Source organism: Leiobunum rupestre, chromosome 9 (genome assembly GCF_980474605.1).
Source record: "Leiobunum rupestre chromosome 9, qqLeiRupe1.1.hap1, whole genome shotgun sequence".
Lineage (NCBI taxonomy): Eukaryota > Metazoa > Arthropoda > Arachnida > Opiliones > Sclerosomatidae > Leiobunum > Leiobunum rupestre.
Window position 1 is genome coordinate 4931171 of NC_143392.1, and position 144179 is coordinate 5075349.

Sequence of the window (144179 nt, forward strand, 5' to 3'; positions counted from 1 at the left end):
ACTCTGCAATAAAAATTAAAGCAAAACCCCGGAGCCATACTCCACATTAAACCCAGATACCAATTCAGATTCCCCTTCGGCGAAATCAAAAGGAATACTATTAGTTTCTGCAAGACAAGATAAAAGCTACACACCCAATAAAACTAGTAAAAGACCTAACTTTACTAAAGAAAACTCCCAACTTACCACCAAATTATAACTCCCTACTAACTGAACAATACTTAACAAAATTAAAGTGAGACTTACCTCATAAGAGATAGTTTGAGCCACAGCTCGATAACAACCTAACGTTCTATAAATATAATTAGAACTTCAACCAGCACCTAAAACAGAATAAACACCTAAACTTGACAAAACTAAAAAATAAATTAAACCATACTGGTAAAAAAACAGCACACCCTAAATTACATAGGGCCCAATAAACCAAAGCCAAAAATAAGCCGATTACCGGACTTAAATAGAAAATTATTTTATTCCATCCGAGAAAAGCTGCAAAAGGCCCATATAACCAACCTTATTCGGACCTTTACGGGCCTGAATATACCCTAAAACTTTACGTTCCAATAAAGTAAAGAAAGCTACACTCACTAGAAGACACACTAATATCAAAGTATAGCTTAAAATTAACAAAATTGTCAAAAAAAGACACCGTCTTATAAATGAAGCTTAAATTCAACGCACTAATCTCCCATATTAACCAAACACATTTTTGCCAATTAACATAATATAAATAATTCATAGATTCTGGTCCTTTCGTACTAAGAAACTATAGATAGAAACCAACCTGGCTTAAACCGGTTTGAACTCAAATCATGTAATTTTTTAATAGTCTAGTAAAGCTTCTTCACCTCACAATTTAATTAATTCAACATCGAGGTAACAAACATTATCTTCGATTAGAACTCCAAAAATATATTATACAGTTATCCCTAAAGTAACCTTATTTCATTTCACCAAGAGTGGATCCTCATTAATATTATTTTAATTTTGTTTATTAGCTACCGCCCCAGTATAATTAATTTAGCTATAATGCTAGAAATTTTTTTAAAACTAGCACAATTAAGCTTTATAGGGTCTTATCGTCCTATAGACTAATTCTAGCATTTTTACTAAAAATTAAAATTCAAAATATTTAAAAAAGACAGACTTACCCTATTTATCCCTTCATACCTAATGATTATGCTACCTTAGCGCAGTCAGTCTACTGCCGCCCATTAATTCAGTCAGTGGGCAGAATTTACTTTAAATATTTATCCTTAAATAAATGTTTTTGATAAACAGTTAAGGTAAATGGTTGCCGAGTTCCTCTATTAAACTCTAATTAAAACTAATTCAACTTAGACTTAAACAAAAAATAACAAGTTCTTATCTCTACTAATTAAATCATTATGAACAATTTGTAAAGACTAAAATCTTCTCTTTATAACCCTTTAATCCTATACAAAAAAAATTATTAAACAACCAGCCACTATTAAACCTCTCTAATCACCCTTAACAAGAAATATAAAAATTATATGTTAAGCTTAACCCTAACAAACGTGTTGCTATTTTTTTTAAAATAACATCTACCTTTTTGTTTCTTAAGAAACCAGATAACCTAAAATTCGAATAGCATCTCGCTACTAAAAACTTATTTCATTAATTTTGTCACAATTAACATCTAACTCATTCTAATTCGGGAAACTAAAATAAATCTAAAATTTTAATCTACCCTGAGACAAAAGGTACAAAAATTTATACTTTTAACTAAATTTTTAAACACCTTTACAGCTCATACTTATCTAAATACTTCAGAAAACTTTAATAAGACAATATAAACAATTAGTTTATTCAACCAAATTTACCTCAATAGTCCAACTAAAAAATATTTATTAGAGCACTATGTCATACTAAGAACTATTTAATGTAAATAAATCGCTTTAAAGCTCTACTCTAACCTTTAGATGCAAGTTCCCTTACATCTACTTTGTTACGACTTATCTAATATTAAAATTAGAGTGACGGGCGATATGTGCATGTTCTAAAGCCTGACTCAACTCATCTTATTAATAAAAATTTACTAAATGCTTTTTCATACAAAAATTCAATTCATGATCCAAACCTTAACTAAAGTAACCTAGGCATAAACTACACCTTGATTTGAAGTAACAAAACTAACCACTCTAATACTGAAAACTAATAATTTATTTAACTAAGTAAGCTAACAACAACGGATTAAAAACTCAACTTAATTAAACTAAGGTAAGATTTATCGAGGTACATCGATTATAGGACAAGTTCCTCTAGGAGGATAAAACACCGCCAAATTCTTTAATTTTACCATTATTCCTTAAAACAATATAAATTAGCATAGTCTTTACTATCCAACAAACTATAAGTCAAAACGCGCATAAACAAACTTTATATAAACCTCACGTATAACCGCAGCGACTGGCACGCTTTTAGCTGGCTAATTAACTTTAATCTATATATAAAAAAATAAATAAACATAAATAATATTTCTAACCCAAGATTTATCAAAAAAACATAAAACCTTAAAGTAACTATAAAAGATTTTAGCTTAAATTAATCTATCCAATAACCTAAACAAAACAATAACTCCCTAAAAGAATACCTAAGTGAGTCACATAACAATAACATATATATGAAACAAAACTCAATTTTCCCTTTTCTTTGTGGGAGGGTAAAATGAAAAAGAAAAATTAAGTTTAATAATACAATTATCTCCTGTGTCTTCAAAGGGCACCGTGCAACAACACCAAAACTTAAAAGTAAGCTTTTAGGCCCATAACCCAACGATGAGGATAATTCCTTTTATAATCATAAGACCTGCTAACCTCATGTTCCTAATAATAGTTATATTAGGTCCAACAGTCTCACTAACGACGTAAGAGCAACATCCTGATTTGGACTCGGAATGAATTTGATGGGGCTTATTCCATTAATTATAAATAAGGGTAATATTAGAAGCTCAGAAGCAGTTATAAAATATTTCTTTGTTCAGGGTGTAGCCTCTTCTATGCATATTATCAGATCTGTACAAATATAAATAAATTTTTCATTTTCATCTCTTACACTCTTAGCTTTAATAAAGATGAGAGGGGGGGATAAACAGTCAATTTTTTACGATACTTCAATTTCTTAAAATAGCCCAACCCCTAGACTAATTATTCGCCTAACATGAATTGAAGCCTCCCCAATTGAAGAACACTTTCTCAATTAAGGGCAAATTTTTTACAATCTCATACTTCTACTACTTTTTATTAAACCTTCTACATTTTTGGGTCCCGACACTCTTAGAGAGTGTAAGATGGCTAAATACATTTATTATTCTAACGTGGCCAAAGTCAACCCCCTACTATTCGGTACCATAACAATTACAAAAATACATCTTTTATTCTATATTGTATTATCATTAATTTTTGGTGTCTTAAGAGGGTGGCCCTAAATGGGTTAGAGTGTGCAATAACTGGTGGCTTTACCGGGGAGTCGGGGTCCGGCTCTTGAAACCCATAAGGGCGGTGGCGCACTGGGAGATGTTAGCTCTGATCAAATGGTCCTATCTCCACCTCCGACTTCGGTCAGGTTTGGGCTGGATACTGAACTTCGGTTCAGGCTAACGGAGAGGGTCCAGGCAAACTGGCCGCCTCGGCGGATTGGGTAGCCTGCTGTGGGGCGGGATCTCCGGTGCCAGCTGTGCCGGGTTACTTGGGCTGCTGTGTGCTCGTCGTAGCCCTTTAGGAGCTCTTTCCAAAGGGTTTGGCTCCTTACCTTCATAGGTAGGGTGTCGGCTGGAGTTGCTATAGCATCCATTCTAAATCCCACTGCTGTGTAAGAAGTGGGGATTGGTCCACCCATTGCTGCACCTTCTGCTGGGTTGAGTGGCTTGCGTCAAAGGTGAGACCATCAGTAGTAGGGTTCTACTACCCATGCTGGATTTGTCACCTGTCCGGGCTAGGGGGACGCTGGCGTAGGGCACTATGATGATAGGCCTCCGGTGGTACGGTCTCTGTTACTAGGTACACCGGGCTATAAATTCTGACACACTGTCTTAAGAGGGTTTAATCAAACTTGTACAAACAAAATTCTTAGGATTTCGTCTATCTCCCATTTGGCCTGGCTCCTAGTGGCACTAAAACTTAACTTAAAAATCTTTAAAATTTATTTTCTAGTCTACACAATCACCTTAGCTATTTTATCAAATCTTTTAAATAAGCATAATATTAGTTCACTTAACAAAACTTTATTCATAAATAAAGGATCGAGACTACCCCTATATTTATTAATATTAAGTTTAGATTTTCCCCAAAAATTCTAGTTTTATCCTTACTAATTACGAATACCAGATACCTACTAATTTTCTTAATATTGATAGGTTCCATAATTAACTTATATTTTTATCTACGAGTAACCTACAATACCCTGGTCATTTTCAACCAAAGACCCCTTAAGCTCCAAAAGAAACAAAATTGACTCTAAAACTTATTTCTTTTGTTGGGCCCACTGATTAACCTAGGCTATTAAAGCTTTAAGTTAAAAAAACTATAAACCTGCAAAGTTTACATTAATTAAAGTTAAGCTTTATTAACGTATATCTTAAAATTTGCAATTTTAATTTTTTTAAAACTATAAAACTCTAGTAAAAGGAATAACCCATTTATAAATTTACAATTTACCTCTATCTTCAGACATTTTACCGCGAGGATTATGCTCAACTAACCACAAGGTTATCGGCACACAATATACAGGGTCTTTTTTTTTGCTCGGAAAAGTGTTTTTTTTTCAAAAACTATTTATAGTACCGATTTCAAATTTGGAAGGTCAATTCTCTATACCGGGGGACATCAGTTTGAGAAATTTGAGCGTTTTCGGTAATGTTTTTCACCAATTTTGAAAAATTATTTTTCGACCACTAGGTGCGAGATAAAAAATTTCTATTATAAAGTTGTAGGCCGTCATCGAAAACCCTTAAAAATTGTTCACTCGACGAAAAACAATTTATTTATCAGTGAAAATTCGAGCTTGAAAAATTTACAAGTTGGTGAAGCCAAATTACGATTGTTTGAAACGATAATTGAAACCGAATTACCTAATCCAGTTGAAACTTTGGTTAAAAAAACGACCGGATTTAAAAAACACGAGGCTATAGGTCAATCCTAAACATGCATTGGGTATTTAAAGGAAAACTTTGGGAGATTATTATTAGTGTTTGATAATTTTTCGAACAATGCCTCGTTATTCAGTAACTGAGCGTACCGAGATAGTTGCCATTTACTATGGAGAAGCAGCGCAAAACCTTAGAAGAGTGACTGAAATCTTCGCAGAAAGACATCCAAATGGAGCACCATCTGTAAATACAGTAAGACGAGCAATTCACGATTTCAATAAATTTGGTAACTTGCAACCTAGGTTTCGCGGATTGGGTAAACCGGACTTAGACTTCGAGAACAATGTACTCGCGTACTTTGTGGCATATCCTCGTCACAGTTGCGCTAACGCCGCTGCTGATTTGGTTTGTTCTGCAAATCGTGTGTGGAAAATTCTTCGTAAGAATCGCTATCACCCATACAGAGCTACGCTCCACCAAGGACTAATTGACGGAGACCATCAAAGACGTTATGAATTTAGCAACTGGTTACTAAATGCTGTCCAAGAAGATAGACAATTTTTGCGCCATGTTTTGTTCTCCGACGAAGCGTCATTTTCTAGAGATGGGCCCTTTAATCATCAAAACAGCCATCTTTGGTCTGACATCAACCCACATTGGGGTTTTGAATATCATCACCAGGTTCAATTTGAACGGGTCAATGTTTGGGTTGGACTTGTTGGAAACCGTTTGATTGGTCCCTTTTTCCTGCCGACGAACCTCAACGGCCAAAGGTATTTACATTTTCTACAGAACGAACTGAGTGACGCAATCGACGACCTTCCATTGGCTGAAAGACGTCAGTTGTGGTTTCAGCAAGATGGCGCCCCTCCGCATTTTTGCAAGTAACTGAGCACCTCAACAACGAGTTTCCTGAAAGGTGGATAGGGAGAAATGGTCCAGTGCATTGGCCAGCAAGGTCACCTGACCTAACACCGCTGGATTATTTTCTCTGGGGATTCGTTAAAGCAAAGGTATACGCCACGCCCATTGAAACTAGGGAGGAACTCATTAGACGAATAATCAGTGCTTGCCGAGACGTCACACCAGAAATGGTAGAGAAAGCGTTTGAGAACTTAATTGTCCGCGCACAAACCTGTGTTGCAGCCAATGGTGATATTATTGAAAATGTTTTGTAAAAATTTATGTGAATAAAATATCTGCATTTAAAAACCAAACGTGTACATGTTTTCAAGTGTGAAAACTCTACTACGTTTGTATTAGACTTGTTCCCTTTTCAATTATCGTTTCAAACAATCGTAATTTGGCTTCACCAACTTGTAAATTTTTCAAGCTCGAATTTTCACTGATAAATAAGTTGTTTTTCGTCGAGTGAACAATTTTTAAGGGTTTTCGATGACGGCCTACAACTTTATAATAGAAATTTTTTATCTCGCACCTAGTGGTCGAAAAATAATTTTTCAAAATTGGTGAAAAACATTACCGAAAACGCTCAAATTTCTCAAACTGATGTCCCCCGGTATAGAGAATTGACCTTCCAAATTTGAAATCGGTACTATAAATAGTTTTTGAAAAAAAACACTTTTCCGAGCAAAAAAAAAGACCCTGTATAATTTTTTGAGTTTGAGCCGCAATAGTTGGCTCTGCCCTAAGCATCCTATTTCGTATTGAGCTAGGGCAGCCAGTGTAAATTATAGAGAATGAACAAATTTATTATGTGATTGTCACATCTCAAGCTTTTTTCTTTATAGTCATACCAATTATAATAGGTAGTTTGGGAACTGGTTAATCCCCTTAATAATAGGAGCCCCAGATATAGCTTTTCCCCGTTTAAACAATATAAGATTTTGATTGGTACCTCCCTCCTTCCTACTACTTTTGAGATCAAGAAAGAGGGGCTGTTACCGGATGGACAGTTTATCCCCCTTTATCAAGACATTTAGCCCATAGAGGGCCCTCTGTTGATTTAACTATTTTTTCTTTACATTAAGCAGGTATCTCCTCAATTTTAGAGGCTGTTAATTTCATCACAACTGTGATTAATATACAAAAACCCGGAATAATTAAAATTACAGCTATTCTCCTTCTTCTGCCCCTCCCATACTGCAGTCCTCGCGGGGGCTATCACGATACTTCTAACAGACCGAAATTATAATACTTCTTTTTTTGACCCAGCCGGGGGAGGGGATCCAAATTTGTATCAACACCTATATTGGTTTTTTTGCTATCCAGAAATATAAATTTTAATCCTACCAGGATTCGGAATAGCCTCCCACATTATCAGCCACCAAACAGGAAAAAAGAACCATTTGGGACACTGGGAATAATAAAGGAAATATCAGCTATTGGTATTTTAGGCTTTGTAGTTTGTGCCCATCACATGTTTACTGTAGGAATAGATGTGGATACTCGAGCTTACTTCAACGCAGCTACAATGATCATTGCCGTACCAATCGGAATGAAAAATTTTAGCTGGCTTGCAACAATACACGGGCCAAAATTAAATTTAGACCCATCTCTTTAATGAAGTCTGGATTTTGTCTTTTTATTTACTATACGGGGACTCACGGGGGTAATCTTAGCAAATTCTTCGCGAGATATCCCATCCTCCACGACACCTATAAATCCTAAAAGATTAGAAACAGATTATATCCTTATATTTTTAGGAGTTAATTTAACCTTTTTCCCCCAACACTTTCTGGGCTTAGGGGGGATACCTCGACGCTACTCAGATTACCCCGATGCTTACACCTCATGAAATGTTATATCCTCACTTGGTTCCACACTGTCCATGATTGCAATAATGTATTTAATTTTTATCATCTGAGAGAGCGTAGTAGCCCAACGAGTTATAGTATTCTCCTCACATATACCTACTTCTGTAGAGTGGGCACATCAACATCCACCAAAATTCAATTTCTCAATGAACTCAGAAGAAGGATCTCCTCATTATTGCCCAAATCCATACGCAACAGATAAGGATTGTCTAATTTTTTTAAATATTTGACCCGCCACGTCTCATGAAGACCATACGGAGTTGTCTCTACAACAGCGATGATATTTTAACTGTACGTCGTATGAACAGAAATTGACGATTATTAAAATGTCAACCCATAGAAGATTCGTATGTTCACGAACAGCACTTAGCAAAGAGTTTAAAATTAAACTTCGTATAGCAAAATGAAGGAGGCTTAAGCTTGAAATTTTTCAGAAAAACAGTGGCAAATTCATTGAAAGATTACTATGACGTGACGAGCATTCTGAACAAGTGAAATTCATAGAATTGTTTGATTGTTTGAACACTACAGATCTTATCATCAAAGAAAAAGAAATTAAACACTCTTTCGGCCGTATTCTGCATGACCCTGTAAATAAGAAGGGAAACGCCTTTTTGCTTGGGCGCCACCATTCAACGAGTGCTCACTGATTTACCTCTTCATCCTACTCTGCTTGGTCAATTGAAGACATGACGTGATGTTAGTGACGCTACTTAAGAATACACTTTTCGGAAGTAACGTAAATATTCCAATTACTCAAAAATAAACGGCACGGTGCCCTCTAGGTTTATTTTTAAATAGCCATCTTTTAACAAAGGGATAAATTAATAGCCATACAATATTGCCATCTACGTTGAGTTTCAATTATTAAATTTTGAACGCAATCTTTGCATCATTTAAAAATTAATTTACAATTTATGGAAATAAATTTACATAGGCTTTCAACACTTGGTTGGATGGGAAAACAAGGCAAAAAACCCATTGTAGTCTTAGGTCATTTAATTTATTCAATTAAATCGTAATCTACAACTAACTAAAATTAATAAAGGTGTTTATATTTCCTTAGTGTTATTTGAAAATTGATGTAGGTAAAATTTTGTGGAAATAAATTTGGATTCATTTTGATTCTTGTAATTAAAACAAAAACCAATAGACTTTTCCATAAAATGTTCGTTACGGTAAGAGGGGGAAGGAAAACTGTTTTTGCAAGGATGATTTAGATCAAAGTTATATATATTACTCCTTGTTTTAACCCTCGCTTGACTCTTGAGCTCGGTATGTCGTCTGTTACCGAGTGTAAGTATTTGCAAAACACGGCGAATTAAAATTAATACTAGTGATATTGTTTAATTTGTTATATCAAATTTTTAAAATATAAAAGTATTTCGTTTACTTAACTAGTCATAAGAGAAGAGGATTTAAATATTTAAAATAACAAAAAATTTAGTACGGTTTCGATGATGTTTAACACTTTATAGCCTTGTGAACTAACGCTTCACATTTCATTGGTCACAGAAGTCAGTAGTTAGTGTATCAGTTAAAGATTATTGTTTATCATAAAATACTAGCTAATAAATATCTAAGTATTAACAATACTTTCACAGAGTTGATATTTGTATTGCAATAATAATTCATTTAATTAGTATCGGAAATAAATTGAAATCAGTTTGAACTCCGATGTCACTTAGCCTAACTCGTGCTCCGTGTAAAATGTTTGGGGAAATCTTACCGTAAAATGCAAAAACTGCAGCCAACTTATTGTTTAGTTTTAGTAAAATTGGTGGTGTGTGACGTAGAAAAAACGGTGACAGCACGTAGAAATATTTTATGGAAAGGCCTATTTTGCCAAATTTCTCCATAAGTATTTTTTATTGAATTAAGCCCTATTGTTATGGGAACTAAACTTATAGGTCAGGTAGGTCCTCTATATTCTGTGGGGGAGGTGGATGCCTTTATTTCACAGCTTGAACACCGAAATATGAAGTGTGTAGACGTCACAAAGCGGTGCTCTTCCAACCGAGCAATTGAACGAAATTACAGCTGTTAATCTAGTTGGGCACCATAATCGATCCACAGCTGTTTCGAGGATAAAATGGAATAATCTGAAGATTTCTGCCAAAAATTAAGCTGCCTTATTGAGAACTGGTTGTAGTTCATCGATGGATGTCCCCATACTCACCCATGTAGATCAACGGATTGTAGGGATTATTTAAGAAGTGTCCTACGCAGACGTTCAACGTGGCATTGACACCTCATCAGGGTGCAGTAAAAATCATCTGTGAAAATGTCAATATGACCACACCATTGAAAATTTAGAGTTGATTTAAAATTCACCATTTATAGCTTAAACATTGACAATCTAACTCCTTCAGGAGAGCGAAGTGTTGAAGTTGGTGTACTTTCGGTCGTAAGGTACGATTGGATTATAAATAATAGTTTAACTTAAAGTAACTGAGTTTACTTCTTATAATTATAATTCTCGAGCTATAAGGTTACACTTGTTACTCCTCCTCGAAAGGAGGTGTAGAGGGAGTAATCAAGGTGTGTCGTCTGCAAATATAAATTTTGTTTCACGAAACATGACCACATGTGGCCAGCTTTTAAAGACGAAAATCCAATTGTTAAATGCTATTTAAAAAAAATTAGTGCCACACATAATAATAATCAGCTAGGCTAATACCCAAAGCACCACCTTAGGCCTAAGTCATCAAGCGACTTTTAAAGCCACTAATTAAGGTGGCCGGGTTACACTGCGTAGGAGGGTGGTGACAAGTCCTTCACGCCACGCGAGCCAACAGCTCCCTACACTAACTATTAACGTTGGAAGGGAAAATAAACTTAAAACCAGTGGGGAGCCAATTTGCAAACTCAACGTTCAAAGTTTCCACCCAGTGCCACAAGCTGAGATTGAACCAGGCTCCTCTTGCTGCGACGCGAAAGTGCTAAACACTCCGCCACCCCATTGATGACCAGCATTATGTTTTCTTAGAAGAAGGTATAACATGAAAAACTTTTCTTTGCATTTTGATGATCTAGCTTTTAGTTTTCATTTGTGTTTGCTAAACCATTTCATTATATTTTACTTCAGATGATATAGTTTATAGGATAGGCCTAGCAGTATCCTATTTAGAATTAAACTGTCTTCCCGTGTCCGGCATTAAAATGCATTACGGCGCTCTCTACGAGAATTGAACGTTCTTCCTCTTAGCCAAACGCCTCAATTGATGCGATAGCAACAACTCCAGCAGCAGCTCCGAAAAAAGGCATTCTACAAATGACAATAAAGAATGCGGAAAAAAATTATCGGAAATTGGGAATTTCAAAAAAGTAATACATTACGCAATAAACCGAAGTAAAGGATTTAATAATAAAAAGAAAAACCATGATAAGAGCATTTCTGTTTAAAGAACTAATATTATAAAACCAGCATTACGAACTTCTTAATACTCCTATTTTCGAAAATGAATAATCTACATTTAGCTTTATTTACTAAGCCTGTCCATGCTTATAGGGTTTCTCAGTTACATAGGCTACAGTTAAATTCTGAAAAATATCCCTCAAATTTGATGTTTAATTCATAAAAGAGTCTCTGATCGCTCAAAAAAAGGAAAGCAAAAATTTATTTTCGAGGCAAGTATTGAATTTTTATTAAATTATAGAAACCATTTTAGAAACAGATCGCCTGGTTATTCGAGATATTACCATTTGGTTTTATTTTTTTAGCTGGACAGAAATTACAGGAGGCTTGGACGAAAACGTATATTTTTGAGTTCGCGGGTAAATATAATTTTTATATAATATTTGTCTTCGATAACATGAAACAGGTCTGCGATATTTAAGTTCAATATTTTCAAGGTCCAGATCACCATACTTTCTTAATTTTTTAGGAGAAATATAAGACTTAACCAGGGATATATTATTATATTAAAATAAACGCTAACGAATCAAGTTTGAAATAAAATAACAAATAAACAGGTATTTTTTACTACTATTAGGAAAGGCTATCAAGTATTGCTGAGAAATATGGGGAAAATATTTAATCCAATCGACACTAGTTAATTTTTTTAAAATAAAATGTTAACATGTTTTCTGGGGAAAAGGTTTTGAAGGTAGAGAACACAATTTGCCAGAGATCATCACTTTCAATGCCCTAGACATAATTAACTTTTACAGAGTGAGGATATTTTCTTTTCTCATAGTTTCCGACCTACACAGGAAGGATTCGATTCTAAGGAAAAAAATATTATTGGCCCTTGGGACGTCCCCGAAGAGATAAACTCATGGTGGCAGGTAAAATAAACTTTTTTTATACAATTCTGGCAAATTATTTCCAAAGACACAAACTACGATTTGGGAGTTAATGTTAATACTTATTCAATTATAATTTGCGCTAGCAATTTTATTATCTTTTACGCGACTTTTCAAATATAGACAGGTGTTCGTCGCATATTTTGTACTTTTCATTACGTTAAACTAAAAATATATAAATATAAGGGTGTGCAAAATATTTGGTCAGACCAAATAATTCGATCGAATACCAAATAAAATATTCGATTCGTCGAATCGAATAGCGCTTGGAAAAGTTCGCGAATAATCGAATTTTTTATCAAATAGTCGAATATTCGAAAATATAGGGAAAAAGTATTTGGTATTTTCAAATAGTTTGCAAACTGGACGAATAACCGCGGGTCTTTTTCTAATTTGTTGAAGTTCAAGGCCATCCCAGGAGAGCGTAGTGAAATTTCCGAACTAGTCCTTATTTCTGGCACCTCTCTTGAGGCCGCAGCGCCAAGGACCATATAAAGAGTAGCTTGCACCTCCATTATCCATACCGTTTGTATTAAAACTTCTTGGCGAAAGGCAGAAGCTGTTTATTCTAGCGCCTATTGGCCAGATTACTCGCGTCTTCTCTTTTGTTATGGAATTTTCTAGAATAGCAAAGTAAAACTAAAATTGAGTCTAAAACGTAAACCAAGTCCAAAACAAAACTAAAAACCGGGAGGGAAGTTGAAGTAAGAAACTTTATGGATTTTTCTGTTTAGAAATTTTGAGTTAACTAAATTAATAATTACTGATTTAAAATGAATAAAAATGCATTTTTTTAATTTGTAACAAAAGATCTGCTCCCTCGCGTTTTACATATATTTAAAAACTTGAAATTTTAATTAAGTGTTTGCAAACTATGAAGTATGTAGCATGTCCTTTGATTTTAATTATAGTTAGTAGTTACTAAAGGTTAAAAGTCGCTAGAAGACTTGGTCCTGGAGTGGTACCTAGGGTATTAGCCTAGTTAATTATTATTGTTATTATTTTGCCATGGTACCCAATTGAAATATGAATGATAATTGATAAGTTGAAATGCACTATATTTTTGTAGGTTACGATTAACTCGTTTTGATCAAATCGAAAAAAGTGTTCGAAGGAAAGTTGAAAATAAAGACATTTTGTACAAGAATTAATTTGAATGGTAAGTTAGAGTTTACCACAGTGGCGTAATATAAAATTATGGGCCCGCCTGCAGCCTGAGACAATGTACCCCCTTCAGTGTTTTTTATTAAGAGCATTAGAGAAGGCCAAGTAAAATTAAAAATTTAAAAGACCATCTTTTAGGACGGGCCCGTCATTATACCACTGATTTACCAAGTTCGCTAAGGGAACTTGATTCTAGGCTGGTTTAATATTTTACTATTTTCTAGTAAAATGAAGAGTGATTTTAATTACTTTTTTTTGACAAATATGCAAACTATTTGGCTATTTGAAAACCAAATACGTCGAATAATTTGATATTCGAAATACTATTTGGTATTTGATCAGTTAACTGGTCTCAATTTTTGCCCTAAAAATATTCGACCAAATTATTTGACGTTATAAATATTCGATTTGGTATTTGCCGTGCTTTGAAAAAAATATTTGATATTCGATTCGATCCCCAAAAAATAGTATTGGCACACCTCTATGCTATAAGTCGCTGTTGACTTGGCCCTTCACAACATTGTATTACAAAAAATCATGATAATAAACTGATTTGATATGATTTGATTTGAAATAGCAACACGCTAAAAACAACTTTTTTTAAATGGAAAAGAGTTGTAACTTCCAGAAACTGTATTTTGTTGGGATGCTTAAAGTACCCTTCCTTTGGAAATTCCTGATCTAATTTTTTTTTCTCTGTGCTAACCCTCTCAGCTTCAAGGGATTTTTAAGGTTGGGTTTTCGAGTTTTTTTTTAATTTATCAATTTTTATCAAAGCAGAAAATATAATGAAATCGGAATCAGTGTTCAATTATTCCTGAGTAAGTGAGTCGAATGGTAGAAGAGAAAAAAAGGTAGGTTTATAAAATTTTAACCATTTTGATACCAGTTACGAAGTTGCTGGTGAAACTTATGCTTAAACGTATTTTAATCTTTATAGGTAATACCATATATAACATAATTACTCATAAGTATGCCACTGTACCTTTATTCCATTCAAAAATCTTTACTAACGGTTTGTTTCACCATGAACCAGTAAAAAGGTGGACTTTTTTATTAATCCTAGTAATTTTGGGAGTCACACTATTGGCTACTGACATGTATTTAAGCCTATGGAAAACCTCTAAATTGAGAAGGAAATTTTTCGTGTCGGAATTTTAGTCAGCCCAATGTTGCTTTATTTAAAATCGGAATTTATAAACTCGCTCGGTTTGTGCGGATGAAGTTAAATAATGAGTAGTTTAGAAAAATGACCAGTAAGTGATCACTTTCCGAAAATGGAACAACTCGTCGAAGTGAGATATTCGATCAGGGTTATTAAAACCCATAACAAGACTAGAAGAGTTAGGCTTAGACTCAAAAGAATCTGCAAAGACTCCAATCTTGTGAATGCCCCAGAAAAGCTCAACCGGAATTTTAACTATTATTTCCAATAAACCTGCTTCTTTTATTGACAATGCAAATTTATTTTTGAACGTAAGTCTCCGAGAACTTCATTAACTTGCCAATAAATTACATAAACAGAACTTGACATTATATTGTAGTTCATTTTAGCTCCTAAGCCTTGGTTGTTCAAACCAGTTTGCTTACTAAAATAATGGCCGTCGGTTTATCAGACGTAGAGCTAATTGTGCGATGGCGTCAAATATTACGTCTATATTACGTAGGGTACGGATGACGCAATATCTGTGTAACAAACCGTTAGTGAAGAAATAGAGCTAGTAGCATACTTATGAGTAATTATGTTACATATGGTTATACTATAAACATGTGTGTATTTTTAATAGTGAACGAATTAGGGACCGATGAACAAAAGTCAATATTAGGAACTGGAAGCTGTTTTTGTATTTACTGTGGGGACCGTACAGTTTTACACGTACCGAGCGATGGAAGGTAAGCTTGGTACTGTGACGGCGTTACCAGTTGCCAAAAGTACCGTAAAGCAGTGTATTTACAGTCGCAACGCTTTCTGAGTTAAAGAATGAATCGTTGGGTATTAAAAGTGCTACATCACAAATATTTGAGTGTAAATTGTAACATGTTGGGGCCAACAGAGCAGTCCGTTTCACTCATTGCGATGTAATAAAAAAATTTATTAAATAAATAAGTTGTTTGAAATGGCTTCTTTTTAGTATTTTACATATTTTAATCAATGGTTAATTAAATCCCTTAAGTCAATAAGGCAATACCCTGTAAATTCACCGAAAAATATTTTTGCACTTGATTCAAATACACCTGTGAAACACGGAAGGTTGCATAGAGGTCTATAAAGTCACAAGGTATTTCTGTCTTCTCTAATAGTACATACACCCCTTCTCATTTCGAGATATTATTGACCAGCCCTAAAACAATTTTGGTTATAGCAGGTACGCTATCTCTTAGCAGATTTAACTGTTCATCTATACAAAATTTAAATTAATCCAAAGTTAACACCTGTGTCCTAATGAGAGGTAGGCTAGATGAAAATATGATTTCGTTCTCAAAATATTTTGAGTAAAAGGCAGAAGCGGCCACGACAACTTCCTTCTCGAGGAAGAAATATAAGAATTGCAAACAAACACTCAGAATAAGATTCTACTGGTGATATCGGAAAGGCTACCTTTTTTACGGACATGGAGCATAATAAAAATTATACAAAAACCAGTTCTTCGATCTGAAAAAACAGTGTTTATTCTTGTAAGTGTTACGGCTAAGAAGGGAGCTTAAATACAAAATTAAAGAGTGGAAAAATAACTAGGAAGTGCGGTTCCCTCTTCATAATTACTTTTCCACTCTTTAATTTTGTATTTAATCTCTTAACATTTATAGAGTTTATTCTGGATAAACTTTGCGTACATTTTTTTGTTATGATGTTTCGTAAAAACATAAATGTCTGTCCCTTCTTAGCTGTAACACTTACAAGAATAAACACTTGTTTTTTCAGATCGAAGAACTGGTTTTTGTATAATGTATGTCCCTTTTTCAGAAGGAGAAAAAAGATTAAATGGAACGTAATAATATTTATTTAGGTGAAAACAAATTGGTTTCATATGGAAACACAGTTTATAACAGCCAAGACTTAACGAAGTATTTTAGTTTGGAATTGGAAGCGTATTTAGTGTTTTTACTTGGCTTTAATTTTATTACCTTGTTTAGTTGAACTGGGGTATCCTTTTAATGAAGTAAAACGAGAGTTATGCGAATTGCCTGATATTAAAACTAATTATTTCATTAAAATGAAGCGACAGCTAAGCGTATATGCAAGGACGGACAAAACTGAAACTAAAAAAACGACGTTACTAGATTTTGGTGAATCGTGTACTTTAGTGTCGTCCATGTGTGTGGGTGGGTATGTGTGTGTGATCGGGTATGATTGGGAACGCGAAAAAACGTAGCCAAGCGGGGGAAATTCCTCTTAGTCTGCGTTGTGTAAATCATCAAGAGCGCAATACAACATACGGCCAATTGACGTGGCAGCACAGGTTGAAGTATATTGGTTTCACCAGTGGGCGCATGCGTTTTTCGCCTTCCCGGCTAGAAATTAAATATAAAAAATATGGCCGAACGACGTCGAGAAAATACGAGCATTCAGGCAAAACGGGTTTAATTTCTAGTCAAATTTAAAGAAAATTCATAAATAATACAAAATCTAGTTGCAAATTGAGTTTGTGCAATAAAATAATTCGCGATTTGACCTGTATGTAATTGTAATTTTGTTATTTCTGGCTATTTCGTCCTCAATTAATCATTAAGACTGTGACGCTTTTGTATATATACGCATTTTGCTTTTTGAACTATTTTCACGGCGAAGAGGACGGTAAATGGTTAATGACGCTTGCTTAAAGCTAACAGGCGTGAGTTCGAATCTCGCTTCCGCATATATATCTTATTAATTTTTCATTTTAATTTTACTTTCAGTTTGAACATTTTCTCTGCTTTTTATATCAAATAATTTATATTACTTAAATTCCTTTAATAATATTACTTAAATTCCTCGAATTCATTATCTTGTCATTTTAATTCATTTTGGGCTCCCAACGCCATCTCGTTACAAAAAAAATTACTAAGAATTTTGGAATTGCTGTATTTTTCACTTACAGTTATTTATAATAGTATTTAATTTCGGTAGTATTTCCAAAACTATTGTTAAAAATATAAAATTCCACTCTTTTTATTTTTGTTTCCTTGTTCACTCCGCTATACCCCGACGCCTTTCCCGTCTCGTATTCTCTCTCTCTCTCCCTCCCTTCTCTGTGAATCAACCGTCTCCCCCGTTGTCGCTCCCCAAGTAGCCGGTACCGCGAAACGGGAATTTGTTAAGAGCGTCGCCGAAAAAAATCGCATTTCTTTAAACTAATGATTAAGCACTTAAAAAAACCCATTATATCGAAACATGTAAAAGGCACATGTTTCCGACGTCAGGAATCCAGTGGTGGTTTTAGATTTCGCCTAGGACCAATAGTTTTAGAGATATAAAAATAACAAGAAATGCATGTTAAAGTTCTCAGTCGAAATTTCGGGGCTTACGGTTTCAGCATAGGCCAAAGCCCGGCGATCCGGAACAGATTGTGTTGTAGAACGGGCGGGCTTGTAGAAGGCAGGAGTCGAGGGTAAGAATAAACAGTAAACCTATCGGTTTACTTTAATAATCAGCTAGGCTAATACCCAAGGCACCACCATAGGCCTAAGTAATCATGCATATAATATAAAACCATAGTAGGAAAATTTACTTACTATTTTAAAGGAAGCTATAAGAGTACGAGATCTAATCGAAGATAACGTAGAACACTACTGCTCAGCTAACGATTGGTCCGAGAGAGTATAAATATTATATCCAGATGCTGTAATATCTCTGGACATAAATACTGCGCATTAATTATTTTTAAACAAAACTTTTTATTATAACCATTTTTATTTGTACTTCAAAGAAAAGGTTGTTATAAATAAAATACGTTTGTTGACTTAATTTCATTCGCTCTCATTTCTTCGACATTATAAGTAATGGAAAACGACCAAAGCCTAAAACATCCATTTATTGGAATATATGTAGCGCAACACAATCGGGAAGGTCCGTGTTTGTAAGCGCATGAACACTTGCGTTTTTCCAGTACCCGAGTTTGCTCTGTTTAATTCTGTGCTGAAACACACCGCAGTTGTGGAATTTAGCGAAGGACTCTTTGATGAACATATTCCAGACCTAAATATACAGAGCTTGGATTTATTCGCTGATCTTCGGCGCGAGATTGCAGGGATGTACGAAACTTATTCGTTAGAGCCAGCCATTACCGCAACTATTCAAGAACCCACGGAAAAATATATTTTCGAAATCTTTCCAATGTCAGTAATTGGAAAACGTTTATTTGTATATACCAGTTGAAATTGAACTTTACTAATGACGATAACATGAACTTTAACCCTCATAAGATCATATAAACGGGCGTCGTTTTCTGAAAACCTCCGAAGAGCTGCTGGAGGCGTAAGGCATTTCTTAACATTACCATATTTTTTGACAGAAATCGCAGCTTGAAAAAATTAAGGGTTTTATCGAGCCCAATTTCTATCGAGCACGGAGAGAATGTATTATTTAGTAGATGGCCCTTTGCGAAGAGGAAAAGGGAAACTCAAGCTTGGAAGTTCGAACATTTGTGACTTACGTTGGAACGAAGGACATCACGCTAAGATTTTAACCACTAAGTACTTGCTTCCCGCCTTTATATCACAAATACAGCATTGAATATGATTTAAAAAAATATTTAATAATAATCAGCTAGGCAGCACTTTAGGCCCAAGTCATCTAGGAACTATAAGCTGCGCATTCCTTTAAACTTCAACGCGTTAAGGCTATTGGGTCAGAAGATGGACGTGGTCAGAAAACAGTGTTTGAAGCCCTTTCTTCAATTTTCATTCCTTTTTAGATGTAAAATGGGGGTGAAATTTCCGCTTCGAATGTCGGAAAAGTGTTTTAATGACCTAGAGTGTAGGCGTATAATTCTAAAATGTGTCGAAAAGTGTCAAGAACATCCGGTTCGATTTGAGCCATTAGAAAAAAGGTTTTTCTTACCACTTAACTCCCAATCCGATCGTTATAATGGAATACGCCACAAAACAGGACATTTTTTACGTATGATGGCCTATCGAATGGTGCGATACTTAATACTCTGAAGTAATTAGTTAAGGTGATATAAGCTCATTAAAACGCCATATTTCAGATTTCCATCTGCCTTTTAGGGAGGAAATTTCACACCTTAAATTTTTAAGAATTCGGTCGATGACCTCTAACGTAAGTTTAGGCCTTTTCGAAAATGCGATAAAATATTTTAGAATGCATGCTTTGATTTGATTGACGTCATTAATATTTTCAATGCTTTTCATCCATACTAGCTCCCGAACGGTGCCTTTTACGGCACTGCAACACTGAACATGCCTTACTCAACGGGTGATTGCGTATTCAATGCTATTATTATCAGTTCTACATCGCAATTAGTTTTGGAGATAACAAGGCTTAAAAACGCGATAATTAACCCAATTTTTTAATTTAATCCTCCCTTTGGGGGGGGGAGCTAACCCCCCCCCCCCGAAAGTCCACCATGACCCTTGAGGGTATGCCTAGTTGAAAATGTGATCAAACCTTGATGCGCGCATTTGGTACCGGTAACTAGGTTGGCTCACGGAGTAATTCTGCTGGACCCAATCCTATCGGTTCTCAGCTCCGTTACTGGGGCCGCTCTAAGCCAGTTAATCAAGTTATGGCCCAAAACATTGTGTTCGTTTTGGCAGAAGTCCTCCGAAGACTTCAAAATGGTATTGTAGAAGAAAAGGGAGGAGCAGACGCTGAAAGTGGATACTTTTCTTGAACTTATACCGACTCAGTTAGTGTTATGATTCAGGAAATTCAGTAAAACCGAAAAAGTTACAACTGCGCACAAACATACTAGTGAAAGAAAAGGAGACTTAGTTTAGTATTGGAAAACTCAAATGGTTTCCGCAATTCAGGGCTTATATAGACGAGTCTTTGTAGCCCTACAAATGCATAGAAAAGTGTTCAGATCGATATCATTTAAACTTTCCGAAAAGATCAAACCTGAACATTATAGAAATGTTTTGGAATTCTTGAGAACAGGGAACTGTGCTATAATTTCTTCGACTTCTTGTTCTGTCCAGAGGTCCTGTCAGATTTCATGGCATTTCGTAATCGAAGCTTTTTAATTTTTTTCTCGAATTATATTATTGGTTTTAGGAAGTAACTTCCTTAATCATTCACTTATAATTTCCTTTAAATTGTTCTGTTTTTACTAACAAGCGAAAAAATAATAAGGGGGATGGAAATATCAATCTATTGTTTGTGTTCGTTGTCTTTCGATTGAACTTAAAATCTCGGTTCCTCAGACTTGCGAAAGGGTCTTTTCATTTCTGTTTCTCTATTAATAATGGGCCTCCCGACGCATGACTCACTGGCTCTTGGATATAATTTCGAATTAAAATCAGGGCTTGAGCTTCCAAGTTTACAACATAGTATTGGCACTAGACCTGAACTCCTCCCCCGTTGCCATGGCAAAAGGACACGTTCTACCCCGACATGCATGCTTTTATGCAACTTTTTAGTCAAATATGTGCACGCTCCGAACCAAAATGCTGGTTAAACCGCTTAAAATTTAAAAAATAGATAACCAATTTTTTTATTATGTGGCATGTTTAAATCAAGGTTAAATTAGTTCAAAAATCGGAAATTTACTAATTTATTGCAACTGAGCACAGGATAAGGATGAGTTGTTAGGAATATTACTTAACAAAATAAAAAAGTTAATTATTCGGGTGTGCGCTTTTATATTACTAGATTGGGGCTCATGCGATTTCACGAGCGTTGAAATACTTTAGCCATACGACCACCTATGAATTTCGTGATGAAACATTTTTAGTATAAGAGTTGATTTGTAAAATAAATTAAGGATTAACTAATTATTCCAAAACTCGGTGTAAGTTTGATTTTTTATTGTAACTTCGCCTTGAAGGCCTATCGACCGAAGTACTGCGTATAGGTTTTAAATATATAAATTTATTTTAGTTTCCCCAAACATTGTTGGACTTTTTGAACTCTTCCGCGTTGTTCAATGTTATCTTTACATAGACCAACGGTGGTTATCGTTTTTCTTATTTTTTTTAAATACGAGCGCCGTTTTTATTTTTGCCCCTATCGGTTGCTACTGCTTTTGGAGGAGACATTGTCATAGGCATATACCTTACTTTCAAAGAAGGTAGGCCTCTATGGGAAGACCTATTTTGCCTTTCAATTAAATTTTTTGAAAGGTAGGCCTATAATTTGAATGGTTACCCAAAAGGTAGGCTCATATTTCTACGTAGGTAGATCTATTTTCGTTTAATTTTGTCCTGAATGGCATTCCATACACTTTATTTTAAGTTTGTGTGTAAGTTCTACAATTTTTTCAATGAAAGGTTTTGTCTACCACATAGGGGTAAAAAAATAATTTTACCAAAATCGTGAAAATTGCAACGATTTTTCTGAAATTTATAAATTGTAAAGATCTCTTCTATTTGTATACATCCCAAAAATTTTACATTATTGGAATATACGTTTAGGGAATAATGCCTTGGGTGAACAAATATAAACACCCGGTATATTACATGGTTCAAATATATATAACATTAAACTTACCTTTATATTTTACTTCAAGGCATACTGATCCTTGCCTTTCAACCGAAATTTGAGTTTCTTCGCATCGTACATTATAAAACCAAACTGTACCTTCTTTATTCTTAACCTTCTGTCCCCTTTTAGGTTTCTGTTTTTAAAATGAAGCGTAGTCACGTAGTGCCCATATTTATTACAATAATAATAAATCCATTTGAAAATTCTTCTATCCTCTTTCTTTTTATCACCTTTGTGCTTTTAGGTTTAGCTCTGTATGTTTAGAGTTCGGGGTTTGGTCCTTTGGATAGGAAATTTGGTTTTTGTTTTGATCCATAACCAAAAATTCTCATAAAAATATGTCGCATAATAAATCGTTTTATAACTGCGAATAATGCCCATAAATAAACAGTTAACCGAAATTTCGTTGAATGGTCGAATTTTTAGCTGTCAATTTATATGTTTTGCATCACCATTTTGAAACCAAATGTTTTTGTTTTAAATTATTATGAATTTTCCAAAAAATTATAGTACTTACACTTTTTGAACGACTTACAATGCATTATTCTGATAATAAATGAGGTTCGGTAATTCCGCCATCCATTGCTATACACGTCTGCGTGCGATAAAGCATATTTTAAAATAAATTTAAGATCACAGCTGGAGTTACAATTTGAAACTCTGCAAAAATTTCTTCGCTAGTGACTTGCGTCTGATAAACTTGCTCCTTTACGAATCCCCACAGGAAAAAGTCAAGCGGTGTCAGATCTATTGACCAAAATAAGCCTCCGGCGGTATGACCCCTGTTGCTAGGTTCACCGGGCTATAAATTCTGACACACTGCACCTAGGAGGCCATCGAATTGGATCGTTTTTTCCAAGGTCAAGGGAACTCGTTTTGAAGAAACTCTACCACATCTTGTTGCTGGTGAGTTGGCACTCCGTCACAGTGTTGTTCCGAGCGGTACATTTCTACTTTTTTAATATGTTTTAAAATTTTTAGTACGAACATACGTTTTGAATTTTTATTATCGTATTTAGTACATTTGGGAAATTTATGATACGAAAATACGTTTTGATATTTTTTGGCATATATTTAGTACGATTTAACTTTTTGTAGTTCGTTGAAAGTCTTAAAAATATTATGTGGTTTAATTTCACCACCAAAGCAGCTTGCGTTCTCCGAATTCTTCTTTTGTGGTCCTCTATTGAAAGCAACATTCCCGCTGTTTTCAAGGGCTCTGTAATTGTTAACAGCAGTTACCCGGTCAGATTTAATCTTTTGACGTTGAAAAAAAGGGAGAAAATTGGTTTCAAATATCGCTCGAAACAACACTTCTCCGTCATGCTGGAGCTAAATATGTGGGATATCGATGAAAGGTAAGTCCTCCAACGCATCGACACATTTCACATTTCCAGAATATAGTTTTTGAGAAACATTCCTGGGGCTATCAAATCAAAACACCGGGTATGCGGGAAAAACTAATATCGGGTCGTGGTAGGGATAAAGCCAGATGGAAGAGTGCTCTTTAAAAGGCAATTCTCATTGGTAATTTTTCAAGGTGTGATTTAGATTTTGAAGCGAATTTACAAGATAATTATTATGTCTTGAAAACACAGACCTTAGTCCCTCCAAAATATAGAACCAATGCAAATGCGTTTAGGCCATATTAAGCCGGCTAGCCTCAAATATATGATTAAAAATAATATGTTAGATGCAATTGGCCCACTGAAGAGTGACTTTCCAAATTGTATAGCATGCAAGATAGGCAAAATCACCAAAGACACAAGAGTCTGGACAATATCAAAAGTTCTAGAATTAGTACATGCGGATATTTGGGGCCCGTGTTCCGTTGAGTCATTAAGCGGAGCAAAATATTCTTTTCCTTAATTGACGACTATATCAGGTATAGGAAGATCTTTATTTTGAAAAGGGAAAATAAAGTTTTATCCTGTATCGTAGAATTTTGAGCTCGATTAGAAGAACCAACTGTTATTGACATTTAAACTGATAACGGTAGGGAGTTTTGCGCGGACTACATGAAAGCTATTGTCGTAAAGAGAGAATGAAACATGAGAGGACTGATACGTTTTCGCCCCGATGAACGGTGTAGACGAAAGAATAAATCGTTAACTAATGGACACTGTACGAGCTATATTAAAAGATGCAGAATAACCACCTAAACTATGAGTAGAGGTAGTTATGTCAGTGGTATATATCAGAAATCGGCTCAAGCATAGTAAATTGGAAGATATAACCCTTTTAGAACACCGATGGAATCGCAAACCAAGTGCCGGACAATTGAAAAGGAGGGGTACTTTAGCGTTTGTACATATTCTAAATACAAAGATAAACTACAACAGCGAGCTCAGTTAGGTATTCTGGTGGGGTATACTTTTTACACGAAAGGACACAGAATATGGTTTCCCAATGAAACACGAATCAGTTGATGAAAATCTGCTGCGCGTGAACCATATAGAAGTAACCACCAACGAAGAAGCTATACAATAGATTATCATGGAAGTAGAAGATTTAGGAGATGTTTATCGGGATAAGGAGCAAAAGAATTCGACACTGTCTGAGTAAGACAGTTTTTCTTCGGAGAATGAAGAAGAAAGTCAATTTTCTGAGAATAAAGAAAAATGGCAACATTCACCGAATGTAAAATAACGTCGAGTCATACCACAACAACAAGCAACGGCGCAAAAGATGTTGCTTGAAGGTGTCTTCAAGTAACAACGAGAAAATCGTGTCGTTTGATAGAAATGATTAAACTAACAATGTATGAGCAGTGCAATTGGAATTATCGTTCCTCGTTTTCCTTTCTCGATTAAACTGAATTTAAGCCGAAAAAAACACCAATCAAAGATTTCAATTAGAGTGCACTCCTTTATTTGCAGAATTTTTGGGGGCTATTAAATAGTGTTGTTTAAACTAATTCTTATAAATTTATTCAAGCCTTAGGTTATTAAGGGTTGCTTATCGTTTTTCCATTAAAGTTAAAATAGTTCATTTTTTACGTGGGTAGTTTTACATTTTATCTCCTTAACCTGAGACTAGGCGTATGCTATTCGATTTGACAGAAATTCATTTGATTTATTTTGACTAATAATTATATTGATTGGAACTTAATGATTTGCAGTAATTTTTACATTTAATAACAGCCTCTTCTCGAAACATTTTAATGTTCTTAAGCCTAAGTCTGATACAAGTTGGTTTTGGAGGGCTCAAATATTTTAAAGTAGCGTATCCACAGACTCAAAAGTTAAGTATTTTAAGTATGATAAGTTTTACAATTTAAAATAAATACGTGGTTGAAATTTTATCCGTGTAGTGGAACATCGTGAAATGCAAGATTGTAAACAGTTCAATACATTAGCCAAATAAAATTTTACGCCACCTTACCAAAACACTTACTCGATATGTGAAGGAAAAGCTTCCAGTTTATAAACTTTGATCTCTGTTATAGCTAATATTTTCAGAAAAATGCAATTAACTAACTTTACATGTATTTTGTTATTGTCGCCATATTCCCGCGCCACACATCTTTGATGGTATGTAGCTATTTTGAAAAATCCGTTTATGTTCTTTTGGTCTTCTCTGTATGAAGTTTTGTCGAATATAAAATATTTCGATTAGAAAGGGAACCCCTACTAACTAATACCTTTATTTTTAATCAAGCAAAGGTTACCGCGAAATGGCGATACAGTTAATTATTTTTAAAGAATACTCATTTTAGCTAAGCTTTATACCTAATATCAGTAAATATCAAAGTACAGCCGGAAATGTTACTTTTCTTCTAGCATTTTTCACGAAAGTTGTTTTGTCTGTGTTCAAAATAGCCGCTGGTGCTTTAAGTATAAATATTAAGTCTTACACATTGATAAGTTTATAATGCAGATTTATAAAAGTTATTTCAAGAAACACGACAATAAATGATATTCCTAAGCCACTGTACCAGATTCGAAAAACGGGGTGAAGAAAATCAATAGACAACACCTGTACTTCAATATTATCTTCATTAGCAAGGAACTTTCTGGCTATAAATGTAGACATCCGCTTTCGTGGTTCGGACTGAACTGTTTCTGTGTATCTGATCAGGCTAAAATAAATAAGTTCAACAAATGGTTAACGCAAACATGTTTTTCATATTTAAAAACTCTGTTTCAAAAGTGTATATAGAAATGGAACGTTTATTCTTCCACCATTTCTAATTATATTTTAATTTAAAAATTAAAATAATCAGCTAGGCTAATACCCAACGCACCACCTTAGGCCCCAAGTCATCGAGTCACTTTTAATGCCTTTAAACAGGTGGCGGGTTACAATGTGTAGGAGGGTGGTGGTAAGCACTTCATACCACGCGAGCCAACAGCTCCCTACACTCACTGTTACCGTTAACCTAAAGAAGTTTTTATGGAAAGGGGAAACTGAAAAATTCGGCGGAAAACCCCTTTAACCAGGGGTAGATAACTTGCAAACCCAATACAGAAGGAGTTGTTTAAATTTCCACCCTCTGCCTTAAGCTGGGATCGAATCCGATTCCTCCTGCTGCGAGGTGGAAATGCTAACTACTTCTCCACCCTACTTAATCGGTTGGCTCTTGTGACTAGTAAAAATGATACAAATTATCCATGTTTAATCTATTTTTGAATTGAGGCCAGTCTAGTGGTATATTTTACCTTTTACCTTTTAATAAAAGCTCGTGCGATAATTAATTTGACTACAAGAAAAATTAGTTGACTAACTTTTTCTCGGAAAAATGAAATTGACCAAATTAAGGATAAATTAAATAATAATCTATTTGATATTGTGCAAATATTATTTTTTGCTCTTTAAATTTTTTTAACTATAATGATATTGGAATAAAATGTTATAAATTAAGAATTTAAAAAAAATTCAGAAACACTATTCTTACAGATAATTGATGCGGTCTAGAATTGTGAAAGGAGTTCCTTGGCTTAGAAATATATGTGAAGTACCCCATTCGTATCCTTCTGTTCCGACACACAACCTTTTTGTTCCCACCGGTGTATCTTGGAAAAATTCGTTGATTGAATCGATAACTTGCACCTCGTCTAAAAAAAACGCCAATTTCCCGTCCATAAAACCCTCGTAAACGTCCCAGACACTATCTGCGTAGCCTCCAGTGTCGTCTAGCCTTTGAAGGAGATCGTCGTAAATATTCCCTTTATTTTCCTAAAAGTAGACATGTATGAAATAAATGTTATACATACAGGGTGTCTGAATTGGCTTTAACAAGCAATTTTCTCCAAAACTATATAAGTTATTGAAAATTCCGGTATACGAATGAAGCAGGGAATTCTCTTATAATTTCAAAATTGAAGAAAAATTCAAAATTTTATTTAACAAATTAGTAAAAGTATAATATATAAAAAATATAATCCATTTAAAAATTTAAGGTGGAAATGTAAAATAATTATAATTATAATAATTAAAAGGTGCTACCTTAGTCTCTTCGCTTAAAAATGGTTTAAAGACGCGGGGGACACGATCGTTATCGGCTCACTATAAAAAAGGGAAGTTGTCAAAATATTGACATAGAAATTTCTGTCTTGGCGTTCTTTTTTATAATCAAGAGCGCAGGTTATGACCTTAATCTTTACTTGGTGTTCGATAAATTTTTGCTTCCAGAGATGACCATATCAACACAGAGAATTTCCTTATGGGGGTGGTATAATTTATCAGACCAATCAGGACCTGACCAACCAATAGGCCGACTGGGCCTGGGCCTGGGCCACCAAGCCTACAAGAAATACCAAGAGGTTTCGAAAAAATTAGAAGTACAAAGATTTTATCATTTACTTTTCAGAAATTGTTTTTCGCAGTACCTAATTTTAGTAAATGCGTCCATATATTTCCATACCATGTAAAGCATTCATTTATTAACTCCACTCAAATATCCGCAAAGTCTACATTGAAATTTTTGTTTTCCATCCATTGGTCAATTACAAATTGCGGAAGCGAGACCAAAGTAAAGGGCTCACTTAGCTCGCCATTGAAAGGAGGCACCAAAATTAGCTTGGGCCTAGGGCCCCACAAGGTATTAGACCGGCCTTGAGTCCAATTAAGAAAAATGGGTGGATGTAGTTGAAGATCGACTTACCGAACCTTTTATCACAAATCGTCTGAACTAGTGTTGTTAATTTTCCGGAAAAATTAAATGCCGAAAAATTTCCAGAAAAGCGGAATATTTTCCGCAAATCGAAAAAATTAAAAATTGAAACTGAAATAACTTTTCAGGGATTTTTAATGTTTTTAAAATTGTATCGATAAAAAATGTCTAATATCAGTAGACATACTACAAAACATTAATAGTGTTACATTGTTAATCAGTTTAAACTAGTCTAGATGTTTAATTTCACTTTCAGATTCGAAAAAAATGGGCCGAAAAAGCCACTTTATTTAAATTTGCAAACAAAATTAGACTAATCATGGAATGAAACCTTTTTAATTTTTTTTCGGACAAATACGGAAAATTTTCCGGAAAAAATGCCTCGGTCATTTTCCGCGAAAAATTTTTCGACTTCCAACACTATTTTGAACGGAGCTCATGAATTATAAAACGTTAGAGATAAGTGAGTCCCTCTACCGATATGAGGTCCCGCGGGTGGGTGAAACAGTCCCCCTTTGGGGATAAGCATTTCCCCCATTTGCGAAAATATTCTGCAGGTCAAAAGGTCAACTACGGATAGCTGGAGGCACCCCATTTTAGGGGCAATAGGTCAGATGATTAACGATGTTAAGCCCCGACACCCCCCATTTTAGGTCAATAGGTTAGATGATTTATCTCCCCCTGTCCCTATTCGGTAGATGGTGTGGAATCAGCTGACATGATATTATGCAAACAGCTATAAACCCGAGTTGTTAAATGGGTCCCCTCAACAACTTGTCAAAACCTATCCGTCATAGTAAATGTCCCCCTAGGGCACCTGTCTTTCGAGGTGGTAATAAATAGTTCAAGTGACGTTAAAGCCGCGATGGTAGAGCGTTTTAATAGGACCCTGAAACAGCGCATGTATCGTTTTTTACTCATAAAAACACGCGACGCTATCTCGAAGAGCTGCCCAATTTAATTCATTCGTATGACCACAGTTATCATACGACAATTAAAATGGCTCCAGTCGAGGTAAACCAAAAAAATTTTCTTCAAGTTTATAGAAATATTTACAAACCAGGGCAATCTCAGCCAGCCGCCCTCAAGCCCCGAAAATGCCGTATCAAAGTCAACGATTACGTAAGGATTACCCGAACTGCCAGACCGTTTTTAAAAGGGTACAGCGATCAAAACTGGAGCGCCGAAATATTTAAAGTTGTTTTCAAGAATACTAAAAGACCTCTTCAATTTAAGCTCGTTGATTTGGCTGACGAAGCCATCACGGGATATTTTTATTTCAAAGAAATTCAACGAGTTATAAAACCGGACGAATATACAATTGATGAAGTATTAAAGAAGCGACGCTCAAACGGGAAAGTCGAATATTTCGTATCGTGGATAGGGTATCCGGCTACATTCAATTCTTGGGTTTCGGATAACGATGTCCGAAGCCTTTTACCTAACGATACCCAGTAATTTAAATCTCGAGATATTTCCGAATAATACGGTAGCCTGTTTCACGATAAAATTACCCGAGCCTATTGAATTAAAGGGGGGGGGGGTTGGAAGTTGCGTTGGTTGAAATATTGTATCCCTTTTCGTTTTAAAACGTGTTGCCCTATGACAATTACGTTTATTTCCGCGTTAATCCTGCCAAACATGAGGGACACGCTGACCCTAAAATGGTCGGGACGATGCGAGAAATCCCTCCGGGCCAATACTTGAGTATAGACCATTTACTTAAAGTCGTAAACGACACTGCGTTATTCACCGCCGCTAATGTGTGTCTTACCCACGACCCGCTGAACGGACACGTGGCGCTGGTTGGAAAAAATATTACCCCCTATGGCGTATTTATGAGTGACGGATTGAGCAACACGCTAGGATTTGAAAGAACTAAAACTATCGCGGGTAGAAGCGAGAAACCGGCTCGCTTAAATTTCCACATTCCGCCCCAAATTTTCGTTTATTCCGATATCGTCGCTGATCAAGTGGTGGGGTCGTCGCTCGTCAAATTGTTAAGAATAATAGCGGTTGACGAATCAGCCCGATTTGTACTCATATCGAGAAAACGTACATTTCGCCGCATTACGTGCCCATTGAGAAGAAATACTTTGACACTATCCAAATAGATCTACGCGACGTTTATGGGAAACCAGCTCCTTTTGAGTTTGACAATCTAACCGTAAAACTTCATTTGCGTCCAAGATGCCCTTAAGACACGTTCTTGAAAAAAGACGCTGCGCAGACGCGTGTCCGTACGCCCAATATTACGCGACTCAGGCGGGGGGTCTATTCCCGACGTATACGTAGGGTCGCCTTATCAGCGGGGCCACGGGCAATTCGGAAGCGGATTTGGGAGTTTTTTCTCCGGCCTGTATAAGCTAGCGAAACCTTTTCTGTTAAGGGGGCGAAAATTTTTGTGGGGGGGGCAAGCCATCTCCACGGGAAAGCAAGTTTTGGCTGATGTGTCGACGGGGTCAACTATACGGATATGGATTGGAAGTAACGGTCTATTTCGATGGCCTCTAAGATCACCGCTCACCAGTACTTTTTCTTTTGGGGCATATTTACGAGGGGCTTATTTGAAGGTGCGCCAGAGATAATGGCGTTCGATATTAAAGAGTCCCAATATAATACGCTAGATGACTAGGGTCTAGATTGGTGCCTCGGGTATAAGCCTAGCTAATTTTTATTAATATTAAGGCACATCATAAGTGATGTATGGATTTATTGTTTTTATTAACGTTAACCAAGTCGCCTCTTCTCAGACACGACTCCTCTCATAAACGTTAAAGATAATTTGTAGGAGTGTTGAATCTACACATTAAAGATACGTCTTCACTGCTATGCTTATGATAAAACTTACTTGAACTTGAAGGAAAAACGATGTCGGAACTATGACGAAAGGATTCAAATCATTCCTCGCCAACAGATCTTCAATTGAATTGACATAAGCATGTTTTACAATGAGAAGGTCACTTTTTAGGTTCCCACTGTAAGCTTTCATTAAAACCAGTGTTGCTAATATCCAAGGACCAAGAATTAACATTGTCACACTTTTTCTAATAGGTGTGCTCCTTGCTGAAAATTATTCGATTATGTAATTTGCGTGAGAAATGGGTAATACGTGCATTTGTATGTTTTCTACATTTAAAGGTGTGTAACAACCCAGTAATAATTTAACCATAAAATTCTATTCTAAGATTCTATAAAATTTAAATGTCATTGTAATGGAAACTGATATCCCGTTTGAAATAAGTGTTTTGGGGTATTTGTTGTTTCTACCCTAGTGCAGAATTATATGAATTATTTTAATTTTATTTATTTAAAAAATGTTAAACATTTCATATCCGAAATAACCGATAGAATTCCTAAAATAAAGATATTTTTATTTGCTTGTAAAAAACGATTATGAGTTGACCCATTAACAACGGCAAGATACTACTTTAGCCAGGCTGAGTAACAGCCTAACTTATAACATTTGCAATATAAGCCGAGTTAAATTTTTAATAATTCTGATTGACTCAATATTTGATTTGTAAAGATTTTAATGAACCGACGGTTGAAATAGGTATAATCGTGAAATGTTTGCCAAAACCTTGCCCAAAATAGTATATTTTGGCAAACTATGATATCTGAGGTATATATAATTGAAATTATCAATATCTGATAAAACTATTGGCTATTTCTGACTGAAAATATCAAAACTTGCGCAAAGTTTATAAAAAGAGTTTGCTTGCAAAAATAAGTATGTCCCCTTGCCACCACCTAAGGCCCAAGTCATCTAGCGACTTTTATTGCCTTTAATTCAGGTGGCCGGTTTAAATTTCGTTACAGTTAACTACTCTTACTACAACCGTTAACCTCTACAACTTTTTATGGAAAGGGGAAAACGAAGAACTGGGGAAAATCCGCTTTTACCAATGGGGAGAGAACTTGCAAGCTCTACGCTAAAGGAGTGGTTCCGAGTTTTCACTCACAAGGAGACGACCCGAGGTGTAACACACCGATTTCGTTCAAACTCGGGGGTTTGGTAGGCCTTCATGTTACTTGAAAAAGACCAAAGGGAAATGTCTCCATAGGCAACCGTTTTGGCATGGCAACCAAAAATGTTTTTGACAAAACAAATAGGAAATTTTCCCATTGAATATAACATGGGAATCTGACCAATTGTAAAGGTACTCTCTCTCTGTAAAATTTTAATCAATTTCCAACTTTTTCATTATTTTTTACCTCTCCGAGGGGACAAAGTCCCCTAGGAGGGGTTATACAACGACCGTGTCTGTCTGTGGGTGGGTCTGTCTGTCAGGACTGCGAACGCGTTCGCATTTTCGGTGCAAAGTGTAATCACTGCGTACGCAGTTTCTCAAAGGGTTGGCAAAACCACCGTGTGACGGTGAGCGTTAACGGATGCATTTGCGGTTTGGTTTGGATGGTGTTTTTTCGCTCACCGTCGTGACGGTTTGGTGTATTACGTTTTTGTAATGTTTATGCGTAGGTTGTGAGTGTTGAATTTGTTGTGTTTGTGTTCTGATGGATGTGCATGTTGAGTCTGTTGTGTTTATATGGGCGTTTTCTCTCCAACTTCTTCTTAATGACTTTGGGACGGACCGAGTGCTGAGTGTAATGCTACCTCTCAACGTCCAATGGCAGGGTTTCCACCAGTTGTACACGGTATTCGTCTTAGTATCAATTTGCGATCGCATCGGGCGGGATTTGAACCCGAGACCTCCTGATTGACAGGCGGACGTTCTACCACAGAACCACCGACACTTGTCACACCTTATTGAAAATTAGACCTTCAGCTTTATCGGAAGCGTATTTAATAGAGTACGAAATTTTGGTTTAATTGAAATAGAATTGAAATTGAAATTATTGCATCGAAGAAATTCTAATTTAGCGTTTCTCTATTGATTAAAAACAAATGCGCCACCCAGGTTTCGAACCCAGACCATTCGGCTTGGCAGTCGAGCGCTCTACCACAGAACCACCGATAGCTGCTTAGATTCACTGAAATTAAGACAGGCATCGTAAGCATAATAGGTAATAAAGTCTTTTTTTATTAATGAATTTATGAAGGCCTAATCTGGTATTTTTTAAAGGTTAAATCTTGTTTTAGCGCAGTCAGCCGAGATTAGAGGGTTAAAGGGTAGACCCTGTGGGTGGTCCACTTTCTTAACGACCTATATATAGTTCTGTTAATTCAAAGGAGATAATTTAACGTTAATTGCTTTAAAAGCTGGCGGTTAGTCAAGTGGCTCTCTGTGCTTTGTTGATGGTAAGGTTTTTGCTTCTTGTAAATACATTTGGTGTGGATATTTGGATATCTACGATTTCTAACGCAGTCAATGATTTCTTGGGTGTGCGAGTCATTATATGATATTGGAAATTGGACGGCATTGGTCTTTTTCATGTGGTATGCGTCACAACGTCAACAGGAAGTGAACGAGTCGTCCACTACCAGATATCTACGGTATCTTCATCAAGGGCGAGTGTTGAAATAAAATGAGCGTTAAAGATGCGGCAAGTATTTCGTAAGCGAGTAATTCCAAAAAGCCTCTGTAGATATTTCATTAAAATTTGCTTCGTATTATATTTAACTGATAAACTTGTTCTGTAAAAGGGTTTAATTCAATTGTGCATTGTTATAGTACGTCCAACTTACTGTTGTAACTACTTAACTTATGATATTCTGAATAAATTAAAATTGGTCGTTTCGTCTCAATTATTTTAATTATAATTAAAATTTTATACCGGGCGGGATAGAAATGGGTTAATATTTTTAACAAATAACTCTAAATTGCGGAGATATATCTTTAAGGGTTATCTCGAGAAATTAATACCACTAGGGACAATTCTTCCGAGGAGAGGTATATTTTGGCTTGCCAACTTGTTATTTATATTTTCTATTTTTATCATTTTAATTTTTTACAGGGGCGCTTAAAATTGGTCAGATTCCCATATTATATTCAATGGGAAAATTTCCATTTTGTGTTGTCACAACATTTTTGGTTGCCATGGCAAAACGGTTGCCTATGGAGACATTTCCCTTAAGAGTTTTTCAAGTTACATGAAGGTGTACCAAACCCCCGAGTTTGAACCAAATCGGTGTGTTACACCTCTGGTAGTCTCCTTGTCAGTGCCATAAGTCAAAGTGACGGACGAATAGTGGGCTATATGTGGTTTTTGTACTAACGTTGGAATATGCATACTGTCTGTTAATGATTCATCTTATAATTTTTTAAATATTAGAAATTGTAATATGTGTTACGAACGTGGCTTTTATTTATTGTTTGGCCGTTTAACGTTTCCTTTTTAAGTATATTAAGTTGGTTTTCGCGTATGCCAAGGCTAAGAAACTTAAATTTCTGGAACATTACGGTTTTGCAGTAGGTTAGAGATGAAATACCAAACATTATGAAAGTAGCTTCCAAATGGTTCCAAATAACTGTGGCATATTTTGAGAAGAAAACAGAGAAAAATGCTGTGTATGAATAATGCAGTCCAGACCCATCCATTTAATCCTAGAATATTGTAGTCTTCGCCTTCCAAACCGTTTCTAGACACGAGTGTCACAATCCTGACAGATCCACTTCGGCAACTTGCCGACAGAGTGAGAAGATCTGAAGTTCCCGAACTTCCCATTATTGTCAACATCGCGTCTCCTAACTGAAAATAAAACGAGTAAAATATTTAGATACTTCATTTTGCTTCTTCATTTTGCTTTTAAAAATTGGGTTGAAGGAGCTAACCGTTATTGGTTCTAGTCAGTGAAACTTTTGTGTCCATTAATTTCGGAATCAACCGATTAAACTTAAGGTTCTATATCTAATAATTGCCTATAACAGATAATTGATATTTATCAGAACTTTAAAATGTTTTAATAAATACTAATAGTAACGTTAAACGTTTTGAAGCATGTTAACATTTTCTTACCCGATGCTCTATGGCTGTTTTGAAATTCCACTCGTATTTATCAGTTATGACCGGTATATTATTTTCCATGAGTAATTCTGTCACGTTACTCGGTGATAGATATGTGATACTGTAAAAAAGCATATCGCATTGTTCAAAACCAGTATTTCGATAGAAATATGTATTAGATTCAATTAAGGTGCGAGCATTTATTCTGTTTACCTTTTAGCTAATTTTAGTTGTTACATGTGGTTTACAATTCTATTACATAGGCACAAGGGAATTTTGGAGTGTTTCCACAAACAAATACTAGCGTATGTTTCGAAACGCAATGCTTACATGTAAGTATAACACGTTTGACCGATTTTTCCTCTTCTTTATCTTTGATCTTGGCGAGGGGGGGGGGCAGGAATAACGAAAGGTAAGTCGGAACTCTACGAGCCACGTATTAACCGGGAGTACTCCTTTGCCCCTACTACGAGGTAATCCCACATTTATTTTGCTAACTCCTGACCCGAGTCATCTAAGCCACTAAGAGGTGACACTAGATGACTAACCCCCTTTTTTGCGTTCTGTTCAATGGATGCGCATAATTCACCACATTGGTGCCTTTACGAACACTACTAGGTAACCGTATCACTAGTAAAATCACTATTTCGGTTCCCTATACAGGGCAAGGAAATAAAAACCGGATCGAGTTAATTTTCCTCTTAGTAATACATTCATACCAGTTTCTGTTATATGCATGCCCAATAAAGGTAATAAAATGTCGCTCTCTTTCAACCCTCTGCAGGGCTATAGGGCCTTTTTCTTAATATACAGTCGAAACCAACACGAGCGTTTATCTTTCTTTTCCGTCCCCTGCTTGTAGTTATCTCTCAACACATCCTCTTAGGGCCCGTTCCAGAGACGAAAAACTCTTGTAAAGTTACTGAAAAGGGGGCGTGTCTAGTAGAAATACGATACTATTTCAAAAACGCGTTCCAGAGACGTTTTACCGAGACAAAAAGTGTAGTATCTTCTACGAGAGCTCAGGAGTTATCGTAGAGCTCTCGTAAATGCGTTTGGAGGCGAAATTAATCATTTTTTAGAAAATGGCGGTGGAATTACTTCGTGCTAACGAGATAAATCAAGGTGTAAACAACATCGAAACAGATATCCCGCTGAAAATAATGTATCGTGAGTGTCCCAATACTAAGAATTGATTAAAAAAATGATTTTTGGCACTACCAATGAAACATTTACCTGAAACGGTGTTTATTGTGCTACAAATGGGAATGGCCGATTCCTGAATTGAAGGGCGCTCCATAGATTCTGCTACGCAGGTAGAATTCCTTTACCACTATTTTTATTTAATAATAAACGAAACGAAGAAAGAACTATCTTTTCGTTTTAATAAATTTAAAATTATCTTATTGCAGATCCCCAGAATCATGTGCTGTATTTGTTTTGGAAAGACGGCGAATTGTTATCAGCCAAATAATTTTTTTTGTATTACACCTTGATTTTTTTATATATGCTCCACTTATAATAAAATTATTTTAATTCCTCAAATAGAAGTATTCATTTAGAATTGTAGCTATCATTTAAAGAAAAAGGGGACACATCTCCCTTTTGACCTGATACCAATGATAAAAATCTCCCAAATATACTTAATACAATGTTTATTGAAGCCCAAACTGCTTTTATGGATTATAAATTACAGGAAGGTGATAACCACCTTTGTAAAATATCCAAATGAAATTCAAATCTACCGCCAAACTGATATTAGGAGAAAAACCAGATGGAGACAGCTCCGTTAAAAAAAATCACCAAAACTTTGGTCAGCTGACAATAATAAAGAAATAAGTTTCATTGTTGTGGGAAGTTTTACATCTGAAAGCTAGAGAAAAGGTAATCAGTAATATTCATTATGTTTATTTTAAAGGAGTAGACATACTACTGGTAAATGTAATTATGTTTCAGGGTTTTTAATTATTCGTTTATAAAGGCTAGATCACTGAAATTAAATTTCCTTTTCAGTCCGAACAAGAGAGTTGTGTATGGCCACCAGAATTTTATTGGTATTGTCCAAATGACTCAAAAAGGAGAGAGAAAATTTAACATGTTGAGCTACCATTTCGTTTAGAATCATTTTCTGAAGCCCATTCAATATTTCTTGATTATTTACTACCGACAGGGCAACGTTGTCTAATGTTTGAGCATTGCTAGTAGCAATGGGTTCGGAGGACACAGGTAATGTATGATGTTTCTTATGGCTTCTTTTATCACCTTTAACACGTATACCAAATTATTACTTATATGTAAATTTATGTCAATCTGTTTTTCAGGGAATGTAGGAAAAGAGCAACGTTAACAATACCACTTTTGAAATTTCTCCTACCGTTGGCCTAGGCGGTCCTAGAAGTGGTTTTTCAGCCCTTGCTTCTATTTAAAAATGTAACTGAGCTATATCTGCTAGTAAGTAATATACCTTAACTGATTTTTTCTAAATATAGCCATTTCATTGGCAATATTTTGCTTTGTCAATCATTGTTTTTTTTTCATTGTGTTGTCATCAATATGGGAAACTCAATTAAATTTAAATTAAATATTGATAACCTCTACTTTCTAGAAATATTTTGCCGTCTCTTTGAAGCCAAATGAAAGGGAGCACTACCATCCACGCTCGGTAGAGTACTCGTAGGAGTAATGTGAAAACACCCCGCACTTGGCATACCAATAAAAACACCACTTGTTCTGGCTAGTGGTGGACTTTTCTGATCCTTATGATAAATTGGCCTTTCACTATTCTCGTAACTCTGTCGACCAAACACATTCTAGCCCAGTCACAATTTTTTCCCTTTCCTACAACCTTGGTTAAACTTCTTTGCATGCCCCTTTTTTAAAACAATTTCGAGTAAAACTTACGAATAATAAATGTAAATGATATATAAAAACAAATGTAAATAACAACAAAATTTGAAAATATGTAAATAAAGTTTAATATACAGGGTCTTTTTTTTTGCTCGGAAAAGTGTTTTTTTTCAAAAACTATTTATAGTACCGATTTCAAATTTGGAAGGTCAATTCTCTATACCGGGGGACATCAGTTTGAGAAATTTGAGCGTTTTCGGTAATGTTTTTCACCAATTTTGAAAAATTATTTTTCGACCACTAGGTGCGAGATAAAACATTTCTATTATAAAGTTGTAGGCCGTCATCGAAAACCCTTAAAAATTGTTCACTCGACGAAAAACAATTTATTTATCAGTGAAAATTCGAGCTTGAAAAATTTACAAGTTGGTGAAGCCAAATTACGATTGTTTGAAACGATAATTGAAACCGAATTACCTAATCCAGTTGAAACTTTGGTTAAAAAACGACCGGATTTAAAAAACACGAGGCTATAGGTCAATCCTAAACATGCATTGGGTATTTAAAGGAAAACTTTGGGAGAGTATTATCAGTGTTTGATAATATTTCGAACAATGCCTCGTTATTCAGTAGCTGAGCGTACCGAGATAGTTGCCATTTACTATGGAGAAGCAGCGCAAAACCTTAGAAGAGTAACTGAAATCTTCGCAGAAAGACATCCAAATGGAGCACCATCTGTAAATACAGTAAGACGAGCAATTCACGATTTCAATCAATTTGGTAACTTGCAACCTAGGTTTCGCGGATTGGGTCAACCGGATTTAGACTTCGAGAACAATGTACTCGCGTACTTTGTGGCATATCCTCGTCACAGTTGCGCTAACGCCACTGTTTTGTTCTCCGACGAAGCGTCATTTTCTAGAGATGGGCCCTTTAATCATCAAAACAGCCATCTTTGGTCTGACATCAACCCACATTGGGGTTTTGAATATCATCACCAGGTTCAATTTGAACGGGTCAATGTTTGGGTTGGACTTGTTGGAAACCGTTTGATTGGTCCCTTTTTCCTGCCGACGAACCTCAACGGCCAAAGGTATTTACATTTTCTACAGAACGAACTGAGTGACGCAATCGACGACCTTCCATTGGCTGAAAGACGTCAGTTGTGGTTTCAGCAAGATGGCGCCCCTCCGCATTTTTCCCGGCAAGTAACTGAGCACCTCAACAACGAGTTTCCTGAAAGGTGGATAGGGAGAAATGGTCCAGTGCATTGGCCAGCAAGGTCACCTGACCTAACACCGCTGGGGATTCGTTAAAGCAAAGGTATACGCCACGCCCATTGAAACTAGGGAGGAACTCATTAGACGAATAATCAGTGCTTGCCGAGACGTCACACCAGAAATGGTAGAGAAAGCGTTTGAGAACTTAATTGTCCGCGCACAAACCTGTGTTGCAGCCAATGGTGATATTATTGAAAATGTTTTGTAAAAATTTATGTGAATAAAATATCTGCATTTAAAAACCAAACGTGTACATTTTTTCAAGTGTGAAAACTCTACTACGTTTGTATTAGACTTGTTCCCTTTTCAATTATCGTTTCAAACAATCGTAATTGGCTTCACCAACTTGTAAATTTTTCAAGCTCGAATTTTCACTGATAAATAAGTTGTTTTTCGTCGAGTGAACAATTTTTTAGGATTTTCGATGACGGCCTACAACTTTATAATAGAAATTTTTTATCTCGCACCTAGTGGTCGAAAAATAATTTTTCAAAATTGGTGAAAAACATTATCGAAAACGCTCAAATTTCTCAAACTGATGTCCCCCGGTATAGAGAATTGACCTTCCAAATTTGAAATCGGTACTATAAATAGTTTTTGAAAAAAAAAACACTTTTCCGAGCAAAAAAAAAGACCCTGTATATAGTAAAATAACTGCCGCTGTTTACAAGAAATAAATAACAAGTCAAAGCTAAGGCTTAACTGAACGACCCGCTTCCCATCGATATTTTCCGGCGTTTCTATTGGCTATGGCGGGTAGCGGAGGTTATTAAAAAAAAGGCGAAAGATAAGAGAGCGGGAGTTTACGAATTCTTGAAAAGGTGTCTCTGGAACGCGTTTAAGATACGAGAGTTCGGGTCTCGTAGATTTGCTCTCGTAACATTTTAACTTACGCGAGTTTTGAAAATGTCTCTGGAACGGGCCCTAAGACTCTAACAAGTGTAAGTCATTGTTACCCGCTTATGCTGTCAAAGGTATAGGAAGCACTGATTTTAAGTAACATTCGAAATCAATGCTCCCTGCTGTTGACCGAATAAGCAGGTAGCAAAGATTTCGAGCATAGGTTCTCTATTCGCTTATCTCTGCGATGATTCTGCAGGAAGTTATTGTTGTCGTTCGTATAATAGGGTACCCACTGTTAAAATGGCATTTCTCTCACCACGCTTTTAAAATGGCCGGTCCCGCTTTAATTACTTTTCACGGATTATTTTACGAACAATAGTAAAATTTCAATAATATTATTTATGTGGGAAAGTTACAATTCAAGAATTTTACTTGCCGCAATTGACTATAACGAACATACAAATAGACCCCAGACTCGTTCAAAAACTGGCGAACTACAGAACATAATGTTTTGGAATAAAAAGTCTAAATCATATAACGTTGGAAAAATGTACGTAGCAAAAACGTACTCATATAACGTTGGAAAAGTTTACGTAGCAAAAACGTACTTATATGTCGAGGAACTAACAGAGACGGTTCTTGATGCCAAAGATATAAATAAGCCTTTATAAAAATCTTAATTATAGTTTCGGCTACATTATTACAATTTTTAGGGAAGTTTTTGGACCCAAAAATATTGGACGAGACCGATCCACGGTGTTCGGACATTCGCCTGGGCGGGCGGCTTATTAATTCTACGTTATCGAACTAATATTTTTATACTGCTTTTAAAGCGCGTTGAGTTTTTAATAAATAATTTAAATTTGTATATAAGTGCCATGTAACAGTTCTTTGTTGTGAATGGACGTCCTTCAGGGAGAACCTACTAGTGATCGAGAAGTTTGCTATACTATGCCACGTATCACCGCCAGACGTCGATGAGTCGTCGGTCCATGGGTTTTGCGACGCCTCGGAAAAGGCATTCTCAGCTACTATCTACCTTAATTCAATATCATCCACCGGTCAAATTCGTGTCCAGCTCATCGCAGCCAGGACAAGGGTCGCTCCACTAAGCCAAACGACTCTGCCCTGGCTGTAGCTTTGCAATGCTGTCTTATTGAATTGAATTTTTAATTAACAGTAAGTAGTATTTACAATAGAAGTTAGAGGGCTAAGTCAATTGGCGACTTGTAAGCCCTCTTTTGAATTATTTAACACTGTCTAAAAATTGCACAAATATCATTAAAAAACATTAAAAACTATACACAATCATGTTAGAGAAAAAAGTAAAACAAAATTATATTATTATATATATTGTTTTTTTTTTGTTTTTTTCTTTAAAGGAAATTTGAACAGTGATGACAAATGCCGACTAGATTGTTTATCATTTGTTAATGAATTGTATATTTTAAGTCCCTGGTTAAAAATAGATTTTAGTTTTTTAGCAGTTTGACATACAGGGATCTTAAGTACATTTTTCGATCTCGTATTTACGCACTTAACATTTTTTCTGTAAGTCTATAGCCAGAGTTAACATCGTTATATAATAATACAAGGCTGGGAAGTTGAAATTGGTGTTTAAAGTTTAATATTTTACTATCTAGTAACAGGATTTTAGTATGTTATCATGGTTTTACAAAAGTGAATGATCTCACAGACTCGAGCGAGCTTTTTACCCAGGTAGTCAACGTGATAATTCCATGTGAGGGATGGGTGCTTGTATTTTTCTACTCTCTTTTTAATGGGTTATTATTTATGTGTATCGAGTTTAGTCCCAGTTGTATATTTTTTCCTTGGTTATTGAATAGTATGTATTCTGATTTATCTAAATTGAGTTGAAGGTCATTGTTTATTAACCAATATTGGATTTTTGAGAGGCAAGCATTAGTTAAATTAATAACGTTATTTATGTTGGTATACAAAGTTATCTTCCTGTATATTATACCAGATGGCGCTATAAGCTAATATCTACTAGATGGCGCTACTGACTAATAGTCGTAAACTATCTATCTATTTTGTTTTCTTCTTCTTGTTAGTTGTCAATGTAAATAAAACTGTATTAGACGTAATAAAAACTTATTACTCATTTCTTTCATAAAACGACTTTTTTATGATCAAACGATTATAATTCAATAGGTTATGGGTCCAGAACGTGTTTAGAAGAAAGTAATCGAGAAATTTTAGTTTATTTCGTGGTTGAAACTGTTCGTTCTTCAAGTTTTTTTCGTTTTGTTATGACCAAGGCCCAATAAGAGAAATGGCTGAAACAATGAAAATACAGTTTGACTAGCTCAATGGTTCAAAATTGAAATGCAACTGATAAAGGACGACTTGTGGCATGTAATATCGACTCAGCCACCGGTACCGATAACTGCACTTTTGACCAGACACAATGATAAAGCGAGAGCTACTATTGGTTTGCAAGTAGAAGATTCTCAACTAATGCATATACATGATAAAACTTCAGCGAAAGAGGTCTGGGTGGCTCTGAAAATTTATCACGAGAAAATCATTTTCTGTAGTAAAGGGTTTTTATTGAAACGATTGTGAAGAAGTCAATTGACGGAATTCGGAGACATGTATAAACATCTGGAAACAATGTTAGATATTGTGGATCGTTTAAGAGGTTTAGGTGAAAACTTAAATGAAAATTTGGTTGTTGCGTTACTACTGTGTAGTTTTCCTGAAAGCTATGAAACCTTGACAAATAAATATAAGAGATAAGCTTCGTATAAAAGGCAACCAAGAAGGACATATGAAGAAAAATTGTACAATTTTCACAGCGAAGCAAAGAGCAAAAGACCACGCGAAGGTTGTCGCAGAGGCGAAAGAATCAGAGACGAAAAGAAATAACGTCAGTTATACAGCGTTTAAAATTTCAACTAGAGATTTTGATGACGCTTGGTTCGTAGATTCTGGCGCAACATGCCACATGACAAGAATTTTTTCACTTTCTTGGATAATAAATAAGTTGATAAAGTGTACACTCTGTTAAATAAGTCTTCGGCCGTTGGGATTTTGGCACTTATTTGCGATTATCTGAAAAACTATGAATGATAGCGAGTTGAAACCAATTTTATTTTTAATATTTTACTAATATCTTTCATACCTATGTCTTGATTCACGTGTAGCATATCCATATCCGCCGGAAACGCCAAATATCGTTTTGACAACTTTTTTAATAATGATGTTACGCCCCTGAAACCTGCATTTTTGGATTCTAAAGGGTCAATTCATATTTCGAAAGTGCCATTGTTTTCCGGCTACGTCAAATGGCTGCTACGATATGGCCTATTGAAAGTTCGGGTCTCACTCTGAAAATTCCAAAATGCTCGAGGCGACCGAGAAATAATATCTTATTTTTGACGAAAAAAACTACTTTCGTCGTTTCATCAATAAGCATATATAATGATTTAACGAGTTGTTGGAACGCTGTGGTTATATGCCGGATTAATAATATTGATTAATTACGCATTTTAGAATTTTCCGAGTGAGACCCGAACTTTCAATAGGCCATATCTGAGCAGCCATTTGACGTAGCCGGAAAACAATGGCACTTTCGAAATATGAATTGACCCTTTAGAATCCAAAAATGCAGGTTTCAGGGGCGTAACATCATTATTAAAAAAGTTGTCAAAAACGATATTTGGCGTTTCCGGCGGATATGGATATGCTACACGTGAATCAAGCTATAGGTATGAAAGATATTAGTAAAATATTAAAAATAAAATTGGTTTCAACTCGCTATCATTCATAGTTTATCAGATAATCGCAAATAAGTGCCAAAATCCCAACGGCCGAAGACTTATTTAACAGAGTGTACACTGCAAATGGTGACATTCTACAGGTAGCCGGCGAAGGAAACGGAACATTAAATTGTTGTTTAAAAGGGACGGGTGTCAATAAAGCAAGTGTAAAACACGTGATGTATGTCCCACAACTCAAAGGAAGCTTATTGTCCGTGAGAAAACTAGTAAAGCATGATTTTATAGTAGTGTTTGATAAGACAGGTTGCACGATTACTGATGGCAACAAGACTATTGTAGCTACAGCATCTTGCAACGATGACCTTTACAAACTGAATCACAGAAATGAAGTGAAATTGGTACTGAATAAAGTTTCGAAATCTTGCATTCATGTTTGGCACAGACGGATGGGACATAGACATACAGACGCTATAAATGCTCTTGAAAGAAAAGAGTTAGCAAATGGAATCGTAATTTCTGAATGTGAGAAAATGGAAAATTGCGAAACTTGTATTGAATCAAAGATGGGACGTTAACCATTTCAAAGTTCATTAACAAAGTCAAAACGAAAATGAGACTTAATTTACACAGACTTGTGGACCTATGCCAACAACGACACCAAGTGAAAAGAGATATAATCTAACTCTAATCGACGACCATAGCCGCTACACGATCATTGCCCTTCTGAAATATAAAAGTGAGGTAACTACTCATATTACCAATTTTGTACGGCTTTGCGAAACAAAATACGGTCAAAAGCCAAAGAAGTTTTGATCAGATAGATGCGGGGAATATGTCAACAATGACATGAAACATTTTCTTCGTAACGAAGGCATTCAGTGGGAGCTCACGGCGCCCTCTTCACGAGAACAAAAAGGTGTGGCGGAGAGAAAGAATAGAACATTGACCGAAATGGCCCGAAGTATGTTGTCTGATGGAAAACTTCCAAACTGCTACTGGGAGAAGCTGTGAATACAGCCACATATCTACAAAATAGATTATCCAGTCGAGATATTACCAAGACACCTTTTGAACTTTGGTATGGTACCAAGCCTGACCTACATCATATTCGTATTTTGGGTGTACTGCCTACGCGCATATACCAGATGAAACGCGAAGGAAACTGGATCGAAAAGCAAAGAAACTAGTTTTCGTTGGGTACGAGGAAGGATCGAAGGCATACCGACTGTTGGATTTATCTACTAACAACGTCACTATAATAGTACAGGCACTTTAGGTTTGAATACCGAACATTTGAGAGACAAGCTGAAAATCGGCCCATAGGTAGTTTTTGACGTAAAAAAAAATATACCAAAAGTCCCGAAATCTAGGACGCTTGCGTCGTCGCCATTTTCCGATTTGGCCGCCGTATACTATAAACTTAAAAAAAAATATATCTCTGTAACGGAAACCGATAAAATAAAAATTCAAACGGAAAATATATTCTTATAAAGAACTCTCTCTAGAAAAAAAATAAAGCTGTCACCTATCGCCGCCATTTTAGAAGATGGCAGCCGTTTACTACAAATTTTTAAAAAATCATATATTTGCAACGGAAATCGATAAAATAAAAGAACTTGCGGCAAATATATTCTTAAGACAAACTGTATTAATAAAAAAATAACGCGCACCTATCGTCACCATTTTCCAAGATGGCCTCCGAATAATATATAAATTGATAACCAAATTTTACCTAATTCATAATGAAGCCATTTTTTATTTAAGACATGTTTACAAAACGTAGATTCAAAATTTGATTGAACACTTTTTGAACATTTAACAGAATTAATTTAAGGGTTGGAACTCAAGTTTTAATCATTCTCTTCATCATCGGCATTTAAAGAAATTGATCCCGCATTATCACAGCTGTTTCCTCGACAGTGCGCACACATGGCAGTACATACGAGTCCAGCTTCTTTGCACTCGCATTTCCTTTTGCATGAAACTGCGCAGCTAACAATCTCTAAAAGGTTATCTGGTGCTGGTGGAAGTGAAGTATACTACTGGGCTTAAATCACCGTTTGAATTTCGTTGCCATCCCCATTCTTCCGCGTTTAAGTCCACACCTTTCCATTTTTGTACTTGGAGATAAACCCTATAGGAATGCTGCCTTGCCGCTGCACTTGTTGGGGGTAATTTTGCCAGTTCAAATGCCGATTTTAGAGCAAACGTGACACAGACCGATTATAAGAGTAATATCTACAGAAGTCTAGGGTATCTATCTTTTAACCGCCGTACAATGAAACTAGAAACTTTTCTCCAGCTGTGGCTTTATCGTCGTGCGACTGATTAGGATAATTAAAAACCGACACTAAATTTCGCAATTCTTTGTTGGCTTCAAGTACTTTTAAAGCCGATTTCTTGCCCTTTCCATACAGGGCTGACGTAGTGTCGCAACCAGTTACAGCATGCGTAAAAAGAAGGTGGTCTCTAAGTTCCCCTAATTGGCTCCGAAGGAAAGAAAGGTTGACTAGAGTAGCGGGAGAGTTCTTAAACCCCGGCTTCAAAAAGAATTAGCAAGAGATACTAGTATTACGAGCACGTCGGTATCTTCAGCGATAACAGTTACTGGAATATTATTTTTTTCGGCTTCTGCAATTGCAGTTGTGACAATAAGCCTGTCGGCGTCCTCTTCTGCTTGGTAGGTCTTAATTCCAGATTGAGATACCTTTTTACGTAAAAGGTCAATAAATTGACTTTTGTTGTGCGAATTATTTAGAAATGCGGCTTGTGTAGTGGAGACATATGTGTTTTCTTTTACTTCTAAATTAACTGAAGATTTTTTTGAAGCTCGTCTCATCTGTTCCATAACTTTGATAGAATTTCTGGTGATATACCCATCAAATACTACCACTACTTGGGTACCGTAGTGAGAAATCAAGTAGGACTGATATAACTATAAAAGATCCTTGTACGTAGCTGGCTTCGGCCAAACTACTTTATGCATGAGATGGCCACCATCAACAATGTAAAGAGTTCCCATATTATTTTCGACATCGGAATCTTCATTGGCGATAGTAAGCAAATGCTTTTCGAGAGAGGCTTTTGTTCCTTTCCTCATAAATACATCGTCAAAAAGAGATGGTGAGCAAGGAGCAAGCTCGTAGGTCAGATAAATTTTCATGTCTTCACTGGAGTTAATCACACAAGTAATTCTATTAAACAGCAACTGCGAATTTACGTCGACAATCTCGTCTCTGATTTTAATTCCATTTACCATCGAAGCTAGCGTTTTTACTTTGTTACTGCGTTTTAATTTCAGATCCGCAAAGTTAACGCCAACCATAGAGGTCATTGAAAGCATGCCGATTTCTTTAGCTCGCTGACAGTTTACAGATTCATCAGCTACCATTCCACTAAATAGAGATACTAAATCTTTGGGCTGTCGTTTGAAGGGATTGTGATCTTTAAGCCAAGCCGCAAGCTTATTAGTGTCATCTTTATCACGTGACTGTCTAGTGTCTCGAAGTTCCACGTGCTGTTCTGAGGTCTTATTTGATACACCACTTAACTGCTCCACCGCTTCAGATATTTCAATCCAAGCTGACATAGCCTGTATCCATGTTTCCAGTGTACTTTCTTTTAAGCCTCTTCCTTGAATAAGGCCGCCTCTGACTTTCATCTGCCTCATTAAAACCGGTTCTATGGTCATATCTGTCCAATTACCACTCCAAAATCGATCCGACCGTCGAATAGTGAAGAAACCGTCTTTGATGAGGTTTTGGAACTCTGGAGCTGGCAAAAGTTGTACCAGATTTTCCATCTGCTGGAGGTATATTTGGGCAGATTTAGCATACGGCAAGTGCGCGGCTGCGTGACAAAAAGGGAGAATTTGACGAACTGAATGAAGGTGAAGCTCCCAATCACCTGTTCTTTCAGCTAGAATAAACATTCTCATCAGTGTCACTTGTTCGTGATATTGAAGCCACAGTTTGCATGTTTCGCTTCGATTTTTATAAGCCGATATCAACTCCGTTAGGCGTCCTTGTACATAGCATAAGGAAATCGAGTTGTCAGCGTTATATACTGATTCATCATTTAGTAGAATAATTTTGTAGAGTTCACAAATCTGTCTTACGTCGTCTTCAATATTTTGAATATCCTCTAAAAGTATCGAAGTGAGAACAAGTTGCGTTAGGAAGTGTGCCCGAAGGGCGCGAGAATAAGCGTGGCCGGTTTGCATACGTTCTGCCGAGACTTAGCATAAATAATGGACCACACCTCTAGCAAGCCACTTCCGGCAATAATATTTCCAACTGATCCCATAAAGGACATCAGTAAATTAAATCCTCCTAGTCGTGGAATTATCATAGAAAGAGGACTGTCTTGATCGGCTGCTAAAACCATCTCTACCGCTTTCATATACAATGGCTGGTCAAAGGTCACGACGCAAAACCGTTGTCCATGACGTCGTGCTTCAGTAGCAGCAAATATTAGGGCTGTGTTAATAGTCGTTGGATTACTTGGATCCATAGTTATAAATGGAACTGGAATGACCTTCGATATCTGATAAGGTGTTTGTGTTTCGGAAAATGTCTTCTGCATAAAACCATTCCAGCCAGGGGCGTCCTTTTCTTTCATCGTCGAACCGATAGCCCATAAAAGATCCACAAGTGATTTAGAAGTGACAACGTCTGTGGTTGGTTCCTGGTCAGAAAATTGCGCTTTCGCGACTATAGTTTTTAAACCGGAGACCTTTGGTTTTTTATATACAATTGGTGATATCTTTTCAGCATCGGCTAGCAATTCGTTTACAGTTTGCGTAGCAAGTCTAGGTACTGCAGTAGAAACATGTACAGCATTCGACGGGGTAACACACTTAATTCCACCCATGCTATGAAAAGTGTCCTGTCCATCAAGTGTGAGCGTGTTGAAATCCGCGTTGTCGAACACAAATTGGACGTAAGCCTTTTTGTCTTATGTTATGGCACCAGAATGTCGTACTACTGCTCTTTCAAATCGAATAACTTCCTTGTAGGATGAACACATTCCGAGATTTGAAAGCAAATCTATCATCAGTCGAGAACCGTAATTGCGATGAAGGTGTACGCCGAGACCAATTTGAACAGAAGAAACAAAAGTTCGAGGTCGAACTGCGGATACGATTGCGTGTTCTATGGCGATAATCTTTTTTCTGAGGCCATTGTTACATTTTCTCAAACAAACGAAGAGTTTCTGGAATCTGCTCAGGGCTTCCACTTCTAATGTCATTTTCACTGGGGTAAACAGAGGTGTCATAAATTTTCAATCTAATGTCCTCGCGAATAATATTCGCGGCGGCTTCTACAATCCTAAGACGTTCATCGTGATCGTTGTCTTTTCTTTGGCTGTGCCAAGTGTCTAACAAAATGTGGCTGGATGTTTCTATATATGTAACTATCGTTGGTTTTGGTGCCTGGTCTGTGAAACAAAGTCTATCTTGGAACGTTTTAGAGAGCTTACTTCTAAAATGGCGCTCAATGTAACATATAGTTCATTAAGCGTATGTTGACATTCTTCATTATTTGAGATATATTCACAAATTCTGGAAAATGGGCCCACGGCAGCTAGATATTCTGGCCTTGTGGTTGTAGATTCTTTTGATGTTTCTTTAGATTTAGTGAACTTTGTATGACATGTAGAGTGATAGCGTGCTTCGGCAGCTACAAGGTCTATTGTATCACCGATTCTTGCAAGTACACTCTGTTTGAAAAGTCTTCGACAGCTGAAATTTTTGCCCTCTTTTTAATTCTGCTAGAAAACTATAATAGATAGTTCGATGAAACCAATTGCAACTTTTATTTATTTTCCAATATCTTTCGTTATTTATTGGTTTCGTCCGCCAAAAATTAATAGTTTGGCGGGAACCGTCAAAACTCATTTTTGACAACATTTTAAATATTGGTTCTACGGCACCGACTCGCGCGTTTTTGAATTCACAATGGTCGATTCATATTTAGAAAGTGGAAAAATTATCCCTCTACAACCAACGGTTGAGAAGTTATAGCGTTTCCAAACTTTCCTCGAAACTAGGAAACACCTAAAATGCATCAAGCGATTATAAATAACGCAACTTCGACTCTATCAGAGGACCCCAGTAAGCCACGACCACTCACACCCGCACATTTTCTATTCGGAGATCGGACAACAAGTCCACCATCGAGACGCTTCTCTGGAGACAATGCAGCGTCAGTTACCAGAACTGATTTAACTCGTCGATTGAAGTATCGCCAGACCCTAATTGACGGATTCTGGCGCAGATGGAGCAAGGAGTATCTACTTCAGCTGAGATCAGTTCACCATCGCACACCGATAAAACCCGACGCAACCACTGAAGGAAGGGGACGTCGTAATCATTGCCGAAGACAAGACACCGAGATTATGCTAGAGAATGGGAGTTATTGACGAAACTTTTAAAGGAACAAATGAACAGATTCGCTTTTGTATGGTGAGATTGGCGAACAGGACACAACTGCGCAGACCAATCCAACTACTACCTAAATTGCAAATTTAATTAAACCTTTTAATCGGGGGGAGTATGTTTAAACATCTTTGTGATTTTTTCTTGATATTTGCCCTTTGAGAATTTAACATATTTAAATTGTAATTATATAACTTTGTATCTTTATTAGTTTTTCACCGTTTATTATCCTTAGCAACAAAATGCGTTTATAACAATATGTATTTAGAATATTCTATATTTTGAATTTATAGAGAGAGTGAGCGAGTGCGAGTTTGGCGCACGCGATCCCTTTGGTGGGAAAGATTCGATTTAGGCACGTGCTTTAAAAAGACAAGACGTTCAGATTTGTGTTTTTAAATGAAGGCAGTTGCTTTTTTGTTTTCATAACGAACTCTTGTCGTTTTTGCTTGTCTTCTGCTATGATCCGGATTCATTTAGGCATAACGAACCCGCAAAGATTTTACCTTTTGTCTCTTTAAGCGGACCTTAGATATTTCACACGATCCAAAGATATTTAAAGCTTACGTAGCTCTCTTTGTCTGGTTCACCACTCGAGCTTTACACCTGGAGCTGGTGGGCGACATGACCACAAGGGTACTCTTAGCCGCTCTGAAACACTTAATGCCCAGTAGGGGCAAATGCATTAACCTCTACAGCAACTGCGGCCACAACTTCGTCGGAGCAGATCGAGAGATGAAGGACTTCATGAAATTCTTCTCGACGACGTCAAATAGCGACCAGATTTGCAGATGGTCAACTGAGGAAAGCATTCAATGTCACTTCAACCCTCCAGCTGCACCTCACTTCGTAGAGCTCTGGGAGGCCGGAGTCAAGTAAAATTCCACTTGAAGAGGGTCAAAGGCGCGTACCTCAATTCTCGACCGCTGACAGCGTTAAGTGCAGACCCAAATGACTGGTCCCAATTGATGTCCGGTCACTTCCTCATCGGAAAGCCGCTAACAGCCATACCGGAACCCAAGCTCACAGGCGAAAGGGTCACCCTCTGTTGCGCTGGCAGCTGGGACAGTAGATCCTTCAACATTTCTGGAGACGCTGGAGCAGCGAGTACCTTGCACGGCTGAATCAGCGTAAAAAGTAGGCCACACTCAAACCTAACATTAACGTCGGTGTCCTGGTCCTGCTAAAAACGGAGATCTTCTTCTATCTAGGGGGGAAATGGGCCGCATCACGCAGGTTCATCCTGGCGTGGGTGGATGCGTTCGGGTTGTCACGGTGAAGACGGCGAATAAAACATGCCAAAGACCCGTCGTGAAGCTTTGTACGTTACCCTTGGAATACTGAACGTTGGTTAGAGTGTGCAATAACTGGTGGCTTTGCCTGGGAGTCACGGTCTGGCTCTTGTAACCCATAAGGGTGGTGGCGCGCTGGGGGATGTTAGCTATGATCAAATGATCCTATCTCCACCTACGACTTCGGTCAGGTATGGGCTGGAAACTGAGCTTCACTCAGGCTAACGGAGAGGGTCCAGGTAAACTGGTCGCCTCGGAGGATTGGGTAGCCTGCTGTGGGCGGCAGGTCTCTGTATGATTTGCAGTGTTCCGGTTTCCCGGTCTTTTGGAGCACACCAGGATCTCCAATGCCAGCTGTGTCGGGTTATGAGTGCCCGTCGTTCCCATTTAGGAGCTCTTTCTGGAGGGTATGACTCTTTACCTAGGTAGTTAGGGTGTCAGCTGGAGTTGCTATAGCATCCACTTTTAGTGCCACTGCTGTGTGCGAAGTGAGGGGTTGATCGTCCCATTTTATTCTACGTTATCGAATTTTTTTTTTACTGTTTTTAACCAGCTTTCTGTTTTTTATACATCATTTTAATTTGTATATAAGCGCCATGTAACAGTTCATTGTTGTGTTGCAGTTCGATCACGGTGATTTTAATTTAAACAATAAATAATTCAGTAATTTAAAACTTTGCTCAGGAACAAAGCATGGTGTTATTGTGTCTTATTGACATATAACAAAAGCTATTAAGAAAAAAAAGGTCAAAATAATAAATTACTCGTATGGTTCGATAATTCCTCCTCCTTCTGCTATGCAGATCTCGTAACCATATTACTAAATGACCTCTGAACCATATCAGGAGATGGCCAGTGTCGATGATTCTCTGAAGGAAGATCATCAATTCGATATGCGTGATCCCAGATGAAACGCAACAGGTTGAAGTCGAGCGGGCGAGCGGGCTTAAGTTTGGCTATCTTGTAGAATTGACATTCACTTAAATTTCAAAGTGGTAAGAAATAACTCTTCCATAAACGCGCGCATTTCCAATGAATTACGAGGCATACTTAACTTTAATTAAAATCTTGTCAGAATGATTTTAAATACTCAATGAAAAAATATCGTTTAACAAATTAAAATTCGACAAAAACATGGCCTGATGTATCTTGTCGGTCTTAAATGTAGAATTGCTTGATTGAATACAAAACTTACTCTTTGTTACATTGATTAGTAATATGAGTATAGCTTTATTCAGAAATGGCTCCGCAAAAGCTCTTTTAGGTAGTACCAACTGGATTGTTTTTCCATGAAGTAGGCCTAATATCAAAGTGCCAACTGGCCTTTTTCACTGGAACAAATTTTATTTGTAGGCTCAAGAGTACGCTCTACAACTTTCTCACTGAACTTTTTTGCTGACGCCTATCGGTGGATAAAAGTCTTTAGTAATCTACGAACTATTTTCCAAATTAAAAGGTTCCGTTGGTCACAAATATACCCCGAAAATTTCAAAACTACAGATTGAATAGTTTTTGAGAACAATGCCATGGCCGGTCTCCCTGATATAATATGTATACAACTTTAAGATTTCTTAGAGTACCTTTAGAAAATTTTGGTGAGAGATTTTATAAGTGTAGCTCGTTAGTGCAAAGCTTTATCCAAACCAACGGCGGCAGTAGGACTTAAACTCTAAATAAATGGTCGGCGTAAGTTAATTGAAAAGCGTAGCAACCACTCAGTTTCGGGTCATAGATAAACGTTGGTAGCACCAATCACCGGAAAGGAATTCTATTTAAAACCTGATTAAAATGTTTCACTTGAAATTTTTCAAAAATTCATTAAGTTCTAATAATACCGAGGGTCAACGAAATGGTTGATCCTACAGTAGCACCATAACACGACAACCAGAGTTGCGCTTCTCACTAGTCAATATTTTACCATTTAAAAGCTTACTTAAGAGTTTTACCAAGCGTTTCAAAGACAAATGTTCCAAGGCTGGTTATTAAGTAGCGGTATGGAGAGTAGGCGCCAAAACCGAAAAACTGGAAAATGAAAAGGTAATGAAATAAGAGGCAATTCTTTTTGAAATTCAAAACTAATTGAAAAGTTGGAATCATACCTTCTGGTATTTTAATTCAGATAATTATTGTATGTACATTTAATGATTAACCCTTCAGTTATTTATTTTACGAAAATGGGGATTGTTAAATTTTCGTTAAATCTTTCATTAATTAAAAATTAATTTTTAATTCAGGTTCTCTAGTTAGAAATGAGCGCCATCAAACGTCAGTATCCCACCACCCAAGGTTCAATCAGATTGTTTCAAATTATTACTTTGTAGGATTTATGTCAATTATAAACCCCAAAACACTTCGATTTACCAGCATCTCGAAAGTCTGCCATTGAAAGTTTTCAATGTTAAATTACAAATATATAATTAAAAACCTTAGTTGAAGGGACTGATCCGTAACTACTTTGCTAACATTCTCTTTCCAGGACTCAAATGATTGTGTATATGAAATTTTTCTTACTTGTGGACACGCCAACTTAAAATTATAATCTCTATCGTTCTTCGTCTCCATTTTAAGCATAAAAACCACTAGTGTATTAAGTTCTAAGAATTTCAAGCCGAGCTGAGTGATCGCAGAAAGTAAACCTTAAAATTATGTTTTTTGGAGTAATATCCCAGTCGAATAGCATTTTAGCATTAGCTAGGAAATTTTTCGTCGGATACTTTTATATAATTAGCATTTCATTTACAAATGCTATTTCTCCTTTGGAAGTTAGTTGACTTTCAGGCCATTTTGAGCTGCGGGTATTTTGGATGATCATTAAGATTTCCTTATTCCAGAAAATACATTTCTTTCGGAAAAAAATCTTTGTCGATAATAAACTTGGATTCATTATCAAGTTTAACTTCATACGAAAAGTAAGTCATCAAAAGTTTGCCGAAGTAATAATTATACCTGCAATTGACGTGCAAAGCAAAATGGACAGTTGTTTTCCCCAAAATTGCTTATGAACTCTTTTCAAAGTAGGTGCGTTTTTACCAATTGATCTTTTTGTTGATTTTTCTGCAGAACTGAGAATGACATGTAAAATAATGTGCTTACACGAATGACCTTTTTGTAAAATGGAAATAAGAACGAAAGCGACTGTTCCAATTTTTGGACTTATCTACGAATTGCCAAATGTTTGGTTGTCATCTATCGTAGAAGGCCTAACACTGGCCTACTTCTCCCGTTAATAGATTATTTTCCCATTTTAACGAGTTTAATCTATTTCAGAAAGGGCCTAACAGTGGCCTACCTCCCGTTAATATATTATTTTCCCATTTTAAACGAATTTTATCTATTTAAGAAAGGGCCTAACAGTGGCCTACCTCCCGTTAATAGATTATTTTCCCATTTTAAACGAATTTTATCTATTTAAGAAAGGGCCTAACAGTGACCCACCTCCCGTTAATAGATTATTTTCCCATTTTAAACGAATTTTATCTATTTAATAAAGTGCCTAACAGTGGCCTACTTCTCCCGTTAATAGATTATTTTCCCATTTTAAACGAATTTTATCTATTTAAGAAAGGGCCTAACAGTGGCCTACCTCATGTTAATAGATTATTTTCCCATTTAAAACGAATTTTATCTTTTTAAGAAAGGGCCTAACAGTGGCCTACCTCCCGTTAATAGATTATTTTCCCATTTTAAACGAATTTTATCTATTTAAGAAATGGCCTAACAGTGTCCTACTTCTCCCGTTAATAGATTATTTTCCCATTTTAACGAGTTTAATCTATTTAAGAAAGGGCCTAACAGTGGCCTACCTCCCGTTAATAGATTATTTTCCCATTTTAAACGAATTTTATCTATTTAAAAAAAAACAGTGGCCTACCTCATGTTAATAGATTATTTTCCCATTTTAAACGAAGTTTATCTATTTAAGAAATGGCCTAACAGTGGCCTACTTCTCCCGTTAATAGATTATTTTCCCATTTTAAACGAATTTTATCTATTTAAAAAAAACAGTGGCTTACCTCATGTTAATAGATTATTTTCCCATTTTAAACGAAGTTTATCTATTTAAGAAATGGCCTAACAGTGGCCTACTTCTCCCGTTAATAGATTATTTTCCCATTTTAAACGAATTTTATCTATTTAAAAAAGGGCCTAACAGTGGCCTACCTCCCGTTAATAGATTATTTTCCCATTTTAAACGAATTTTATATTTTTAAGAAAGGGCCTAACAGTGGCCTACTTCTCCCGTTAATAGATTTTTTCCCCATTTTAAACGAATTTTATCTATTTAAGAAAGGGCCTAACACTGGCCTACTTCTCCCGTTAATAGATTATTTTCCCATTTTAAACGAATTTTATCTATTTAAGAAAGGGCCTAACAGTGGCCTACCTCAAGTTAATAGATTATTTTCCCATTTAAAACGAATTTTATCTTTTTAAGAAAGGGCCTAACAGTGGCCTACCTCCCGTTAATAGATTATTTTCCCATTTTAAACGAATTTTATCTATTTAAGAAAGGGCCTAACACTGGCCTACTTCTCCCGTTAATAGATTATTTTCCCATTTTAAACGAATTTTATCTTTTTAAGAAATGGCCTAACAGTGGCCTACTTCTCCCGTTAATAGATTTTTTCCCCATTTTAAACGAAGTTTATCTATTTAAGAAAGGGCCTAATACTGGCCTACTTCTCCCGTTAATAGATTATTTTCCCATTTTAAACGAATTTTATCTATTTAAGAAAGGGCCTAACAGTGGCCTACCTCCCGTTAATAGATTTTTTCCCCATTTTAACGAGTTTAATCTATTTAAGAAAGGGCCTAACAGTGGCCTACCTCCCGTTAATAGATTATTTTCCCATTTTAAACGAATTTTATATTTTTAAGAAAGGGCCTAACAGTGGTCTACCTCCCGTTAATAGATTATTTTCCCATTTTAAACGAATTTTATCTATTTAAGAAAGGGCCTAACACTGGCCTACTTCTCCCGTTAATAGATTATTTTCCCATTTTAACGAGTTTAATCTATTTAAGAAAGGGCCTAACAGTGGCCTACCTCCCGTTAATAGATTATTTTCCCATTTTAAACGAATTTTATCTATTTAAAAAAAACAGTGGCCTACCTCATGTTAATAGATTATTTTCCCATTTTAAACGAATTTTATCTATTTAAGAAAGGGCCTAACAGTGGCCTACTTCTCCCGTTAATAGATTATTTTCCCATTTTAAACGAATTTTATCTATTTAAGAAAGGGCCTAATACTGGCCTACCTCCCGTTAATAGATTATTTTCCCATTTTAAACGAATTTTATATTTTTAAGAAAGGGCCTAACAGTGGTCTACCTCCCGTTAATAGATTATTTTCCCATTTTAAACGAATTTTATCTATTTAAGAAAGGGCCTAACACTGGCCTACTTCTCCCGTTAATAGATTATTTTCCCATTTTAACGAGTTTAATCTATTTAAGAAAGGGCCTAACAGTGGCCTACCTCCCGTTAATAGATTATTTTCCCATTTTAAACGAATTTTATCTATTTAAAAAAAACAGTGGCCTACCTCATGTTAATAGATTATTTTCCCATTTTAAACGAAGTTTATCTATTTAAGAAATGGCCTAACAGTGGCCTACTTCTCCCGTTAATAGATTATTTTCCCATTTTAAACGAATTTTATCTATTTAAAAAAAAACAGTGGCTTACCTCATGTTAATAGATTATTTTCCCATTTTAAACGAAGTTTATCTATTTAAGAAATGGCCTAACAGTGGCCTACTTCTCCCGTTAATAGATTATTTTAACATTTTAAACGAATTTTATCTATTTAAAAAAGGGCCTAACAGTGGCCTACCTCCCGTTAATAGATTATTTTCCCATTTTAAACGAATTTTATATTTTTAAGAAAGGGCCTAACAGTGGCCTACTTCTCCCGTTAAGAGATTTTTTCCCCATTTTAAACGAATTTTATCTATTTAAGAAAGCGCCTAACACTGGCCTACTTCTCCCGTTAATAGATTATTTTCCCATTTTAAACGAATTTTATCTATTTAAGAAAGGGCCTAACAGTGGCCTACCTCAAGTTAATAGATTATTTTCCCATTTAAAACGAATTTTATCTTTTTAAGAAAGGGCCTAACAGTGGCCTACCTCCCGTTAATAGATTATTTTCCCATTTTAAACGAATTTTATCTATTTAAGAAAGGGCCTAACACTGGCCTACTTCTCCCGTTAATAGATTATTTTCCCATTTTAAACGAATTTTATCTATTTAAAAAAAAAAGTGGCCTACCTCATGTTAATAGATTATTTTCCCATTTTAAACGAAGTTTATCTATTTAAGAAATGGCCTAACAGTGGCCTACTTCTCCCGTTAATAGATTATTTTCCCATTTTAAACGAATTTTATCTATTTAAAAAAGGGCCTAACAGTGGCCTACTTCTCCCGTTAATAGATTATTTTCCCATTTTAACGAGTTTAATCTATTTAAGAAAGGGCCTAACAGTGGCCTACTTCTCCCGTTAATAGATTATTTTCCCATTTTAAATGAATTTTATCTTTTTAAGAAAGGGCCTAACAGTGGCCTACTTCTACCGTTAATAGATTATTTTCCCATTTCAAACGAATTTTATCTATTTAAGAAATGGCCTAACAGTGTCCTACTTCTCCCGTTAATAGATTATTTTCCCATTTTAACGAGTTTAATCTATTTAAGAAAGGGCCTAACAGTGGCCTACCTCCCGTTAATAGATTATTTTCCCATTTTAAACGAATTTTATATTTTTAAGAAAGGGCCTAACAGTGGTCTACCTCCCGTTAATAGATTATTTTCCCAATTTAAACGAATTTTATCTATTTAAGAAAGGGCCTAACACTGGCCTACTTCTCCCGTTAATAGATTATTTTCCCATTTTAACGAGTTTAATCTATTTAAGAAAGGGCCTAACAGTGGCCTACCTCCCGTTAATAGATTATTTTCCCATTTTAAACGAATTTTATCTATTTAAAAAAAACAGTGGCCTACCTCATGTTAATATATTATTTTCCCATTTTAAACGAAGTTTATCTATTTAAGAAATGGCCTAACAGTGGCCTACTTCTCCCGTTAATAGACTATTTTCCCATTTTAAACGAATTTTATCTATTTAAAAAAAAAATGGCTTACCTCATGTTAATAGATTATTTTCCCATTTTAAACGAAGTTTATCTATTTAAGAAATGGCCTAACAGTGGCCTACTTCTCCCGTTAATAGATTATTTTCCCATTTTAAACGAATTGTATCTATTTAAAAAAAAACAGTGGCCTACCTCATGTTAATAGATTATTTTCCCATTTTAAACGAAGTTTATCTATTTAAGAAATGGCCTAACAGTGGCCTACTTCTCCCGTTAATAGATTATTTTCCCATTTTAAACGAATTTTATCTATTTAAGAAAGGGCCTAATACTGGCCTACTTTTCCCGTTAATAGATTATTTTCCCATTTTAAACGAATTTTATCTATTTAAGAAAGGGTCTAACAGTTGCCTACCTCCCGTTAATAGATTATTTTCCCATTTTAAACGAATTTTATCTTTTTAAGAAATGGCCTAACAGTGGCCTACTTCTCCCGTTAATAGATTTTTTCCCCATTTTAAACGAAGTTTATCTATTTAAGAAAGGGCCTAATACTGGCCTACTTCTCCCGTTAATAGATTATTTTCCCATTTTAAACGAATTTTATCTATTTAAAAAAAACAGTGGCCTACCTCATGTTAATAGATTATTTTCCCATTTTAAACGAAGTTTATCTATTTAAGAAAGGGCCTAACAGTGGCCTACCTCCCGTTAATAGATTATTTTCCCATTTTAAACGAATTTTATCTATTTAAGAAAAAGCCTAATTCTGGCCTACTTCTCCCGTTAATAGATTATTTTCCCATTTTAAACGAATTTTATCTATTTAAGAAAGGGCCTAACAGTGGCCTACCTCATGTTAATAGATTATTTTCCCATTTAAAACGAATTTTATCTTTTTAAGAAAGGGCCTAACAGTGGTCTACCTCCCGTTAATAGATTTTTTTCCCATTTTAACGAGTTTAATCTATTTAAGAAAGGGCCTAACAGTGGCCTACCTCCCGTTAATAGATTATTTTCCCATTTTAAACGAATTTTATATTTTTAAGAAAGGGCCTAACAGTGGTCTACCTCCCGTTAATAGATTATTTTCCCATTTTAAACGAATTTTATCTATTTAAGAAAGGGCCTAACACTGGCCTACTTCTCCCGTTAATAGATTATTTTCCCATTTTAACGAGTTTAATCTATTTAAGAAAGGGCCTAACAGTGGCCTACCTCCCGTTAATAGATTATTTTCCCATTTTAAACGAATTTTATCTATTTAAAAAAAACAGTGGCCTACCTCATGTTAATAGATTATTTTCCCATTTTAAACGAATTTTATCTATTTAAGAAAGGGCCTAACAGTGGCCTACTTCTCCCGTTAATAGATTATTTTCCCATTTTAAACGAATTTTATCTATTTAAGAAAGGGCCTAATACTGGCCTACCTCCCGTTAATAGATTATTTTCCCATTTTAAACGAATTTTATATTTTTAAGAAAGGGCCTAACAGTGGTCTACCTCCCGTTAATAGATTATTTTCCCATTTTAAACGAATTTTATCTATTTAAGAAAGGGCCTAACACTGGCCTACTTCTCCCGTTAATAGATTATTTTCCCATTTTAACGAGTTTAATCTATTTAAGAAAGGGCCTAACAGTGGCCTACCTCCCGTTAATAGATTATTTTCCCATTTTAAACGAATTTTATCTATTTAAAAAAAACAGTGGCCTACCTCATGTTAATAGATTATTTTCCCATTTTAAACGAAGTTTATCTATTTAAGAAATGGCCTAACAGTGGCCTACTTCTCCCGTTAATAGATTATTTTCCCATTTTAAACGAATTTTATCTATTTAAAAAAGGGCCTAACAGTGGCCTACCTCCCGTTAATAGATTATTTTCCCATTTTAAACGAATTTTATATTTTTAAGAAAGGGCCTAACAGTGGCCTACTTCTCCCGTTAAGAGATTTTTTCCCCATTTTAAACGAATTTTATCTATTTAAGAAAGGGCCTAACACTGGCCTACTTCTCCCGTTAATAGATTATTTTCCCATTTTAAACGAATTTTATCTATTTAAGAAAGGGCCTAACAGTGGCCTACCTCAAGTTAATAGATTATTTTCCCATTTAAAACGAATTTTATCTTTTTAAGAAAGGGCCTAACAGTGGCCTACCTCCCGTTAATAGATTATTTTCCCATTTTAAACGAATTTTATCTATTTAAGAAAGGGCCTAACACTGGCCTACTTCTCCCGTTAATAGATTATTTTCCCATTTTAAACGAATTTTATCTATTTAAAAAAAAAGTGGCCTACCTCATGTTAATAGATTATTTTCCCATTTTAAACGAAGTTTATCTATTTAAGAAATGGCCTAACAGTGGCCTACCTCCCGTTAATAGATTATTTTCCCATTTTAAACGAATTTTATCTATTTAAAAAAAACAGTGGCCTACCTCATGTTAATAGATTATTTTCCCATTTTAAACGAAGTTTATCTATTTAAGAAATGGCCTAACAGTGGCCTACTTCTCCCGTTAATAGATTATTTTCCCATTTTAAACGAATTTTATCTATTTAAAAAAAAACAGTGGCTTACCTCATGTTAATAGATTATTTTCCCATTTTAAACGAAGTTTATCTATTTAAGAAATGGCCTAACAGTGGCCTACTTCTCCCGTTAATAGATTATTTTCCCATTTTAAACGAATTTTATCTATTTAAAAAAGGGCCTAACAGTGGCCTACCTCCCGTTAATAGATTATTTTCCCATTTTAAACGAATTTTATATTTTTAAGAAAGGGCCTAACAGTGGCCTACTTCTCCCGTTAAGAGATTTTTTCCCCATTTTAAACGAATTTTATCTATTTAAGAAAGGGCCTAACACTGGCCTACTTCTCCCGTTAATAGATTATTTTCCCATTTTAAACGAATTTTATCTATTTAAGAAAGGGCCTAACAGTGGCCTACCTCAAGTTAATAGATTATTTTCCCATTTAAAACGAATTTTATCTTTTTAAGAAAGGGCCTAACAGTGGCCTACCTCCCGTTAATAGATTATTTTCCCATTTTAAACGAATTTTATCTATTTAAAAAAAACAGTGGCCTACCTCATGTTAATAGATTATTTTCCCATTTTAAACGAAGTTTATCTATTTAAGAAATGGCCTAACAGTGGCCTACTTCTCCCGTTAATAGATTATTTTCCCATTTTAAACGAATTTTATCTATTTAAAAAAAAACAGTGGCTTACCTCATGTTAATAGATTATTTTCCCATTTTAAATGAATTTTATCTTTTTAAGAAAGGGCCTAACAGTGGCCTACTTCTACCGTTAATAGATTATTTTCCCATTTCAAACGAATTTTATCTATTTAAGAAATGGCCTAACAGTGTCCTACTTCTCCCGTTAATAGATTATTTTCCCATTTTAACGAGTTTAATCTATTTAAGAAAGGGCCTAACAGTGGCCTACCTCCCGTTAATAGATTATTTTCCCATTTTAAACGAATTTTATATTTTTAAGAAAGGGCCTAACAGTGGTCTACCTCCCGTTAATAGATTATTTTCCCAATTTAAACGAATTTTATCTATTTAAGAAAGGGCCTAACACTGGCCTACTTCTCCCGTTAATAGATTATTTTCCCATTTTAACGAGTTTAATCTATTTAAGAAAGGGCCTAACAGTGGCCTACCTCCCGTTAATAGATTATTTTCCCATTTTAAACGAATTTTATCTATTTAAAAAAAAACAGTGGCCTACCTCATGTTAATATATTATTTTCCCATTTTAAACGAAGTTTATCTATTTAAGAAATGGCCTAACAGTGGCCTACTTCTCCCGTTAATAGATTATTTTCCCATTTTAAACGAATTTTATCTATTTAAAAAAAAAAAGTGGCTTACCTCATGTTAATAGATTATTTTCCCATTTTAAACGAAGTTTATCTATTTAAGAAATGGCCTAACAGTGGCCTACTTCTCCCGTTAATAGATTATTTTCCCATTTTAAACGAATTGTATCTATTTAAAAAAAAACAGTGGCCTACCTTATGTTAATAGATTATTTTCCCATTTTAAACGAAGTTTATCTATTTAAGAAATGGCCTAACAGTGGCCTACTTCTCCCGTTAATAGATTATTTTCCCATTTTAAACGAATTTTATCTATTTAAGAAAGGGCCTAATACTGGCCTACTTTTCCCGTTAATAGATTATTTTCCCATTTTAAACGAATTTTATCTATTTAAGAAAGGGTCTAACAGTTGCCTACCTCCCGTTAATAGATTATTTTCCCATTTTAAACGAATTTTATCTTTTTAAGAAATGGCCTAACAGTGGCCTACTTCTCCCGTTAATAGATTTTTTCCCCATTTTAAACGAAGTTTATCTATTTAAGAAAGGGCCTAATACTGGCCTACTTCTCCCGTTAATAGATTATTTTCCCATTTTAAACGAATTTTATCTATTTAAAAAAAACAGTGGCCTACCTCATGTTAATAGATTATTTTCCCATTTTAAACGAAGTTTATCTATTTAAGAAAGGGCCTAACAGTGGCCTACCTCCCGTTAATAGATTATTTTCCCATTTTAAACGAATTTTATCTATTTAAGAAAAAGCCTAATTCTGGCCTACTTCTCCCGTTAATAGATTATTTTCCCATTTTAAACGAATTTTATCTATTTAAGAAAGGGCCTAACAGTGGCCTACCTCATGTTAATAGATTATTTTCCCATTTAAAACGAATTTTATCTTTTTAAGAAAGGGCCTAACAGTGGCCTACCTCCCGTTAATAGATTATTTTCCCATCTTAAACGAATTTTATCTATTTAAGAAAGGGCCTAACACTGGCCTACTTCTCCCGTTAATAGATTATTTTCCCATTTTAAACGAATTTTATCTATTTAAGAAAGGGCCTAACAGTGGCCTACCTCCCGTTAATAGATTATTTTCCCATTTTAAACGAATTTTATCAATTTAAGAAAGGGCCTAACAGTGGCCTACCTCCCGTTAATAGATTATTTTCCCATTTTAAACGAATTTTATCTATTTAAGAAAGGGCCTAATACTGGCCTACTTCTCCCGTTAATAGATTATTTTCCCATTTTAAACGAATTTTATCTATTTAAGAAAGGGCCTAACAGTGGCCTACCTCTTGTTAATAAATTATTTTCCCATTTAAAACGAATTTTATCTTTTTAAGAAAGGGCCTAAGAGTGGCCTACCTCCCGTTAATAGATTATTTTCCCATTTTAAACGAATTTTATCTATTTAAGAAAGGGCCTAACAGTGGCCTACCTCCCGTTAATAGATTTTTTCCCCATTTTAAACGAATTTTATCTATTTAATAAAGTGCCTAACAGTGGCCTACTTCTCCCGTTAATAGATTATTTTCCCATTTTAACGAGTTTAATCTATTTAAGAAAGGGCCTAACAGTGGCCTACTTCTCCCGTTAATAGATTATTTTCCCATTTTAAACGAATTTTATCTATTTAAGAAATGGCCTAACAGTGGCCTACTTCTCCCGTTAATAGATTATTTTCCCATTTTAAATGAATTTTATCTTTTTAAGAAAGGGCCTAACAGTGGCCTACCTCATGTTAATAGATTATTTTCCCATTTTAAACGAATTTTATCTATTTAAGAAAGGGCCTAACAGTGGCCTACCTCCCGTTAATAGATTATTTTCCCATTTTAAACGAATTTTATCTATTTTAGAAAGGGCCTAACAGTGGCCTACCTCCCGTTAATAGATTATTTTCCCATTTTAAACGAATTTTATCTATTTAAGAAAGGGCCTAACAGTGGCCTACCTCCCGTTAATAGATTATTTTCCCATTTTAAACGAATTTTATCTATTTAAGAAAGGGCCTAACAGTGGCCTACCTCTTGTTAATAAATTATTTTCCCATTTAAAACGAATTTTATCTTTTTAAGAAAGGGCCTAAGAGTGGCCTACCTCCCGTTAATAGATTATTTTCCCATTTTAAACGAATTTTATCTATTTAAGAAAGGGCCTAACAGTGGCCTACCTCCCGTTAATAGATTTTTTCCCCATTTTAAACGAATTTTATCTATTTAATAAAGTGCCTAACAGTGGCCTACTTCTCCCGTTAATAGATTATTTTCCCATTTTAACGAGTTTAATCTATTTAAGAAAGGGCCTAACAGTGGCCTACTTCTCCCGTTAATAGATTATTTTCCCATTTTAAACGAATTTTATCTATTTAAGAAATGGCCTAACAGTGGCCTACTTCTCCCGTTAATAGATTATTTTCCCATTTTAAATGAATTTTATCTTTTTAAGAAAGGGCCTAACAGTGGCCTACCTCATGTTAATAGATTATTTTCCCATTTTAAACGAATTTTATCTATTTAAGAAAGGGCCTAACAGTGGCCTACCTCCCGTTAATAGATTATTTTCCCATTTTAAACGAATTTTATCTATTTTAGAAAGAGCCTAACAGTGGCCTACCTCCCGTTAATAGATTATTTTCCCATTTTAAACGAATTTTATCTATTTAAGAAAGGGCCTAACAGTGGCCTACCTCCCGTTAATAGATTATTTTCCCATTTTAAACGAATTTTATCTATTTAAGAAAGGGCCTAACAGTGGCCTACCTCCCGTTAATAGATTATTTTCCCATTTTAAACGAATTTTATCTATTTTAGAAAGGGCCTAACAGTGGCCTACCTCCCGTTAATAGATTATTTTCCCATTTTAAACGAATTTTATCTATTTAAGAAAGGGCCTAACAGTGGCCTACCTCCCGTTAATAGATTATTTTCCCATTTTAAACGAATTTTATCTATTTAAGAAAGGGCCTAACAGTGGCCTACCTCCCGTTAATAGATTATTTTCCCATTTTAAACGAATTTTATCTATTTAAGAAAGGGCCTAACAGTGGCCTACCTCCCGTTAATAGATTATTTTCCCATTTTAAACGAATTTTATCTATTTAAGAAAGGGCCTAATACTGGCCTACTTCTCCCGTTAATAGATTATTTTCCCATTTTAAACGAATTTTATCTATTTAAGAATTGCCTAACAGTGGCCTACCTCCCGTTAATAGATTATTTTCCCATTTTAAACGAATTTTATCTATTTTAGAAAGGGCCTAACTGTGGCCTACCTCCCGTTAATAGATTATTTTCCCATTTTAAACGAATTTTATCTATTTAAGAAAGGGCCTAACAGTGGCCTACCTCCCGTTAATAGATTATTTTCCCATTTTAAACGAATTTTATCTATTTAAGAACGGGCCTAACACTGGCCTACTTCTCCCGTTAATAGATTATTTTCCCATTTTAAACGAATTTTATGTATTTAAGAAAGGGCCTTACAGTGGCCTACTTCCCGTTAATAGATTATTTTCCCATTTTAAACGAATTTTATCTATTTAAGAAAGGGCCTAACAGTGGCCTACCTCCCGTTAATAGATTATTATCCCATTATAAACGAATTTTATCTATTTAAGAAAGGGCCTAACAGTGGCCTACCTCCCGTTAATAGATTATTTTCCCATTTTAAACGAATTTTATCTATTTAAGAAAGGGCCTAACAGTGGCCTACCTCCCGTTAATAGATTATTTTCCCATTTTAAACGAATTTTATCTATTTAAGAAAGGGCCTAATACTGGCCTACTTCTCCCGTTAATAGATTATTTTCCCATTTTAAACGAATTTTATCTATTTAAGAAAGGGCCTAACAGTGGCCTACCTCCCGTTAATAGATTATTTTCCCATTTTAAACGAATTTTATCTATTTTAGAAAGGGCCTAACAGTGGCCTACCTCCCGTTAATAGATTATTTTCCCATTTTAAACGAATTTTATCTATTTAAGAAAGGGCCTAACAGTGGCCTACCTCCCGTTAATAGATTATTTTCCCATTTTAAACGAATTTTATCTATTTAAGAAAGGGCCTAACAGTGGCCTACCTCATGTTAATAGATTATTTTCCCATTTAAAACGAATTTTATCTTTTTAAGAAAGGGCCTAACAGTGGCCTACCTCCCGTTAATAGATTATTTTCCCATTTTAAACGAATTTTATCTATTTAAGAACGGGCCTAACACTGGCCTACTTCTCCCGTTAATAGATTATTTTCCCATTTTAAACGAATTTTATGTATTTAAGAAAGGGCCTTACAGTGGCCTACTTCCCGTTAATAGATTATTTTCCCATTTTAAACGAATTTTATCTATTTAAGAAAGGGCCTAACAGTGGCCTACCTCCCGTTAATAGATTATTATCCCATTTTAAACGAATTTTATCTATTTAAGAAAGGGCCTAACAGTGGCCTACCTCCCGTTAATAGATTATTTTCCCATTTTAAACGAATTTTATCTATTTAAGAAAGGGCCTAATACTGGCCTACTTCTCCCGTTAATAGATTATTTTCCCATTTTAAACGAATTTTATCTATTTAAGAATTGCCTAACAGTGGCCTACCTCCCGTTAATAGATTATTTTCCCATTTTAAACGAACTTTATCTATTTTAGAAAGGGCCTAACAGTGGCCTACCTCCCGTTAATAGATTATTTTCCCATTTTAAACGAATTTTATCTATTTAAGAAAGGGCCTTACAGTGGCCTACCTCCCGTTAATAGATTATTTTCCCATTTTAAACGAATTTTATCTATTTAAGAAAGGGCCTAACAGTGGCCTACCTCCCGTTAATAGATTATTTTCCCATTTTAAACGAATTTTATCTATTTAAGAAAGGGCCTAATACTGGCCTACTTCTCCCGTTAATAGATTATTTTCCCATTTTAAACGAATTTTATCTATTTAAGAAAGGGCCTAACAGTGGCCTACCTCATGTTAATAGATTATTTTCCCATTTAAAACGAATTTTATCTTTTTAAGAAAGGGCCTAACAGTGGCCTACCTCCCGTTAATAGATTATTTTCCCATTTTAAACGAATTTTATCTATTTAAGAACGGGCCTAACACTGGCCTACTTCTCCCGTTAATAGATTATTTTCCCATTTTAAACGAATTTTATGTATTTAAGAAAGGGCCTTACAGTGGCCTACTTCCCGTTAATAGATTATTTTCCCATTTTAAACGAATTTTATCTATTTAAGAAAGGGCCTAACAGTGGCCTACCTCCCGTTAATAGATTATTATCCCATTTTAAACGAATTTTATCTATTTAAGAAAGGGCCTAACAGTGGCCTACCTCCCGTTAATAGATTATTTTCCCATTTTAAACGAATTTTATCTATTTAAGAAAGGGCCTAATACTGGCCTACTTCTCCCGTTAATATATTATTTTCCCATTTTAAACGAATTTTATCTATTTAAGAAAGGGCCTAACAGTGGCCTACCTCCCGTTAATAGATTATTTTCCCATTTTAAACGAATTTTATCTATTTAAGAAAGGGCCTAACAGTGGCCTACCTCCCGTTAATAGATTATTTTCCCATTTTAAACGAATTTTATCTATTTAAGAAAGGGCCTAATACTGGCCTACTTCTCCCGTTAATAGATTATTTTCCCATTTTAAACGAATTTTATCTATTTAAGAATTGCCTAACAGTGGCCTACCTCCCGTTAATAGATTATTTTCCCATTTTAAACGAACTTTATCTATTTTAGAAAGGGCCTAACAGTGGCCTACCTCCCGTTAATAGATTATTTTCCCATTTTAAACGAATTTTATCTATTTAAGAAAGGGCCTTACAGTGGCCTACCTCCCGTTAATAGATTATTTTCCCATTTTAAACGAATTTTATCTATTTAAGAAAGGGCCTAACAGTGGCCTACCTCCCGTTAATAGATTATTTTCCCATTTTAAACGAATTTTATCTATTTAAGAAAGGGCCTAATACTGGCCTACTTCTCCCGTTAATAGATTATTTTCCCATTTTAAACGAATTTTATCTATTTAAGAAAGGGCCTAACAGTGGCCTACCTCATGTTAATAGATTATTTTCCCATTTAAAACGAATTTTATCTTTTTAAGAAAGGGCCTAACAGTGGCCTACCTCCCGTTAATAGATTATTTTCCCATTTTAAACGAATTTTATCTATTTAAGAACGGGCCTAACACTGGCCTACTTCTCCCGTTAATAGATTATTTTCCCATTTTAAACGAATTTTATGTATTTAAGAAAGGGCCTTACAGTGGCCTACTTCCCGTTAATAGATTATTTTCCCATTTTAAACGAATTTTATCTATTTAAGAAAGGGCCTAACAGTGGCCTACCTCCCGTTAATAGATTATTATCCCATTTTAAACGAATTTTATCTATTTAAGAAAGGGCCTAACAGTGGCCTACCTCCCGTTAATAGATTATTTTCCCATTTTAAACGAATTTTATCTATTTAAGAAAGGGCCTAATACTGGCCTACTTCTCCCGTTAATAGATTATTTTCCCATTTTAAACGAATTTTATCTATTTAAGAAAGGGCCTAATACTGGCCTACTTCTCCCGTTAATAGATTATTTTCCCATTTAAAACGAATTTTATTTATTTAAGAAAGGGCCTAACAGTGGCCTACCTCCCGTTAATAGATTATTTTCCCATTTTAAACGAATTTTATCTATTTAAGAAAGGGCCTAACAGTGGCCTACCTCCCGTTAATAGATTATTTTCCCATTTTAAACGAATTTTATCTATTTAAGAAAGGGCCTAACAGTGGCCTACCTCCCGTTAATAGATTATTTTCCCATTTTAAACGAATTTTATCTATTTAAGAAAGGGCCTAACAGTAACCTACCTCCCGTTAATAGATTATTTTCCCATTTTAAACGAATTTTATCTATTTAAGAAAGGGCCTAACAGTGGCCTACCTCATGTTAATAGATTATTTTCCCATTTAAAACGAATTTTATCTTTTTAAGAAAGGGCCTAACAGTGGCCTACCTCCCGTTAATAGATTATTTTTCCATTTTAAACGAATTTTATCTATTTAAGAAAGGGCCTAATACTGGCCTACTTCTCCCGTTAATAGATTATTTTCCCATTTTAAACGAATTTTATCTATTTAAGAAAGGGCCTAACAGTGGCCTACCTCCCGTTAATAGATTATTTTCCCATTTTAAACGAATTTTATCTATTTAAGAAAGGGCCTAACAGTGGCCTACCTCCCGTTAATAGATTATTTTCCCATTTTAAACGAATTTTATCTATTTAAGAAAGGGCCTAATACTGGCCTACTTCTCCCGTTAATAGATTATTTTCCCATTTTAAACGAATTTTATCTATTTAAGAAAGGGCCTAATACTGGCCTACTTCTCCCGTTAATAGATTATTTTCCCATTTAAAAAGAATTTTATTTATTTAAGAAAGGGCCTAACAGTGGCCTACCTCCCGTTAATAGATTATTTTCCCATTTTAAACGAATTTTATCTATTTAAGAAAGGGCCTAACAGTGGCCTACCTCCCGTTAATAGATTATTTTCCCATTTTAAACGAATTTTATCTATTTAAGAAAGGGCCTAACAGTGGCCTACCTCCCGTTAATAGATTATTTTCCCATTTTAAACGAATTTTATCTATTTAAGAAAGGGCCTAACAGTAACCTACCTCCCGTTAATAGATTATTTTCCCATTTTAAACGAATTTTATCTATTTAAGAAAGGGCCTAACAGTGGCCTACCTCATGTTAATAGATTATTTTCCCATTTAAAACGAATTTTATCTTTTTAAGAAAGGGCCTAACAGTGGCCTACCTCCCGTTAATAGATTATTTTTCCATTTTAAACGAATTTTATCTATTTAAGAAAGGGCCTAATACTGGCCTACTTCTCCCGTTAATAGATTATTTTCCCATTTTAAACGAATTTTATCTATTTAAGAAAGGGCCTAACAGTGGCCTACCTCCCGTTAATAGATTATTTTCCCATTTTAAACGAATTTTATCTATTTAAGAAAGGGCCTAACAGTGGCCTACCTCCCGTTAATAGATTATTTTCCCATTTTAAACGAATTTTATCTATTTAAGAAAGGGCCTAACAGTGGCCTACTTCTCCCGTTAATAGACTATTTTCTTATTTTAAACGAATTTTATCTATTTAAGAAAGGGACTAACAGTGGCCTACCTCATGTTAATAGATTATTTTCCCATTTAAAACGAATTTTATCTTTTTAAGGAAGGGCCGAACAGTGGCCTACCTCCCGTTAATAGATTATTTTCCCATTTTAAACGAATTTTATCTATTTAAGAAAGGGCCTAATACTGGTCTACTTCTCCCGTTAATAGATTATTTTCCCATTTTAAACGAATTTTATCTATTTAAGAAAGGGCCTAACAGTGGCCTACCTCCCGTTAATAGATTATTTTCCCATTTTAAACGAATTTTATCTATTTAAGAAAGGGCCTAACAGTGGCCTATTTCTCCCGTTAATAGACTATTTTCCCATTTTAAACGAATTTTATCTATTTAAGAAAGAGCCTTACAGTGTCCTACCTCATGTTAATAGATTATTTTCCCATTTTAAACGAATTTTATCTATATAAGAAAGGGCCTAACAGTGGCCTACCTCCCGTTAATAGATTATTTTCCCATTTTAAACGAATTTTATCTATTTAAGAAAGGGCCTAACAGTGGCCTACTTCTCCCGTTAATAGACTATTTTCCCATTTTAAACGAATTTTATCTATTTAAGAAAGGGACTAACAGTGGCCTACCTCATGTTAATAGATTATTTTCCCATTTAAAACGAATTTTATCTTTTTAAGGAAGGGCCGAACAGTGGCCTACCTCCCGTTAATAGATTATTTTCCCATTTTAAACGAATTTTATCTATTTAAGAAAGGGACTAACAGTGGCCTACCTCATGTTAATAGATTATTTTCCCATTTAAAACGAATTTTATCTTTTTAAGGAAGGGCCGAACAGTGGCCTACCTCCCGTTAATAGATTATTTTCCCATTTTAAACGAATTTTATCTATTTAAGAAAGGGCCTAACAGTGGCCTACCTCATGTTAATAGATTATTTTCCCATTTAAAACGAATTTTATCTTTTTAAGAAAGGGCCTAACAGTGGCCTACCTCCCGTTAATAGATTATTTTCCCATTTTAAACGAATTTTATCTATTTAAGAACGGGCCTAACACTGGCCTACTTCTCCCGTTAATAGATTATTTTCCCATTTTAAACGAATTTTATGTATTTAAGAAAGGGCCTTACAGTGGCCTACTTCCCGTTAATAGATTATTTTCCCATTTTAAACGAATTTTATCTATTTAAGAAAGGGCCTAACAGTGGCCTACCTCCCGTTAATAGATTATTATCCCATTTTAAACGAATTTTATCTATTTAAGAAAGGGCCTAACAGTGGCCTACCTCCCGTTAATAGATTATTTTCCCATTTTAAACGAATTTTATCTATTTAAGAAAGGGCCTAATACTGGCCTACTTCTCCCGTTAATAGATTATTTTCCCATTTTAAACGAATTTTATCTATTTAAGAAAGGGCCTAATACTGGCCTACTTCTCCCGTTAATAGATTATTTTCCCATTTAAAACGAATTTTATTTATTTAAGAAAGGGCCTAACAGTGGCCTACCTCCCGTTAATAGATTATTTTCCCATTTTAAACGAATTTTATCTATTTAAGAAAGGGCCTAACAGTGGCCTACCTCCCGTTAATAGATTATTTTCCCATTTTAAACGAATTTTATCTATTTAAGAAAGGGCCTAACAGTGGCCTACCTCCCGTTAATAGATTATTTTCCCATTTTAAACGAATTTTATCTATTTAAGAAAGGGCCTAACAGTGGCCTACCTCCCGTTAATAGATTATTTTCCCATTTTAAACGAATTTTATCTATTTAAGAAAGGGCCTAACAGTGGCCTACCTCCCGTTAATAGATTATTTTCCCATTTTAAACGAATTTTATCTATTTAAGAAAGGGCCTAACAGTGGCCTACTTCTCCCGTTAATAGACTATTTTCCCATTTTAAACGAATTTTATCTATTTAAGAAAGGGACTAACAGTGGCCTACCTCATGTTAATAGATTATTTTCCCATTTAAAACGAATTTTATCTTTTTAAGGAAGGGCCGAACAGTGGCCTACCTCCCGTTAATAGATTATTTTCCCATTTTAAACGAATTTTATCTATTTAAGAAAGGGCCTAATACTGGTCTACTTCTCCCGTTAATAGATTATTTTCCCATTTTAAACGAATTTTATCTATTTAAGAAAGGGCCTAACAGTGGCCTACCTCCCGTTAATAGATTATTTTCCCATTTTAAACGAATTTTATCTATTTAAGAAAGGGCCTAACAGTGGCCTATTTCTCCCGTTAATAGACTATTTTCCCATTTTAAACGAATTTTATCTATTTAAGAAAGAGCCTTACAGTGTCCTACCTCATGTTAATAGATTATTTTCCCATTTTAAACGAATTTTATCTATATAAGAAAGGGCCTAACAGTGGCCTACCTCCCGTTAATAGATTATTTTCCCATTTTAAACGAATTTTATCTATTTAAGAAAGGGCCTAACAGTGGCCTACTTCTCCCGTTAATAGACTATTTTCCCATTTTAAACGAATTTTATCTATTTAAGAAAGGGACTAACAGTGGCCTACCTCATGTTAATAGATTATTTTCCCATTTAAAACGAATTTTATCTTTTTAAGGAAGGGCCGAACAGTGGCCTACCTCCCGTTAATAGATTATTTTCCCATTTTAAACGAATTTTATCTATTTAAGAAAGGGCCTAACAGTGGCCTACTTCTCCCGTTAATAGATTATTTTCACATTTTAAACGAATTTTATCTATATAAGAAAGGGCCTAACAGTGGCCTACCTCCCATTAATAGATTATTTTCCATTTTAAACGAATTTTATCTATTTAAGAAAGGGCCTAACAGTGGCCTACTTCTCCCGTTAATAGATTATTTTCCCATTTTAAACGAATTTTATCTATTTAAGAAAGGGCCTAACAGTGGCCTACCTCCCGTTAATAGATTATTTTCCCATTTTAAACGAATTTTATCTATTTAAGAAAGGGCCTAATACTGGCCTACTTCTCCCGTTAATAGATAATTTTCCCATTTTAAACGAATTTTATCTATTTAAGAAAGGGCCTAACAGTGGCCTACCTCATGTTAATAGATTATTTTCCCATTTTAAACGAATTTTATCTATTTAAGAAAGGGCCTAACAGTGGCCTACTTCTCCCGTTAATAGATTATTTTCACATTTTAAACGAATTTTATCTATATAAGAAAGGGCCTAACAGTGGCCTACCTCCCATTAATAGATTATTTTCCATTTTAAACGAATTTTATCTATTTAAGAAAGGGCCTAACAGTGGCCTACTTCTCCCGTTAATAGATTATTTTCCCATTTTAAACGAATTTTATCTATTTAAGAAAGGGCCTAACAGTGGCCTACCTCCCGTTAATAGATTATTATCCCATTTTAAACGAATTTTATCTATTTAAGAAAGGGCCTAACAGTGGCCTACCTCCCGTTAATAGATTATTTTCCCATTTTAAACGAATTTTATCTATTTAAGAAAGGGCCTAATACTGGCCTACTTCTCCCGTTAATAGATTATTTTCCCATTTTAAACGAATTTTATCTATTTAAGAAAGGGCCTAATACTGGCCTACTTCTCCCGTTAATAGATTATTTTCCCATTTAAAACGAATTTTATTTATTTAAGAAAGGGCCTAACAGTGGCCTACCTCCCGTTAATAGATTATTTTCCCATTTTAAACGAATTTTATCTATTTAAGAAAGGGCCTAACAGTGGCCTACCTCCCGTTAATAGATTATTTTCCCATTTTAAACGAATTTTATCTATTTAAGAAAGGGCCTAACAGTGGCCTACCTCCCGTTAATAGATTATTTTCCCATTTTAAACGAATTTTATCTATTTAAGAAAGGGCCTAACAGTAACCTACCTCCCGTTAATAGATTATTTTCCCATTTTAAACGAATTTTATCTATTTAAGAAAGGGCCTAACAGTGGCCTACCTCATGTTAATAGATTATTTTCCCATTTAAAACGAATTTTATCTTTTTAAGAAAGGGCCTAACAGTGGCCTACCTCCCGTTAATAGATTATTTTTCCATTTTAAACGAATTTTATCTATTTAAGAAAGGGCCTAATACTGGCCTACTTCTCCCGTTAATAGATTATTTTCCCATTTTAAACGAATTTTATCTATTTAAGAAAGGGCCTAACAGTGGCCTACCTCCCGTTAATAGATTATTTTCCCATTTTAAACGAATTTTATCTATTTAAGAAAGGGCCTAACAGTGGCCTACCTCCCGTTAATAGATTATTTTCCCATTTTAAACGAATTTTATCTATTTAAGAAAGGGCCTAACAGTGGCCTACTTCTCCCGTTAATAGACTATTTTCCCATTTTAAACGAATTTTATCTATTTAAGAAAGGGACTAACAGTGGCCTACCTCATGTTAATAGATTATTTTCCCATTTAAAACGAATTTTATCTTTTTAAGGAAGGGCCGAACAGTGGCCTACCTCCCGTTAATAGATTATTTTCCCATTTTAAACGAATTTTATCTATTTAAGAAAGGGCCTAATACTGGTCTACTTCTCCCGTTAATAGATTATTTTCCCATTTTAAACGAATTTTATCTATTTAAGAAAGGGCCTAACAGTGGCCTACCTCCCGTTAATAGATTATTTTCCCATTTTAAACGAATTTTATCTATTTAAGAAAGGGCCTAACAGTGGCCTATTTCTCCCGTTAATAGACTATTTTCCCATTTTAAACGAATTTTATCTATTTAAGAAAGAGCCTTACAGTGTCCTACCTCATGTTAATAGATTATTTTCCCATTTTAAACGAATTTTATCTATATAAGAAAGGGCCTAACAGTGGCCTACCTCCCGTTAATAGATTATTTTCCCATTTTAAACGAATTTTATCTATTTAAGAAAGGGCCTAACAGTGGCCTACTTCTCCCGTTAATAGACTATTTTCCCATTTTAAACGAATTTTATCTATTTAAGAAAGGGACTAACAGTGGCCTACCTCATGTTAATAGATTATTTTCCCATTTAAAACGAATTTTATCTTTTTAAGGAAGGGCCGAACAGTGGCCTACCTCCCGTTAATAGATTATTTTCCCATTTTAAACGAATTTTATCTATTTAAGAAAGGGCCTAACAGTGGCCTACTTCTCCCGTTAATAGATTATTTTCACATTTTAAACGAATTTTATCTATATAAGAAAGGGCCTAACAGTGGCCTACCTCCCATTAATAGATTATTTTCCATTTTAAACGAATTTTATCTATTTAAGAAAGGGCCTAACAGTGGCCTACTTCTCCCGTTAATAGATTATTTTCCCATTTTAAACGAATTTTATCTATTTAAGAAAGGGCCTAACAGTGGCCTACCTCCCGTTAATAGATTATTTTCCCATTTTAAACGAATTTTATCTATTTAAGAAAGGGCCTAATACTGGCCTACTTCTCCCGTTAATAGATTATTTTCCCATTTTAAACGAATTTTATCTATTTAAGAAAGGGCCTAACAGTGGCCTACCTCATGTTAATAGATTATTTTCCCATTTAAAACGAATTTTATCTTTTTAAGAAAGGGCCTAACAGTGGCCTACCTCCCGTTAATAGATTATTTTCCCATTTTAAACGAATTTTATCTATTTAAGAACGGGCCTAATACTGGCCTACTTCTCCCGTTAATAGATTATTTTCCCATTTTAAACGAATTTTATCTATTTAAGAAAGGGCCTAACAGTGGCCTACCTCCCGTTAATAGATTATTATCCCATTTTAAACGAATTTTATCTATTTAAGAAAGGGCCTAACAGTGGCCTACCTCCCGTTAATAGATTATTTTCCCATTTTAAACGAATTTTATCTATTTAAGAAAGGGCCTAATACTGGCCTACTTCTCCCGTTAATAGATTATTTTCCCATTTTAAACGAATTTTATCTATTTAAGAAAGGGCCTAATACTGGCCTACTTCTCCCGTTAATAGATTATTTTCCCATTTAAAACGAATTTTATTTATTTAAGAAAGGGCCTAACAGTGGCCTACCTCCCGTTAATAGATTATTTTCCCATTTTAAACGAATTTTATCTATTTAAGAAAGGGCCTAACAGTGGCCTACCTCCCGTTAATAGATTATTTTCCCATTTTAAACGAATTTTATCTATTTAAGAAAGGGCCTAACAGTGGCCTACCTCCCGTTAATAGATTATTTTCCCATTTTAAACGAATTTTATCTATTTAAGAAAGGGCCTAACAGTGGCCTACCTCCCGTTAATAGATTATTTTCCCATTTTAAACGAATTTTATCTATTTAAGAAAGGGCCTAACAGTGGCCTACCTCCCGTTAATAGATTATTTTCCCATTTTAAACGAATTTTATCTATTTAAGAAAGGGCCTAACAGTGGCCTACTTCTCCCGTTAATAGACTATTTTCCCATTTTAAACGAATTTTATCTATTTAAGAAAGGGACTAACAGTGGCCTACCTCATGTTAATAGATTATTTTCCCATTTAAAACGAATTTTATCTTTTTAAGGAAGGGCCGAACAGTGGCCTACCTCCCGTTAATAGATTATTTTCCCATTTTAAACGAATTTTATCTATTTAAGAAAGGGCCTAATACTGGTCTACTTCTCCCGTTAATAGATTATTTTCCCATTTTAAACGAATTTTATCTATTTAAGAAAGGGCCTAACAGTGGCCTACCTCCCGTTAATAGATTATTTTCCCATTTTAAACGAATTTTATATATTTAAGAAAGGGCCTAACAGTGGCCTATTTCTCCCGTTAATAGACTATTTTCCCATTTTAAACGAATTTTATCTATTTAAGAAAGAGCCTTACAGTGTCCTACCTCATGTTAATAGATTATTTTCCCATTTTAAACGAATTTTATCTATATAAGAAAGGGCCTAACAGTGGCCTACCTCCCGTTAATAGATTATTTTCCCATTTTAAACGAATTTTATCTATTTAAGAAAGGGCCTAACAGTGGCCTACTTCTCCCGTTAATAGATTATTTTCCCATTTTAAACGAATTTTATCTATTTAAGAAAGGGCCTAACAGTGGCCTACCTCCCGTTAATAGATTATTTTCCCATTTTAAACGAATTTTATCTATTTAAGAAAGGGCCTAATACTGGTCTACTTCTCCCGTTAATAGATTATTTTCCCATTTTAAACGAATTTTATCTATTTAAGAAAGGGCCTAACAGTGGCCTACTTCTCCCGTTAATAGATTATTTTCACATTTTAAACGAATTTTATCTATATAAGAAAGGGCCTAACAGTGGCCTACCTCCCATTAATAGATTATTTTCCATTTTAAACGAATTTTATCTATTTAAGAAAGGGCCTAACAGTGGCCTACTTCTCCCGTTAATAGATTATTTTCCCATTTTAAACGAATTTTATCTATTTAAGAAAGGGCCTAACAGTGGCCTACCTCCCGTTAATAGATTATTTTCCCATTTTAAACGAATTTTATCTATTTAAGAAAGGGCCTAATACTGGCCTACTTCTCCCGTTAATAGATTATTTTCCCATTTTAAACGAATTTTATCTATTTAAGAAAGGGCCTAACAGTGGCCTACCTCATGTTAATAGATTATTTTCCCATTTTAAACGAATTTTATCTATTTAAGAAAGGGCCTAACAGTGGCCTACTTCTCCCGTTAATAGATTATTTTCACATTTTAAACGAATTTTATCTATATAAGAAAGGGCCTAACAGTGGCCTACCTCCCATTAATAGATTATTTTCCATTTTAAACGAATTTTATCTATTTAAGAAAGGGCCTAACAGTGGCCTACTTCTCCCGTTAATAGATTATTTTCCCATTTTAAACGAATTTTATCTATTTAAGAAAGGGCCTAACAGTGGCCTACCTCCCGTTAATAGATTATTTTCCCATTTTAAACGAATTTTATCTATTTAAGAAAGGGCCTAATACTGGCCTACTTCTCCCGTTAATAGATTATTTTCCCATTTTAAACGAATTTTATCTATTTAAGAAAGGGCCTAACAGTGGCCTACCTCATGTTAATAGATTATTTTCCCATTTAAAACGAATTTTATCTTTTTAAGAAAGGGCCTAACAGTGGCCTACCTCCCGTTAATAGATTATTTTCCCATTTTAAACGAATTTTATCTATTTAAGAACGGGCCTAACACTGGCCTACTTCTCCCGTTAATAGATTATTTTCCCATTTTAAACGAATTTTATGTATTTAAGAAAGGGCCTTACAGTGGCCTACTTCCCGTTAATAGATTATTTTCCCATTTTAAACGAATTTTATCTATTTAAGAAAGGGCCTAACAGTGGCCTACCTCCCGTTAATAGATTATTATCCCATTTTAAACGAATTTTATCTATTTAAGAAAGGGCCTAACAGTGGCCTACCTCCCGTTAATAGATTATTTTCCCATTTTAAACGAATTTTATCTATTTAAGAAAGGGCCTAATACTGGCCTACTTCTCCCGTTAATAGATTATTTTCCCATTTTAAACGAATTTTATCTATTTAAGAAAGGGCCTAATACTGGCCTACTTCTCCCGTTAATAGATTATTTTCCCATTTAAAACGAATTTTATTTATTTAAGAAAGGGCCTAACAGTGGCCTACCTCCCGTTAATAGATTATTTTCCCATTTTAAACGAATTTTATCTATTTAAGAAAGGGCCTAACAGTGGCCTACCTCCCGTTAATAGATTATTTTCCCATTTTAAACGAATTTTATCTATTTAAGAAAGGGCCTAACAGTGGCCTACCTCCCGTTAATAGATTATTTTCCCATTTTAAACGAATTTTATCTATTTAAGAAAGGGCCTAACAGTAACCTACCTCCCGTTAATAGATTATTTTCCCATTTTAAACGAATTTTATCTATTTAAGAAAGGGCCTAACAGTGGCCTACCTCATGTTAATAGATTATTTTCCCATTTAAAACGAATTTTATCTTTTTAAGAAAGGGCCTAACAGTGGCCTACCTCCCGTTAATAGATTATTTTTCCATTTTAAACGAATTTTATCTATTTAAGAAAGGGCCTAATACTGGCCTACTTCTCCCGTTAATAGATTATTTTCCCATTTTAAACGAATTTTATCTATTTAAGAAAGGGCCTAACAGTGGCCTACCTCCCGTTAATAGATTATTTTCCCATTTTAAACGAATTTTATCTATTTAAGAAAGGGCCTAACAGTGGCCTACCTCCCGTTAATAGATTATTTTCCCATTTTAAACGAATTTTATCTATTTAAGAAAGGGCCTAACAGTGGCCTACTTCTCCCGTTAATAGACTATTTTCCCATTTTAAACGAATTTTATCTATTTAAGAAAGGGACTAACAGTGGCCTACCTCATGTTAATAGATTATTTTCCCATTTAAAACGAATTTTATCTTTTTAAGGAAGGGCCGAACAGTGGCCTACCTCCCGTTAATAGATTATTTTCCCATTTTAAACGAATTTTATGTATTTAAGAAAGGGCCTTACAGTGGCCTACTTCCCGTTAATAGATTATTTTCCCATTTTAAACGAATTTTATCTATTTAAGAAAGGGCCTAACAGTGGCCTACCTCCCGTTAATAGATTATTATCCCATTTTAAACGAATTTTATCTATTTAAGAAAGGGCCTAACAGTGGCCTACCTCCCGTTAATAGATTATTTTCCCATTTTAAACGAATTTTATCTATTTAAGAAAGGGCCTAATACTGGCCTACTTCTCCCGTTAATAGATTATTTTCCCATTTTAAACGAATTTTATCTATTTAAGAAAGGGCCTAATACTGGCCTACTTCTCCCGTTAATAGATTATTTTCCCATTTAAAACGAATTTTATTTATTTAAGAAAGGGCCTAACAGTGGCCTACCTCCCGTTAATAGATTATTTTCCCATTTTAAACGAATTTTATCTATTTAAGAAAGGGCCTAACAGTGGCCTACCTCCCGTTAATAGATTATTTTCCCATTTTAAACGAATTTTATCTATTTAAGAAAGGGCCTAACAGTGGCCTACCTCCCGTTAATAGATTATTTTCCCATTTTAAACGAATTTTATCTATTTAAGAAAGGGCCTAACAGTAACCTACCTCCCGTTAATAGATTATTTTCCCATTTTAAACGAATTTTATCTATTTAAGAAAGGGCCTAACAGTGGCCTACCTCATGTTAATAGATTATTTTCCCATTTAAAACGAATTTTATCTTTTTAAGAAAGGGCCTAACAGTGGCCTACCTCCCGTTAATAGATTATTTTTCCATTTTAAACGAATTTTATCTATTTAAGAAAGGGCCTAATACTGGCCTACTTCTCCCGTTAATAGATTATTTTCCCATTTTAAACGAATTTTATCTATTTAAGAAAGGGCCTAACAGTGGCCTACCTCCCGTTAATAGATTATTTTCCCATTTTAAACGAATTTTATCTATTTAAGAAAGGGCCTAACAGTGGCCTACCTCCCGTTAATAGATTATTTTCCCATTTTAAACGAATTTTATCTATTTAAGAAAGGGCCTAACAGTGGCCTACTTCTCCCGTTAATAGACTATTTTCCCATTTTAAACGAATTTTATCTATTTAAGAAAGGGACTAACAGTGGCCTACCTCATGTTAATAGATTATTTTCCCATTTAAAACGAATTTTATCTTTTTAAGGAAGGGCCGAACAGTGGCCTACCTCCCGTTAATAGATTATTTTCCCATTTTAAACGAATTTTATCTATTTAAGAAAGGGCCTAATACTGGTCTACTTCTCCCGTTAATAGATTATTTTCCCATTTTAAACGAATTTTATCTATTTAAGAAAGGGCCTAACAGTGGCCTACCTCCCGTTAATAGATTATTTTCCCATTTTAAACGAATTTTATCTATTTAAGAAAGGGCCTAACAGTGGCCTATTTCTCCCGTTAATAGACTATTTTCCCATTTTAAACGAATTTTATCTATTTAAGAAAGAGCCTTACAGTGTCCTACCTCATGTTAATAGATTATTTTCCCATTTTAAACGAATTTTATCTATATAAGAAAGGGCCTAACAGTGGCCTACCTCCCGTTAATAGATTATTTCCCATTTTAAACGAATTTTATCTATTTAAGAAAGGGCCTAACAGTGGCCTACTTCTCCCGTTAATAGATTATTTTCACATTTTAAACGAATTTTATCTATATAAGAAAGGGCCTAACAGTGGCCTACCTCCCATTAATAGATTATTTTCCATTTTAAACGAATTTTATCTATTTAAGAAAGGGCCTAACAGTGGCCTACTTCTCCCGTTAATAGATTATTTTCCCATTTTAAACGAATTTTATCTATTTAAGAAAGTGCCTATCAGTGGCCTACTTCTCCCGTTAATAGATTATTTTCCCATTTTAAACGAATTTTATCTATATAAGAAAGGGCCTAACAGTGGCCTACCTCCCGTTAATAGATTATTTTCCCATTTTAAACGAATTTTATCTATTTAAGAAAGGGCCTAACAGTGGCCTATTTCTCCCGTTAATAGACTATTTTCCCATTTTAAACGAATTTTATCTATTTAAGAAAGAGCCTTACAGTGTCCTACCTCATGTTAATAGATTATTTTCCCATTTTAAACGAATTTTTATCTATTTAAGAAAGGGCCTAACAGTGGCCGACCTCTAGTTAATAGATTATTTTCCCATTTTAAACGAATTTTATCTATTTAAGAAAGGGCCTAACAGTGGCCTACCTCCCGTTATAAGATTATTTTCCCATTTTAAACGAATTTTATCTATTTAAGAAAGGGCCTAACAGTGGCCTACCTCATGTTAATAGATTATTTTCCCATTTACAACGAATTTTATCTATATAAGAAAGGGCCTAACAGTGGCCTACCTCCCGTTAATAGATTATTTTCCCATTTTAAACGAATTTTATCTATATAAGAAAGGGCCTAACAGTGGCCTACTTCTCCCGTTAATAGATTATTTTCACATTTTAAACGAATTTTATCTATATAAGAAAGGGCCTAACAGTGGCCTACCTCCCATTAATAGATTATTTTCCATTTTAAACGAATTTTATCTATTTAAGAAAGGGCCTAACAGTGGCCTACTTCTCCCGTTAATAGACTATTTTCCCATTTTAAACGAATTTTATCTATTTAAGAAAGGGACTAACAGTGGCCTACCTCATGTTAATAGATTATTTTCCCATTTAAAACGAATTTTATCTTTTTAAGGAAGGGCCGAACAGTGGCCTACCTCCCGTTAATAGATTATTTTCCCATTTTAAACGAATTTTATCTATTTAAGAAAGGGCCTAACAGTGGCCTACTTCTCCCGTTAATAGATTATTTTCACATTTTAAACGAATTTTATCTATATAAGAAAGGGCCTAACAGTGGCCTACCTCCCATTAATAGATTATTTTCCATTTTAAACGAATTTTATCTATTTAAGAAAGGGCCTAACAGTGGCCTACTTCTCCCGTTAATAGATTATTTTCCCATTTTAAACGAATTTTATCTATTTAAGAAAGTGCCTATCAGTGGCCTACTTCTCCCGTTAATAGATTATTTTCCCATTTTAAACGAATTTTATCTATATAAGAAAGGGCCTAACAGTGGCCTACCTCCCATTAATAGATTATTTTCCATTTTAAACGAATTTTATCTATTTAAGAAAGGGCCTAACAGTGGCCTACTTCTCCCGTTAATAGACTATTTTCCCATTTTAAACGAATTTTATCTATTTAAGAAAGGGACTAACAGTGGCCTACCTCATGTTAATAGATTATTTTCCCATTTAAAACGAATTTTATCTTTTTAAGGAAGGGCCGAACAGTGGCCTACCTCCCGTTAATAGATTATTTTCCCATTTTAAACGAATTTTATCTATTTAAGAAAGGGCCTAACAGTGGCCTACTTCTCCCGTTAATAGATTATTTTCACATTTTAAACGAATTTTATCTATATAAGAAAGGGCCTAACAGTGGCCTACCTCCCATTAATAGATTATTTTCCATTTTAAACGAATTTTATCTATTTAAGAAAGGGCCTAACAGTGGCCTACTTCTCCCGTTAATAGATTATTTTCCCATTTTAAACGAATTTTATCTATATAAGAAAGGGCCTAACAGTGGCCTACTTCTCCCGTTAATAGATTATTTTCACATTTTAAACGAATTTTATCTATATAAGAAAGGGCCTAACAGTGGCCTACCTCCCATTAATAGATTATTTTCCATTTTAAACGAATTTTATCTATTTAAGAAAGGGCCTAACAGTGGCCTACTTCTCCCGTTAATAGATTATTTTCCCATTTTAAACGAATTTTATCTATTTAAGAAAGTGCCTATCAGTGGCCTACTTCTCCCGTTAATAGATTATTTTCCCATTTTAAACGAATTTTATCTATATAAGAAAGGGCCTAACAGTGGCCTACCTCCCATTAATAGATTATTTTCCATTTTAAACGAATTTTATCTATTTAAGAAAGAGCCTTACAGTGTCCTACCTCATGTTAATAGATTATTTTCCCATTTTAAACGAATTTTTATCTATTTAAGAAAGGGCCTAACAGTGGCCGACCTCTAGTTAATAGATTATTTTCCCATTTTAAACGAATTTTATCTATTTAAGAAAGGGCCTAACAGTGGCCTACCTCCCGTTATAAGATTATTTTCCCATTTTAAACGAATTTTATCTATTTAAGAAAGGGCCTAACAGTGGCCTACCTCATGTTAATAGATTATTTTCCCATTTACAACGAATTTTATCTATATAAGAAAGGGCCTAACAGTGGCCTACCTCCCGTTAATAGATTATTTTCCCATTTACAACGAATTTTATCTATATAAGAAAGGGCCTAACAGTGGCCTACTTCTCCCGTTAATAGATTATTTTCACATTTTAAACGAATTTTATCTATATAAGAAAGGGCCTAACAGTGGCCTACCTCCCATTAATAGATTATTTTCCATTTTAAACGAATTTTATCTATTTAAGAAAGGGCCTAACAGTGGCCTACTTCTCCCGTTAATAGATTATTTTCCCATTTTAAACGAATTTTATCTATTTAAGAAAGTGCCTATCAGTGGCCTACTTCTCCCGTTAATAGATTATTTTCCCATTTTAAACGAATTTTATCTATATAAGAAAGGGCCTAACAGTGGCCTACCTCCCATTAATAGATTATTTTCCATTTTAAACGAATTTTATCTATTTAAGAAAGGGCCTAACAGTGGCCTACTTCTCCCGTTAATAGATTATTTTCCCATTTTAAACGAATTTTATCTATTTAAGAAAGGGCCTAACAGTGGCCTACCTCCCGTTAATAGATTATTTTCCCATTTTAAACGAATTTTATCTATTTAAGAAAGGGCCTAATACTGGTCTACTTCTCCCGTTAATAGATTATTTTCCCATTTTAAACGAATTTTATCTATTTAAGAAAGGGCCTAACAGTGGCCTACCTCATGTTAATAGATTATTTTCCCATTTTAAACGAATTTTATCTATTTAAGAAAGGGCCTAACAGTGGCCTACCTCCCGTTAATAGATTATTTTCCCATTTTAAACGAATTTTATCTATTTAAGAAAGGGCCTAACAGTGGCCTACTTCTCCCGTTAATAGATTATTTTCCCATTTTAAACGAATTTTTATCTATTTAAGAAAGGGCCTAACAGTGGCCTACTTCTCCCGTTAATAGATTATTTTCCCATTTTAAACGAATTTTATCTATTTAAGAAAGAGCCTAACAGTGTCCTACCTCATGTTAATAGATTATTTTCCCATTTACAACGAATTTTATTTATATAAGAAAGGGCCTAACAGTGGCCTACCTCCCGTTAATAGATTATTTTCCCATTTTAAACGAATTTTATCTATTTAAGAAAGGGCCTAACAGTGGCCTACTTCTCCCGTTAATAGATTATTTTCACATTTTAAACGAATTTTATCTATATAAGAAAGGGCCTAACAGTGGCCTACCTCCCATTAATAGATTATTTTCCATTTTAAACGAATTTTATCTATTTAAGAAAGGGCCTAACAGTGGCCTACTTCTCCCGTTAATAGATTATTTTCCCATTTTAAACGAATTTTATCTATTTAAGAAAGAGCCTAACAGTGGCCTACTTCTCCCGTTAGTAGACTATTTTCCCATTTTAAACGAATTTTATCTATTTAAGAAAGGGCCTAACAGTGGCCTACCTCATGTTAATAGATTATTTTCCCATTTACAACGAATTTTATCTATTTAAGAAAGGGCCTAACAGTGGCCTACCTCCCGTTAAAAGATTATTTTCCCATTTTAAACGAATTTTATCTATTTAAGAAAGTGCCTAACAGTGGTCTACTTCTCCCGTTAATAGAATATTTTCCCATTTTAACGAATTTAATCTATTTAAGAAAGGGCCTAACAGTGGCCTACCTCCCGTTAATAGATTATTTTCCCATTTTAAACGAATTTTATCTATTTAAGAAAGTGCCTAGTAGTGGCCTACTTCTCCCGTTAATAGATTATTTTCCCATTTTAAACGAATTTTATCTATATAAGAAAGGGCCTAACAGTGGCCTACCTCCCATTAATAGATTATTTTCCATTTTAAACGAATTTTCTCTATTTAAGAAAGGGCCTAACAGTGGCATACTTCTCCCGTTAATAGATTATTTTCCCATTTTAAACGAATTTTATCTATTTAAGAAAGGGACTAACAGTGTCCTACCTCATGTTAATAGATTATTTTCCCATTTTAAACGAATTTTATCTATTTAAGAAAGGGCCTAACAGTGGCCTACTTCTCCCGTTAATAGATTATTTTCACATTTTAAACGAATTTTATCTATATAAGAAAGGGCCTAACAGTGGCCTACCTCCCATTTATAGATTATTTTCCATTTTAAACGAATTTTATCTATTTAAGAAAGGGCCTAACAGTGGCCTACTTCTCCCGTTAATAGATTATTTTCCCATTTTAAACGAATTTTATCTATTTAAGAAAGGGCCTAACAGTGGCCTACCTCCCGTTAATAGATTATTTTCCCATTTTAAACGAATTTTATCTATTTAAGAAAGGGCCTAATACTGGTCTACTTCTCCCGTTAATAGATTATTTTCCCATTTTAAACGAATTTTATCTATTTAAGAAAGGGCCTAACAGTGGCCTACCTCATGTTAATAGATTATTTTCCCATTTTAAACGAATTTTTATCTATTTAAGAAAGGGCCTAACAGTGGCCTACTTCTCCCGTTAATAGATTATTTTCCCATTTTAAACGAATTTTATCTATTTAAGAAAGAGCCTAACAGTGGCCTACTTCTCCCGTTAATAGACTATTTTCCCATTTTAAACGAATTTTATCTATTTAAGAAAGAGCCTAACAGTGTCCTACCTCATGTTAATAGATTATTTTCCCATTTTAAACGAATTTTATCTATTTAAGAAAGTGCCTAACAGTGGCCTACTTCTCCCGTTAATAGATGATTTTCCCATTTTAACGAATTTAATCTATTTAAGAAAGGGCCTAACACTGGCCTATTTCTCCCGTTAATAGATTAATTTCTTATTTTAAACGATTTTTATCTATTTAAGAATGGGCCTAACAGTGGCCTACCTCATGTTAATAGATTATTTTCCCATTTTAAACGAGTTTTATCTATTTAAGAAAGGGCCTAACAGTGGCCTACCTCCCGTTAATAGATTATTTTCCCATTTTAAACGAATTTTATCTATTTAAGAAAGGGCCTAACAGTGGCCTACTTCTCCCGTTAATAGATTATTTTCCCATTTTAAACGAATTTTTATCTATTTAAGAAAGGGCCTAACAGTGGCCTACTTCTCCCGTTAATAGATTATTTTCCCATTTTAAACGAATTTTATCTATTTAAGAAAGAGCCTAACAGTGGCCTACTTCTCCCGTTAATAGACTATTTTCCCATTTTAAACGAATTTTATCTATTTAAGAAAGAGCCTAACAGTGTCCTACCTCATGTTAATAGATTATTTTCCCATTTTAAACGAATTTTTATCTATTTAAGAAAGGGCCTAACAGTGGCCGACCTCTAGTTAATAGATTATTTTCCCATTTTAAACGAATTTTATCTATTTAAGAAAGTGCCTAACAGTGGTCTACTTCTCCCGTTAATAGAATATTTTCCCATTTTAACGAATTTAATCTATTTAAGAAAGGGCCTAACAGTGGCCTACCTCCCGTTAATAGATTATTTTCCCATTTTAAACGAATTTTATCTATTTAAGAAAGTGCCTAACAGTGGCCTACTTCTCCCGTTAATAGATTATTTTCCCATTTTAAACGAATTTTATCTATATAAGAAAGGGCCTAACAGTGGCCTACCTCCCATTAATAGATTATTTTCCATTTTAAACGAATTTTCTCTATTTAAGAAAGGGCCTAACAGTGGCATACTTCTCCCGTTAATAGATTATTTTCCCATTTTAAACGAATTTTATCTATTTAAGAAAGGGCCTAACAGTGTCCTACCTCATGTTAATAGATTATTTTCCCATTTTAAACGAATTTTATCTATTTAAGAAAGTGCCTAACAGTGGCCTACTTCTCCCGTTAATAGATGATTTTCCCATTTTAACGAATTTAATCTATTTAAGAAAGGGCCTAACACTGGCCTATTTCTCCCGTTAATAGATTAATTTCTTATTTTAAACGATTTTTATCTATTTAAGAATGGGCCTACCTCCCGTTATTAGATTATTTTCCCATTTTAAACGAATTTTATCTATTTAAGAAAGGGCCTAATACTGGCCTACTTCTCCCGTTAATAGATTATTTTCCCATTTTAAACGAATTTTATCTATTTAAGAAAGGGCCTAACAGTGGCCTACCTCATGTTAATAGATTATTTTCCCATTTACAACGAATTTTATCTATATAAGAAAGGGCCTAACAGTGGCCTACCTCCCGTTAATAGATTATTTTCCCATTTTAAACGAATTTAATCTATTTAAGAAATAGCCTAACAGTTGCCTACTTCTCCCGTTAAAAGATTATGTTCCCATTTTAACGAATTTAATCTATTTAAGAAAGGGCCTAACACTGGCCTACTTCTCCCGTTAATAGATTAATTTCTTATTTTAAACGAATTTTATCTATTTAAGAATGGGCCTACCTCCCGTTAATAGATTATTTTCCCATTTTGAACGAATTTTATCTATTTAAGAAAGGGCCTAATACTGGCCTACTTCTCCCGTTAATAGATTATTTTCCCATTTTAAACGAATTTTATCTATTTAAGAAAGGGCCTAACAGTGGCCTACCTCCCGTTAATAGATTATTTTCCCATTTTAAACGAATTTTATCTATTTAAGAAAGGGCCTAACAGTGGCGTACCTTATGTTAATAGATTATTTTCCCATATTAAACGAATTTTATCTATTTAAGAAAGGGCCTAACAGTGGCCTACCTCATGTTAATAGATTATTTTCCCATTTACAACGAATTTTATCTATATAAGAAAGGGCCTAACAGTGGCCTACGTCCCGTTAATAGATTATTTTCCCATTTTTAACGAATTTTATCTATATAAGAAAGGGCCTAACAGTGGCCTACCTCCCGTTAATAGATTATTTTCCCATTTTAAACGAATTTTATCTATTTAAGAAAAGGCCTAACAGTTGCCTACTTCTCCCGTTAAAAGATTATTTTCCCATTTTAACGAATTTAATCTATATAAGAAAGGGCCTAACACTGGCCTACTTCTCCCGTTAATAGATTATTTTCTTATTTTAAACGAATTTTATCTATTTAAGAATGGGCCTACCTCCCGTTAATAGATTATTTTCCCATTTTAAACGAATTTTATCTATTTAAGAAAGGGCCTAACAGTGTCCTACCTCATGTTAATAGATTATTTTCCCATTTTAAACGAATTTTATCTATTTAAGAAAGTGCATAACAGTGGCCTACTTCTCCCGTTAATAGATGATTTTCCCATTTTAAACGAATTTTATCTATATAAGAAAGGGCCTAAAAGTGGCCTACCTCCCGTTAATAGATTATTTTCCCATTTTAAACGAATTTTATCTATTTAAGAAAGGGCCTAACAGTGGCCTACCTCATGTTAATAGATTATTTTCCCATTTTAAACGAATTTTATCTATTTAAGAAAGGGCCTAACAGTGGCCTACCTCCCGTTAATAGATTATTTTCCCATTTTAAACGAATTTTATCTATTTAAGAAAGGGCCTAACAGTGGCCTACTTCTCCCGTTAATAGATTATTTTCCCATTTTAAACGAATTTTTATCTATTTAAGAAAGGGCCTAACAGTGGCCTACCTCATGTTAATAGATTATTTTCCCATTTTAAACGAATTTTATCTATTTAAGAAAGGGCCTAACAGTGGCCTACCTCCCGTTAATAGATTATTTTCCCATTTTAATCGAATTTTATCTATTTAAGAAAGGGCCTAACAGTGGCCTACTTCTCCCGTTAATAGATTATTTTCCCATTTTAAACGAATTTTATCTATTTAAGAAAGAGCCTAACAGTGGCCTACTTCTCCCGTTAATAGACTATTTTCCCATTTTAAACGAATTTTATCTATTTAAGAAAGAGCCTAACAGTGTCCTACCTCATGTTAATAGATTATTTTCCCATTTTAAACGAATTTTTATCTATTTAAGAAAGGGCCTAACAGTGGCCGACCTCTAGTTAATAGATTATTTTCCCATTTTAAACGAATTTTATCTATTTAAGAAAGGGCCTAACAGTGGCCTACCTCCCGTTAAAAGATTATTTTCCCATTTTAAACGAATTTTATCTATTTAAGAAAGTGCCTAACAGTGGTCTACTTCTCCCGTTAATAGAATATTTTCCCATTTTAACGAATTTAATCTATTTAAGAAAGGGCCTAACAGTGGCCTACCTCCCGTTAATAGATTATTTTCCCATTTTAAACGAATTTTATCTATTTAAGAAAGTGCCTAACAGTGGCCTACTTCTCCCGTTAATAGATTATTTTCCCATTTTAAACGAATTTTATCTATATAAGAAAGGGCCTAACAGTGGCCTACCTCCCATTAATAGATTATTTTCCATTTTAAACGAATTTTCTCTATTTAAGAAAGGGCCTAACAGTGGCATACTTCTCCCGTTAATAGATTATTTTCCCATTTTAAACGAATTTTATCTATTTAAGAAAGGGCCTAACAGTGTCCTACCTCATGTTAATAGATTATTTTCCCATTTTAAACGAATTTTATCTATTTAAGAAAGTGCCTAACAGTGGCCTACTTCTCCCGTTAATAGATGATTTTCCCATTTTAACGAATTTAATCTATTTAAGAAAGGGCCTAACACTGGCCTATTTCTCCCGTTAATAGATTAATTTCTTATTTTAAACGATTTTTATCTATTTAAGAATGGGCCTACCTCCCGTTATTAGATTATTTTCCCATTTTAAACGAATTTTATCTATTTAAGAAAGGGCCTAATACTGGCCTACTTCTCCCGTTAATAGATTATTTTCCCATTTTAAACAAATTTTATCTATTTAAGAAAGGGCCTAACAGTGGCCTACCTCATGTTAATAGATTATTTTCCCATTTACAACGAATTTTATCTATATAAGAAAGGGCCCAACAGTGGCCTACCTCCCGTTAATAGATTATTTTCCCATTTTAAACGAATTTTATCTATTTAAGAAAGAGCCTAACAGTGTCCTACCTCATGTTAATAGATTATTTTCCCATTTTAAACGAATTTTTATCTATTTAAGAAAGGGCCTAACAGTGGCCGACCTCTAGTTAATAGATTATTTTCCCATTTTAAACGAATTTTATCTATTTAAGAAAGGGCCTAACAGTGGCCTACCTCCCGTTAAAAGATTATTTTCCCATTTTAAACGAATTTTATCTATTTAAGAAAGTGCCTAACAGTGGTCTACTTCTCCCGTTAATAGAATATTTTCCCATTTTAACGAATTTAATCTATATAAGAAAGGGCCTAACAGTGGCCTACCTCCCATTAATAGATTATTTTCCATTTTAAACGAATTTTCTCTATTTAAGAAAGGGCCTAACAGTGGCATACTTCTCCCGTTAATAGATTATTTTCCCATTTTAAACGAATTTTATCTATTTAAGAAAGGGCCTAACAGTGTCCTACCTCATGTTAATAGATGATTTTCCCATTTTAACGAATTTAATCTATTTAAGAAAGGGCCTAACACTGGCCTATTTCTCCCGTTAATAGATTAATTTCTTATTTTAAACGATTTTTATCTATTTAAGAATGGGCCTACCTCCCGTTATTAGATTATTTTCCCATTTTAAACGAATTTTATCTATTTAAGAAAGGGCCTAATACTGGCCTACTTCTCCCGTTAATAGATTATTTTCCCATTTTAAACGAATTTTATCTATTTAAGAAAGGGCCTAACAGTGGCCTACCTCATGTTAATAGATTATTTTCCCATTTACAACGAATTTTATCTATATAAGAAAGGGCCTAACAGTGGCCTACCTCCCGTTAATAGATTATTTTCCCATTTTAAACGAATTTAATCTATTTAAGAAATAGCCTAACAGTTGCCTACTTCTCCCGTTAAAAGATTATTTTCCCATTTTAACGAATTTAATCTATTTAAGAAAGGGCCTAACACTGGCCTACTTCTCCCGTTAATAGATTAATTTCTTATTTTAAACGAATTTTATCTATTTAAGAATGGGCCTACCTCCCGTTAATAGATTATTTTCCCATTTTAAACGAATTTTATCTATTTAAGAAAGGGCCTAATACTGGCCTACTTCTCCCGTTAATAGATTATTTTCCCATTTTAAACGAATTTTATCTATTTAAGAAAGGGCCTAACAGTGGCCTACCTCCCGTTAATAGATTATTTTCCCATATTAAACGAATTTTATCTATTTAAGAAAGGGCCTAACAGTGGCCTACCTCATGTTAATAGATTATTTTCCCATTTACAACGAATTTTATCTATATAAGAAAGGGCCTAACAGTGGCCTACCTCCCGTTAATAGATTATTTTCCCATTTTAAACGAATTTTATCTATATAAGAAAGGGCCTAACAGTGGCCTACCTCCCGTTAATAGATTATTTTCCCATTTTAAGCGAATTTTATCTATTTAAGAAAAGGCCTAACAGTTGCCTACTTCTCCCGTTAAAAGATTATTTTCCCATTTTAACGAATTTAATCTATATAAGAAAGGGCCTAACACTGGCCTACTTCTCCCGTTAATAGATTAATTTCTTATTTTAAACGAATTTTATCTATTTAAGAATGGGCCTACCTCCCGTTAATAGATTATTTTCCCATTTTAAACGAATTTTATCTATTTAAGAAAGGGCCTAACAGTGTCCTACCTCATGTTAATAGATTATTTTCCCATTTTAAACGAATTTTATCTATTTAAGAAAGTGCATAACAGTGGCCTACTTCTCCCGTTAATAAATGATTTTCCCATTTTAAACGAATTTTATCTATATAAGAAAGGGCCTAAAAGTGGCCTACCTCCCGTTAATAGATTATTTTCCCATTTTAAACGAATTTTATCTATTTAAGAAAGGGCCTAACAGTGGCCTACCTCATGTTAATAGATTATTTTCCCATTTTAAACGAATTTTATCTATTTAAGAAAGGGCCTAACAGTGGCCTACCTCCCGTTAATAGATTATTTTCCCATTTTAAACGAATTTTATCTATTTAAGAAAGGGCCTAACAGTGGCCTACTTCTCCCGTTAATAGATTATTTTCCCATTTTAAACGAATTTTTATCTATTTAAGAAAGGGCCTAACAGTGGCCTACTTCTCCCGTTAATAGATTATTTTCCCATTTTAAACGAATTTTATCTATTTAAGAAAGAGCCTAACAGTGGCCTACTTCTCCCGTTAATAGACTATTTTCCCATTTTAAACGAATTTTATCTATTTAAGAAAGAGCCTAACAGTGTCCTACCTCATGTTAATAGATTATTTTCCCATTTTAAACGAATTTTTATCTATTTAAGAAAGGGCCTAACAGTGGCCGACCTCTAGTTAATAGATTATTTTCCCATTTTAAACGAATTTTATCTATTTAAGAAAGGGCCTAACAGTGGCCTACCTCCCGTTAAAAGATTATTTTCCCATTTTAAACGAATTTTATCTATTTAAGAAAGTGCCTAACAGTGGTCTACTTCTCCCGTTAATAGAATATTTTCCCATTTTAACGAATTTAATCTATTTAAGAAAGGGCCTAACAGTGGCCTACCTCCCGTTAATAGATTATTTTCCCATTTTAAACGAATTTTATCTATTTAAGAAAGTGCCTAACAGTGGCCTACTTCTCCCGTTAATAGATTATTTTCCCATTTTAAACGAATTTTATCTATATAAGAAAGGGCCTAACAGTGGCCTACCTCCCATTAATAGATTATTTTCCATTTTAAACGAATTTTCTCTATTTAAGAAAGGGCCTAACAGTGGCATACTTCTCCCGTTAATAGATTATTTTCCCATTTTAAACGAATTTTATCTATTTAAGAAAGGGCCTAACAGTGTCCTACCTCATGTTAATAGATTATTTTCCCATTTTAAACGAATTTTATCTATTTAAGAAAGTGCCTAACAGTGGCCTACTTCTCCCGTTAATAGATGATTTTCCCATTTTAACGAATTTAATCTATTTAAGAAAGGGCCTAACACTGGCCTATTTCTCCCGTTAATAGATTAATTTCTTATTTTAAACGATTTTTATCTATTTAAGAATGGGCCTACCTCCCGTTATTAGATTATTTTCCCATTTTAAACGAATTTTATCTATTTAAGAAAGGGCCTAATACTGGCCTACTTCTCCCGTTAATAGATTATTTTCCCATTTTAAACGAATTTTATCTATTTAAGAAAGGGCCTAACAGTGGCCTACCTCATGTTAATAGATTATTTTCCCATTTACAACGAATTTTATCTATATAAGAAAGGGCCTAACAGTGGCCTACCTCCCGTTAATAGATTATTTTCCCATTTTAAACGAATTTTATCTATTTAAGAAAGAGCCTAACAGTGTCCTACCTCATGTTAATAGATTATTTTCCCATTTTAAACGAATTTTTATCTATTTAAGAAAGGGCCTAACAGTGGCCGACCTCTAGTTAATAGATTATTTTCCCATTTTAAACGAATTTTATCTATTTAAGAAAGGGCCTAACAGTGGCCTACCTCCCGTTAAAAGATTATTTTCCCATTTTAAACGAATTTTATCTATTTAAGAAAGTGCCTAACAGTGGTCTACTTCTCCCGTTAATAGAATATTTTCCCATTTTAACGAATTTAATCTATTTAAGAAAGGGCCTAACAGTGGCCTACCTCCCGTTATTAGATTATTTTCCCATTTTAAACGAATTTTATCTATTTAAGAAAGGGCCTAATACTGGCCTACTTCTCCCGTTAATAGATTATTTTCCCATTTTAAACGAATTTTATCTATTTAAGAAAGGGCCTAACAGTGGCCTACCTCATGTTAATAGATTATTTTCCCATTTACAACGAATTTTATCTATATAAGAAAGGGCCTAACAGTGGCCTACCTCCCGTTAATAGATTATTTTCCCATTTTAAACGAATTTAATCTATTTAAGAAATAGCCTAACAGTTGCCTACTTCTCCCGTTAAAAGATTATTTTCCCATTTTAACGAATTTAATCTATTTAAGAAAGGGCCTAACACTGGCCTACTTCTCCCGTTAATAGATTAATTTCTTATTTTAAACGAATTTTATCTATTTAAGAATGGGCCTACCTCCCGTTAATAGATTATTTTCCCATTTTAAACGAATTTTATCTATTTAAGAAAGGGCCTAACAGTGTCCTACCTCATGTTAATAGATTATTTTCCCATTTTAAACGAATTTTATCTATTTAAGAAAGGGCCTAACAGTGTCCTACCTCATGTTAATAGATGATTTTCCCATTTTAAACGAATTTTATCTATATAAGAAAGGGCCTAAAAGTGGCCTACCTCCCGTTAATAGATTATCTTCCGATTTTAAACGAATTTTATCTATTTAAGAAATGGCCTAACAGTGGCCTACTTCTCCCGTTAATAGATTATTTTCCCATTTTAAACGAATTTTATCTATTTAAGAAAGGGCCTTACAGTGGCCTACTTCTCCCGTTAATAGATTTTTTTCCCATTTTAAACGAATTTTATCTATTTAAGAAAGTGCCTAACAGTGGCCTACTTCTCCCGTTAATAGATTATTTTCCCATTTTAAACGAATTTTATCTATTTAAGGAAAGGGCCTAACACTGGCCTACTTCTCCCATTAATAGATTATTTTCCCATTTTAAACGAATTTTATCTATTTAAGAAAGGGCCTTACAGTGGCCTACCTCCCGTTAATAGATTATTTTCACATTGTAAACGAATTTAATCTATTTAAGAAAGGGCCTAACAGTGGCCAACCTCCCGTTAATAGATTATTTTCCCATTTTAAACGAATTTTATCTATTTAAGAAAGGGCCTAACAGTGGCCTACCTCCCGTTAATAGATTATTTTCCCATTTTAAACGAATTTAATCTATTTAAGAAAGGGACTAACAGTGGCCTAGATTATTTTCCCATTTTAAACGAATTTTATCTATATAAGAAAGGGCCTAACAGTGGCCTTCCTCCCGTTAATAGATTATTTTCCCATTTTAAACGAATTTTATCTATTTAAGAAATAGCCTAACAGTTGCCTACTTCTCCCGTTAAAAGATTATTTTCCCATTTTAACGAATTTAATCTATTTAAGAAAGGGCCTAACACTGGCCTACTTCTCCCGTTAATAGATTAATTTCTTATTTTAAACGAATTTTATCTATTTAAGAATGGGCCTACCTCCCGTTAATAGATTATTTTCCCATTTTAAACGAATTTTATCTATTTAAGAAAGGGCCTAATACTGGCCTACTTCTCCCGTTAATAGATTATTTTCCCATTTTAAACGAATTTTATCTATTTAAGAAAGGGCCTAACAGTGGCCTACCTCCCGTTAATAGATTATTTTCCCATTTTAAACGAATTTTATCTATTTAAGAAAGGGCCTAACAGTGGCGTACCTTATGTTAATAGATTATTTTCCCATATTAAACGAATTTTATCTATTAAAGAAAGGGCCTAACAGTGGCCTACCTCATGTTAATAGATTATTTTCCCATTTACAACGAATTTTATCTATATAAGAAAGGGCCTAACAGTGGCCTACCTCCCGTTAATAGATTATTTTCCCATTTTAAACGAATTTTTATCTATTTAAGAAAGGGCCTAACAGTGGCCTACCTCATGTCAATAGATTATTTCACCATTTAAAACGAATTTTATATATTTAAGAAAGGGCCTAACAGTGGCCTACCTCCCGTTAATAGATTATTTTCCCATTTTAAACGAATTTGATCTATTTAAGAAAGGGCCTAATACTGGCCTACTTCTCCCGTTAATAGATTATTTTCCCATTTTAAACGAATTTTATCTATTTAAGAAAGGGCCTAACAGTGGCATACCTCATGTTAATAGCATATTTTCCCATTTTAAACGAAGTTTTATCTATTTAAGAAAGGGCCTAACAGTGGCCTACCTCTAGTTAATAGATTATTTTCCCATTTAAAACGAATTTTATCTATTTAAGAAAGGGCCTAACAGTGGCCTACCTCATGTTATTAGATTATTTTCCCATTTTAAACGAATTTTATCTATTTAAGAAAGGGCCTAACAGTGGCCTACTTCTCCCGTTAATAGATTATTTTCCCATTTTAAACGAATTTTATCAATTTAAGAAAGGGCCTAACAGTGGCCTACCTCCCGTTAATATATTATTTTCCCATTTTAAACGAATTTTATCTATTTAAGAAAGGGCCTAACAGTGGCCTACCTCAAGTTAATAGATTATTTTCCCATTTTAAATGAATTTTTATCTATTTAAGAAAGGGCATAACAGTGGCCTACCTCTAGTTAATAGATTATTTTCCCATTTTAAACGAATTTTATCTATTTAAGAAAGGGCCTAACAGTGGCCTACTTCTCCCGTTAATAGATTATTTTCCCATTTTAAACGAATTTTATCAATTTAAGAAAGGGCCTAACAGTGGCCTACCTCCCGCTAATAGATTATTTTCCCATTTTAAACGAATTTTATCTATTTAAGAAAGGGCCTTACAGTGGCCTACCTCAAGTTAATAGATTATTTTCCCATTTTAAACGAATTTTTATCTATTTAAGAAAGGGCCTTACAGTGGCCTACTTCTCCCGTTAATAGATTTTTTCCCCATTTTAATCGAATTTTATCTATTTAAGAAAATACCTAACAGTGGCCTACTTCTCCCGTTAATAGATTATTTTTCCATTTTAAACGAATTTAATCTATTTAAGAAAGGGCCTAACAGTGGCCTACTTCTCCCGTTAATAGATTATTTTCCCATTTTAAACGAACTTTATCTATTTATGAAAGGGTCTTACAGTGGCCTACCTCTAGTTAATAGATTATTTTCCCATTTTACACGAATTTTTATCTATTTAAGAAAGGGCATAACAGTGGCCTACCTCTAGTTAATAGATTATTTTCCCATTTTAAACGAATTTTATCTATTTAAGAAAGGGCCTAACAGTGGCCTACTTCTCCCGTTAATAGATTATTTTCCCATTTTAACGAATTTAATCTATTTAAGAAAGGGCCTAACAGTGGCCTACCTCCCGTTAATAGATTATTTTCCCATTTTAAACGAATTTTATCTCTTTAAGAAAGGGCCTAACATTGGCCTACTTCTCCCGTTAATTGATTATTTTCCCATTTTAAACGAATTTTATCAATTTAAGAAAGGGCCTAACAGTGGCCTACCTCAAGTTAATAGATTATTTTCCCATTTTAAACGAATTTTTATCTATTTAAGAAAGGGCATAACAGTGGCCTACCTCTAGTTAATAGATTATTTTCCCATTTTAAACGAATTTTATCTAGTTAAGAAAGGGCCTTACAGTGGCCTACTTCTCCCGTTAATAGATTTTTTCCCCATTTTAATCGAATTTTATCTATTTAAGAAAGTGCCTAACAGTAGCCTACTTCTCCCGTTAATAGATTATTTTTCCATTTTAAACGAATTTAATCTATTTAAGAAAGGGCCTAACAGTGGCCTACTTCTCCCGTTAATAGATTATTTTCCCATTTTAAACGAATTTTATCTATTTAAGAGAGGCCTTACAGTGGCCTACCTCATGTTAATAGATTATTTTCCCATTTTAAACGAATTTTTATCTATTTAAGAAAGGGCATAACAGTGGCCTACCTTTAATTAATAGATTATTTTCCCATTTTAAACGAATTTTATCTATTTAAGAAAGGGCCTAACAGTGGCCTACTTCTCCCGTTAATAGATTATTTTCCCATTTTAACGAATTTAATCTATTTAAGAAAGGGCCTAACAGTGGCCTACCTCCCGTTAATAGATTATTTTCCCATTTTAAACGAATTTTATCTCTTTAAGAAAGGGCCTAACATTGGCCTACTTCTCCCGTTAATTGATTATTTTCCCATTGTAAACGAATTTAATCTATTTAAGAAAGGGCCTAACAGTGGCCTACCTCCCGTTAATAGATTATTTTCCCATTTTAAACGAATTTTATCTCTTTAAGAAAGTGCCTAACAGTGGCCTACTTCTCCCGTTAATAGATTATTTTCCCATTTACAACGAATTTTATCTATATAAGAAAGGGCCTAACAGTGGCCTACCTCCCGTTAATAGATTATTTTCCCATTTTAAACGAATTTTATCTACTTAAGAAAGGGCCTTACAGTGGACTACTTCTCCCGTTAATAGATTATTTTCCCATTTTAAACGAATTTTATCTATTTAAGAAAGGGCCTAACAGTGGCCTACCTCATGTCAATAGATTATTTTCCCATTTTAAACGAATTTTATCTATTTAAGAAAGGGCCTAACACTGGCCTACTTCTCCCATTAATAGATTATTTTCCCATTTTAAACGAATTTTATCTATTTAAGAAAGGGCCTAACAGTGGCCTACCTCATGTCAATAGATTATTTTACCATTTTAAACGAATTTTATCTATTTAAGAAAGGGCCTAACAGTGGCCTACCTCCCGTTAATAGATTATTTTCCCATTTTAAACGAATTTTATCTATTTAAGAAAGGGCCTAATACTGGCCTACTTCTCCCGTTAATAGATTATTTTCCCATTTTAAACGAATTTTATCTATTTAAGAAAGGGCCTAACAGTGGCCTACCTCATGTTAATAGGTTATTTTCCCATTTTAAACGAATTTTATCTATTTAAGAAAGGGCTTAACAGTGGCCTACCTCATGTTAATAGATTATTTTCCCATTTTAAACGAATTTTATCTATTTAAGAAAGGGCCTAACAGTGGCCGACCTCATGTTAATAGATTATTTTCCATTTTAAACGAATTTTATCTATTTAAGAAAGGGCCTAATACTGGCCTACTTCTCCCGTTAATAGATTATTTTCCCATTTTAAACGAATTTTATCTATTTAAGAAAGGGCCTAACAGTGGCCTACTTCTCCCGTTAATAGATTATTTTCCCATTTTAAACGAATTTTATCTATTTAAGAAAGGGCCTAACAGTGGCCTACCTCCCGTTAATAGATTATTTTCCCATTTTAAACGAATTTTATCTATTTAAGAAAGGGCCTAACAGTGGCGTACCTTATGTTAATAGATTATTTTCCCATATTAAACGAATTTTATCTATTAAAGAAAGGGCCTAACAGTGGCCTACCTCATGTTAATAGATTATTTTCCCATTTACAACGAATTTTATCTATATAAGAAAGGGCCTAACAGTGGCCTACCTCCCGTTAATAGATTATTTTCCCATTTTAAACGAATTTTTATCTATTTAAGAAAGGGCCTAACAGTGGCCTACCTCATGTCAATAGATTATTTTACCATTTAAAACGAATTTTATATATTTAAGAAAGGGCCTAACAGTGGCCTACCTCCCGTTAATAGATTATTTTCCCATTTTAAACGAATTTGATCTATTTAAGAAAGGGCCTAATACTGGCCTACTTCTCCCGTTAATAGATTATTTTCCCATTTTAAACGAATTTTATCTATTTAAGAAAGGGCCTAACAGTGGCATACCTCATGTTAATAGCATATTTTCCCATTTTAAACGAATTTTTATCTATTTAAGAAAGGGCCTAACAGTGGCCTACCTCTAGTTAATAGATTATTTTCCCATTTAAAACGAATTTTATCTATTTAAGAAAGGGCCTAACAGTGGCCTACCTCATGTTATTAGATTATTTTCCCATTTTAAACGAATTTTATCTATTTAAGAAAGGGCCTAACAGTGGCCTACTTCTCCCGTTAATAGATTATTTTCCCATTTTAAACGAATTTTATCAATTTAAGAAAGGGCCTAACAGTGGCCTACCTCCCGTTAATATATTATTTTCCCATTTTAAACGAATTTTATCTATTTAAGAAAGGGCCTAACAGTGGCCTACCTCAAGTTAATAGATTATTTTCCCATTTTAAATGAATTTTTATCTATTTAAGAAAGGGCATAACAGTGGCCTACCTCTAGTTAATAGATTATTTTCCCATTTTAAACGAATTTTATCTATTTAAGAAAGGGCCTAACAGTGGCCTACTTCTCCCGTTAATAGATTATTTTCCCATTTTAAACGAATTTTATCAATTTAAGAAAGGGCCTAACAGTGGCCTACCTCCCGCTAATAGATTATTTTCCCATTTTAAACGAATTTTATCTATTTAAGAAAGGGCCTTACAGTGGCCTACCTTAAGTTAATAGATTATTTTCCCATTTTAAACGAATTTTTATCTATTTAAGAAAGGGCCTTACAGTGGCCTACTTCTCCCGTTAATAGATTTTTTCCCCATTTTAATCGAATTTTATCTATTTAAGAAAATACCTAACAGTGGCCTACTTCTCCCGTTAATAGATTATTTTTCCATTTTAAACGAATTTAATCTATTTAAGAAAGGGCCTAACAGTGGCCTACTTCTCCCGTTAATAGATTATTTTCCCATTTTAAACGAACTTTATCTATTTATGAAAGGGTCTTACAGTGGCCTACCTCTAGTTAATAGATTATTTTCCCATTTTACACGAATTTTTATCTATTTAAGAAAGGGCATAACAGTGGCCTACCTCTAGTTAATAGATTATTTTCCCATTTTAAACGAATTTTATCTATTTAAGAAAGGGCCTAACAGTGGCCTACTTCTCCCGTTAATAGATTATTTTCCCATTTTAACGAATTTAATCTATTTAAGAAAGGGCCTAACAGTGGCCTACCTCCCGTTAATAGATTATTTTCCCATTTTAAACGAATTTTATCTCTTTAAGAAAGGGCCTAACATTGGCCTACTTCTCCCGTTAATTGATTATTTTCCCATTTTAAACGAATTTTATCAATTTAAGAAAGGGCCTAACAGTGGCCTACCTCAAGTTAATAGATTATTTTCCCATTTTAAACGAATTTTTATCTATTTAAGAAAGGGCATAACAGTGGCCTACCTCTAGTTAATAGATTATTTTCCCATTTTAAACGAATTTTATCTAGTTAAGAAAGGGCCTTACAGTGGCCTACTTCTCCCGTTAATAGATTTTTTCCCCATTTTAATCGAATTTTATCTATTTAAGAAAGTGCCTAACAGTAGCCTACTTCTCCCGTTAATAGATTATTTTTCCATTTTAAACGAATTTAATCTATTTAAGAAAGGGCCTAACAGTGGCCTACTTCTCCCGTTAATAGATTATTTTCCCATTTTAAACGAATTTTATCTATTTAAGAGAGGCCTTACAGTGGCCTACCTCATGTTAATAGATTATTTTCCCATTTTAAACGAATTTTTATCTATTTAAGAAAGGGCATAACAGTGGCCTACCTTTAATTAATAGATTATTTTCCCATTTTAAACGAATTTTATCTATTTAAGAAAGGGCCTAACAGTGGCCTACTTCTCCCGTTAATAGATTATTTTCCCATTTTAACGAATTTAATCTATTTAAGAAAGGGCCTAACAGTGGCCTACCTCCCGTTAATAGATTATTTTCCCATTTTAAACGAATTTTATCTCTTTAAGAAAGGGCCTAACATTGGCCTACTTATCCCGTTAATTGATTATTTTCCCATTGTAAACGAATTTAATCTATTTAAGAAAGGGCCTAACAGTGGCCTACCTCCCGTTAATAGATTATTTTCCCATTTTAAACGAATTTTATCTCTTTAAGAAAGTGCCTAACAGTGGCCTACTTCTCCCGTTAATAGATTATTTTCCCATTTACAACGAATTTTATCTATATAAGAAAGGGCCTAACAGTGGCCTACCTCCCGTTAATAGATTATTTTCCCATTTTAAACGAATTTTATCTACTTAAGAAAGGGCCTTACAGTGGACTACTTCTCCCGTTAATAGATTATTTTCCCATTTTAAACGAATTTTATCTATTTAAGAAAGGGCCTAACAGTGGCCTACCTCATGTCAATAGATTATTTTCCCATTTTAAACGAATTTTATCTATTTAAGAAAGGGCCTAACACTGGCCTACTTCTCCCATTAATAGATTATTTTCCCATTTTAAACGAATTTTATCTATTTAAGAAAGGGCCTAACAGTGGCCTACCTCATGTCAATAGATTATTTTACCATTTTAAACGAATTTTATCTATTTAAGAAAGGGCCTAACAGTGGCCTACCTCCCGTTAATAGATTATTTTCCCATTTTAAACGAATTTTATCTATTTAAGAAAGGGCCTAATACTGGCCTACTTCTCCCGTTAATAGATTATTTTCCCATTTTAAACGAATTTTATCTATTTAAGAAAGGGCCTAACAGTGGCCTACCTCATGTTAATAGGTTATTTTCCCATTTTAAACGAATTTTATCTATTTAAGAAAGGGCTTAACAGTGGCCTACCTCATGTTAATAGATTATTTTCCCATTTTAAACGAATTTTATCTATTTAAGAAAGGGCCTAACAGTGGCCGACCTCATGTTAATAGATTATTTTCCATTTTAAACGAATTTTATCTATTTAAGAAAGGGCCTAACAGTGGCCTACTTCTCCCGTTAATAGATTATTTTCCCATTTTAAACGAATTTTATCTATTTAAGAAAGGGCCTAACAGTGGCCTACCTCTAGTTAATAGATTATTTTCCCATTTAAAACGAATTTTATCTATTTAAGAAAGGGCCTTACAGTGGCCTACTTCTCCCGTTTATAGATTTTTTTCCCATTTTAAACGAATTGTATCTATTTAAGAAAGGGCCTAACAGTGGCCTACCTCATGTTAATAGATTATTTTCCCTTTTTAATCGAATTTTTATCTATTTAAGAAAGGGCCTAACAGTGGCCTACCTCTAGTTAATAGATTATTTTCCCATTTAAAACGAATTTTATCAATTTAAGAAAGGGCCTTACAGTGGACTACTTCTCCCGATAATAGATTATTTTCCCATTTTAAACGAATTTTATCTATTTAAGAAAGGGCCTAACAGTGGCCTACCTAATGTTAATAGATTATTTTCCCATTTTAAACGAATTTTATCTATTTAAGAAAGGGCCTAACAGTGGCCTACTTCTCCCGTTAATAGATTATTTTCCCATTTTAAACGAATTTTATCAATTTAAGAAAGGGCCTAACAGTGGCCTACCTCCCGTTAATAGATTATTTTCCCATTTTAAACGAATTTTATCTATTTAAGAAAGGGCCTAACAGTGGCCTACCTCAAGTTAATAGATTATTCTCCCATTTTAAACGAATTTTTATCTATTTAAGAAAGGGCATAACAGTGGCCTACCTCTAGTTAATAGATTATTTTCCCATTTTAAACGAATTTTATCTATTTAAGAAAAGGCCTTACAGTGGCCTACTTCTCCCGTTAATAGATTTTTTCCCCATTTTAATCGAATTTTATCTATTTAAGAAAGTGCCTAACAGTGGCCTACTTCTCCCGTTAATTGATTATTTTCCCATTGTAAACGAATTTAATCTATTTAAGAAAGGGCCTAACAGTGGCCTACTTCTCCCGTTAATAGATTTTTTCCCCATTTTAATCGAATTTTATCTATTTAAGAAAAGGCCTAACAGTGGCCTACTTCTCCCGTTAATAGATTATTTTCCCATTTTAAACGAATTTAATCTATTTAAGAAAGGGCCTAACAGTGGCCTACTTCTCCCGTTAATAGATTATTTTCCCATTTTAAACGAATTTTATCTATTTAAGAAAGGGCCTTACAGTGGCCTACCTCATGTTAATAGTTTATTTTCCCATTTTAAACGAATTTTTATCTATTTAAGAAAGGGCATAACAGTGGCCTACCTCTAGTTAATAGATTATTTTCCCATTTTAAACGAATTTTATCTATTTAAGAAAGGGCCTAACAGTGGCCTACTTCTCCCGTTAATAGATTTTTTTCCCATTTACAACGAATTTTATCTATATAAGAAAGGGCCTAACAGTGGCCTACCTCCCGTTAATAGATTATTTTCCCATTTTAAACGAATTTTATCTATTTAAGAAAGGGCCTAACAGTGGACTACTTCTCCCGTTAATAGATTACTTTCCCATTTTAAACGAATTTTATCTATTTAAGAAAGGGCCTAACAGTGGCCTACCTCATGTCAATAGATTATTTTATAATTTTAAACGAACTTTATCTATATAAGAAAGGGCCTAACAGTGGCCTACCTCCCGTTAATAGATTATTTTCCTATTTTAAACGAATTTTATCTATTTAAGAAAGGGCCTAACAGTGGACTACTTCTCCCGTTAATAGATTATTTTCCCATTTGAACGAATTTTATCTCTTTAAGAAAGGGCCTAACATTGGCCTACTTCTCCCGTTAATTGATTATTTTCCCATTGTAAACGAATTCAATCTATTTAAGAAAGGGCCTAACAGTGGCCTACCTCCCGTTAATAGATTATTTTCCCATTTTAAACGAATTTTATCTATTTAAGAAAGGGCCTAACAGTGGACTACTTCTCCCGTTAATAGATTATTTTCCCATTTTAAACGAATTTTATCTATTTAAGAAAGGGCCTAACAGTGGCCTACCTCATGTCAATAGATTATTTTACCATTTTAAACGAATTTTATCTATTTAAGAAAGGGCCTAACAGTGGCCTACCTCCCGTTAATAGATTATTTTCCCATTTTAAACGAATTTTATCTATTTAAGAAAGGGCCTAACAGTGGCCTACCTCATGTTTATAGATTATTTTCCCATTTTAAACGAATTTTATCTATTTAAGAAAGGGCCTAACAGTGGCGTACCTCATGTTAATAGATTATTTTCCCATTTTAATTGAATTTTATCTATTTAAGAAAGGGCCTAACAGTGGCCTACCTCATGTTAATAGATTATTTTCCCATTTTAAACGAATTTTATCTATTTAAGAAAGGGCCTTACAGAGGCCTACTTCTCCCGTTAATAGATTTTTTTCCCATTTTAAACGAATTTTATCTCTTTAAGAAAGTGCCTAACAGTGCCCTACTTCTCCCGTTAATAGATTATTTTCCCATTTTAAACAAATTTTATCTATTTAAGAAAGGGCCTAAAAGTGGCCTACCTCATGTTAATAGATTATTTTCCCATTTTAAACGAATTTTATATATTTAAGAAAGGGCCTAACAAAGGCCTACTTCTCCCGTTAATAGATTATTTTTTCATTTTAAACGAATATTATCTATTTTAGAAAGGGCCTAACAGTGGCCTACCTCATGTTAATAGATTATTTTCCCATTTTAAACGAATTTGATATATTTAAGAAAGTGCCTAACAGTGGCCTACTTCTCCCGTTAATAGATTATTTTCCCATTTTAAACGAATTTTATTTATTTAAGAAAGGGCCTAACAGTGGCCTACCTCATGTTAATAGATTATTTTCCCATTTTAAACGAATTTTATATATTTAAGAAAGGGCCTAACAGCGGCCTACTTCTCCCGTTAATAGATTATTTTCCCATTTTAAACGAATTTTATCTATTTAAGAAAGGGCCTAACAGTGGCCTACCTCCCGTTAATAGATTATTTTCCCATTTTAAACGAATTTTATCTATTTAAGAAAGGGCCTAACAGTGGCCTACCTCATGTTAATAGATTATTTTCCCATTTTAAACGAATTTTATCTATTTAAGAAAGGGCCTTACAGTTGCCTACCTCATGTCAATAGATTATTTTACCATTTTAAACGAATTTTATCTATTTAAGAAAGAGCCTAACAGTGGCCTACCTCCCGTTAATAGATTATTTTCCTATTTTAAACGAATTTTATCTATTTAAGAAAGGGCCTTATACTGGCCTACTTCTCCCGTTAATAGATTATTTTCCCATTTTAAACGAATTTTATCTATTTAAGATAGGGCCTAACAGTGGCCTACCTCATGTTTATAGATTATTTTCCCATTTTAAACGAATTTTATCTATTTAAGAAAGGGCCTAAAAGTGGCCTACCTCATGTTAATAGATTATTTTCCCATTTTAAACGAATTTTATCTATTTAAGAAATTGCCTAACAGTGGCCTACTTCTCCCGTTAATAGATTATTTTCCCATTTTAAACGAATTTTATCTATTTAAGAAAGGGCCTAACACTGGCCTACTTCTCCCGTTAATAGATTATTTTCCTTTTTTAAACGAATTTTATCTATTTAAGAAAGGGCCTAACACTGGCCTACTTCTTTCGTTAATAGATAATTTTCCCATTTTAAACGAATTTTATCTATTTAAGAAATTGCCTAACAGTGGCCTACTTCTCCCGTTAATAGATTATTTTCCCATTTTAAACGAATTTTATCTATTTGTGAAAGGGCCTAACAGTGGCCTATCTCCCGTTAATATATTATTTTCCCATTTTATACGAATTTTATCTATTTAAGAAAGGGCCTAACACTGGCCTACTTCTCCCGTTAATAGATTATTTTCCCATTTTAAACGAATTTTATCTATTTAAAAAAGGGCCTAACACTGGCCTACTTCTTTCGTTAATAGATAATTTTCCCATTTTAAACGAATTTTATCTATTTAAGATAGGGCCTAACAGTGGCCTACCTCATGTTTATAGATTATTTTCCCATTTTAAACGAATTTTATCTATTTAAGAAAGGGCCTAAAAGTGGCCTACCTCATGTTAATAGATTATTTTCCCATTTTAAACGAATTTTATCTATTTAAGAAATTGCCTAACAGTGGCCTACTTCTCCCGTTAATAGATTATTTTCCCATTTTAAACGAATTTTATCTATTTAAGAAAGGGCCTAACACTGGCCTACTTCTCCCGTTAATAGATTATTTTCCTTTTTTAAACGAATTTTATCTATTTAAGAAAGGGCCTAACACTGGCCTACTTCTTTCGTTAATAGATAATTTTCCCATTTTAAACGAATTTTATCTATTTAAGAAATTGCCTAACAGTGGCCTACTTCTCCCGTTAATAGATTATTTTCCCATTTTAAACGAATTTTATCTATTTGTGAAAGGGCCTAACAGTGGCCTATCTCCCGTTAATATATTATTTTCCCATTTTATACTAATTTTATCTATTTAAGAAAGGGCCTAACACTGGCCTACTTCTCCCGTTAATAGATTATTTTCCCATTTTAAACGAATTTTATCTATTTAAGAAAGGGCCTAACACTGGCCTACTTCTTTCGTTAATAGATAATTTTCCCATTTTAAACGAATTTTATCTATTTAAGAAATTGCCTAACAGTAGCCTACTTCTCCCGTTAATAGATTATTTTCCCATTTTAAACGAATTTTATCTATTTAAGAAAGGGCCTAACACTGGCCTACTTCTCCCGTTAATAGATTTTTTCCCATTTTAAACGAATTTTATCTATTTAAGAAAGGGCCTAACAGTGGCCTACCTCCCGTTAATAGATTATTTTCCCATTTTAAACGAATTTTATCTCTTTAAGAAAGTGCCTAACAGTGGCCTACTTCTCCCGTTAATAGATTATTTTCCCATTTTAAACGAATTTTATCTATTTAAGAAAGGGCCTAACAGTGGCCTGCCTCCCGTTAATAGATTATTTTCCCATTTTAAACGAATTTTATCTATTTAAGAAAGGGCCTAACACTGGCCTACTTCTCCCGTTAATAGATTATTTTCCCATTTTAAACGAATTTTATCTATTTAAGAAAGTGCCTAACAGTGGTCTACTTCTCCCGTTAATAGATTTTTTCCCCATTTTAAACGAATTTTATCTATTTAAGAAAGGGCCTAACACTGGCCTACTTCTCCCGTTAATAGATTATTTTCCCATTTTAAACGAATTTTATCTATTTAAGAAAGGGCCTAACAGTGGCCTATCTCCCGTTAATATATTATTTTCCCATTTTAAACGAATTTTATCTATTTAAGAAAGGGCCTAACACTGGCCTACTTCTCCCGTTAATATATTATTTTAACATTTTAAACGAATTTTATATATTTAAGAAAGGGCCTAACAGTGGCCTACCTCCCGTTAATAGATTATTTTCCCATTTTAAACGAATTTTATCTATTTAAGAAAGGGCCTAACACTGGCCTACTTCTCCCGTTAATAGATTATTTTCCCATTTTAAACGAATTTTATCTATTTGTGAAAGGGCCTAACGGTGGCCTATCTCCCGTTAATATATTATTTTCCCATTTTAAACGAATTTTATCTATTTAAGAAAGGGCCTAACACTGGCCTACTTCTCCCGTTAATAGATTATTTTCCCATTTTAAACGAATTTTATCTATTTAAGAAAGTGCCTAACAGTGGTCTACTTCTCCCGTTAATAGATTTTTTCCCCATTTTAAACGAATTTTATCTATTTAAGAAAGGGCCTAACACTGGCCTACTTCTCCCGTTAATAGATTATTTTCCCATTTTAAACGAATTTTATCTATTTAAGAAAGGGCCTAACAGTGGCCTACCTCCCGTTAATAGATTATTTTCCCATTTTAAACGAATTTTATCTATTTAAGAAAGGGCCTAACACTGGCCTACTTCTCCCGTTAATAGATTATTTTCCCATTTTAATCGAATTTTATCTATTTAAGAAAGTGCCTAGCAGTGGCCTACTTCTCCCGTTAATAGATTATTTTCCCATTTTAAACGAATTTTATCTATTTAAGCAAGGGCCTAACAGTGGCCTACTTCTCCCGTTAATAGATTTTTCCCATTTTAAACGAATTTTATCTATTTGTGAAAGGGCCTAACAGTGGCCTATCTCCCGTTAATATATTATTTTCCCATTTTAAACGAATTTTATCTATTTAAGAAAGGGCCTAACACTGGCCTACTTCTCCCGTTAATATATTATTTTCCCATTTTAAACGAATTTTATATATTTAAGAAAGGGCCTAACAGTGGCCTACCTCCCGTTAATAGATTATTTTCCCATTTTAAACGAATTTTATCTATTTAAGAAAGGGCCTAACACTGGCCTACTTCTCCCGTTAATAGATTATTTTCCCATTTTAAACGAATTTTATCTATTTGTGAAAGGGCCTAACGGTGGCCTATCTCCCGTTAATATATTATTTTCCCATTTTAAACGAATTTTATCTATTTAAGAAAGTGCCTAACAGTGGCCTACTTCTCCCGTTAATAGATTATTTTCCCATTTTAAACGAATTTTATCTATTTAAGAAAGGTCCTAACAGTGGCCTACCTCCCGTTAATAGATAATTTTCCCATTTTAAACGAATTTTATCTTTTTAAGAAAGGGCCTAACAGTGGCCTACCTCCCGTTAATAGATTATTTTCCCATTTTAAACGAATTTTATCTATTTAAGAAAGGGCCTAACACTGGCCTACTTCTCCCGTTAATAGATTATTTTCCCATTTTAATCGAATTTTATCTATTTAAGAAAGTGCCTAACAGTGGCCTACTTCTCCCGTTAATAGATTATTTTCCCATTTTAAACGAATTTTATCTATTTAAGAAAGTGCCTAACAGTGGTCTACTTCTCCCGTTAATAGATTTTTTCCCCATTTTAAACGAATTTTATCTATTTAAGAAAGGGCCTAACACTGGCCTACCTCCCGTTAATAGATTATTTTCCCATTTTAAACGAATTTTATCTATTTAAGAAAGGGCCTAACACTGGCCTACTTCTCCCGTTAATAGATTATTTTCCCATTTTAATCGAATTTTATCTATTTAAGAAAGTGCCTAACAGTGGCCTACTTCTCCCGTTAATAGATTATTTTCCCATTTTAAACGAATTTTATCTATTTAAGCAAGGGCCTAACAGTGGCCTACTTCTCCCGTTAATAGATTTTTCCCATTTTAAACGAATGTTATCTATTTGTGAAAGGGCCTAACAGTGGCCTATCTCCCGTTAATATATTATTTTCCCATTTTAAACGAATTTTATCTATTTAAGAAAGGGCCTAACACTGGCCTACTTCTCCCGTTAATATATTATTTTCCCATTTTAAACGAATTTTATATATTTAAGAAAGGGCCTAACAGTGGCTTACCTCCCGTTAATAGATTATTTTTCCATTTTAAACGAATTTTATGTATTTAAGAAAGGGCCTAACACTGGCCTACTTCTCCCGTTAATAGATTATTTTCTCATTTTAAACGAATTTTATCTATTTGTGAAAGGGCCTAACAGTGGCCTATCTCCCGTTTACATATTATTTTCCCATTTTAAACGAATTTTATCTATTTAAGAAAGTGCCTAACAGTGGCCTACTTCTCCCGTTAATAGATTATTTTCCCATTTTAAACGAATTTTATCTATTTAAGAAAGGTCCTAACAGTGGCCTACCTCCCGTTAATAGATAATTTTCCCATTTTAAACGAATTTTATCTTTTTAAGAAAGGGCCTAACAGTGGCCTACCTCCCGTTAATAGATTATTTTCCCATTTTAAACGAATTTTATCTATTTAAGAAAGGGCCTAACACTGGCCTACTTCTCCCGTTAATAGATTATTTTCCCATTTTAATCGAATTTTATCTATTTAAGAAAGTGCCTAACAGTTGCCTACTTCTCCCGTTAATAGATTATTTTCCCATTTTAAACGAATTTTAATTATTTAAGAAAGGGCCTAACACTGGCCTACTTCTCCCGTTAATAGATTATTTTCCCATTTTAAACGAATTTTATCTTATTGTGAAAGGGCCTAACAGTGGCCTATCTCCCGTTAATATATTATTTTCCCATTTTAAACGAATTTTATCTATTTAAGAAAGTGCCTAACAGTGGCCTACTTCTCCCGTTAATAGATTATTTTCCCATTTTAAACGAATTTTATCTATTTAAGAAAGGTCCTAACAGTGGCCTACCTCCCGTTAATAGATAATTTTCCCATTTTAAACGAATTTTATCTTTTTAAGAAAGGGCCTAACAGTGGCCTACCTCCCGTTAATAGATTATTTTCCCATTTTAAACGAATTTTATCTATTTAAATAAGGGCCTTACAGTGGCCTACTTCTCCCGTTAATAGATTATTTTCCCATTTTAAACGAATTTTATCTATTTGTGAAAGGGCCTAACAGTGGCCTATCTCCCGTTAATATATTATTTTCCCATTTTAAACGAATTTTATCTATTTAAATAAGGGCCTTACAGTGGCCTACTTCTCCCGTTAATAGATTATTTTCCCATTTTAAACGAATTTTATCTATTTAAGAAAGTGCCTAACAGTGGTCTACTTCTCCCGTTAATAGATTTTTTCCCCATTTTAACGAATTTTATCTATTTAAGAAAGGGCCTAACACTGGCCTACTTCTCCCGTTAATAGATTATTTTCCCATTTTAAACGAATTTTATCTATTTAAGAAAGGGCCTAACAGTGGCCTACTTCTCCCGTTAATAGATTATTTTCCCATTTTAAACGAATTTTATCTATTTAAGAAAGGGCCTAACAGTGGCCTACTTCTCCCGTTAATAGATTTTTTTCCCATTTTAAACGAATTTTAACTATTTGTGAAAGGGCCTAACAGTGGCCTATCTCCCGTTAATATATTATTTTCCCATTTTAAACGAATTTTATCTATTTAAGAAAGGGCCTAACACTGGCCTACTTCTCCCGTTAATAGATTATTTTCCCATTTTAAACGAATTTTATCTATTTAAGAAAGGGCTTAACACTGGCCTACTTCTTTCGTTATTAGATTATTTTCCCGTTTTAAACGAATTTTATCTATTTAAGAAAGGGCCTAACAGTGGCCTGCCTCCCGTTAATAGATTATTTTCCCATTTTAAACGAATTTTATCTATTTAAGAAAGGGCCTAAAACTGGCCTACTTCTCCCGTTAATAGATTATTTTCCCATTTTAAACGAATTTTATCTATTCAAGAAAGTGCCTAACAGTGGTCTACTTCTCCCGTTAATAGATTTTTTCCCCATTTTAAACGAATTTTATCTATTTAAGAAAGGGCCTAACACTGGCCTACTTCTCCCGTTAATAGATTATTTTCCCATTTTAAACGAATTTTATCTATTTAAGAAAGGGCCTTACAGTGGCCTACCTCCCGTTAATAAATTATTTTCCCATTTTAAACGAATTTTATATATTTAAGAAAGGGCCTAACACTGGCCGACTTCTCCCGTTAATAGATTATTTTCCCATTTTAATCGAATTTTATCTATTTAAGAAAGTGCCTAACAGTGGCCTACTTCTCCCGTTAATAGATTATTTTCCCATTTTAAACGAATTTTATCTATTTAAGAAAGGGCCTAACAGTGGCCTACTTCTCCCGTTAATAGATTTTTCCCATTTTAAACGAATTTTATCTATTTGTGAAAGGGCCTAACAGTGGCCTATCTCCCGTTAATATATTATTTTCCCATTTTAAACGAATTTTATCTATTTAAGAAAGGGCCTAACACTGGCCTACTTCTCCCGTTAAAAGATTATTTTCCCATTTTAAACGAATTTTATCTATTTAAGAAAGGGCCTAACACTGGCCTACTTCTCCTGTTAATAGATTATTTTCCCATTTTAAACGAATTTTATCTATTTAAGAAAGGGCCTAACAGTGGTCTACTTCTCCCGTTAATAGATTTTTCCCCATTTTAAACGAATTTTATCTATTTGTGAAAGGGCCTAACAGTGGCCTATCTCCCGTTAATAGATTATTTTCCCATTTTAATCGAATTTTATCTATTTAAGAAAGGGCCTAACAGTGGCCTACTTCTCCCGTTAATAGATTATTTTCCCATTTTAAACGAATTTTATCTATTTAAGAAAGTGCCTAACAGTGGTCTACTTCTCCCGTTAATAGATTTTTTCCCCATTTTAAACGAATTTTATCTATTTAAGAAAGGGCCTAACACTGGCCTACTTCTCCCGTTAATAGATTATTTTCCCATTTTAAACGAATTTTATCTATTTAAGAAAGGGCCTTACAGTGGCCTACCTCCCGTTAATAGATTATTTTCCCATTTTAAACGAATTTTATATATTTAAGAAAGGGCCTAACACTGGCCGACTTCTCCCGTTAATAGATTATTTTCCCATTTTAAACGAATTTTATCTATTTAAGAAAGGGCCTAACACTGGCCTACTTCTCCTGTTAATAGATTATTTTCCCATTTTAAACGAATTTTATCTATTTAAGAAAGGGCCTAACAGTGGCCTACTTCTCCCGTTAATAGATTTTTCCCCATTTTAAACGAATTTTATCTATTTGTGAAAGGGCCTAACAGTGGCCTATCTCCCGTTAATAGATTATTTTCCCATTTTAATCGAATTTTATCTATTTAAGAAAGGGACTAACAGTGGCCTACTTCTCCCGTTAATAGATTATTTTCCCATTTTAAACGAATTTTATCTATTTAAGAAAGGGCCTAACAGTGGCCTACTTCTCCCGTTAATAGATTTTTCCCATTTTAAACGAATTTTATCTATTTGTGAAAGGGCCTAACAGTGGCCTATCTCCCGTTAATATATTATTTTCCCATTTTAAACGAATTTTATCTATTTAAGAAAGGGCCTAACACTGGCCTACTTCTCCCGTTAATATATTATTTTCCCATTTTAAACGAATTTTATATATTTAAGAAAGGGCCTAACAGTGGCTTACCTCCCGTTAATAGATTATTTTTCCATTTTAAACGAATTTTATATATTTAAGAAAGGGCCTAACACTGGCCTACTTCTCCCGTTAATAGATTATTTTCTCATTTTAAACGAATTTTATCTATTTGTGAAAGGGCCTAACAGTGGCCTATCTCCCGTTTATATATTATTTTCCCATTTTAAACGAATTTTATCTATTTAAGAAAGTGCCTAACAGTGGCCTACTTCTCCCGTTAATAGATTATTTTCCCATTTTAAACGAATTTTATCTATTTAAGAAAGGTCCTAACAGTGGCCTACCTCCCGTTAATAGATTATTTTCCCATTTTAAACGAATTTTATCTATTTAAGAAAGGGCCTAACACTGGCCTACTTCTCCCGTTAATAGATTATTTTCCCATTTTAAACGAATTTTATCTATTTGTGAAAGGGCCTAACGGTGGCCTATCTCCCGTTAATATATTATTTTCCCATTTTAAACGAATTTTATCTATTTAAGAAAGGGCCTAACACTGGCCTACTTCTCCCGTTAATAGATTATTTTCCCATTTTAAACGAATTTTATCTATTTAAGAAAGTGCCTAACAGTGGTCTACTTCTCCCGTTAATAGATTTTTTCCCCATTTTAAACGAATTTTATCTATTTAAGAAAGGGCCTAACACTGGCCTACTTCTCCCGTTAATAGATTATTTTCCCATTTTAAACGAATTTTATCTATTTAAGAAAGGGCCTAACAGTGGCCTACCTCCCGTTAATAGATTATTTTCCCATTTTAAACGAATTTTATCTATTTAAGAAAGGGCCTAACACTGGCCTACTTCTCCCGTTAATAGATTATTTTCCCATTTTAATCGAATTTTATCTATTTAAGAAAGTGCCTAGCAGTGGCCTACTTCTCCCGTTAATAGATTATTTTCCCATTTTAAACGAATTTTATCTATTTAAGCAAGGGCCTAACAGTGGCCTACTTCTCCCGTTAATAGATTTTTCCCATTTTAAACGAATTTTATCTATTTGTGAAAGGGCCTAACAGTGGCCTATCTCCCGTTAATATATTATTTTCCCATTTTAAACGAATTTTATCTATTTAAGAAAGGGCCTAACACTGGCCTACTTCTCCCGTTAATATATTATTTTCCCATTTTAAACGAATTTTATATATTTAAGAAAGGGCCTAACAGTGGCCTACCTCCCGTTAATAGATTATTTTCCCATTTTAAACGAATTTTATCTATTTAAGAAAGGGCCTAACACTGGCCTACTTCTCCCGTTAATAGATTATTTTCCCATTTTAAACGAATTTTATCTATTTGTGAAAGGGCCTAACGGTGGCCTATCTCCCGTTAATATATTATTTTCCCATTTTAAACGAATTTTATCTATTTAAGAAAGTGCCTAACAGTGGCCTACTTCTCCCGTTAATAGATTATTTTCCCATTTTAAACGAATTTTATCTATTTAAGAAAGGTCCTAACAGTGGCCTACCTCCCGTTAATAGATAATTTTCCCATTTTAAACGAATTTTATCTTTTTAAGAAAGGGCCTAACAGTGGCCTACCTCCCGTTAATAGATTATTTTCCCATTTTAAACGAATTTTATCTATTTAAGAAAGGGCCTAACACTGGCCTACTTCTCCCGTTAATAGATTATTTTCCCATTTTAATCGAATTTTATCTATTTAAGAAAGTGCCTAACAGTGGCCTACTTCTCCCGTTAATAGATTATTTTCCCATTTTAAACGAATTTTATCTATTTAAGAAAGTGCCTAACAGTGGTCTACTTCTCCCGTTAATAGATTTTTTCCCCATTTTAAACGAATTTTATCTATTTAAGAAAGGGCCTAACACTGGCCTACCTCCCGTTAATAGATTATTTTCCCATTTTAAACGAATTTTATCTATTTAAGAAAGGGCCTAACACTGGCCTACTTCTCCCGTTAATAGATTATTTTCCCATTTTAATCGAATTTTATCTATTTAAGAAAGTGCCTAACAGTGGCCTACTTCTCCCGTTAATAGATTATTTTCCCATTTTAAACGAATTTTATCTATTTAAGCAAGGGCCTAACAGTGGCCTACTTCTCCCGTTAATAGATTTTTCCCATTTTAAACGAATGTTATCTATTTGTGAAAGGGCCTAACAGTGGCCTATCTCCCGTTAATATATTATTTTCCCATTTTAAACGAATTTTATCTATTTAAGAAAGGGCCTAACACTGGCCTACTTCTCCCGTTAATATATTATTTTCCCATTTTAAACGAATTTTATATATTTAAGAAAGGGCCTAACAGTGGCTTACCTCCCGTTAATAGATTATTTTTCCATTTTAAACGAATTTTATGTATTTAAGAAAGGGCCTAACACTGGCCTACTTCTCCCGTTAATAGATTATTTTCTCATTTTAAACGAATTTTATCTATTTGTGAAAGGGCCTAACAGTGGCCTATCTCCCGTTTATATATTATTTTCCCATTTTAAACGAATTTTATCTATTTAAGAAAGTGCCTAACAGTGGCCTACTTCTCCCGTTAATAGATTATTTTCCCATTTTAAACGAATTTTATCTATTTAAGAAAGGTCCTAACAGTGGCCTACCTCCCGTTAATAGATAATTTTCCCATTTTAAACGAATTTTATCTTTTTAAGAAAGGGCCTAACAGTGGCCTACCTCCCGTTAATAGATTATTTTCCCATTTTAAACGAATTTTATCTATTTAAGAAAGGGCCTAACACTGGCCTACTTCTCCCGTTAATAGATTATTTTCCCATTTTAATCGAATTTTATCTATTTAAGAAAGTGCCTAACAGTTGCCTACTTCTCCCGTTAATAGATTATTTTCCCATTTTAAACGAATTTTAATTATTTAAGAAAGGGCCTAACACTGGCCTACTTCTCCCGTTAATAGATTATTTTCCCATTTTAAACGAATTTTATCTTATTGTGAAAGGGCCTAACAGTGGCCTATCTCCCGTTAATATATTATTTTCCCATTTTAAACGAATTTTATCTATTTAAGAAAGTGCCTAACAGTGGCCTACTTCTCCCGTTAATAGATTATTTTCCCATTTTAAACGAATTTTATCTATTTAAGAAAGGTCCTAACAGTGGCCTACCTCCCGTTAATAGATAATTTTCCCATTTTAAACGAATTTTATCTTTTTAAGAAAGGGCCTAACAGTGGCCTACCTCCCGTTAATAGATTATTTTCCCATTTTAAACGAATTTTATCTATTTAAATAAGGGCCTTACAGTGGCCTACTTCTCCCGTTAATAGATTATTTTCCCATTTTAAACGAATTTTATCTATTTAAGAAAGTGCCTAACAGTGGTCTACTTCTCCCGTTAATAGATTTTTTCCCCATTTTAACGAATTTTATCTATTTAAGAAAGGGCCTAACACTGGCCTACTTCTCCCGTTAATAGATTATTTTCCCATTTTAAACGAATTTTATCTATTTAAGAAAGGGCCTAACAGTGGCCTACTTCTCCCGTTAATAGATTATTTTCCCATTTTAAACGAATTTTATCTATTTAAGAAAGGGCCTAACAGTGGCCTACTTCTCCCGTTAATAGATTTTTTTCCCATTTTAAACGAATTTTAACTATTTGTGAAAGGGCCTAACAGTGGCCTATCTCCCGTTAATATATTATTTTCCCATTTTAAACGAATTTTATCTATTTAAGAAAGGGCCTAACACTGGCCTACTTCTCCCGTTAATAGATTATTTTCCCATTTTAAACGAATTTTATCTATTTAAGAAAGGGCTTAACACTGGCCTACTTCTTTCGTTATTAGATTATTTTCCCGTTTTAAACGAATTTTATCTATTTAAGAAAGGGCCTAACAGTGGCCTGCCTCCCGTTAATAGATTATTTTCCCATTTTAAACGAATTTTATCTATTTAAGAAAGGGCCTAAAACTGGCCTACTTCTCCCGTTAATAGATTATTTTCCCATTTTAAACGAATTTTATCTATTCAAGAAAGTGCCTAACAGTGGTCTACTTCTCCCGTTAATAGATTTTTTCCCCATTTTAAACGAATTTTATCTATTTAAGAAAGGGCCTAACACTGGCCTACTTCTCCCGTTAATAGATTATTTTCCCATTTTAAACGAATTTTATCTATTTAAGAAAGGGCCTTACAGTGGCCTACCTCCCGTTAATAAATTATTTTCCCATTTTAAACGAATTTTATATATTTAAGAAAGGGCCTAACACTGGCCGACTTCTCCCGTTAATAGATTATTTTCCCATTTTAATCGAATTTTATCTATTTAAGAAAGTGCCTAACAGTGGCCTACTTCTCCCGTTAATAGATTATTTTCCCATTTTAAACGAATTTTATCTATTTAAGAAAGGGCCTAACAGTGGCCTACTTCTCCCGTTAATAGATTTTTCCCATTTTAAACGAATTTTATCTATTTGTGAAAGGGCCTAACAGTGGCCTATCTCCCGTTAATATATTATTTTCCCATTTTAAACGAATTTTATCTATTTAAGAAAGGGCCTAACACTGGCCTACTTCTCCCGTTAAAAGATTATTTTCCCATTTTAAACGAATTTTATCTATTTAAGAAAGGGCCTAACACTGGCCTACTTCTCCTGTTAATAGATTATTTTCCCATTTTAAACGAATTTTATCTATTTAAGAAAGGGCCTAACAGTGGCCTACTTCTCCCGTTAATAGATTTTTCCCCATTTTAAACGAATTTTATCTATTTGTGAAAGGGCCTAACAGTGGCCTATCTCCCGTTAATAGATTATTTTCCCATTTTAATCGAATTTTATCTATTTAAGAAAGGGCCTAACAGTGGCCTACTTCTCCCGTTAATAGATTATTTTCCCATTTTAAACGAATTTTATCTATTTAAGAAAGTGCCTAACAGTGGTCTACTTCTCCCGTTAATAGATTTTTTCCCCATTTTAAACGAATTTTATCTATTTAAGAAAGGGCCTAACACTGGCCTACTTCTCCCGTTAATAGATTATTTTCCCATTTTAAACGAATTTTATCTATTTAAGAAAGGGCCTTACAGTGGCCTACCTCCCGTTAATAGATTATTTTCCCATTTTAAACGAATTTTATATATTTAAGAAAGGGCCTAACACTGGCCGACTTCTCCCGTTAATAGATTATTTTCCCATTTTAAACGAATTTTATCTATTTAAGAAAGGGTCTAACACTGGCCTACTTCTCCTGTTAATAGATTATTTTCCCATTTTAAACGAATTTTATCTATTTAAGAAAGGGCCTAACAGTGGCCTACTTCTCCCGTTAATAGATTTTTCCCCATTTTAAACGAATTTTATCTATTTGTGAAAGGGCCTAACAGTGGCCTATCTCCCGTTAATAGATTATTTTCCCATTTTAATCGAATTTTATCTATTTAAGAAAGGGACTAACAGTGGCCTACTTCTCCCGTTAATAGATTATTTTCCCATTTTAAACGAATTTTATCTATTTAAGAAAGGGCCTAACAGTGGCCTACTTCTCCCGTTAATAGATTTTTCCCATTTTAAACGAATTTTATCTATTTGTGAAAGGGCCTAACAGTGGCCTATCTCCCGTTAATATATTATTTTCCCATTTTAAACGAATTTTATCTATTTAAGAAAGGGCCTAACACTGGCCTACTTCTCCCGTTAATATATTATTTTCCCATTTTAAACGAATTTTATATATTTAAGAAAGGGCCTAACAGTGGCTTACCTCCCGTTAATAGATTATTTTTCCATTTTAAACGAATTTTATATATTTAAGAAAGGGCCTAACACTGGCCTACTTCTCCCGTTAATAGATTATTTTCTCATTTTAAACGAATTTTATCTATTTGTGAAAGGGCCTAACAGTGGCCTATCTCCCGTTTATATATTATTTTCCCATTTTAAACGAATTTTATCTATTTAAGAAAGTGCCTAACAGTGGCCTACTTCTCCCGTTAATAGATTATTTTCCCATTTTAAACGAATTTTATCTATTTAAGAAAGGTCCTAACAGTGGCCTACCTCCCGTTAATAGATAATTTTCCCATTTTAAACGAATTTTATCTTTTTAAGAAAGGGCCTAACAGTGGCCTACCTCCCGTTAATAGATTATTTTCCCATTTTAAACGAATTTTATCTATTTAAGAAAGGGCCTAACACTGGCCTACTTCTCCCGTTAATAGATTATTTTCCCATTTTAATCGAATTTTATCTATTTAAGAAAGTGCCTAACAGTTGCCTACTTCTCCCGTTAATAGATTATTTTCCCATTTTAAACGAATTTTAATTATTTAAGAAAGGGCCTAACACTGGCCTACTTCTCCCGTTAATAGATTATTTTCCCATTTTAAACGAATTTTATCTTATTGTGAAAGGGCCTAACAGTGGCCTATCTCCCGTTAATATATTATTTTCCCATTTTAAACGAATTTTATCTATTTAAGAAAGTGCCTAACAGTGGCCTACTTCTCCCGTTAATAGATTATTTTCCCATTTTAAACGAATTTTATCTATTTAAGAAAGGTCCTAACAGTGGCCTACCTCCCGTTAATAGATAATTTTCCCATTTTAAACGAATTTTATCTTTTTAAGAAAGGGCCTAACAGTGGCCTACCTCCCGTTAATAGATTATTTTCCCATTTTAAACGAATTTTATCTATTTAAATAAGGGCCTTACAGTGGCCTACTTCTCCCGTTAATAGATTATTTTCCCATTTTAAACGAATTTTATCTATTTGTGAAAGGGCCTAACAGTGGCCTATCTCCCGTTAATATATTATTTTCCCATTTTAAACGAATTTTATCTATTTAAATAAGGGCCTTACAGTGGCCTACTTCTCCCGTTAATAGACTATTTTCCCATTTTAAACGAATTTTATCTATTTAAGAAAGTGCCTAACAGTGGTCTACTTCTCCCGTTAATAGATTTTTTCCCCATTTTAACGAATTTTATCTATTTAAGAAAGGGCCTAACACTGGCCTACTTCTCCCGTTAATAGATTATTTTCCCATTTTAAACGAATTTTATCTATTTAAGAAAGGGCCTAACAGTGGCCTACTTCTCCCGTTAATAGATTATTTTCCCATTTTAAACGAATTTTATCTATTTAAGAAAGGGCCTAACAGTGGCCTACTTCTCCCGTTAATAGATTTTTTTCCCATTTTAAACGAATTTTAACTATTTGTGAAAGGGCCTAACAGTGGCCTATCTCCCGTTAATATATTATTTTCCCATTTTAAACGAATTTTATCTATTTAAGAAAGGGCCTAACACTGGCCTACTTCTCCCGTTAATAGATTATTTTCCCATTTTAAACGAATTTTATCTATTTAAGAAAGGGCTTAACACGGGCCTACTTCTTTCGTTATTAGATTATTTTCCCGTTTTAAACGAATTTTATCTATTTAAGAAAGGGCCTAACAGTGGCCTGCCTCCCGTTAATAGATTATTTTCCCATTTTAAACGAATTTTATCTATTTAAGAAAGGGCCTAAAACTGGCCTACTTCTCCCGTTAATAGATTATTTTCCCATTTTAAACGAATTTTATCTATTCAAGAAAGTGCCTAACAGTGGTCTACTTCTCCCGTTAATAGATTTTTTCCCCATTTTAAACGAATTTTATCTATTTAAGAAAGGGCCTAACACTGGCCTACTTCTCCCGTTAATAGATTATTTTCCCATTTTAAACGAATTTTATCTATTTAAGAAAGGGCCTTACAGTGGCCTACCTCCCGTTAATAGATTATTTTCCCATTTTAAACGAATTTTATATATTTAAGAAAGGGCCTAACACTGGCCGACTTCTCCCGTTAATAGATTATTTTCCCATTTTAATCGAATTTTATCTATTTAAGAAAGTGCCTAACAGTGGCCTACTTCTCCCGTTAATAGATTATTTTCCCATTTTAAACGAATTTTATCTATTTAAGAAAGGGCCTAACAGTGGCCTACTTCTCCCGTTAATAGATTTTTCCCATTTTAAACGAATTTTATCTATTTGTGAAAGGGCCTAACAGTGGCCTATCTCCCGTTAATATATTATTTTCCCATTTTAAACGAATTTTATCTATTTAAGAAAGGGCCTAACACTGGCCTACTTCTCCCGTTAATAGATTATTTTCCCATTTTAAACGAATTTTATCTATTTAAGAAAGGGCCTAACACTGGCCTACTTCTCCTGTTAATAGATTATTTTCCCATTTTAAACGAATTTTATCTATTTAAGAAAGGGCCTAACAGTGGCCTACTTCTCCCGTTAATAGATTTTTCCCCATTTTAAACGAATTTTATCTATTTGTGAAAGGGCCTAACAGTGGCCTATCTCCCGTTAATAGATTATTTTCCCATTTTAATCGAATTTTATCTATTTAAGAAAGGGACTAACAGTGGCCTACTTCTCCCGTTAATAGATTTTTCCCATTTTAAACGAATTTTATCTATTTAAGAAAGGTCCTAACAGTGGCCTACCTCCCGTTAATAGATAATTTTCCCATTTTAAACGAATTTTATCTTTTTAAGAAAGGGCCTAACAGTGGCCTACCTCCCGTTAATAGATTATTTTCCCATTTTAAACGAATTTTATCTATTTAAATAAGGGCCTTACAGTGGCCTACTTCTCCCGTTAATAGATTATTTTCCCATTTTAAACGAATTTTATCTATTTGTGAAAGGGCCTAACAGTGGCCTATCTCCCGTTAATATATTATTTTCCCATTTTAAACGAATTTTATCTATTTAAATAAGGGCCTTACAGTGGCCTACTTCTCCCGTTAATAGATTATTTTCCCATTTTAAACGAATTTTATCTATTTAAGAAAGTGCCTAACAGTGGTCTACTTCTCCCGTTAATAGATTTTTTCCCCATTTTAACGAATTTTATCTATTTAAGAAAGGGCCTAACACTGGCCTACTTCTCCCGTTAATAGATTATTTTCCCATTTTAAACGAATTTTATCTATTTAAGAAAGGGCCTAACAGTGGCCTACTTCTCCCGTTAATAGATTATTTTCCCATTTTAAACGAATTTTATCTATTTAAGAAAGGGCCTAACAGTGGCCTACTTCTCCCGTTAATAGATTTTTTTCCCATTTTAAACGAATTTTAACTATTTGTGAAAGGGCCTAACAGTGGCCTATCTCCCGTTAATATATTATTTTCCCATTTTAAACGAATTTTATCTATTTAAGAAAGGGCCTAACACTGGCCTACTTCTCCCGTTAATAGATTATTTTCCCATTTTAAACGAATTTTATCTATTTAAGAAAGGGCTTAACACTGGCCTACTTCTTTCGTTATTAGATTATTTTCCCGTTTTAAACGAATTTTATCTATTTAAGAAAGGGCCTAACAGTGGCCTGCCTCCCGTTAATAGATTATTTTCCCATTTTAAACGAATTTTATCTATTTAAGAAAGGGCCTAAAACTGGCCTACTTCTCCCGTTAATAGATTATTTTCCCATTTTAAACGAATTTTATCTATTCAAGAAAGTGCCTAACAGTGGTCTACTTCTCCCGTTAATAGATTTTTTCCCCATTTTAAACGAATTTTATCTATTTAAGAAAGGGCCTAACACTGGCCTACTTCTCCCGTTAATAGATTATTTTCCCATTTTAAACGAATTTTATCTATTTAAGAAAGGGCCTTACAGTGGCCTACCTCCCGTTAATAGATTATTTTCCCATTTTAAACGAATTTTATATATTTAAGAAAGGGCCTAACACTGGCCGACTTCTCCCGTTAATAGATTATTTTCCCATTTTAATCGAATTTTATCTATTTAAGAAAGTGCCTAACAGTGGCCTACTTCTCCCGTTAATAGATTATTTTCCCATTTTAAACGAATTTTATCTATTTAAGAAAGGGCCTAACAGTGGCCTACTTCTCCCGTTAATAGATTTTTCCCATTTTAAACGAATTTTATCTATTTGTGAAAGGGCCTAACAGTGGCCTATCTCCCGTTAATATATTATTTTCCCATTTTAAACGAATTTTATCTATTTAAGAAAGGGCCTAACACTGGCCTACTTCTCCCGTTAATAGATTATTTTCCCATTTTAAACGAATTTTATCTATTTAAGAAAGGGCCTAACACTGGCCTACTTCTCCTGTTAATAGATTATTTTCCCATTTTAAACGAATTTTATCTATTTAAGAAAGGGCCTAACAGTGGCCTACTTCTCCCGTTAATAGATTTTTCCCCATTTTAAACGAATTTTATCTATTTGTGAAAGGGCCTAACAGTGGCCTATCTCCCGTTAATAGATTATTTTCCCATTTTAATCGAATTTTATCTATTTAAGAAAGGGCCTAACAGTGGCCTACTTCTCCCGTTAATAGATTATTTTCCCATTTTAAACGAATTTTATCTATTTAAGAAAGTGCCTAACAGTGGTCTACTTCTCCCGTTAATAGATTTTTTCCCCATTTTAAACGAATTTTATCTATTTAAGAAAGGGCCTAACACTGGCCTACTTCTCCCGTTAATAGATTATTTTCCCATTTTAAACGAATTTTATCTATTTAAGAAAGGGCCTTACAGTGGCCTACCTCCCGTTAATAGATTATTTTCCCATTTTAAACGAATTTTATATATTTAAGAAAGGGCCTAACACTGGCCGACTTCTCCCGTTAATAGATTATTTTCCCATTTTAAACGAATTTTATCTATTTAAGAAAGGGCCTAACACTGGCCTACTTCTCCTGTTAATAGATTATTTTCCCATTTTAAACGAATTTTATCTATTTAAGAAAGGGCCTAACAGTGGCCTACTTCTCCCGTTAATAGATTTTTCCCCATTTTAAACGAATTTTATCTATTTGTGAAAGGGCCTAACAGTGGCCTATCTCCCGTTAATAGATTATTTTCCCATTTTAATCGAATTTTATCTATTTAAGAAAGGGACTAACAGTGGCCTACTTCTCCCGTTAATAGATTATTTTCCAATTTTAAACGAATTTTATCTATTTAAGAAAGGGCCTAACAGTGGCCTACTTCTCCCGTTAATAGATTTTTTCCCCATTTTAAACGAATTTTATCTATTTGTGAAAGGGCCTAACAGTGGCCTATCTCCCGTTAATATATTATTTTCCCATTTTAAACGAATTTTATCTATTTAAGAAAGGGCCTAACACTGGCCTACTTCTCCCGTTAATAGATTATTTTCCCATTTTAAACGAATTTTAATTATTTAAGAAAGGGCCTAACACTGGCCTACTTCTCCCGTTAATAGATTATTTTCCCATTTTAAACGAATTTTATCTTATTGTGAAAGGGCCTAACAGTGGCCTATCTCCCGTTAATATATTATTTTCCCATTTTAAACGAATTTTATCTATTTAAGAAAGTGCCTAACAGTGGCCTACTTCTCCCGTTAATAGATTACTTTCCCATTTTAAACGAATTTTATCTATTTAAGAAAGGTCCTAACAGTGGCCTACCTCCCGTTAATAGATAATTTTCCCATTTTAAACGAATTTTATCTTTTTAAGAAAGGGCCTAACAGTGGCCTACCTCCCGTTAATAGATTATTTTCCCATTTTAAACGAATTTTATCTATTTAAATAAGGGCCTTACAGTGGCCTACTTCTCCCGTTAATAGATTATTTTCCCATTTTAAACGAATTTTATCTATTTGTGAAAGGGCCTAACAGTGGCCTATCTCCCGTTAATATATTATTTTCCCATTTTAAACGAATTTTATCTATTTAAATAAGGGCCTTACAGTGGCCTACTTCTCCCGTTAATAGATTATTTTCCCATTTTAAACGAATTTTATCTATTTAAGAAAGTGCCTAACAGTGGTCTACTTCTCCCGTTAATAGATTTTTTCCCCATTTTAACGAATTTTATCTATTTAAGAAAGGGCCTAACACTGGCCTACTTCTCCCGTTAATAGATTATTTTCCCATTTTAAACGAATTTTATCTATTTAAGAAAGGGCCTAACAGTGGCCTACTTCTCCCGTTAATAGATTATTTTCCCATTTTAAACGAATTTTATCTATTTAAGAAAGGGCCTAACAGTGGCCTACTTCTCCCGTTAATAGATTTTTTTTCCCATTTTAAACGAATTTTAACTATTTGTGAAAGGGCCTAACAGTGGCCTACCTCCCGTTAATAGATTATTTTCCCATTTTAAACGAATTTTATATATTTAAGAAAGGGCCTAACACTGGCCGACTTCTCCCGTTAATAGATTATTTTCCCATTTTAATCGAATTTTATCTATTTAAGAAAGTGCCTAACAGTGGCCTACTTCTCCCGTTAATAGATTATTTTCCCATTTTAAACGAATTTTATCTATTTAAGAAAGGGCCTAACAGTGGCCTACTTCTCCCGTTAATAGATTTTTCCCATTTTAAACGAATTTTATCTATTTGTGAAAGGGCCTAACAGTGGCCTATCTCCCGTTAATATATTATTTTCCCATTTTAAACGAATTTTATCTATTTAAGAAAGGGCCTAACACTGGCCTACTTCTCCCGTTAATAGATTATTTTCCCATTTTAAACGAATTTTATCTATTTAAGAAAGGGCCTAACACTGGCCTACTTCTCCTGTTAATAGATTATTTTCCCATTTTAAACGAATTTTATCTATTTAAGAAAGGGCCTAACAGTGGCCTACTTCTCCCGTTAATAGATTATTTTCCCATTTTAAACGAATTTTATCTATTTAAGAAAGTGCCTAACAGTGGTCTACTTCTCCCGTTAATAGATTTTTTCCCCATTTTAAACGAATTTTATCTATTTAAGAAAGGGCCTAACACTGGCCTACTTCTCCCGTTAATAGATTATTTTCCCATTTTAAACGAATTTTATCTATTTAAGAAAGGGCCTTACAGTGGCCTACCTCCCGTTAATAGATTATTTTCCCATTTTAAACGAATTTTATATATTTAAGAAAGGGCCTAACACTGGCCGACTTCTCCCGTTAATAGATTATTTTCCCATTTTAAACGAATTTTATCTATTTAAGAAAGGGCCTAACACTGGCCTACTTCTCCTGTTAATAGATTATTTTCCCATTTTAAACGAATTTTATCTATTTAAGAAAGGGCCTAACAGTGGCCTACTTCTCCCGTTAATAGATTTTTCCCCATTTTAAACGAATTTTATCTATTTGTGAAAGGGCCTAACAGTGGCCTATCTCCCGTTAATAGATTATTTTCCCATTTTAATCGAATTTTATCTATTTAAGAAAGGGACTAACAGTGGCCTACTTCTCCCGTTAATAGATTATTTTCCCATTTTAAACGAATTTTATCTATTTAAGAAAGGGCCTAACAGTGGCCTACTTCTCCCGTTAATAGATTTTTTCCCCATTTTAAACGAATTTTATCTATTTGTGAAAGGGCCTAACAGTGGCCTATCTCCCGTTAATATATTATTTTCCCATTTTAAACGAATTTTATCTATTTAAGAAAGGGCCTAACACTGGCCTACTTCTCCCGTTAATAGATTATTTTCCCATTTTAAACGAATTTTATCTATTTAAGAAAGGTCCTAACAGTGGCCTACCTCCCGTTAATAGATTATTTTCCCATTTTAAACGAGAACATAGAGGGCATATTAAGGGGTCAAGGTCATTTCGAAAATGTGACTATTCTGCAGGGTTTAAATTGCTTTGCTAATTTTAAATGCTATGCTTATACTTTGCTATTGCTATGAGAAAGGTTTAGACCAAAACGCTCAACTATTCTATGTTGTTAGAAATATAATGCTTAACTATACTATGCTTGTAAAAAGTAAAACGTTCAAAATGCTTTACTTTTCTATGCTGTAAAAGAAAAATTGCAGTTAAAGACTAAACTGCGCTTTGCTACAAAAAAGTGCATACGGAATATGCTAAACTGCGCTTTGCCATTAATTTTGAATATGCTTAACTGTGCTATACTGTTAAAGAAATAAAAAACTGAAGTGCTTTCTGTGCTAGGCTCTTAAAACTTGTAGGTTAGAAATACTAAACTATGCTTCACTCGTAGAAAATTGAACGCCCTGTATGCTAATTTCGCTATGCTATTTAGAATTGAGTGCTTTATAATGCTGAATTTTGCTATTAATTATAGGTCGGGGATGGTTAACTTTTATTCAATAGATAAAGCTCTCAAAATTATTCGTCAAACGTTTTGATCAAGTAATTTATATTTCTGTATTATCCGATTAATTTTTTGATAAATTTGTAAAATTAATCGGAAAAACGACGTTTTTTTCGATAAAAATAAAATTTTACGAATAATACATGTTTTTTAATCATTTTCCGAAATATTAACCGGTAAATTTCGTTTGCATTTTTTGCCTGAAAAAAATCAATTTAATCGTGGATAATGATTAACCGTCCCCGACCTCTACTATTAATTGCTATTAGAAAGGAGGAGCTTCAGCATTTAAATATTGATTTTGAAAGGCGTTGTCACGCAGACGAGCATTAACGGTTGCCAGGGCCGTGCAGAGGGAGGGGACAAAATCTCCCGAGCGGGGGTTAAATAGTGCCCTCCAACATGCTTAATAGGGGACTGCTACGGCAGGGGTCTGCGGCTGAGTACTTTCCCCGTGACCCCTTCCCCACTTTTGAACTTTCAGTCAGAAGGGACCAGGTTTACGTAATGTTGCTGTTCCATGACCTATACTTCGTTACAAATTACAGGAAATTATAATCTTACATCTGCAATGGTTACCTAGCATTAGAAAGTAATAGCGGCCAGTGCCGTCTTAAGACATGGGCATTGGGGGCGCATGCCAAAGATGTTGATTTATAGACAACAGTAACGAGATTTAACATGGTTTCCCTAACAAATAAATTTCCTTTAGTAACTATTTATGATGATTACAAAATGTATCGGAAAATCGTTATTCCCATGCAGTATTGAAGTGTATTTATACATAGATAACCACACTGTAAAAATATTGAGCCAAATTGACCCCTTAAAGATGCATCTTATTTATGATGCACCGGGCTCGAATAGGGGCCCTATGATGTTCAAGATTCGGTGTTGTCCATGGCCCGTAAGGGGAACCCTCTGGTGTCAGTGGTCCGTATGTTGGGCGGATGATGTCCAGGGCCGTAAAAAGGCCCCAATATGTTCAGGTCCTAGGTACGATGATATCCGGGACCCTTAAAGGGGCCCGATGACTTTTTTTGACCAGTAGGCTAGTAGAGAGACAATTAGGAAAATATAAGCGTTTCCAAACGGTGCTCTATTTCACCCTCATTCTTAAATTAGTTTGTTCAAAGCACCCTCTGATCCAGATGTACACCTTCTTTTTTTTTCGGGAAAAGGTGAATTAATGCACTTTTCTTAATGTGTTTATTTACAGTGTATCTAAAAATTTGCGTTTTGTATGTTCTTACCTAAATTTCCTTCCCTTCCCTCCACTTTTGTCTAAAGTATGGTCCCACCCAGAATTTGTCTCTCGGATCGCGCCTTAAAAAGGGCCTAAGCTTAGTTTTTGTCCAAAGCCCCCCAAAACCCTTAAGACGCCCCTGCCCCCTACCTCATAGCGTTTTCTGATTCGCCGTTTTATCACAATTCTCCTACGCTTAGAGGGAAACGACGGAACAGACGTCTTCATGACGTAAGAGAGGTAACTATCTTCCCTTCATAGCAGTATACCAATTTCCCTCCACTGACTTTCGGAATTGACTTATATGGGGCGACAGATATTTCAACGCAACTCATTCTCTGTAGCGAAGCGCCATCTATAATTACGTGGTGTAATTTAAAAGCAGATAAACGGTCGATACGAAGTACATGTATGCAAGTGCGATACCACCACCATAGGTTAACGCTTTTACCCCACATTCTTCGAACCTTAAAGCATTTTTGGTTTTATGTGATTAATTCAGAATACAATGGAATGGGACGTCAACAGGCCAGCAAAACTTTAAGTTCACTCGCGTTGTTACTCGAACCTAATATACCCTCATAAACCATTTTATTGTTGGTGCTCCATCTGTGACTTTTCCTTGAAATGATAAAATATATTTTTTCGCTTTTCGGCGGTAAATAAAGTAGAAATTGAAAATCTTTATAAGAACGGAAAACTATGATATTATAGGAAAATAGGTGAAAATATTTAAAATTATACTAACACATTGAAAATGTAACTAACGAGCCCTTGTTATCAGGTTTGAATATCGTAATTATAGTAGGCGCGATGATTTAGACCCCCTCAATCAAAGTCGAAACTAACAAAAATTGCAATTATTAAATTTTTGTATCGGTTGCGCAACTCAAACATTTCTGTGTTGTAAAAGCTTAGAGAAATAGCCAAAGTTCCAAATGACAAGAAAAGTGTAGCGAGTGGATATTGCGACCCAGTTACATTTAAATATCATAATTATTGACGTGTTTATTTCTCGCCTGAGCAGTTGCTATGAAATCCAGGACAACGTATCCTCAACCAGAGTGATTAATGACTTTCCACTGACATATCATATTTATCGGTTCAGCGGTATTACCAATGAGATACATTTTTATATCATTTGTATTACATATAATAAAAAGGTTTTGTTTTTCAAAATCGAATCACATTAAATATCAGATTTCAGTGGCGGAGTAACCAATATAGGCTGAATAGACTTAGGGACCCGAATCTTAAAAAAAGGTGAACCAAAGACGAAGCTGAACTTCAAAAATTATTTTGGGTGCCTAATAAAGCCTAAGCTCAGGGGCCCAGGTAGTACTTAATCCACCACTGACAATTTTATAAGGAAGAGACCCCTACAGGTCTTGTATCTAGAGTAGTATGTTAATGGTATATAAATATAGAAATGTCATCTAAAAGTGAACATTGTAGTTTAGCAAAAAATTCTATAGTTTACCATAAAATCAGTTATATCGACGTTAAATGTTACAGCAAAGCATAGAAAACGGATTTTCGTGCGTGAAATGCTAAAGCACAGTATAGCAAACTGGTTTTTGAACCAAAAATGCTACAGCAAACCTAGTTTTAGAATACAAAATGCTATAGCATAGCATACGAAGTTTTATACGTAAAATGCTACTGCATAGCATAGTAAACTAATTTTTGAAAACCAAATGCTATTGCAAACAGATATGTTTATCGCCATTTGCTATAGCATAGTATAGTGGGCTCAGTTTTCAAACGAAAAACACTATAGCAAAGCATAGCGAATACCATTTAAGAACTGAACTTGCTATAGCCAAGTATAGCAAACTTTATTTCAAAATAGTGTTTACTGTGCTTTTAAATGCTATGAAGTCTAAACTAGCAATGCTATGACTACGATTTGCTTTGCTTTTAAACCCTGCTATTCTGTAACTCCACAACCACACAATCGATCTTCTTTTAAAGCAAAAATTTTACTTCCACGCCCAAATAACCCTAAATCAATGTTTTCACAAAAATTGGCGTTGGTAGGGTGAACAAGTGGGTCAATCTATCCTGGAATTACCCTTTGGTCTTCTTGGTTTTCGTAGTTTTTCGTAAAAGTAGCAGCAGGAGCATACTGAGATAGCTGTTGGTTCAGTTCGGCTTGTTTTTTTGCTTTGTTCTTCAAAACGGCCTAGACTTCCACACCAACTACAGTTTGCAGTTCTGGCCGGGCAACCTAAACGGCCTTGTGAGTGTGGAAATGGCGGGAAATGGTCAGCCACAGTTGAAACATTTGTGAGTTGTAAAAGGCATATTTCCATCAGTTTGTTGTGAACGTGTAGTTGCACAGTAGTATTTCCTAGACGATGGTGTCTGTTGAATTGGAGCCGTAGAGGTGCTGTTGCAAAACGGTTGGTTGCTAGGTTCTGCGAAAATGTTGGTTGACGGGAACGTTGGCATTTTTTCTTGCCTATACCGGTTTCCCATCGTTTTAGCCTGTATATCAGCTTGTTCGTAAGATCCTGCTAGAGCTAAAAGTTCATGAAGTGTTAAATTTGTGTTTCGAAGAGCTTTTAGACGCAATTGGGACGAATTGCAGGTTCAAATAATATGACGCATTATTTCCATGTCGACGTCGGCGAAATCGCACGTTTTTGAAAGAGTACGCAGAAGTGTTTGGAATTCATCGATAGTTTCAGACGCACCTTGCTTAGCCTGGCGGAAATTGAGCACCTGGTGTGTCGACGTGGCAGGAAATGAGCGTTGAGAGTTTGGATAGTGAGTTGATACGCGTCTGGAGAAGGAACTCTCGGTTGCACTATTGAATGAATGAACACTATTCAATTTTAAAGTTAATTTAAACTATTTTAAAACCTAAGAAGTCCATGGTATAGAAATACTTAAAAATTGAATCTTTAATGAAAAGGTCTCATGGATAATAAAAATTAATAAAAAGTTTTTATTATCCATGAGACCTTTTCATTAAAGACGCAATTTTTAAATTTAAACTATATTAGCGCGATTCGATCTTTTTTAAATCGATTGATTTTTCTTAATTTTACTGTGAAAACGTTCAGCTTAAGAACTTTTTGAGCGTGTATTATTTATATTGAATAAAATATTTTGTTTACAAATTTTGAAAACCATTTTTTTGGAAATTTGTAGGTAGTATTAAATCTGAAAAAAAAAATATCTTTAACAACTGTTTTTATTTATTTATCTATTTATTTTATAACTGTTGTTATTTATTTATCTATTTATTTTTTTTATAACATTATTTAATTATTTATCTATCTATCAATTTATAATGGTTTCTATCTATATATTAATTTCAAACTATCTTTCTAATTCTTTATTTATCTATATAAAGCTCTAAATCTCCATTTTTATCTTTATTAATATTTATATCTCTCCCTCTTTTTGTGATTATATATTTCTACCTACCTATCTATAATTTAGTTTGTTTTATTAACAAATCACAGAATTGTTCGGTTTTAGTAAATACGAATTTAGATCATTGGTGACCGAAACTACAATTATTCTTAAATCAAAGCCATAGCACGCGGACAACACCTTGAAAATAATTTTCTATTTGGTTCTAAATTTGCAGAATTTTCACTAAAAAAATTGGTAAAACTCTTTTCGTCGCTTAGTTCTACAATAAAGTAGTTACGACATCATTATTTCTGCGCGGCAAGGTTCGACTGTGACGCTATTCTGTATATGTATTTGCGAAAAATATGAAATTCGATACCTTTAAAAGCACTATTTATCGACATATTTCTTAACGCGTTTTTCACCCCCTCCCCCCATTTTTAATATTCCACGCCTACATTAGAGAAGACATTTAACGGACACACAATGACGAAAAGAGTTTTACCGAATTTTTAAGTGAAACATTCTGCAAATTTAGAACCAAATAGGAGATTTCTTTCAAGGTGTTGTCCACGGGCTATGGCTTTGATTTGAAAAATAATTGTAGTCTCGGTCACCAATGATCTAAATTCGTATTTACTAAAACTGAACAGTTCTGTGATTTGTTAATAAAAAAACGAAATTTCATAACTTACGACATAAAAACAAAGGTTAGGTGAAACATGTTGTGGTAGTGAACAGTATTGTTTTACCCGTTTTAACTTTTGCTACAATGTTCACTCCATAAATAACATTAGGGTTAAAATTTTAGTTTAAAAGCTGAATTGTTTGTTTAATATCTTTTGAAATACTTCAGCGATTTTAAATCTGTAAAAGTAATTGGATTCAGTGCAACAAGTCGCGTATAAGTCAACCCTTGTAGAAACACTCCTGGGGAGTTATGAGAAGTTGACTTCGAGGGGTGTGACCGCTTCCGGTTTCATTTTGGCGCAATATTCGTTACCACGAATATTTTTAAAGATTTGTATGCTCACGATGTTTTTCTTTCCAGAAAGCTATCACTGAAATTTCTAGCTCGAACTACACAAAAATGCCAACAAAAACTGAACGGCCCGGAACTTTTGTCCGGGACTGTACACCGGGCTATAAATTCTGACACACTGTAATTAGGTTTAAAAGAATTAAAAATAAGTTAATCTTTAAAAAATTCTAGAAAGTAGTTCAAGTGATATTTCTTAAATAAATTATCATTGACGTGTTTCACAAATTATGTAACGCCCAAAAATCACATTCCCTGTCATTGAAAAGAAGGGAAAAATCACCACCCGGAAGACTCACATTGGTCGAAAGATTAAATGAAAGGCGGGAGGTAGGCCACTGGTAGGCTATTTCTTAAAGGGAATATAACCTCAGGTATTTGGTGTGGAACACCAACGATTGCAGCTCTGGCCGCTCTTGCCTTCGGCTTTAAAAATGTTTGGCGCCACTGTACATGGAAATTTTAAAAATTGAAGGGGTCTTCCATAAAGATTTTTTGCAGGTTATATTCCCTTTAAACAGCGAAAATTCGTTTAATATGGTAAAATAATCGATTTACGGGAGGTAGGCCACTGGTAGGCCCTTCCTTTAATAGCGAAAATTCGTTTAAAATTGGTAGGCCCTTTTAAAAATATCGCAAATTTTAGCTTTTCAAGTTGTTGATGCGTTGTTTAAATATACAAAATATTAAGTAATAATAAGTTTAATTTAATAGAAATAAGGCCAATCTGTAAAAACATAGCGTAAAATGCATTAGAAACAATCATAAAAAGTTGACTATATTCGCACTTATCTTGGCAAAGGTAGGCCACTGGTAGGCCTTTTCGTAGCTCCTGTTCAGATAACCGTTTATAAGATTTTGAATGAGAAAAGTGCAATCAGTGATGGAAAAAGACCTAAATTTTAAAAGGAAGTGAATGATAACCTAATCAATTTAAGACGGTTTTCACATTGCGTGCCTCTTTAACCACATTTAAAGCCTAGAACACACTTACGTAAAAATCGAACGGAAAACCAAACTGTAAACGTAAACGCAAAAAAATACGCAAAATTGGGACGGAATCGCGACGGAAAAGGCTGTCTGATAACGTTCAACTTTTTGCTCCGCAAAATATTGTACGTTATCAGACAGCCAATAAGCAGTCGGTCTCATACACCGTCGCTCTCCGTGATAAAATATGGCCGAATCAAAGAAAGATCTGAATAGAAAAAAATTGGATCACTTTATAGAAAAATAAAGAACTACCCTTGCCTTTTTGACAAAAAAATCCTAATTCTAAGGATACACTATATTGAAATAAACCATTTGGCAAGCCATTGGATCCACTTTTGTCATAGGAGGTAAGCGCCTTCTACTCGTAGAATTTAGGTCTTGGCTTAAAGACTGCTAAATGTTTTTTTGGACATCATTATCAAAACATTTATTCAGGTTTGAAGTTTAGCATTTAAGATGGCGCCACGGTGGCCGAAAAACAACTAAAATACGTTTTCAAGTTTGTGCCAAAACTGGAAACGTAAACAGAAACGCAACATAATTAAATTTTGCGTTTATGTTTCAATTTGGTTTTCCGTTAGATTTTTACGTATGTGTGTTCTAGGCTTAACACAATGAACTTACTATGGTTTTAAGAATTTTCCTGTTAGACAGCTGTTGTTCTATCGAGTGTTGACTAATAAGTTGAGCCACAGATATCATCGTGGAAGCTTTTCCGCAATTTAAATGACACGAACTTTTCTCGTGCTTTTTAAATTTATCTTTTATTTTTTTTTAACTTTTAAACCCGGTGTCGAGAAAAGTAGAACTTCCTTTGCTTTCCTTCACACGCTTACCTGTTTTTCCGTGCAGATTCCTTCCTGCGTTGTAGCTGTATGGGTCTTGTTATTTAAAAATTGAGCCGCTTATAGTGTTAACGCCATCTTTTGACCTGTTAATGAAGTGCGGCGGATGTTTATTAATAAGAAATACCGACCGCTTTACTTTGATTTCGAGATTAAATATTATGATGTTTGTGCTAGGCGGTTATCTCACCTCGACATAATAACGGCGCGTGTTAATTCAGACGTGCCACTTCACATGCTACACGGGTCATTATCAAATCAAAGCGGTAACGCCCCCTAATGATGTGTGGCGCTATCTTCATTGTACCCGGAGTAAACTTCTTCCTTAAACAATTATAATATTTCTTTATTTTAATATTAACATTTATTACGTTATAAATAATATTACTATTTAGTAGAGATTTAGCAACTCATTTCTAGGCGTAAGCGCCAACGTCTATGCCCGATCCGATAAATTTATCTGACGTCGGGAACACTGCAATCCGCCATTTGAAAAAGCAGGCGACGAGTGAAACTAACAAGGCTATTTTTTAACTAGATTAAGTTTTATTTGGTGCATACCACATGATGGCATTCACACCCTTTTTTAAAGTAAGAAAGATGTTGGGGGTGCAACATAGATGGCACCGTATTTCACTTCATTAGACGTAAAATATTTCAAACAATTTTTGAGTAACGAAATTTTGACCCACACGTCGGGAAGAGACGTAGACGTTCGCATTTACGCTTAGAAATTGGTTGCTGAAACTCTTTAATAATTTATGTATATTAAATATTATATTATATTTTTTTAAATTACTATTTTTAAAAACATAAATATGGATTCAGAATTAAAACTTAAAGTGGTGTAAAGAGCCACTGAGTTGGAAACGTTTACCAGTTAAAAACGAAAATACAATTTTTCATTTATATACATTTGGAAAGAGCTTACAAAAATATATTTATTTAAGTAATGTACTTGTTGTGGTATGGTTTTTAAATATATTTATACATGCCTAAAACTTTTTTAAGTTTCTACGCTGCATCTCGGTTTATTTATACATTTCATTTCGGAGTAACTTTTTAAAATATGTTAATCTCGACCATGAAAATAGTGACTTGAACATGGAAAATGGAATTCTTAAAAATTGTAAATTGACATTTCTATAAATTCCTAGCTAAACAGGCCAAACACTTTCACAAAGACAACTTAGCGCTACTTCAGTAGGACTTGCAAACTTATTTATTCTTTGGTTTAAAAATTCTGCTTATGCTCATTCCAATTTGATTGGTACTTTCTGAAGCGTCACACATAAACTCAATTTTCAAAATATAGCTAAGGTAGCCTACGTGACGATAGTATATTTCATTACCTATTTATTATGGTTTGTATAAAACTATAACCGTTAAATGAGTAGGATTTTGATCAAAAATCCCCTATTTATCCTGACAACTAGGTTGGCAGGTTTGTCAGATAATGCTTTTATGACGGTCCCTGGTTCATGAAAAATCGGGCCAAACCTTTTGCCTCTCTATACACAATAGTAAATAAGCACATAAGTAGTATTTTATAGAATGGTCTATTGTCCATCCCTATCTTATGGAAACAAGACCGGCCAATTCCAAGTATTATTTACGACTCCGACGACCCCACGTAAATGTCTCGACAGTTACCGGCGAGGGTTCCGTGAACGACGCCTTGGTTAATTATAATGAAATTCTTCGTGACGTATTCGTTTCGATGGTTTATTTCGCGTCTTAGCTCTGTAACGCACTCCTCTCTCGTAACCAGTTCTTGGATGATTTCTTTAACCGCGAGTGCCTCTAAGACGTCGCCTTCTTGCGGGACGGTTTTCAACGCTTCATTCAACGCCCGAGCCCTGTTCCGAAGCTCTTCCATTTCTCGATCCTCGGTGGCCAACTGAACCGTGAGATCGCCCAGTTTGGAAGAAGAAACAGCGCCGTCACTTTCCCGCTTTTTCGTTTCGGTCCAAGAAGTCCGTTCGCTCTCGGACATCCCCTTCCAAAGCACAATCAATTGACGCGCTTTGTGCTTGCCATGTTGTTTGGCTAAGCAAGCTGGCGTTTCGTTCTTGTTGTTCAACGCGTCTGGGTCGGCGCCGTATACCAGGAGCATTTCCATGATCTTCTGGTGACCTTCGACAGCTGCACGGTGCAATGGAGTCATCCTCTTGTCTGACGAGATGTTGGCACTCGCCCCGTGTTCTAGGAGCCATCTCGTCACTTCCCGCCGGTCATTCCTGGCTGCCACGTACAAGGGAGTGTATCCGCCTTTCATGACTTCGTTGACGCGAGAGCCGTTCTTCAGCAGGGCCTCGACGACCAGTAAGTGACCATTATCAGCGGCGATTAACAACGGAGTGGCATCGTTTCTGGTGCGGGCGTTGACGTCAGCTCCGCTTTCCAACAACAAATGGACCACGTCCGCGAACCCGTTCTCGGAAGCGGCGTAGAGTGGCGTGGCACTCTCCTTGTTGCCAACGTCCATTTTGGCACCTTGCTCCAGCAACAAACGAGCGATGTTACGTCGATTGTACTTGCATGCTAGGAACAAGGGCGTCTGCTTGTCCCTGTCTCGCGCGTTCAAGTCCGGGTTCTTCTGGAGTAGCCAAACGACCAGTTCATCGTCACCGGCTGTCACGGCTTCCGCTAGTGACGTTCTATTTTTCAGACCGTCCATGAGTGATCGAAAGGACGTGGTAAGGAAAGATTTGGCCGAAGACATGTCCCGTTCATCGTTGGCCACCTCCATGAACGACGACTGGTCGATTCGCGACCATTTCTCCGCTTTCAGTTCTTCGATGGATGTCACGATTCTTTCCATCTGCCCATACAAGGCGTCAATCTTGTCCGTTTTCCGGCGCATCGCTTCCATGTTGGTCCTCAACTCCGAATTCTCAGCGTCAGTGGAGGCGTCGATTTTGGCCAACAACTCCTCAATTTCTAGAGACGCGGCGTCCAACTCACGCCGCAAAAGGGAGCAACGCGCTTCTTTCTCCGCCAACTCCCGACTGAGGTCGTCAATCTTAATTTGCATGTAGTTGTTTCGGGAGTGAGGCGGCAAAGACTGCCACCACTCCAAGTACTCTGTGACATTCCGGTGGCCCACCACACGCGCAAGATCCAACGGCGTCTGACCCCAACCATTCCGCACGTTGAAGCATGCTCCGCCTTCTAGCAACGACTGCACGCAACCTAGATGTCCGTTTTTACAGGCCCAATGAAGCACCGTGCTCTCCGGAGCAAGGTTCCCGGTCACTTTCGTCCCGGCTTTTAAAAGCAGGTCAATCACTTTCTCGTAACCGTTAGTGCCTTTGATGACTAACGCTTCGGCGACGGACGGATTGCGGTATAATAAAGATAACTCAGTCGGAGTGAATCCGTTACTATCCAGCGCGCTCGTATCGGCGCCTTTGGTGACCAGAAGTTCCACAAGGTTACAGCCGTTTCGAGCTGCGGCATGCAAAGGCGGCAGACCGTCGTGGTCGGCTGCGTTTACACTGCCGCCTGCTTCAGTTATCGATTTGGCCACTTGCCGACGATTCCACAATAAAGCGATATGTAACGGGGAACGGCCGTGATTGTCCTCTACGTTCACTTCAGCGCCCATTTTGATCAACGAGTCAACGATGGGACAGTCGCGCCAGGCCGACACATGCAAAGGGGTGAAGCCGTAGTCGTCCGTAGCGTTCACATCAGCGCCGCTGTTGATCAAGGATTCCTGGGTGTTCAAGTCACTTTCTCTGAGAGCGACATGCAGTGGGGTGAAACCGTCCCTGTCCAGAGCGTTCACATTGGCGCCCTTTTCAATAAGTAGGTTTATTATTGAACTATTATTGAACTTTGACGCAATGTGCAAAGGCGTACTGCCATTTTGGTAAAGTGCATTAACATCAGCGCCGGCTTTTATCAACGCTTCGCAGATTTTCGAATTGTTATCTCTGAGAGCGACGTGCAGTGGGGTTAGGTGCTCAAAGTCGACAGCGTTCACTTTAGCACCCTTTTCAATCAGTAGCTGTATAATATTACAGCCGATCTTGGAAGCAATGTGCAACGGAGTTTGACCATCTTGGTAGGGCGCGTTCACATCAGCACCGGCTTTGATCAAGCATTTGCTTATTAACGAATTATTCAACCTGATGGCGAGGTGCAGCGGGGTTAATCCATCCCCATTGGCCACGTTCACATAAGCCCACTTTTCGACTAATAACTCCGTAATATAAAGGTCAATTTCCGAGGCGTAGTGCAGAGGAGCCCACCCGCGGTCATCGGTCGCGTTCACATCTGCCCCGGCGTCTATTAAACACTCGGAGTTCAATGGATTATTCAACCTGATCGCCAAGTGCAACGGGGTTGACCCTTCGCGATCGGTGGCGTTGGGATCAGCACCCCTTTCTACCAGCAGTTCCGTTATGCGACAGTCGAGCTCCGAGGCGTGGTGCAGAGGGACGCGGCCGTGGTCGTCGGTCACGTTGACGTGAGCACCGGCCTTGATCAACGTCTCGGCGATTCGATTGTTGTTTCTCAACAAGGCGTACGTCAACGGCGACCCTTGACGGTAGGCGCCGTCTTCTAGGCTGTAAATTCGCGGAGGAATCAAGCGACCCGGAAAAAAAAACCAGTTGTACCACAAGGTTTCGTTGACGTCAGCTCCGTGTTCGATTAGGCCCAGGACGAACTCGAGGTCATTCTTATCCGTGATCGCCTTAATCCACATAATGGATCTTCGTCTTTGGTCCTCCGTCGTAGCTACCTCGGGGTACATTGAAAGCAAGGTTCGCAGATCCGTTCGGCTCATTTTTCTACGTATTAAGTCAGAGAGCTAACGTGACCAGACAATACCTCTGTATGAGAGAGCGGAAAGCGAGTCGTAAATTTTAAATAAGTAAGGCAAGACTAGAGCTCGGCGGAACAGATAAATTACCCGCGAAAATTTTGGTTAACGATTTAATTATTGTTATTATTCGCGGTTATAAAAATATTAAATATTTTTATTCAGATACTTTTCGGTTATGGATAAAAACAATTCAACGGTTATTTATTATCTAAACTCCGAGCTCTAAGTAAGACCATGAATAAATTAATGTTGACTGAAACTTTGCAGACTGCACCCCGGTTGCTTCGTGATTTAAAGGGAAAATAACCTCAGGAATTAGGTGTGGAACACCAAACTTCGACCGTTTCCCGCTCCCTCCTATGACTTTAGATATTTTTGGCGCTGTTTTGTGACTTCCCGCCAAAATTGCTTACATAAAAAAGCATAAAAAACATAAAAAACAACTTGAGGTTATATTCCCTTTAATAAAAAAAAGCCACGCTCAGTGGTTTTCCATAGCTAAAGGGAGAAAGACAGCTACAGGGGCAAGACACACCACTTGACTCATATCCATAGGCATTCTCTCTAAATATCATAGTCTCACATAATGAAAAAAAAAACCATAGTTGTGCCTGAATATGCTTAGTTGATAATTCATTCATTGTTGTTAGTACGAAGAATTTAAGTAACTGAGAATGAAAGTGTTTACTTGCCATGCCCGTTAGCATATTCAAGTGCCTAAAGGCATATTCTCCCGGTTTTTAAATAACTTATGTATTTTATAAAATTTCACTTTCATTTAGGACACTGATATACTTTTTTTTTCGAATGATTACGTGACAAATGTTTTTTTTTTAAATTTGCGGTCCGTCGTCTATTTTCTGAATGATGGCGAGACAAACTGTTTTTGAAATTTAAGCTCCGTCTTCTATTTTCAGAAAGATGGCGGGACAAACTGTGTTTTTGAAATTTGAGCTCCGTCTTCTATTTTCTTAATGAGGGCGTGACAAATTGTTTTTTTTTAAATTTCGCGAATAAACTAAAAGTAGTCCATTCTTCTTAAATTTGAAGTACGGTCCACTCCTTCATTCTCAGTTACTTAAATAAACATAGTAAGATACATATTTGATGAATTTTTGTTATCACTAGAAGATTTATGCGCTTTATGAATGAAAAGTGTCTTTCTTACTTAAGTTATGTCATTTACGATTAATTGCGAAGAGCTTTATTGCTCGTTTCCGCATCTGCAGTTAATGTAAATCATTTTCAGACGCCTTTGGAAAAGAGAACTCCTCCTCGAAGATCGAAAGTGATGGGCGCCAGGTGCCAATCGGTTCCGTCATTTTGTCGTATATGAAGCTGGCGATTGTGCGATCTTCGTTTTTTGGCGTCTTGGAAGTCGCTCAAATGACTTCATTCCATCGACATCCGGAGACGAGCCATGATTGAAAGTGGCACCTGAAATTGGACTGAATATTTTAAACAGACATTGGTATAAGCCTTATAAAACTGGCGTGCCAAAATTGGCGATCTCAACCTTTGAAAATCTTATCCGGAAATATATACTTAAATCTTATAAAGAATAAAACCTTAAGTAAAAAATGATTATCTCGACCTTGAAAACTGGCATATCGAACTTCAAATACGTTTATCAAGAAAATTAACTAAAATCTTACGATAAAAATACCTCTCATAAATAGGGCGATCTCGACCTATAAAATGACGATCTTTTAAATTGGAAACTGAAATTGTCAAGGCTGTCGATGGAAAAAGACGCTTGGTCGATCCTGTCGGGTTTATACTACCTTAAATTGATGTACGAAATAACCGAAAACTGCAGTTTAGAATGATTCCCGCAGAAAAATTCTAATTAGGCTATTTTGTAAAAAAAAAACCAAGCCGAGCTTCCTTTTTAGAGTTAAACTTCGCGAAAAAGTTGAAAAGCTCATAATAACAAGTTGCAAGACAAAATAAATATCTCCTCGGAAGCGTTTGCCCTTGGGCGTATTAACTACTGGACTCGGCACTCAACGTTATCCCTCCATATTCAGAGCGTCCTCCTAAAAACGTAATCGTGGTTCTATCCCGACTAGTAAAATATTTGTTATTAAAATTAAAATGAATATTTCAAATGTTATTGCCTTAAACATATTTCCAATAGCAAAGAACCAAAAAATAATTTTAGACCAAGAACGTTATTAAATTAACAAAGCAGCAAACATGAGAAATAGAAAATTAACAATAAAATGCATACGAAAAACAAAAAATTAAGCGAAAACTTTAAGTGAAAGCGCTAATAAAATCTGCGTGGGCTCACCACGACAACCCAACAAAGCCGGTAAAAATCAATGCAAATAAAAAATCGTAGACATGAATTCTCCCTCACATTATCAACAATAAAACAATAACAATAACCAACATAAAAATATACAGGGTGTTTCAAAAGTTTATGCAAAATATTTAAGTAGTTGTAGGGGATGAGTTGGTTTTGCGCTTGTTGCAGCCTACTTCGAGGGGCTAGTAGGCCAAACTTTAAAGCTCTCTGGCGCTCTTTTCACTCATCGTAGGAAAATGAGAAAAAAACAGGCATACTTCTCAACTCACCCCTACAACTACTCAAAAATTTTGTATAACCTTTTGAAACACCCTGTATATGTGTTTAAAAATACTCTTCCAAATAACTTTTAAATCGGCTATACACTTTTAGCCTCAAAATCCAAACGGTAAAATATAATTCAAATAATGTTGCAAATTACACTTGATTCCTTTCCCAAAATAGCATTTTGACACCTCACTGCCAGTTTGTCAGAATTTATAGCCCGGTGTACCTAGTAACAGAGACCATATCACCGGTGGCCTATCATAATAGTGCCCTACGCCAGAGTCCCCAAGCCCGGACAGGTGACAAATCCAGCATGGGTAGTAGAACCCTACTACTGATGGTCGCACCTTTGACGCAAGCCACTCAACCCACCAGAAGGTGCAGCAACGGGTGGACCAATCCCCACTTCGCACACAGCAGTGGGATTAAGAGTGGATGCTATAGCAACTCCAGCCGACACCCTACCTATGAAGGTAAATAGTCAAACCCTTTGGAGAGAGCTCCTAAAGGGGAACGACTAGCACACAGCAGCCCGCATAACCCGGCACAGCTGGCACCGGAGATCCTGGTGGGAGTCCAAAAGGCCGGGAGATGGGTCCGCCGTGCCCTCAT